General features: G+C 43.5%; 1 long non-coding RNA gene across 1 annotated transcript; it reads left to right on the top strand.

The window, feature by feature from the left end:
* The first annotated feature begins 28,204 nt into the window (after positions 1-28,204).
* LOC121291893 lies at positions 28,205-110,598 on the top strand. Its single transcript, XR_005946109.1, has 3 exons — positions 28,205-28,407; positions 31,061-31,104; positions 110,525-110,598. It is a non-coding gene; the product is annotated as an uncharacterized LOC121291893 (long non-coding RNA).
* Positions 110,599-144,179: the final 33,581 nt, after the last annotated feature.

Here is a 144,179-nt window from a genome sequence, read left to right as displayed (position 1 = left end):
AAGCCATGCATTAGGGACACCTTGTCTAAAGTGACCATTCCTCTGCAGCTGATACGGTTTAGGTGCAGCCACATTGATATGATTGGAGTCAGACCTCTAGCTTATCTGCCCACTCAATCAACGCAGAGGCATCAAGGTGCCACCAAGTGCTCCAGCACTTTTCACCCCTCAGGTACAGTTTTCAAACTAATTAATGTTTTAGTGGATTGCAGAACAGTTGGACAACTGGGCATGTTATACAATCTCCTTGCTAAAACTGGCCATGGAGCAGTCACTGGTGGAGGCACTCACAGCCCCTTGCAATGTCATCATCCCGGTTTGGACCAGTCTCCCCCATGGTTCAAGCTAACAGTGCAGCCTTGCAGTGTGGGTTAGGAGAATGCCTACACCTCAGCTGAGAGCACTGCATGCAGTCCAGTGGGCAAAGCTGCCGCCAATCGGTTAGGTGGAGTGGGCGGACGAAGGTGGGGTTTCGGCCAGCCATGCAGCGCACGTTTCACTGGCCATCTAAGTGGTGGCCAGCACTCTCCGGGATGTGTTAAGGAGCCTTCAGACTTAAGCAAGACAGGTTCTTAGTACACCCAGGCTAACCCACGCATCTCCTGCAGGTGGAGTACCTCAGGATCATGGAACCTGGTGAATTAGCTGTATGCCTCGTGGTGTAGAGAGAGCATGGATGATGAAGAAAAGAGTGATTGAGGTGCCTGGCTGCGCAGAGGGAGGAGCAGCACCGTCTAGAAGAAGGGGTGACTGGGCCCACTGGACATATTGCCAAGAGCCACAGTGAGCCATTGTGGTTGGTGCCTAGCTAGACCCAGGGTCTAAAGACACCACCTTTATTTCCTGCAGATGACCAAGAACCAGTGTCGCTGAAGACTGTGCATGTCTAGGGAACTGGTTGGTCACATCTGCCAGCTACTGCAGGATTTGGCGCCATGTGGACATGGAGGGCACCCACTGCCGGTGATGAGGGCAAGAAGATCATTGAAGGCGACAATGATGGTGATGAGGCCCTTGCACTGGTCATTCAAGGCAGGCTTGCTTGGGAGGCCCTCATAGTTGTGAGATTTGTGGAAGATGATGACGACATGCATTGAGGAGCCACCATGAGATCCTCACATTGCATTTTTAAACACTTGATTCCAGTCTGGCTTATGGCAGCGCACATACCCTCCGTGATAATGCTCCTGTCATGGAGACACAGTGGAGGCCCTAATATTCACACGACTGCAGGAGGATGATGACGACATGCAGTAAGGACAATCCATAGATCTTCACATAGCCTCTGAGAATGTCTGACTCCTGTCTGGCTGAGGGCAGCTCATTTGTGCTCTGTGATCAGGGTCATATCATAGAGACGCAGTCATGAAACTTTAAAAGCATCTGATCCTTTGTCCGCCTTCAGCACCTGACCCCTTCAGGAGCGCACCGTCACCGGACACAGAAGCGGAAGAGAAAGGGGCCAGTCCTACCTTAAAGGTGCTGAGAGCACACAGAGAAAATAACGGAACTCTGTGACGCCTGTCCACGACATTCTGGCAGCAATGACCAACACTGCTGAGGTGCAGGCATCAGTAATATGTCCAGGGAGTATGAGTTCGGACCATCACTTTGGATTGAAGGCTGCAAAAAGCACAGGGAAGGGGCCCTGGACTGAGACACCTGCCTTTATCTTGTGCAGGAACCAAGGTTTCACATCTGAGTGACACGAACACTGCTCATCAGAACAAGGAGCCATAGGCAGGGAGACATTCTTGGGAGTTTATTGACAATAATGAACATTATGTACAAGTGATTAACGCCCAAGCCCAGGCTGTGCAACTACATCTTCTTAATAGCCAAGTGGTTATGGTACTGGGTTTGTAACCCCAAGATCAAGAGTTCAAATCTCACAATGGCAAACTATGAAACAATGTAACTTCATCTGAAACAGATGGAAATGGGCTTATACTCGAAAGAGTTACATCTTCTTAATAGCCAAGTGGTTATGGTACTGGGTTTGTAACCCCAAACTCAAGAGATCAAGAGTTCAAATCTCACAATGGCAAACTATGAAACAATGTAACTTCATCTGAAACAGATGGAAATGGGTTTGTACTCGAAAGAGTTACATCTTCTTAATAGCCAAGTGGTTATGGTACTGGGTTTGTAACCCCCAGATCAAGAGTTCAAATCTCATAATGGCAAACTATGAAACAATGTAATTTCATCTGAAACAGATGGAAACGGGTTTGTACTCGAAAGAGTTACTCACACAAATGTATTTGTATATTCACTCCACAAACATCTACTAGCTTTGAATAACAAATGAAGTAAAGCACCCACAATAATTAAGAAATTAAGAATCAGTTGCAAACTATTCATCTAACATGCCCTCTGTGCCTTTTGGCACAGCAAAGAGGGGCTTTTTGTATGGACTGCTGCTGCACACCTTCCATTTTCTCGCCCTTGTCCGTCGACCGGACACGCCCTGGCGTGCCTTGTTGCCGTCCGGCGGCGGAGGCCCTCGATGGGAGGCCCTCTACGGAGGTGTCCTCCCCCTTTCTATCGGGGACCTGGGTTGGAGGGTGTTGCATGCAGCAGTCCCTTATAATAAGAGGATGCATAGGTTCACGGACTCTCAGGACACATGCCCTTTTTGCGGTCTTGTGGAGTCCGTGGACCATGTATACATAGGGTGTTGTAGGCTGCACTCCCTTTTTAGTTATTTGAAAAACCTTTTATTGATGTTTTGTTTGCACTTCAGCCCCACGCTCCTGATCTACGGGCACCCGGTGCGGAAGGGGGTCGGGAAGGAGGAGGACCTCCTCGTGAACCTGCTCCTGGGCCTGGCCAAGTTGGCCATTAACAGGTCCAGGCAGCGGGCGATCGACGGGGGAGTCCCGCCCAATTGTTTGTCCCTCTTCCGCGGCTACGTTCGCTGCCGGATGTCCCTGGAGAAGGAGCACGCGGTGTCTGCTGGCACTCTCGAGGCCTTCCGTGCTCGGTGGGCACCGCGGGGACTGGGGTGTTTTGTTGACCCCTTTAATCACATTTTGATTTAAAGTTTGTAAGTTTCCTTTAAACTTTGTTCTTGGTTTTACAGCTGACCTGAATTAGGGGCTGTGCCTGATTTATCCCAATTTTGTTGATTTGGTTTTCATTTAAAAGATTATCAAGAGTTCAAATCTCACAATGGCAAACTCTGAAACTATGTAACTTCATCTGAAACAGATGGAATCGGGTTTGTACTCGAACGAGTTACATCTTCTTAACCTTCCTAAACTCTACTGCTACGTCTGCATGCTCCCTGGATATCCACAGCGGATGTGGAGGCAGCCTGCTGACTGCTGCATCCTGTTTGTGATGACCTTGGTGGGCATCCTCTGGAGGGCCGAGGCCTGGAGGGCCCTGGCCTGCTTTCGGGGACCTGTTGTGTGACAGTGCCACCATCCTCGAGCTGTGGAGAGGGAGTTGCTTACATCACAGGAAGAGGAAATTCAGATGGGCTGGATATTCCTGGAGTCACCTAGGTGGATGGCTCCGGGTGTGCTTCTGCTGATCCTCCTCCTGATAGGTGCCCAAGGGCCCCTGCCTAACTCCTCTCTCAGAGGCTAGTCATCTGACTTGGACTCAGCAAATTTGTGGCCTCCAGAAGTCCTCCGAGTTCCAGGGACCTGAGAAGTCCTTGCCGCCGCCTGTTGTGGATCAGAAAGTGCGATGTGCTCACCAGATTGTGATCCCGAGGCTACTCTAAAGCTAGGCCCCACCGAGGTGTGTGTCTCTGCGCTGGCAGAGGGAATGGGTAAGAGCTGTGATGGGACTTCAAGGAGGGTGCCATCAGATTTGTCTTCAGAGGCTTCTTCGGGGTTTGATTGAAGGCTCTGGGTCGTGGACTCTGTCGTCAGTTTGACAGATGCGCCTGTGAAAGCAAAGGGAGATAATTTGTCATGGCAGGGGCCTGTGAAACAGGACACATCACTCATGGCATGGTTGACTGATGGATATTGCACTGCAGGACCCTCACTTGGTAGAGCAGCGCCGACCTCATCGTCAGCACAGGAACGGTCCAGATCACGGCCAGCCAGCTGGATGGCTCTGCTTTCAAAGTCCGTGTGGACCTTGATTTCAGGCATTCCTCTATGATAAGCGACCTCTCCCTCTTGTTATGTGCCAGCTTGTCCTGCATCAATAGAGATAGAGAGAGTGTAAAACAAAAACAGAAATACCTGGAAAAACTCAGCAGGTCTGACAGCATCTCGGAGAGGAACACAGTTAACGTTTCGAGTCCGTAAGACTCTTCAACAGAACTAAGGAAAAATAGAAAAGAGGTGAAATAAAAGTTGGTTTAAGGGAGGGGGTGTGGGTGGGACAGATAGAGCTGGATAGAGGGCCAGAGATAGGTGGAGATAACCAAAAGATTTCATAGACAAAAGGACAAAGAGGTGTTGAAGGTGGTGATATTATCTAAGGAATGTGCTAAAAGGTCACATTAAGGGAAGAAAGCAAGGTACAGATAGCCCTAGTGGGGGTGGGGTGGGAGGGAAGGGATCGAAATAGGCTAAAAGGCAGAGATAAAACAAACGATGGAAATACATTTAAAAATAATGGAAATAGGTGGGAAAAGAAAAATCTATATAAATTATTGGGAAAAAGGTGGGGGGTGGGAATTGGAAAGGGGGTCGGGATGGAGGAGAGAGTTCATGATCTAAAATTGTTGAACCCAATATTCAGTCCAGAAGGCTGTAAGCCAGGCCAGATGATAAGGATGTCTGGCATGTGTGGATGGTGGATGGTCCCATGGACAGGATGAGGACAATGAAGGTGTGTGTGAGAGAGTGAATGGTGATGTCCCTTGAGCTGGCACTGAGTGAGGGCCCTGTGGATGTGTGATGGGTTTGTGAGTGTGTGAGTTGAGATTGATGAGAAGAGTGACTTACCCTGGCGTAACGGAGGAGATCATTCACTCTCTTGTGGCACTGGGTTGCTGTTCTCTTTTGCAGGGCATTGGCATTGACCACCGCTGCCACCGCCTCCCAAGCCGGATTGGTGATGTTGCTGCCCGTTCTGCAGCCAGAGTGGGGGTAGAGGACATCACAGCAAGGCTCCATTGTGATTAAAAGGTGTTCAATGTCATTGAACCTGGGGGCTGCAGTCTTTTTGCCTTTTGGGGCCATGTCTTCTTTGCAGCACTCGTGGGCTGGAAGCACTGAGAGGTGTGGACTTTAAATATGGCACTCGGTGTGATGGAGCGGCAAGCTGATGGTGTAGTGGGCAAATGAGAGCCCGCCTGCAAAGGAAATGGCGTATTTTCTGGGAATGCATAATTGATGCAATGTGTTTGGGACAATACGGCATAAAATAAGTCACCATTGTAGCCGAGGGTAAAACGTCATTTTACCCGCCCACTACCGCACTTAGTGCAAATCTGGGACGATTCCGTCTAATAAGTATGTAAACACTGCTTATTATTACATGGCAATTAGGAGCTATGGCACTTTTGTGCCTGATAACACATTGTGTATTATGGTGAACTTTCCATAACATAGCACATACATTTGTAAGCCTTAACAAAAGAGCTCATACTGACAGATTTATAATGTGGCTTCCATGAATGTATATGATAAGAGTTGCTGACGTACAACCAGTACTGACATAATGTAGGCTTTCTAGGCCCAATTATTTTCAAAAAGCCCGTATAAATTTATAAGCTTCCTGTTTTGTAATCACTGTTAAATGGTTCCTGATGAATGTAATAAGGAGATTTTTTATGTTCTAATTTCCTTTGTAAAAGTGTCATTATATACGCATATATACACTATATAAAAATGAAACAAAAGGAGAAACTGTTGACAGTGACAGATATAGTCGATAAAATCTTGATAGGAAAGAAAGGAAACAGAGTCAGAGACTGATCCAACTGCCTCTGTATGTGTAGAATGATATATGCTGCTGATTAACAGTAAAATTCTCTAATTGATATTCAGATAGATTTTAAAAGTCACAGAAGGTGCATTCATGACTTCGCCAAACAGATTGATTATCAACCTGTAAATCCTTCCAATACGCCTTTGGCATGCGGTAAGAGTGAGAGTTTTCTGGTCAGCCAGAACTGCGTGGTAGCTGCAGCACAACACCTTCCCCACATTAAAAGTCTCCACTTGCAGGTTCTTGCCATGAACTGTACTCCATGCCACGCGTTCTCCTTGTTTCAAGGGACTGCCAGAACAAGAAAAAGATTCTCAAAGTGTTTGTCATGCAGTGAAAGAGCATCGGTAACTGTCACCTACTATGTCTCTACCTGTATGGCCAACCAATAGAAATAAGGTATTTGTGACCGAATGCAGTCAGTTTGCCTATAAAATCATAAAGTGAAAGTGCAAAGATGTTAGCACATGTAAAGACATCTGGGGAAGAATTTTCCTGCAGCTAACCCCTGACTAAATAGGGGTTTTGAGCCCACACTTGCAAATATTGAGGCCAGTGTCACAATCTTTTGGGAGGTAGCCTCCTAATTGCCTGCTTATAAGCTATGAAGGGTGTTAGGTGGGTTCTTGATGCTGCTGGCCCAATCAGAGGCCCAGCAACTCTAGAGACATGGCAGGACCACTGATAGAAGTGATGCTACCAGTACAACAGATCCCGCTGCAGCACCTCAACATGGAGATGCTCTCATTGGCTTGCACTTCACTAATTAAATAGTCAGGTATAAACAGGTAGGTGAATTGGGGTTGAGGGGAAAGTCCTCCATTGGATCCATCTTGAACGCCATTGCAGCCTTTCATGTTTGCAGCCCGTGCTCTGCGGCATGGAGCCTCCAGCTCTGATGATCAGCCCTAGGCCTGCTGCAGAGAAGCCACTTCCATTGAGCTGGTGGTTCCCCAACGCAGTGGCAATGTGTGTGTGGTGGGGGTGGTGGGGGTGGTGGGGGGGGGGGGGGTGGGGGGGGGGTGGGTGGGTGGGAGTGGGAGGTGGGAGGGGTGTGGGGGTGCTTTGCCACCAGCTAAATGACAGGGAGACCTCAAAATTGGCGTTAATTGGGCCTTAAAAATGCAAATTGGCTACCTGCCTCTGTGGACAGGGCAGCTAACTCACTTCCTAGGCTGCCTTAAGGAAGTTCTCCCGTGGTGGGAATAAATCGGGAACCAACCCAATGCGGCTCCTTCCGACTTTCCCAGCACGACACCCCCCATTTCCAAGCCTGCCACGACTGGGCCAGGAAAATTCAGTCCAAAGTTTCTAAGAGTTTGATTTTAAATGTAATCAACTAAATAGTCTTTAGTGCAGGTCCTTACTATATCATTGTGTAGGTTAGAGACTTGTGTCCCCTTTTACTGAATGCCAAAGGCAGGGTTTTACATACATCATCGGAGGAAGCACAGAGTGTAGGTCAGGTGTTCCCCAACAGGGAGGCAGGAACCAATCACAGGATAAATGATTTAGGTTAGTTTTCATACATATTGCAGTGGGTGGCCACTAAGAGGTTAGGGCTTGTCTTTGGGCTGCAGAATGGTTAGGTAGATAGAGAATAAGGAACAAAAGCTAAAATATGGAGGTTGAATTACACACAAGTTAAAGGAGAAATCCACTTAGTTCCAAAAATGTTTCATCCTGGTGTTGCATGACTGAAGATCTAATTTTCAGCATGTTTTCTGTACTCTGATCTGATTCAAAGGGCAATTATATATAGAGCGGTGGACAGCTCACCGCCCCCCCCCCACACCAACCCCCCCGCCCCCCCCCCCCCCCCCCCCCCCCCCCCCCCCCTACCCCCCCACCCCTGCACCCCTCGGAAGCAAAGTTGGTGAAAAGACGGCTCACTCCATACCAGCCCTCCCCACTGCTATAATTGCGGCTGGGCTGAATTAGCTGCCAGCAGGACTTCCACCCCTCAATGGGGAGGAAGCTCTGCCCTCGAGAGCTGCTGGTCAATTGGATTGGCTGGCAGCTCCAGCAATCCCAGCAGCGCTGAGAGCTCAGTAGTGGGCACTGCCAGGACGGCAACCGGTCCCAAGATGAAGACCAGATGGATCCCAGAGTGAGGTTGGCTAGTTTGGGGAGAGGGGCAGGGAGGTGGGGTGGCGGGTCTTGGCAAGCAGGTGTGTAGGAAGAAAGGGGGAGGGTATTAACTTGAGTGCAGGGGGGGAGGGTGCCACTGACGCTCAAAGAGCATTCCCTTAAAATAACAACCTCCCCTTTCTTCCCACCCTTTTAAAAAATGTCTTGCCTGACTGCCCACGCCAACCACATTATGTTGTGGGCAGCATATCATTGGGGTTAATTGGCTTGTTAACAAGCTCAGTTGACCTCTAGTTATTTATTTAAACATGGTGGGCGTGCTGCCGATTTCAGCGCCTATCCACCTACCATATTATGAGGGTGAGCTGGGTGATGGACAGGAAGGTGGTGGGCTGGGCACCCACCTTATTTTATGTGCCCCCCACGTGCCGGAAACACAATCGGTGGGGCCAGGTAAAATCCAGCTCGCCCTGCTGGCTCCTCGTAGACCATCCAGTCAGTCCCACTCCCTCGCTCGATCCCCAGAGCCCTGCAGGTATATTTCCTTCAATTGCCAGCACCCGATGGCCTCAGTGGATGAGAGCCTTGCCAAACTAGCCAAGAGTACTTTATTTACCAAATTGGATGCAAACAGTGGATTTTGGCAATTGCCTCTGGACAAAAGAACTAGATTGCTAACCACATTTATAACCCCATTCAGTTGATATTGTTTTTATAGATTGCCCTTGCGCATTGAATCGACTCCATAAAATTTTCAGAAAACAATATCAAACTCTAGAATGCAAAGAAGGAGTAATATGTCATATGAACGACATACAAGAACAGTCCGGAGAGCCTTCCAGGATGCAGGACTAACATGGAATGAAAAATGTAAGTTCGCCAAACTCAAGTTCCTGGGTCACATAGTACAAGTCACTGGAATCACAGTGGATCTACAAAAAATGAAATGAATCAGAGAATTTCCACAACTAGTGAATATAAATGAGCTTCAAATTTTCCTTGGGATGGTCATCCAGTTAGGCAAGTTTTGACCAAATTTAGCAGAAGTCAACAAGCTCTTGAGACAGCTGTTGAGACAGGGTCAACAGTGGTGCTGGAACATGAACCAGCAAATGATTTCAAACAGATTAAACAACTTTTCATCCCTTCTGAAATCTTGTCACATTACGACCCAGAATTACCAACCATAGAAGCAGCAGCATACATCGTCAAGTGCAGAGACACAAGTCTACTATACCTCTAGGTCACTACCAGAAGCAGAACAATGATACACCACAAAAGAAAAAGAAGCATTGGCAGCATGGGCGTGTGAAACTTTTTCATACTTTGTTATGGAATTGCATTTCAAAATCGAAACAGACCGTAAGCCACTGGTGACCATTCTGAACATGAAAGAAATTGTGAAGATGCCACCTAGTACCCAGTAGTTCAGATTAAGATTGATGAGATATGACTCCATCACAGAGTATGTGCAAGGGAAGTATTAAACAATGGCAGGCATACTTTCATGAATACCGTCAGAAGGAACCAAACAACAGGATTTACACTTCATCAAGGAGGTTGAAGCATATACATCCTTAATCACTCAGCACTTAGCTGCTGAAAAAAATTTCAGGAAATAAAACAAGCCCAACAATGAGATGAAGAATGTCTCCAAGTCCGAGAATATTGTTTGAAAGGTTGGCCAGAATATATCCCCACTAATCCGATACTAAGGCAGTATTTTGAATACCGCAAGCAGCTCACAGACATTTACTTACTTGTCTTCAAAGAGAGAATAGTCATACCGAGAACACTTTGGCTTGATATTCTTCAAAGACTTCAACAAGATCATTTAGGAATAATAAAATGTTGTGCGAGAGCACTGCAATCAATCTGGTGGCCATGCATTATGAGCTCTATAGAAGGAATAATTCCTGTCTTACTTGTGCCGTAAGCAGCCAAGAAACAAAAAGAACCATGCTTACCTTCTACTTTTCCATCAAGGCTGTGGGAGCACCTGAGACTGATATTGTTTGAATTTAGGGGGAAAGCCTTCCTTATTGTTACTGATTACTACTCATAGTGGATTGAAGTAAAGAGATTGCAGAAGCAGTCATCTAATCACTGAAGAGAATTTATGCAATTAATGGCATCCCAGACATCATAGTGTTTCAATGGGCCACACTTTGCTAGTGAGCTATACCACAATTTTGCAAACGAATATGGCTTCATTCATGTAACCAGTTCACTTTGCTATCCTCAAGTAAATGGAGAATCTGAGAGGGGTTTATAAACTGTCAAATATTTATTGAACCTTAGTTTAGCTCTGCTGAGTTATCAACCCTCATCACTGCAAAATGGTTTCTTACCACCAGAGTTACTAATGGGTAGGAGATTGAGAACACACCTTCCATCTCTAGAACAAAAACTCAAACTCAATCATGTTGAATGACCACGAGAGGGTAAAACAGCATGAGGAAGAACAGAGAAGCAACCAGGCTCAAAACTTTAATCACACAGACCACATTAATTACCACTGCTGAAGTCCAGGAGAGATCATGGGTTCAAGACCAACATAAGGAAGGCACAATCATTGAAAAAACTCTACAAGCGAGATCATACAGGATTGAGACAGACCAGGGTATCATAAGGAGACACTGCAGTGCTTTAATACCCTTGGAGAGAAAGCCAATAGAAACTTGGGATTACTACTCAGATCCTGATGAAGAAAAAGAAAGACTAACTACAAACTGTACAGCTACCCAGGAGAAGAACACTCACACTGACAGAAGGGAGAGTACGGAATATCCTTGACCTCAAAAGGAGATTAGAATGAGATCAGCGAGTTTAGTCAAGGCACCTCAGAAATGGGTTAGTCTGAGACTTTGGAAGGAGATGTAGAGTAAAGGGTTAACATCAGAAGCATACATGACGCTGATGTAATCATGACATCAGATAATATGTTTGAGAAGTAAGAGATCCGGAAGGAGAAGAAGCTCCAACCTCATGTAGAAGTTCAAATGAGTAAATACTTGCTGTAAATGAAGAGCAGACTCGAGCAGCATACTTTGGGAGAATAAACAATCCACAAACCCCTGTCTAGACCCTAGCCACACAACAAAACAAGCACCGAGCCTCCTTTCGCATTGAACTGGAAACATGCCGCTGTTAAAAATTTGTCTGAACACACTCTAGGAGCTTGTTCCTCTCTCTGGCCTTTACACTACCACTATCGCAGTCTATATTTGAATAATTAAAGACCCCCATTATGACTACTCTATAATTTTTGCATCTCTCTGTAATTTCCTTGCACTTAAATGTATTCCTCTCCATCCTTCCCACTATTTGGTGGCCTATAGACTACACCGAGCAATATAATTTCAGCTTTTTTATTCCTTAGCTCTACCAAATAGATTCTGTCCTTGACCCCTCTCGGCCATCTCTTGTCTCCAGATGCTTTCCTTAATTGATATTGCCATCCCTCTTCCTTTTCTTCCTTTCCTATCTTTCCTGAACACCTTGTATCCAGGAATATTTAATACCCAGTCCTGCCCTTGTTTGAGCTAGGTCTCTGTTATAGCCGCACTATTGTATTTTCACATGGCAATCTGTACCTGTAACTCGCCAATCTTATTTCAGAATCCAAGCACTATGGATGGGATTTTCCAGCCCCGACATGGCGGCACCCACCATGGGAGATTTGGCGGCCCATCCAAAAGTCAATTGACTGTTGACAGGACCAGACAATCCCGGCAATGGGCGAGGCCAGAAGATCCCGCCCATTGTCAATCATACACCACACACCCAAGAAAGCTACAATTAAAGAAGATAATGCATTTCTACAGGTGTTAAACCCAAAGAATAGTTAACAGTTCACATGTTTGGCTTGTTTAAGGAAATCAATAATTATTGGCCCAGTAGAGGGAGGACTCCTTTTCCACTCATAAATTGTAGTTCAGATGGGTTCAAACAGTTGAAGTCAGAAAGCCAGGATTCCCTCAAGGAGATGAATATTCATAGTTTCCATATCAGGAGGTCAATTTTCTTTACATATTGGCTTGGAATTTTGGAAGTTTTAAAGCCTCCTGGCTCTTTTGCTGCTGCCATTCTGCAACATTTGGTGTTCTCTTGCAGGCTGCCCAGGCCTTTTCTGGTTGGTTAGATCAAAACTTGTCAGTGACATGACCAATACTGCTATTATCTAACCAGAATAGTTTGAAAGTCCAAAGACATCACCGCACAATAGGAGATTGATGAAGGCCTTTGATACTTACTCTGTAGATAACTGGTCTCTTCAGCTGTCTTTTGAGAAGCATTAATCTTGGAGAAGAGAATTCTAGTGGTCTATTGATTCTATGTTTAAAGTGAACTTCAAACAATGGCAGGTGTGAGTTCTGCAGAGGGGTGCTGTCTGGGCATGTCCATTTAAAGGGAAGGCCCCCATCCTGTATGACTCAATTCAGAACTTTTCAGAAGCTTGAGATATTTTGTGTTGAAGCTGCAAAGGTCATCTGACTTTTGGAAGCCACCTTAGCCACCTTGTGAGTGTTCCTTTTAAAACATCAAACACAGTTCCAGAAGCTTCCACAGGAACACAGCCCATGTTTGAAGCCATGAATAGGTTATGCCTTCACTGGAAATGAGAGCACTAAATGTCTCTATTTATGAAGTCTAAGATACCATATCTTTTGCTAACCACTCTCTCAATATGTTCTGCCACCTTCAAAGATCAATGCACATGTACCCACAAGTCCCTCTGTTCCTGCGCACTCTTTATGATTATGCCATTAAGTTTATATTGCCTCTCCCAATCCCTCCTGCCAAAATACCTCATACTTCTCGGTATTAAATTCCATCTATCATGTCTCCCCATTGTGCTAGCCTATCGATGTCCTTTTGCAGGCAATTTGTATCATCTTTGTTGTTTTGCTACTCCTCCAAGTTTGGTACCACCATAAAATTTTGAAATTTTATTCCATTTTCCAAGATCCAAGTTATTTACATATAGCAAAAAAAGGCAGCGGTCCTAGCACTGACCCTTGGGAACGCTCCTGTCAACCACCCTCCAGTCCGAAAAACAACTATCTCCCACGACTCGCTGCTTTCTGTCCTTAAGCCAATTTTTTTATCCAGTTGGACACTGACCCACCTATTTCATAAGCCTCAATTTTGATAATCAGCTTTTTATGTGGTGGCTTGCCAAAAATGCTTTCTTAAAATCCATATAGACACCATCTACCGCATTCCCTTCATTAAACTTCTCAGTTACAAGCATCAAAAAATCAAATAATTAATTAAGCACAATCTGCTTTTCACAAATCTGTGCAGGATCTCCAAGTACCTGTTGATTTTTCCACTGATTATGGATTCCAAAACGTTACCCACCACTGATGTTAAACTAACTGGCCTGTAGTTGCTAGGGCTGTTCCCATACCACTTCTTGAATAATGGTATCATATTTGCCACTCTCCAATCCTCTGACAACTTCCCCATGTCTCGGGAAGATTGAAAGATTACGGCAAGTGCTTCTGCTATCTCCCGTCCCACCTCCTTTAGCAATCTGGGATGCAAGCCACCCAGACCAGGTGACTTATCTACCCTCAGCACGGCCAGCCTTTCCACTACCTCATCCCTTTCAATTTTCACTCTATTCATTGCCTCCACTATCTCCAATGCACATTTTACTGAATACAGCTCAACGGCATTGTTACTTATTTGTCAGTAAATAGAGATAAAAGCATATAACTGATTAATAGACTGAAGAAATAGTCTGGCCAAGAATTATTTCTCTCATAATTAAATATTTTTAATCATACTTATTAGGAATTTCCAATGAGTCGAACAATCTGTAAACTAATGACTCTCATATGTATGGTATACTCTTGAAATCAGACTGCCATTAATTTCTGTACACTTATCAACCAACTTCTTACTCTTATGAATGTATTATTTCAAGACTCTCCACTGTTCAGGTATATTTTCACCAGAAGTCATTCTCTAACAACCTCTGACACTAGTATAGAAAAGGAGCCTTCATTTGCTTTTCACAGCCACTTAACAAGCTCAATAGGCCATTCAGCAAAGGAAAAATGTTATTTTTTAGAGGTTTTCCTAATGCCAACCAGACCTTTTATACAGGTAGTAGAGGCAGCAATGAGAAAGAAAAATAAGCACAACTGCACAGTTTGTGCAGCATAAACCACATTAAATTGATTGGTGCCCTAATATTATAGGGAAACTTAGACCACTTGTCTTGATGAGAGGTGCATTGTTCCAGGACTGGAAAGCCACACAGAACCTTCTTAAATCTGTAGGAAAGAGAGGAAACATCTTGTTGGTTTTTATCCTGAATTTGACACCCATTTTGTATTCTAATTCCCATAAATTGTGGAAAATTAAATGTGATGTTAGGAAGACAACTTTAGTACTTGGGCTGTAAGTTGGGCAAGTCTAATTCCCAGTGGACAGCTTCCCTTTCTATATGGTTACATTTCCTACTCTCTCACACAGGAAGCCTTAGGCATTATACTCGAGCCTCAATTTATATTCATATGGCGTCCAACTATCTTACTTAAAAGCTGAATGTGTTGTAAACTCATTTGCAACCCTGTTAGCAGTTTTGATACTAAGCTTTCCTTTATTGCAGACAGGTATTATTGTAATTTTTTCAACTTTGTTCCAGTCACATAAGAAAATCTCAACATGTTATTTCAGAAAAATTAGTAGACCATTTCCTAGTTGATTCACCATGGAGTGATCCTCATTGTGTTTTTCTCTTCATTCTTGAGGATCACGTGGCCACAATGAGCTTCATATAGGGACTACTATTTGTCTCTTGATCCTTCTGGTGCTTCCTTCCTTTTGTCATTAGTGTGAGATCGAGATTTTCAAAGAAAACAATTCAATAAGAGGTTGCCTGAATGGGAAGCAGAATATCAGGTTCTTGCGCCTGTCCTATTAACAATCTAAGTATGAATATTGTCTCCTTAATGTCACATTCTGTTGTCTACAATTTCTGTGAATCAGAATGTGGCAAAGATCTGTGGTAATCAGAATAAAGATAATTAAAATTACTCTCCCTGCAACCCCCCCCCCAATCTTTCCCCATAGTTTTAAGGAATGTTTTCTTGGTTTTCTGATCCTGGATCAATGCACATTTAACCCAAACAAGGGGGTCCAGGTTCCCTATGCCAGCATCAATACCAATCAGTTTAATGTGATCTTATTGCTGCATGATTTAGGGAGTAATGTTTAGTTTTTTCTCTCTACTGTTGGTACAGCTCTACAGAAAGTCTGCTCGCCATTAGGAAGGGCTTTGCTCTATTGTCAATTTAAAAAACTCATCATGGAAAATCCAAGATACAGAATAACATTGAAATAAAATGATGCATATAAATCCCCTATTAATCTGACATATGAGGCCATGCTTGATTAAATGCAGAACATGGGACAAAGTGCAGTCAGCTTGGATCACAATCAGGGAAAAAATTATGTAAGAAAAATGTTTAAAAATAAAATTGCCCAATATTATCAGAAATGTGGTCCCATTGAATACCAGGAAAATACGATATGGGTTAAACATATTGTTAAATATGTACTACTTATAACCCAAACCCTGCTAACACTATCATTGTGACTCACCTACCACAATCTATGTCCATTCTATATATATTGGGTTTTGTCAGAAAATGTGACTTTCTGTAGAAATTACACCTAGAGATGCGAAGGAGTAAATCCATCAATCAATATACAGTGAAACTTTTTTATTCACAGTGTAATGCCTAGATAGTACAATAATACCTTAGGCATGGGAATTAAGATAAATACAATACAAATAACAAAAGGAACATTATATAGTTTCAACATCATGAACAAGGCTTTGTCCTGTGCAAAGTCTGGTGAATAGTTGGGAAAGCAGATAATTAGAGGTTTAGTTTAGTTTAATAACACCTCCAGAAGGTAAAAATGGTCTGAAACCATAAGGTTTTATTTTATTGTTTATCTCAACACAAGTCCTATCTTGTTTTATTGCTACTTTGGCACTAATATTCTTTACTAGTTTGGAATGTTTGATGGGATGGGATAATGAATATCATTGCGCGAAGTGCCAAATTTTGATTATTTTCACTAAGATTGTGTGCCAACATTAAGGATATGCCATCAGCATGCTATACATCAATACTTTGTACAGCCTTTTAAGAAAAACCCAATACTAATTTTGACAAAAATGGCCCTACTCCTTGATACAGAATGGCAGCATCAGTGTTGTGGAATGATATAATTTAAGTATCACTTCTGCACTATAGCATTAAAAAGTTACGGTCTGATGTTCTGAATGCACACTTCCAATATTGGGAACTCATATGCATCTCCATGACTTTATGTCTATTAAATGTAAAGGGAACTGATATATTTTTAAAATGAGTATTAAGGATGGTAATGACTTTCAATACTTGGGATCATGGATTACAATAACAGAAAAGGACATGAACACCAGAATGTGTAAGGTTTACTAAGCTTTCAGTCAAATTAATAGAATTTGGAATGCAAAGATCTGGGCATGAAGGATAACAGCATGATAATCAGAAGCACAGTGGAGTCATTGTTGATATATAGGATATAACAGTTAGCCATTCATCCCTTGAGATTGTGTCCCCACATTCTGGATTCCCCCACCAAAGGAAATAGCTTATTTTTATCTACACTTTTGATTTTTTTTAATCAACATAAACACCTCTAGATCATCTCTCAAACTTCTAAAGAGAATGCATTGAGAGTTTATGCAACTTGTCTTCATAAATTAACGTTTTAAGCCCAGGTATGATTCTGGTGAATCTGTGCTGCATGCTATCCAAGGCCATTGTCTCCTTCCTGAGGTGAAGGACACAACCCTGAATGCAATACTTTAGATGGGACCTGTCAAAGCCTCATAAAAATGAAAGACAAAGATTCTTCCCTTTGTCTTCTAATTCATTTGAGATAAAGGTCAACATCCCATTAGACTTTCTGATTGCTTTCAGTACCTGGACATGATCTTTTTGTGATTTGTGTACCTGGACACAAGTTCTAACACATTGGAGATTTACTAAGAAACTGAAAAATAAACTCAATTCATTCTACACATGGATGCTCAGAAAAGTCTTAGTTTCCAACCGCAAGAGCCACATTCTTATATGCCCCTTATGGAGGCTTAGAATAAAAACAGTAATAAAGCATAGAAGGATGAAGCTTGCTGATCATTCATTCAGAGCAAAAGAGAAACCGAAACAAAGGGCAGTATCGTCCCAGATTTGCACAAAGTGCAGTAATGGCTGGTTAAAAGGACATTTTACCTGCCGGCTGCAATGGCAGGTTTTCGCACCATAGCGTCCCCTTCTTGGTGTGTCCCGCCTCGTTAATGATGCATTCATGGGAAACATGCTGGATCGCTCGCGTGTGGGCTTGGATTTTCCCACCCCGCTGTGACCTCAGCACTTCCTTCCATATTCAAAGTGCATCAGAGCGCATGCCTACTTCATGTCTACAGACCAGGTCTGCTCCAGGTGACAGATGGACCCGAAAGCATGCAAGGTGGCAGCCCCCAAATTTAATGACGCCTCTCAGGGCGCCTGCTGGACACAGTAGAAGGCAGCCGCAATGTCCTCCACCCCCACTCTGGCTGCAGGAGATCCACCAAAGTCACCAATCTGGCGTGGGAGGTGATGACAGCAGCAGTCAGCGGCACCAGAACACCGAGGAGGTCAGCCATCCAGTGCAGGAAGAGGATGAATGCTCTCATCTGTTCCACCAGGGTAAGTCAATCATCTCATCATTCCCACCTCATCACACATCCACAGGATCTCACACCTCAAGGGACAACACCACTAACTCTCACACGCACCCTCACATCTCCATCAGGCTCATAACCTCTCGAGCTCACATCCTCATTCCTGTCCGTGGCTCCACTCACCACACAAACATTTCATACTGCGCCATGTGTCCTGCTCATGCTCTCTCCCTCTGTTTTCATGCAGGAGGAGCCTGCTGACACCAGCAGGGAGTGGTCCCATACTGGGGGTGGTGTGGCTCACATTATGCCCCTCACTCACTTTGAGGCGTGTGCCATCGCGCTGACTGGTGAGGACATGGACCGTGCCTGTAGCGATGGTGAGGTAGGGGACGAACACCCACATGAGGATCCTGCACCACATGATCCGTCCATCAATGCAAATGTGAGAGCTCTCTCTCCTGCTTTTGACTCTGCTGCCATGCACTAATTATCTCTACTTTGGTTCACAGGGAGCTCTGCCAAGCGACCAACATTTTCAGCCAGCCAGTCCCTCAGCTCCATCCAGATCCTCATCTCCAGCCAAGAGGACACCTCCTCCATTGAATAGTTGGAAATAAGCAGCCTGGAAGACCAGTCACAGTACCTACCCACACATTACACCAGCACAAAGACACACACCTTGGTGGGACTTAGATCTAGAGCAGGCTCAAGGTTCAAAATCTGGTGGTCACCGCACAGACACAAGTCCAAAGCAGGAGGAGGCAAGTTCAGCCAGGATCCCCGCACTCAGAGGATTGCTGGGGAAGAGGCATCTGTGAGGTCCAAGTCAGATGAAGAGCCTCTGGATTCAGCCTAACAACTCATTGTGGAGTCAGTAGAAGGCGGGGGAATATGACACACAGCTGTTGGAAGCCCTCAACAGAGTGGCATGCAAGTCAGAGAAGTGCATCCACCTGCTGTCTGATGAAGTGGTGCCCACATGTGCACGTATGGATGTCTCCATGGGGAGGATGGCAGACAGCATGGAGCCCCTGGTCCAGCAGAACGCAGAGTTGTGCACAGTGCTACACTCCATTGCGGTAGCCAAGGGTGCGTTCCTGCATTGGCAAGGCGAGAGGGAAACGAGGCACCTCGCCTTCCCTCCAGGTGCCCCTTTCCCTCAAGGAGTCAGACTGGGGCCCTCGGGCACCTGGAGGGAGGAGGGCAGCTGGACATTCCTGGCTCATCCACTCAAGAATCTCAGAGGCTGTCCTCTCCCTCCAAATCCCCTTTGTCTGTGACTCACCCAACCTCATCCTCTATCACCACAGAGGGAGTAGTTGGTCCAGAGGAGGACTGCCAAAGCAAGCAGAACACTCAAAGCCTTGGGTCTCCAGAGGACCCACGCTGAAGTCATCAGAGGCAACAGGGCCAGTCATTGCATAGGCTGTCTCCACCCCTCCTATGGATGTCAGGGCAGCACCTGTAAGAAGTGGTAGGCCTAGAAAAGTTAAGAAATTCTGATCACAAGCGGCTGCACAGGTGAATACATTTTGCCACTTTATAATCTGAAGATATATTCATTTTCACTGAATATGTAATGTTGTCTTTCAGCTTCATTTACATGCTTCGCGAGTCCTCACACAGCATTCCCCCACCCCATCCCAACACCGCCCCCCACCCCCACCACTAACAGTTTAGCTGCACATAGCTGGATCATGAGTGAATCTGGAGGGAGAAGTGTGTGTGTGTGGCAGGGCATTTCGGAGCCTCGTGTAAGTACTTGCCCACGTACATGGATCCTTCACCCATCACACTCATCTCAACATCCCGAGCATTTTCAATGCTGCCTGCTGGGGTTCTCTTTCAATTGCCCATCTGAGCTGACCTGTATCTCCATCCACCCACTGATCACACTCCCATCCAGCACCCATGCCCATCCAACATGAGGCTCCGCTCACTTTCGATTTCAACAGTCATAAGTTTCTGATCAGCTCCCCCCATCCTTTCCCCTCCCCCAGTCACCCATATCCTTTCCCTTTTCACTGTTGATCCCCTCCGGTTATCAAGTACCCACTTCCCACCATCACCTACCAACCCGAACCCTTTTCTTTTCAGGATGTCCAGGTGAATGTACACATTCCCTATCTTCCCAATAATCTCACCTGCATCCACTTGACCTCCCCAGGCCCCTCCTCCCCACCCCAAGGTCTGTGTCTGCCTCCGAGTCTTCCAGCCCCCTCTCCACCCTCATACCCACCATTCCCTCCTACCACGCCCTCTCAGGTCGCTCCTCAGGAGGCAGTCATTCACTCCACAGACCCCTCCCTTGTACGTACACCTGGATATATCCCCTCTCTTACCCCTTCCACCACCCTTACTCTCTCCTCCCCTGGACACCATCCACCCTCTGGACTCCTCCCCCCTCTGAACCCTTCCTCCCTTCGGACTCCTTACCCCCCCATACCCCTTCCCTTCTCCGAACTCCTTCCTTCCCCTTCTGAACTCCTTCCTCTCAGCACACACCTTCCTCCCCCGGACTTCCACACCCCCTGAACCCCTTCCCTGCTCCAAACTCCCCCCTTACACCACCACCCTCTTACACCTACTGCTCCACTTGCCACATTCTTCCCCATTACACCCTCCCCCCTGCTCCCAACCTCATTCCCCTCCCACTCTGACACCTTCATTCTTCCCCTCCCAACCTCAACCCTCCGACACCTTCATCCATCCCTCCAACATCACCCCCCATATCACCTTCCTTTACCAGTCAAACCTTGACCTTCTTCTCCCACCCTCCCACCTCCCTGGTACACCTTCCTCTCCTACTCCCAGCTGGACCTTCCTCGCCCCCGCCCCCTCACAATATCTGTAGCAGCCCATGGCCAAGACTGTGATGTTCTGAAGCAGACCCAAGACATCAATGGAGACCTCCTACCCTCCATGAGCTGCTTCGCATAGGAGCCACGTCCATGGGAATCCACCCAGCATGCGATGAACATGTTCCTCCAGGGTCAGGTAGCTGTAAGGCTCCAGAACCTTCTGCTCCTCGGATGTCTGCGATCTAAGCAAGACCCTAACAGTAAGTCCCGACTTCTGCATGGCACGCTTGTCCAGGCATACTCTGGGCCGGCATGTTTTCCTGCTGGTGTAATGGTAAATCTAATGTGGGGGGACGATTCCGGTTGGGCCTTACTTTGCATCCCATTAGCCATGACAGGCACCTTTAGATGGTCCCACTGTGCTTTCACGCTGGCGTGAATCTGATTTTTTGGCCTTCTTGCCATTTTGTTCCCCCCACCCCGCCAGCCATGACGCCAATGGGGCTGGAAAATACCGACCATAGAAACAAAAACACAGGTTAGCTTAGAATGAAGTACAAAACTCAACTTGTATAGGATACAGAAATTCCCATTGAAAAGTTATCATGAAAGATAAACAAGGATCTTTGGAGGACGGTCGCAGTTCCTCTGACAATAGTCGGTTAATGATGACGAACAGTAAAAGACAGAAATTAACTGCAGCTTCCTGATAGGTGCTCATGTTAGAAACCTATGGGACGAATTGTCCCGTCAACAAGCGGGGGCAGGGCCCACTTGCCGAGGCGTAAAACGACACGCAGTGACATCAGGCAGGCATCCCGACGGCTCCGCGCGTCATTTAGATTTTCAGTTCGGCGGGTGCACAGCCGCCTATTAAGGCCATTAACCAAGTCATTAAAGCAATTAAGAATGCTGCCCATCTAACCATAAGATTGACGGGCAGGCAAAGAGCCCAGGCGGCCTTCACATTTTTCATGAATGGGCCGGAAGGGTTTATTAATTACATTAAATTTTTTGAAAAAATTAATGGACATGTCCCCAACTCATGTGACAGTTTCACACGAGGGGACATGTTCTTAAAAATTTTTTAACCTTCATTACATTTTTCAAAACTTAAACTAATCCCCCTGAGGCAACTCTGTGCCTCAGGGAGATTTCTGCGCTCTTTTGCCCACCGCCTGCACAGGGAACGCTCAGCGCAAATGGTGACGCTCCCGCCTGCCCCAGCACAACCCCCCCACCACTCCTAACCCCCACCACCACCGCCCCCCCCCAACCCAATGGGGGAAAATTTCTGCCCTATAATCTCTATAAAATGTAAAACCTCTCCTGATGGTTCAGTGGGTACTGTTGTGCTGAGGCTCACCAAACATATTCTATGTTTGATCTTTTGTCTGTCCTGAATTAGCTCATCTCATCAATGACGCCACTAGCAGTGCTAAAATTGCCCCAGCTGCAAGAAAGGGGAGAGGCAGGACAGAGAGGGAACGTGGGGAAGGCTGGAGGAGGATAGAAAACCAAATCCGGTAGGGCTCCAATTCCTGATCACTCTCCCGGTGTACCAGTTACAGATACAGTTTACTTGGCTTTGATCTTCCTTCAGGGAAAACATCCTGTCAAATCTATCAAAACCATTTCTCACGTTCACATTGACAGCTGGGAGCGTTAACGATAAAATGCATATTGGAAACTTTGACCTGATCAGAAAACCATGCTCAATAGATACCTGAAGTTCCATTCTGAGCTCCCAGAAGGTGAGACCCCCGCCCCCTCCCCCCTCTTCCCCCACTCGTGCCCCCGTGCGCCCCCCGCCCCACCCCCTCCCCTGGCCAGATGCTGTCTAACCTGCTGAGTATTTCCAACACTTTATGTTTTTATTTCAGATTTACAGCATTCACATTTTGTTTTTGTAGAAGTTGAGTTTTCCTGTCAGAAATTTACCCCTTAACCATCAAGGCTCTCACATAAAGACCGCTTGATTGGACTGCTGGATGGCTCTGAAACTTGTTGAATTTAACCTCAGCATCTTCAGGAAAGGAAGGAGTAAACAAGCAGGAAAGAGGCGTTAAAATAACTTTGCTCACAAGTTCAGCAATAAGTGTATACCTGCATGCCTATACTTTGTGCTCTGACATACTGTCAGGTTCAAGGTTGTATTTTTAAACAAAATTTTTAATAGCACTCTGGGTAACCACGTTGAGTCTGCTAATGTACACTTTTATTTGTTCAATGGCTTGCAAGAATTTACAGCTGTGTATTAAGCTGAGTTAACAATATGGCTATGCAATGATTACTGGCAATACTATAAAGCCTTTGCAATATTTAAAATGCAACTAATAGCATTTTAGTGGAATATCCCAACCTCACAACAGAGTTTTTTGGCTGGAGTCTGCAAAATAAGAGGAAATCCTGAGGCTGGTGAAGTTGTGCAAATGTGACCTGAGAAAAAACTTTTTCACACAACGAGTGTTTCGTGCCTGGAATGCACTGTCTGGAAATGTGGTGGAGGCAGTTTCTATCAAGGCCATTCAAGAGAGCATTAGATGATTATTTGAATAGAAACAATGTGCAGGGGTACTGGGAAAAGGCAGGGCAATGGCACTAGGTCATAATGTTTATTTGGAGAGCCGGTGCAGACACGATGGGCCAAATGGCCTCCTTCTGTTCCATTAAAATAATGTGATTCTCTGAATTTGCAAGTGCATGGCAGGACTTCCTGGGTGATCTTTGCATCTGTGTCCAATTAATGTCTGATAGATGAGGGAGCCAGCTGATAATGAGTGTAGTGTGGGAGGAAGATGTGGCATGTCAAAAAAAGAGGCCATATTTAAGGACCAGCCCACACATATAGAGGACATTGGAACAAGTACAAAACAAAGGAGGCTTTGCAGGAATGGTTGGAGTCAGAGAAATCACGGCTCCACGGTTCAGTGATGCCTCCTGGAAATGTTTCTGCAGGTAGTGAGGGAATAGAAAGAGGTGATGTTCCCCTTGGGTGGTGGAGGAGACCGGCAAGCCAGATGAAGAAGGCATGAACAGGATGAGCACTCATGTTGAAATGCACAGTTGCCTCACAAGGAAGGTATCAGTCAGGGGTGATCATTGCATTGGTAACAGTGAATGGCTGCTTGCAGCGGAGCTCCCAAGTGGCCTAATGGTGGACATACAAGGTGACACAGTTGGGCAACGAGACAAGAGTGACACTGTATGTGTATGTTTGCAGGAGAAGCACACTCACAGCGCTAGGGCTCAGAGGAGAATGGGAGGTTGTATTGCTAGTTGTGATGACACCAACGGAAGAGGTGATGGAAATAGGATGGGTTGCAATAGGACAGCCTGTCACTGAGGACAAGGCGGGTGTGGAGCCTCTAAAGAATAAGTAACACAATGCAAGTGGGCATCAAACCTTCTGGCAAGTATTAGCTATAGCACCTCTATGGGCCTTGGTGAAAACAGGCAGCTTCAGATCAAGGATAAAAAAGCAGGAGTTGGTTGAAAGCACAATTCTTTAAGATCATTCATGTTTCTCCTGCAGGTCCAGTAGCAGTTGAAGGACCAATGCTGGCTCCAGACAACATGGGACCTCAGAGGAGGATCGTGCCATTTGAGGAGACAATGTTACATTAGTCCAGCATGCCAGCACAGATACTGTCATGTCAGTGGGCATTGACTCATGTTTAGAAAGGGTGACACATGTTGATATGCCCAGCACAGACACACAAGAGCAGGTAACAGAGGCAATGACAGCTATAGCCATTCACCAGTGAGAGGGTGGCGATCCTCATGGTGAGCCACAAGTGGCAGATCACTGAGTGGATGCAGAAGGAGTGAACCTACCTCCATAGCATGGCCTCAACCCTGAGCAGTGTGAGTGGTGTGTAGGCAAGGTAGCATTGAGATACTTGGAAACATTGCCAGGTGTTGAAATGCTCCAAGTATACCAGAAAGAATAGCTGGGCTTTGAAAGGCTTGAGGGACGCCTACAGGAGCTCTCCCCAAGGCTCTCCTTATGTTTATCTTGGATCCTTGGCCCCTTTGCCAGTGAAAAAAATGCAGTCCTGATAACGGAGGCAGCCCTTGTACAAGTGCAGGTGGCCTTGAATGTGCCAGGCCCCTCCTGGGCTCCGCTCAGGCACTTCAAGGCAGCCTGGCAGAGCCACCACATGAGCTAGAGCTGCAGCCTGTTTCCAGATCAAATGCAGGCACCAGGAGAGCATCCAGAAGTGTTTGCATAAATCCATCTAGTAGCACCTGTGGTCTCACTGGATGATTTTTTTTTGCTGAATGTTAAAGTGTTATATCTTTTTGCAAATTGAAAGTTCTTAATGCATCCTATGATGGTTCATCCGTCCACTTCTGCACCAGTGAGCCATTACAGATATTGAGCTCATGAGACAGACGACATGAAAAGGTGTGCCCAGAATGAGGGTAATGGTGAATGTAGCCTTTGGAATGATGTATTGATGATGAGTGAGTGTAAGAAAAGGTCACCAAGACCAGCTCAGGGAGAAGACTGAATCATTTTCAAGGATGTCTAACAGTCTTTCTGGACAAGAATGGGCTTATGAGTGGGTCACACGTCTCCCTGGCACGTAGGTCAATGTCCGTTGACATTGGACCCTTGGGTGCATTTCCATTGGCCCTTGGTCTCAAAGCACCTCCAGCTCTTCCTCCTGGGAGGAGTTGGTGTGCTGAATGTAGTTATTATTCTTCACTGCAACTCCCTTCAGAAGTGGCAGGTTGTACAGAGTACCCTATACCACCACAACACGCATGACCTTTGATGGGGCACCTTACAGCGCTCCTCCAGATCTATCTAGGTATCTGCATCTCATTTCATTCGTGGCCCTGGTAGTCACAGCAGTAATTGTAGGTATCTTCTGGCTCCATGCTGCGGCTCAGCACAGGTATAAACAGCTTGTCTTTAGTGCGTACCCCTTGTCACTCAGTATCCACCCACAAAAGGCTTTTGGGTGGCCTGAAGAGCTGAGGCACCTGGGATCGCCTCAGGATGTAACAGTCATGGCAGCTTCTTGGGAATGGCACGCAAACCTGCCAGATCCATTTGCAGTGGTTGCACACTAGCTGTACATTCAGTAACAGGAAACCCTTCCTGTTCACAAAGTCCTCATTGCTCTGCGGGAGCCTTGATGGCCACATGTGATCAGTTGATTACCCCCTGAAACTGTAAGAATCCAGTGATGGCCCCAAATTCTATTGCTTTCTTAGCATGACAGATCGGATCAGTGTGATACCTGATGTATTGCCCTGCTCCCTGGGACATGGTTTCCATCACCTGCTTGAACGCCACTGACTTAGAGATCCCACAAAGCTCTCCAGACGAATCCTGGAATGAGCCTGAAGTGAAAAGGTTGAGCACCACGGTCACCGTTTTGTTTTTTGTTTCAATGATATGCACAGGCTGTCGACATTGTGGCTGAGTTACCTTTATTGATAACACATTTTCTTAGCATAAACACATATCTGCAGCAAACAGAGTTCTATCTAGACAGGTTCTAACATGTGCAATCTGACCTTCAAACCCCAGGTCAGGTGACCCCCATCTAGTACAGAGTACCGCTTAGTATCTAATACTGGAGTCCACTACCACAATTATCATGACAGTCATCTTCCCCACCTCAGGCAGTGGGTGGTCATGACACTCCACTGGCCTCAACTCCGCCTCCATCACACTGCCTAGGGGCAGGATTTTCCAGCCCCGCCCTCGCCGAGATTGTCCGGTCCCACCAAAAGTCAATGGACTCCTGGCTGGCCTCCTGCATCCCCCGCGGCAGCTCCTGCTACGATGGGGCAGGGAAATCCTGGCCTAGGTCAGTGACTACTGTATTCACTATTGCAGTGTTTGGAGACACTGGCGTTCTGACATCTCAAAGAAGCTGAGCCTCTGTTGGTAAATCCTTTCAGCTGGATAGTGCCTTTTGTGAACATTAACCTGCATAACTGTCCCTCCTGACCTGCGTCTCATTGCATCCTCTTGACACTGGTACTCCTCTGGCTGCTGCAGACTCACTGCATGTAGCTGAATGCTTTGCTCTCTCCCTTTCTCCTCCTCACTGGAGGAGTCAAACTTTCAGTGATGAGCATCCATTGAGAGTTGGGGCCTTCACAGCTCAATGCCTCTCAACCCTGCTGCCTGTACTCATTGCCATGGACCCGGAGACACTCTTCCACTAACTGCCCTCTGCTGTGGTCTCACATTCTGCAATCCCTCCAAATGCACAAACCTTTGCTTATCAGCACCTGAGACATATGGTTGACAATGCAACTTAGTAGCTGATACATACAGCCAATACTCACCTGCCACTGAGCTCTCACTTTTTTGTGCAGCCGGACCCATGCACTCCATGGGAAAATTTTTAAAACTCTGCAAAATCCCTCTCTACTGGCTACTTACCAGCCTCACTGGCCTGTCCACCACCATGCTTCTCATCCCGCTGCCTCATGACCCCAGCGAAACTGACCGGTGTCAAGAAAACGTTGGGGCATCGCTCTGACAGTTACCCCACCATCATACTGACCCCACTATCCCGCCGCCTTCAAACCCATCATCACAGCGCTGGTAAAATTCCACCTATCCTGTCCCAAAACCTATGTTAACTGTGTGTTGCAGCAAGAATTTCCTAGAATATAGTCCTCACATTTTTATTTGCTATTTAACAGAGTTTACCAGATAGTAATATTTAATTTAGGACCAACAAGAAAGAATAATTATATGTGCATACATAATGACCACGTGATATCATCTTGTCCCACAATAAATCAATTGGATGATGAGAGGCAAATTATGGGATTAGGAATTGCAGTTGGCCATATTACTGGATGAACACTAATTGCATTCATAAACATTCCTAGGTCTACTATTTTATTGCAGATATTAATTTAATTATTTTAAATAGGTTAACCCATTGAAATGGCAGAGGAATATTTTAAAAAAGTGTTTAACTTTTGACCATTAGTGTTGCAAACAGTGTTTGCAGGGTTATGGTGTCCATATACTCCCATGTGACAAACACTGTGACCACTACATCTTCTATTCCCCCAGCTGCTTTTCAATGAAATTCTTATGTTAACAATCACTGCATCTCATCTTCATAGTTTAGGGCACTCTATAGTATAATGATATTTAATTCTACCATCAAGCAATAATTACCAAAGTTAATTTTTCTATTTTTCCTTTAAACTTCTAAAAACATTCCATTTGGATCTTAAATTGTATCTTAGTTTAGGACCTCTCCCATGGATGTCACAGTGTAAACATCAATTATTGCATAAAAATGAAAAAAGAGCACCGTGAACATATTGTCAAGAAATTCTGTAGGTTTTAGATTCATTCTTGAGATCTGGGCGTTTCTTGCAAGACGAGCATTTAATGCCTCTCCGTCGTATGGAAGAAGTATGTGGACTCTAGTTATGTGATTCGTTACACCCCAGAGAAAAGGGGCCTGTATTTCAATAAACTTTTCTCAATATTATTTAGCACTGTAGCGTTTTACATACAACCCACATCTGAGAAAAACTGTTCATTTTCAGCCAGCTGAGCTGTTCATGGCTCATCCAATTTAAAGTGAATGTCTTAAAGTACACTAACTAGCCTCTAGTCAGATTCAGTGCAATTTCTGTGTGTGCTGTACACATGGCCTGAGTTTCAATGACGCACTGCAGAGTTTTGTAAAGGGCTGTGTTATCAAAAGGGTTAATTGCTTAAACAGAGCAAACTTCTTTAGCAGGCATTGGTAGACAACAGATAGTCCTAAAACCAACTGTATCTTCTTCTTGTACTTGACCACAATGGTGGTAGCTTCCCATGATCTGAACTTAAAATAGACCACTGCAGCGGTGAGTCCATTTGTATCAAAAAATGTTGGTCACGTTGATAATTATAACGGCAAGCCATTTATAACACAAGGTTGAAATTAGCTCACTCATGTCAAGCAACTAAGGTAGTTTTATTTATATATTTAAATAGTTCAACAGATATTGTGGGTTGGTACAACAAAGACAGGTTTTGCTGTGAGAAGTTTGTTTATTGTATACTGGGGCCTCCAGGTGCGTGCAAGCCTTCAGTCCTGCGGTCAAGGATGTGGTTAAAAAGCAGGCTCGATCGTTTTTGCAGGCTGGAAAGGAAGCAGCTCGTTTTTGCAGTGCAGCAGCTCGATTCAGAGCTGTTTTTTTTTCTCTCAGCTATCTTCGATTCGGGTCACCTGATATTGGTTGGCCCAGTTTCGTGACAAGGCAGCAAGGGCCAGTTTCCGGAGTGAAAAGCACTGATGACGTGCTACACGCTGTTGGAGTACGGCACAACTGTGAGAAAGGAACCAGTGCTTGCGCGTTTAGCCCCTTTCCAGTAAATGAGTACAGCTGCCGTGTATCACAAGTGATAACAGATCGGACACGTCTGAGAAACTGAAAACTGCTGCATTCTGCAAGATAAAGCTCTGTAAGCTAATAAATAAATACAAAAATCGAAATACAGAAACTTTTATTGCTGCAAAGCTGATTGTAAATTGTATATCTATACTGCACCACCTGTACTCAAAGAATAAGGCCACTTGCAATTAATTAAGTTCATGATAATCAAAATCTTCTATTAAATGAATAGAAACTGAAAATCTCAAAATGTCTCTTTTATCTCCATGACATGCATTTTGGTTGATGGGATAACAGAAGCTTTCGATTCTTGTTAAATAGATCTTTGTTTTCCTTGAATTATTTATCCAATCAGTCTCTCTGCCCAAATTATACCTACTTACTTTGTATACATGGCATAACATGACCTCTCATTTCAATTGTTCACCCAGTGGCTTTCAACACAGGAGGAATAAAACGGGGTTATCTAAATGGCTGGCTGAGATGGACGGGCTAAATGGGCTTCCTCATCCTAACCTTCCAATGACAACTTTTTTTCACCTGGCTATAATCCTGTGTTATAAAACGCCAACCAGCTATAATGGGGTGGTGCGTGGGGTGGGGGGTGGTTGCTGGTGGGAGGCAGTTGTTTGGGGAGTTTGCAATTCTAATAAGATTTAAACTTGTAAAGGTAAACATAAGTCAAGTAAATAGATCAGTTATGCTGAAATAGTCCAAATAACTTTGCTAAGTATTAGGTGTTATTAAATTGATTGAATTCAGCAATATTTGAGTGCTTTCTTGAGTCATGATACCTGGTACTTGACACATTATATGGTATTTCCAGATACAAACATAGTGAATATAAATTAGCTCTATATGGTTTCAGGACATCATGCATTGAGAATTGACAGGTCCGGAGCTATCCTTCAGGGGGAAAGGGAGAGGGGCACTAAGGTTGAGCAGGACAAGTGAATCAGGAGGCATGGCAGGCATTTTGAGTGGGTGATGTTTGAATGACTTATTTCACAGCAGATGCTTATTGTGTGAAACTCTATAATGACAGGAATATTGGATGGTAGCTTCAGAAACTACACCAAGAGGCCTTTCTTAGAGGTTGAAGAGTTCTGAATGGACAACATCCTGCAAAGTCTGGAGTGGTGTTACTGGCTCTAAACTAGTAGAAAAAGGCTAGATTAGGAAGTCAACTTACTCTACCAATTGTATCCAACACAATTGCATAATGTGACCTTGTTAACATGCAGGTGTTACGAGATTTCACACGGCCAGGAATATTCCCAAATGCCTGCTTAAGTAAACATTTGCAAAGGGCAAGGAATAGTGTGTGATCGATTACATGTTTTTAGGTCACTGTTGCAAACCCTCCCACATTTATCACAGCTTAGAGAAGATCCTGTGGAGGATCCAGTAATAGACCTTTCCACAGTTACATTTGTATCAATGTACACTGAGTTCTTCCCTTAATTAGCAAGTTTACCCTTCAATTCTCTCCACCCTCCCTCATTGTTCTCTTCTGAGATAGTTGTTGCTTTATGGAGGCATACAGTAACTTCCGATAAAAGGGGACACTATATGATTAACAAATTAGTGCTGTATGGAGATGTATACGTTATAAATCCATTGTACATTTTGTTCATTTAGTGTTTGCAGGAGGGATGCATTGATAACAAAAACAGAATTACCTGGAAAAACTCAGCAGGTCTGGCAGCATCGGCAGAGAAGAAAAGAGTTGATGTTTCGAGTCCTCATGACCCTTCGACAGAACTAAATGCATTAATAAATGACTGATATGACTGCTTGAGCTGTAGTTCAAGAGGCTACTTGTTTTGTTTTGATGTCTGGGGATTAGTTAAATCTGGGGATGAGGGCAGGTTGTATGCCCAATGTACTAGGGATCTTGGTCAGTTGGAATCATTGCTGTTCTTGGTCAGTGGGTGGGTTGTTCAACTTGTAGGTGGGAGGTTTATGGTGAATTAGCCTCCAGGAATGGGCCTCCAAGATGACTTGGTGTTACTCCACTTCCAGGTGAATGTTGGACACCACTCAATCTGAACCAGACATATTCAACTTATATGTTAGACAAGTTTTTTTTAATGGAAAACTTGCATTTCTCTCTCTCCAGCATGAAGATCCAGCAAGAACTGAAGGTGCTCGTCCTCTAAAATTGTAAGTCAGGACATGGTCCTTGAAGTTTCCTGCCCATTAGTTTTACGAGGGAGAAAATAATAAATAATGGAAGAGTCCAATTTGCATTATTCCCTTTTGGCTGATGAATATTTGTAAAATTGCTCCTTATAGTCCTTGAAAAAGCTGCTTCAGATGCTGGAAAGAAATAAAATAACTGATGTAGTCCAAGTTCAGCTGAGGAATGTTTACAAAGGGTCTTATGAAATTATATCAACACACTCATGAAGGCAGACATTATGTACAGTTCTTTTCAACTGTTTGTAATGATTGTAAAACTATCATGGTATTTCAGAATTACCAGACTGTTTAGACTCCGTTGGCAAATGTTCATCATTGTGGATTATTTTTTATCAATGTGGTCTAGCCATACGCATATTTTTTAAAGATACTGTGAGCTTCTTAGGATCTTTGTGAATATACTTTGACTTTCCACAATATTGTGACTCCAATTTTGGGAAATGCAGTTTATTTCCATTTTCTAGGTCATGCACACACTTGTCATGTGAAGCGAACAGCAGGGATTTATATTGAAGAATATTTTTCCCATTGAGGTGGGAAGCTCGAGTTGGCACATTTCCTGGCTTGGCAGACCCTTCTCCATTAAAAGGGTCCCTGCCCATGATACTTCCTTCCAGGGAGGTGGGGTTGGGGTGGAATGGGGCCCACTGCCAAAGGAGGCAGTTCTGAGGCATCCACAGAGTGCTCAGGTGGGCTGGTTAGAAGGCCTGTCTTGGTTCTCTGAGACATTGGCCCAGTTGTATAAATGGCTGTTAGGCCCTCTAGTCCTCAGACCCTGCCTCCCACCACACCCATGAGCCCCTATACCTGCCATGCCATCTCTATGCACCCAAATCCTCATGCCACCTCAATTCCCCCATACCCACATTCACCCATACTTCCATGCTACATCCATGTCCCCCATATCTCTCATAACCCCTCCATAGCCACTCATTCAGGATCCACTATGGGCAGGCCTCAGGAGTCATGTGGGTATGAAAAATATTAAACTTCTAGCAATCTAAGAGAGCTCTCCCTCATGCACACTTGATACAGAAAAAGTTCTTGTTCATGAAACATGCTCAAAAAATTTAAATCCCCTTGTGGTCAACCTGTTTTAAAAATCAAACAAACTTCTATTCACTAACCACATCAAAGATAGCTAATTTTGATCACTTTTTAAAACAGTAAATCAAAATTTGAACTCACACCCCCTCACAGATAATCAGCTTTGTGTCTTTTGAAATTCAGCCAAGCATTCATAATTGTCTCAGCTGTAATAAACTTGGAAAATGTCAACAATAAGGTCTATTAAAACTGCAGGGGCAGGTGACTACTAATGATTTTTTAAAAGCTACATCAGATGGTCTGCCAATCAATGCACTTCAGCAACAGATGTCCGCTTTTTTACTCTAACTGAAAGTTGCAGCCTTTTAAAAAAAAATTTAATGGGCTGGAGATTTTATTCATTTCAGATCATGACATTTGAACAGACCTTAATTGCCATTCATGAGCGTTTAACCTCCCCCATAACATTGTGGCTCCCACACCATGGGTTAAGGCCCTAGAACAGTGAAAATGGGGTCTGATCGAACTCAGCAATTATTTCAAATGACTCTGCTGCATTTAGGTTTCCCAGCTGTGTGATTCACTCCCTGCCTCCTTCCTCTTACTGGCAAAACTGGGATCTGCTGGAAATGGAGGCATGGCTTCCACATCCAGATCCCAGCCACAAAAGGCCTCCAGAGTCGCCCCCTGACTCCATAAAAATCCAGCCCTAAATCTTCGCAATTAACAAATTGTTTGATAGTAAAAAAAATATTTTTTATCATTTAGCTCAATTGTTAACCTTTACCTTCCCATGCTTCCATATCATTTGTTACACTTTGCATTGTTATCACATGTAAAATGCATCAGTCAACCAGAAAATTGGATTAATTTCAACCAGATACCTGATTGCATGATAGTTACCTTTGATAAACCGTATTGAAACTTACTGTCAATGTTCTCACCTGTGTGGTGAGTGAATTTATTTATTGTTAAATAACTGTCCAGTGTTAAGATAGGAAGTGTGTTTAGTGAGGTTTCAAGTGTGAAACGTCTCACATTTGCAGAAAAGATTTCCTTTTCCGAGTTGGGACAATTCAATTTTATATATAGAGAAAATAGCAATGATAGATAAATATATAGAGAATATAGCAATGTTAGATAAAGGAACCCACACTAACAAGCCCCGCACTGAGGAGAAACACCTGATAAGTAAGTAGTATTTGTGGTAAACAGGCTATTCATTTAACAGAGCTAACTGTTGTTCAAATGCATCATTAGTAAGTAATCAATTGATCGATCCTGGTCATTCTATTTTTGGAACACTACAAATCAAACCACCCAGCTTTGTGAAAATGCTTTGTCCGTGTTCCAAACCAACTGTAAATGAAGGATCGTGATTTTTAAACCAATGGTTAGATTGTTAAAAAAAGAACAATGTATTTTGGAGCTACATCTATTTTCAAATGTCTCACCATTTTCTCTATTTTTTGAAGCTAGAAATGTTTTTACACTAATTTTTGGAGGGAGTTATTGTAAGGGTTAAAACCATCAAATTGGGAGGAAAACTGCACTGTGCGGAATACAATGCTAAAAAGCAACCAGAATAATATTGTTGAATTGAAGTGAAAAGTTATGATGTGAATCTAATTAAAACCCCTGACCTCTGTGTGTGTTTCACTTTTGCTTTTAGTCATCATCCAACTCATCCCACCTTTCACAGTTAGTCACCTAATCCATTGCTGTGAAATTAAACAGAGCAGTTCAATCAGTACCTGAAAGGCAAAAATGGATCAATGTTAGAGAAATTTTGATTAAGCTTCACACTCAAGATATTAATCTGCTTTTACTCTTTCGTATGTCGATCAACTAGCATTCACGATTTTTTCTTTCCTTTCCTTAGTTTAGTGGTACTATTCTTGTTTCTGAGTCAAAAGGTTTGGAATTCAAGCCTAACTTCAAAACATGTGCACATAATCTAGGCTGACACTTCAGTGCACTTTTGAGGGTGTCTTTTGGCTAAGACGTTAAACCATTCTGTCCTCGCAGGTGGCTAGGAATGACCTTCTGCCACTATTAAAAGATGTGAAGAATAGTCCTGTTTAATATTTATCCCTCAAGTGCATCACCAAAAACAAATGGTTTGGTTATTCATTGGCTCACTATTTGTGGGACCTTACTCTGTGAAAACGAGTTGCTGCCTTTACCATCAGAACAGCAGTGACTGCTCTGCAAAGTAATTCTTTGGCTATTGGGTGCTTCAGGAAGTTCAGAGGGCATTTCATATGCTATATGAATGCAAGTTCTTTCTTTGTTTGGGCAATAATCATGGTTGGTAACACTCAATGGTTGACACAATAAATGTAGAGGCGGGAGACTGAATCTTTGGTCAAGGGTTTCAAAAGCACAATAGTAAAACCTGAGACTAGTTAGTTGTTAAAGGCAGTGCTGGATGAGGTAATTATGAGGTGCGTAGTCCTGTTTTCTAATCAAGAGAACCTTTCCCAAATGTTCATTAAGGAGGTGGAGGTAAAGGATTTGAAGGCACAGCAGACTGCCACTGGCAGTGTCCAATGTTTTGTGCATGCTAACTGCAGATGCCCTTGCAGCAGATGGCACTGCTATGTCATTGCCCCCCTGATAATTCAGGGCAGCTGTAGGCAGAGACCATAAGACCATAAGACATAGGAGCAGAAGTAGTCCATTTGGACCATCGAGTCTGCTGCACCATTCAATGAGATCATGGCTGTTCTGCTAATCCTCAACTCCACTTTCCTATCTTTTCCCCATAACCCTTGATTCCCTTACTGATTAAACATCTGTCTATCTCAGCCTTGAACATATATAATGACCCAGCCTCTCCAGCCCTCTGTGGTAAAGAGTTCCACAGATTAACAATCTTCTGAGAGAAGAAATTCCTCCTCATCTCTGTCTTAAATGGGCAGGAGAGCAAGAGGTCTGTGACAAATCCAGGTAAATGTCCCTCTGTCTATGAATACAGATACCACTGGATGGCCAGAATTTGCACCTGGTGCACTTTCAGTTGCTCCTTCCCTTCCTCCAAAAAACATAGGTAAAGGGGATTTGCTGAAGCAATCCATTGCACTAATATTGGAAAGTTTACACACAAAAACGCTTATAGTGCCAAAACCTTTGGCACAAAGCTTGCTGAGCAATAAATGCTGGCAAAGAAAAACAGAACAAAAGCCTACAAAATAAATCTGTAAAATCAGACTCAAAATTCAATAATCCTCTGATATGTCTCTTTAAATGCACATCTGCATAAAGAACAACTAGCAACCACAGGCAAGTGTTTTATACGTGAGGGTTATTGATTCAAAATGCTTTTCCATTGCAAACTCTGGGAAATTGCATAAATGTCTAAGTGACATATTGGAATCTCTTTTAAGCATTGCAACTAGGAAAATAATGGAAACTTTTGGTACTGCTTATAAACCCAACCGAAAAATTAAGTGAGGAGCTAAATAGGTGGTAATCTATGGTAAACAATTTCTGCCCATATTTCCGATCATTGACACTATACCTCCGTTTGGTGGGGGTAACTGATTGAAAACATACAGTACATAGTGTAACTGAAAGATTAATAAAATTAAGAGCTTCATAATAAAGTTGGAGTATATTGTGTATGAGGTTAAAAGTGACAGCCTTATATTAAGGGAGGAGTGTAATAGAGGGTGGAGTGGATAACAGAAATAACTGAAAACCTGATAATGAGGGTGGGGTGTGCAGCAAAGTATAAAAATATTTTCTGGTTTTATGCATTTCTTCAACCCTGTGTTCCAGCACAGTTCACAACTTAAAAAGGAACGTGTAGAATGGAAGAAATCAGACAGACAGTTTCGATAAACAGTGAACTGTTCATCATTTCTATAGAAAAAGTAGAAACAATGAATCTGCTATTTGGCTGAGAACTCTGAATATGGATTAAAAAGAATTACGTTTCACTAATGCAAAAGCAAAATACTGAGGATGCTGGAAATCTGAAATATAAACAAGAAATGCTGGAAAAATTCAGCAGATCAGGCATCTGTGGAGAGAAACAGAGGCCAGAGTTTTTGAGCAGAAGGAGAGGCTCTCCTTCTCTGGGAAAGTGGCAGTGGAGACCTGGATCTGAGTGCAGACTCTGCCAATTTTGCAGCAGGTGGGGGAAGGAATAGGTGTGAGTTCTAATGTACACATATGCAGCTGCACATGTTTAAATGCAGCTTCCACTGTCGGATCTCATTTTGGCTAGTGGTATGTCTTAAGACACGACACAAGCAGTCTAGAGCAGGCAGGAGAAGGTCTTAAGCTGCCTAAGCTCTTTGGAGAGGTAGGGTACCCACTTGGAAAGGTAGGATACCCTTTTGGAGAGGTAGGTTTACCCTTTTGAAGAGGTATGGTACCATTATGGAGAGGTAGGGTACGCTTTTAAATAGATAGGTTACCCTTTTTGATGTGGTCCCAGGGAGAGATAAGGTGCCCTATGGGGGAGGTAAGCTGTGCTTGGGATTGTTATAAGTGCACGTAAATGCTTAAAAAAATGCATAAGCTCATTGGAATTGTCAAGTTCATCTGAACTGTCAAGAGAACTATCAAGATATCTGTCAAGATAGCTATCAAGACAATAGTCAAAAGAACTGTCAAGGTAGCTGTCAAGAGAACTATCATGAGATCTGTCAAAAGAACTGTCAAGAACCCCACCCTTTTCTTCCCTCACCCCTCCATCCCCTGCCCCCAGCCTGTCAGGTCTCTCCTTCCCTCCCTGCTGTGAGACACCACCCCCACCGCACGCCCCACACCCACCTCCTGGCCAAACCTCCCCCCCCCCACCCCCCCACAAGTCCCCTGCAATTACCTGGGTCTGGACTCCAGGATTTAGAGTCTGGGGACTGCTTGTAGTCCTAGTCCTGCCCATGACTGCCACTCACACTGTGCAATCTGGTTGGTTGGCAGCTCTCTGAGGTGGACTTCCACTCAATTGAGGGTTAACTGGAGCCTTAAATAGAGGCTGATATCAGAGGTATCCATTCCCCACTGACTCTTCAGGTGGTGGGGTGGGAAATCCCACCATCCAAACAACCTTGTCCCATGACACATTCTCAGCTATCTCCCAAACCAAACAGCTGAAAAATAATGCAAAACAAGAAAAAAGTGTTTTCATTGGAGAAAATGTTAATATTGTGAGCCAGGGAATACAGGGAAGTGCAGAAACCTAAAAGGTGGTCAGCAAGATAACCTCACAGACCCGCTGGGTTGTCTCATGGGCATCTTCAGGGACCCCAGTTAGGAAACATGTGGATTAGAGTCGAATAGATTCTTGCAGATGTTGCATGACAGGAGGATGTACATTCGTTGATAGCTCCAGCTCCAGGGATCAATTTTAATATAACTAGTGCCATTGCCACCCCCTCAACAGCCTACTTGAATATATTCTGCAGCATTTTACAGTTTACCACTGTATTGAAACATTAAATGCTCAATATAGTTTTCCATATGTTGACCTGCCAGAAGTTGCAGTCAAAAATTAGAAATTCTACTTCATTATGCTAATCGCACAGACAACACTGAAAACATGTCACACGAGTGTTATTGTTATGAGTCCTGTAGGTGGCCCTAGCCCTTGTTGCTGCAACTTATTGCATTTATACATTTTTTCTTTTAATTGCACTGCTTTTGTGAAAATTATTTTGAAAAATGAGTTTTGCATCATCCTATACTTGTTGGAATTGTTTTGCGACGAGGTTCTGAGGGTTAATGCAGGCCTGTGCAACAAGGAGTTGGGATGGTGTTTGTTTAACTTGAGAAAGCAAGAGTTGAGTACAGACCACCATTAGGGTTGAAAACAAGGACAAGTGATGAGGGAAGTCATGAATTCATAAATATGTAACAGCGAACTTGGCTTTTGAAAGCCTGGAGGGAAATCTGTGTACCCACAGACTTGAAGTCCTGAGAAAAAATGATTAGAGTACGAGAGTGCAGGATTAGCCTTGATTTCAACACAGTGAGGGTGTATGTCAGAAGGTCAATTAGGATTGTATTTTTGAAGACTAGACAAAGCAAAAGAGAAAGTTCAGAAGAGCACTGACACCTATTAAGCTTAAAATACAAAAAAACGTTGAGATGGACGGTTGCTAAAAGTGAGAAACGGAGCAGAAGACAAAGAGAGAAGCATGATGATACATGCAACCTAATATTGGAGTGATTACACATTCATGCATCATGTGGCACCTATCGGTGGAATAATTAATTTGATCTGAGTGCATGCAAAGATGTGAGTAGGTCAACACATGGAAAACTATATTGAGCATTTAATGTTTAATAATGTTTAAATACAGTGGTAAACTGTAAAATGCTGCAGAATATATTCAAGTAGGCTGTTCATGGTGCTAAATACACCCTCATGCATAAAGGATGTTGATTGGATGCTTTAACAGTAATTTAAGAAGGTATAAGGGGGGAGGTCATTATAAGTATGATGGGTATTTGGTATATGGAATTCATGAAAAGCTGAGCTGTTAAAGTCATTAAACATCTTGTATTGTACATAGAACATTGCAACAAGAATGAAGGTTTTAATCCCCAATAGTTTTAGTGTGGTATTGCCTTCCTTAATCCAGTCAATGCACTTAAGGAGTTAAGTACCAGCAGCTCTCACAGAAACCTTGTACTAAGCTAAGTTGATACCAATGTGATGATTTCTATGCAGTTGACTCTAGGCAGTTGGTTTGAGGGAAGGAGCCACATTATAGAATTCTACCACAAACATACTACCGGTAGGAATTTCCTTGAGTTCTCCCTACCGGTTGCAATAAATCTGGTGGTGAATTGGGAAAAGCTCTGGATATACGGGGGCTGAAAGTAGTCATTTGGGTAAATCAGGGTCAAATTGACTCGGTAGACTGTTTTAAACATGCCTGACTAATGTAGAAGAAAATTGACTGTGGTGTACAACAAGCCCCTAATTCACCATGAGCCTGTTTCATGCTACTGAAATAGATCAATTTCACCATCGCAGTGTAAATTGTGCTTTCAATGATCTTTCAGCAGATATACGATGACCTTTCAGGCAAACCCTGAGAAATGTGTTGGCACGTGTGACACGTTCGTTCATATGGCAGCTTCTTTCGTATTTAACTGACAAACCAACTACAAGTACCCTGTGGAACACAGAAACCCAGAATATATCTGTAGCAAAAAGGCAAAAAGACACAACAACTGAGCAGCCACATCCTTGCATTCTTGTCGGGCAATTGATAAGAAATCCTGTGTCCGGCTCTCCCAAAGTTCTCCAACTCCCTCACTGTCTTATTGCCTCCATCAACATCATGTATAGGTACATCAGAGAAATCAGGAATTCAGAGCTCTACGTTCTATGTGCTTGTAAGTTATGACGCTTGCCTCTTTAGTTGCTTCAGTCCTTTAAGTCTAGCAGCAGCATGCTCTTTTCCACACAACAGTGGGAAAGGTCCCAATCATAAATGGTTCCCCATTATTACAGAAATTACAGAATTACAGAAAAGCTGTAGCTTTGAGATTTTTTAATTTATATACCTTATGTATACCTAATGTACATATATCGTAAAATCTTGTATCCACCCAATGATTTCCAGTAATCCATGAAGATTTCAGAGTATCGGATGGGCTCTGAAAGAGCCCCCCAACATTATTGAAACATTATTAACTTCAAAACATGCTCAGGGTCAACATATTCTTGGTCAGGTGGGTGCTCCCTCCCATTGCTCTATTTCTGGCTAAGACTATGGCCTGAATCTTGCATACTGAGTGAGGTTGAGCATGCGCCCAACCTGAATGCATGTAAAATTGCACGAAAACACGTCGGGTGTGTGTCCCGACGTCATTCTGCACACGTGCAAAATTGAGGTCGGTGGATGTGCCCGGGAGTTGGAGCAATGCCCGCCGACATTTAAAGGGTCAATTGAGGTAATTAAAAAGCCCATTGTCCGCGATTTTACATTGTCCCATGCGATTTGTAGCTTATTGAACAGGCAAAAGAGGTGGGCGGAATTCATGTTTTAATTATTTCCTCATCTATGAGCAGAATAAAATGCCCGAGCAGCAGCACTTTCTCTGTCATCACTAGTCCTTTGCCATGTGAGTACAGAGTTATCCCAGAATTTCTTGGCATCTCGTTTGATTGTCAAGCCTGCCTTTCAACATCTCAGTTCCTCATCCTCCCTGGAAGGTTCCTCTGATTATTGCAGCCCAGCGCTCCCTCATTTTCAAGGCACTGCTCCTCTGCATCCCATCTAATGGGGATAGTGTATTCCACTGGTGGAACCTCCTCTGAAGAGGAAGAGAGGGGGCAGGAGGGAGAGAAGGCCAGGTGAGTGTGGGCAGCATCCCAGGGACAGAACTTTAAGAGGAGAGGCACGGGCTCAGTTGGTGCAGGGCCAGCAGGGAGACAAGGCAGGAGAGCACACCAAAAACGCCACTATCCAGTGTCTAGAGTGTTCAGGCAGCGCTCCGACTACCTCCAGATGTTCGAGGTCCAGTGCCGCAGGAGATTCTGCCTCTCCAGGGACACAGTGACAGCAACACGTCACATGATAGGTCCGGAAATCACCTCCAACTGCATGGGCGGAAACCCCATGCCGGTAACTTTGAAGGTCACAGTGGCCCTCAACTTCTATGCCTCTGGCTCTTTTCAAGGCTCAGCAGGGAATCTATGCAGTGTTTCTCAATCAGCTACACACAGCTGCGTCAAGCTCGTGACTAATGCTATCTTTAGACATGTCCGCACGTTCATCCACTCCCGGACAGGCGAGGTGAGCCAGGCGGAGAGAGCATGAGGCTTCACTGCGATGGCTGGGTTTCCCTGTGTCCAGGGTGTAATAGATTGCACTCAGGTGGCCATCAAGGCACCTGTAGGTGAGCTGGGAGCTTTCATAAACAGAAAGGGGCTCCTGTCAATGAATGTTCAGATTGTCTGTGACCATAGGGCACAGATTCTCCAAGTGTGTGCCCATTACCCTGGGAGCTCACATGTTGCTTATGTCTTGCAGCAATCACAGGTACCAAGGCTGTTCGTGTTGCCTGCACGAGTGGATGTGTGGCTCCTGGGTGACAAGGGCTATCCCTTGATGACCCCACTCCGTCATCCAAGAACTGAGGTCGAGGAGAGATACAACAGGAGTCATGTCTCCCCAAGGGCAGATTATCAAGCTGCTGAAGATGTGCTTCAGATGCCTGGGTCAGTCAGGGGGAGCATTGCAGTATCCTCCAGAGCATCTCTCCCTCATAGTCGTTGCATGCTGTGTCCTGTACCACCTGGCTTTGGCAAGGCGGGATCCACAGGAGGCTGAGGAAATCGAGACAGCTGCACAGCCATGGAGGACAACTCAAATGAAGGCTCAGAGGAAGAGCCTGGGGAGGCACAAAGTGGGGATCTTGAGGCAGAGAACAGGAACCTTCATAGAGGCAGGGACACCAGGGATGCTTTGATCCAGTGAACCTTCTTCTGTCTCCTTTGCTAACATTCAACAAGTGAGAACCCAACCCAGTATGTCAGCACCACACAACTCCATACTTTTATAAGCCTTTGCACCTATTCATACCTATCCATACCATCCAGCCAACTCAGCCCATTTAAGTCAAATAAATGTTTATGTTACTTCACATGAACAAAGAGCAAACAACATCCCATCCCTAACACAAGAGTCAAAATAATTAGCTCGATAAATATCACCCATGACACGCCCCTATTGTGCTCAAGGTGCCTTGAACTTACGTCTGCGGGTGCTGCACCTTGGTGTCCCCCCTCGCTGACAATGCCCATTGGAGGCAGCCTGCTGACTTTGCTGCCCTGGTGACCCTGATGACCTTGGCAGTCATCCTCTGGCCACCAGAGCCATGACTGGGCGCTACTCAGTCATCGTGGCATCATCAGATGCAGTGGACACTGGCAGAGGGATGGAGGAGCTGGTGCCCTCGTCCAGAGTGCCCTGAGAGGAGCCCATAGAGACGACAGGCATCTCATCTGCCAGTGTGAGGTGCATTTGCACCTCCCTGCTCACCATTGATGGACAGGCACCCAGCAGAGAGACTAGGTGCCTTATCCATCTCTCACACTGGCAGTGACCTCCTGTGGGAGAGCTTACAGGTCCGCGTGCAACCCCAGGAACTCCTGAGACTGCTCCTGAAGCTGTGTCTCCATGACAGTCACAACTCTCTCAATGGAGGAAGTTGTGCACTCAGTGTTAAGGGTCAACGCAGAACTCATGCTCTGCATGGACTCCTCCATGGTGGAGACCATGGAACGCAGACCTTTGTGGATCTCTGCCAGTTCTCCCCACGCATCCTGCTGGACATCCAGCATCTGCTGCCTGATGGATGACTCCAGAGGCTCGTCCTCTGCCTCGGACACAGCATGGTCCTGGTCTCCAGCTGTGCTCCCACTGTCTGCTCCCTGGGACCTCTCTGCCTCTGCCAGCTTCTCTTGCGAGTGTGATGTCCTTTCACCGCTGTGCATTACCTGCAGAGCCAAATAACTAATGCCCACCATTGTGTGAGCATCTGCGCTGGTGTCCGGTTCAGAGAGACGGTGTGACGCTGGTGCAGGTGTGATGTCTTCCTTGGAGCTCAATGGGGGGTCCTTGGGGTCGCTGGTGGCTCCTGCCGATGGTGCATCTGCGGGAGGGAGGTAAAAGATCAGCACATTCAATTATCATGTTCACTATGCATGCTAGGCAGGCTGAGGAGACAGTGGAGACCTGCTGCATGACGCCATCTTGGAGCTTCAATGGCCTCTCTGTCTATGACTGTTCAGTTTCTGATGAGAGGAGCAGTCATGTTTCCAGTACCCACCGTACACGCATCTGTCTCTTGCATTCTTACCTTCATCCAAGACCCCCGCCTCACCACAAGTGGGGGAGTGAGCTGACTGGTGGCATTCCAGCTCCAGTGCATCGCTTTCGTGCTATGAGAGGATGCACAGATTTGGCACTCCCCCACCCATTCTGTGGTGCTCCGCAGTTTTATGGCTGCTCTTCTCCTGAATTGGAAAAATTGCCTCCCTGAAGGGGAATCTTTCCCGGTTCCCACCTGCCCTCCCACCCGGCTGTTAGATGGGCCATGTCACCATGGCACATCTCATCCTGCAATGCACTGAGGCCTGTTGTGCTGACATCCCAGCCTTAAGGCAGGACAGGCTTCAGTTCCAGTTGGCATACACACTCTCAGACCCCTGAACGTTCCAAGCAATGGGCACCCGACTAAAGTTCCCTGCACAGGTCCATGCTATTTCTGCACTTACCCTTGCTGACCACAGCAGATCATTGAACCTTTTGCAGCGCTGAAGCCAAGTGCAGTGCACCACCTCGTGCCCACTGACCTGGGCAGCAACCTCTTTCCAGGCCTTCTTGGTCAGTTGAGGTGGCCTTCTCTTGCTGTCTCTGGGCATTAGGACCTTTGCAGGATAGCTTCCAAACAGTTCCCTCAGTCTCCCCACAACTCCTGGCAGCCTTGAGGTAGCAGCCTCCTCCGTTTTTTGAACACCCCACCGGGTCCCCCTTAGACCTGGTGCCTGTGTGTTCCCCGCACATGGAAAATACATTTGGCAGTCACATTTCACGCTGGGCATGCCTTAATTGGCTACCCAGCGTAAGATCGTGTTCGCAGTGCGAACTCATCTAGAAGCGGGTTTTTCATTCGCTTCCAGCCGCGCTGATTTCAGGGGCAGGATTTTACATGTCGGCGAGCGGGGGCGGGGTGCATTGATGTCGGGCGGAACGCCATACGTCACTGCCCCCCATTTAAATTTTCAGGAAGACGGGGGCGCAGCAAAATCAGCTTCATGCCGGCTGACCTGTCAATGGCCAATTGAGGCCATTGACAGAGTCAATTAAGTCATTAAAGGACCTGCCTGTCCAACCTTAAGGTTGGTGGGCAGACCAGGAGCCCTGGCGGGAATTAGAAAAAGCATGAAATCATCCACAGGTGGGATGAGGTTTCATGTGGGTTTTTAAAAATTTTTAATAAAGTTTTTGTAAAAATTATGGACATGTCCCAACTCATGTGACAGTGTCAGGTGTTAGGGAAATTTTATTTTTCTATGTTTAACTTTTTGACATTTACAGCCGATCTCCGTGAGGCTGCACTTAGCCTCAGGGAGATAAGTGCGCTGTTTGTGCGCATGCGCGAAAGAGTGCACTCTCGATTTTGGGAATCCACCAGCCCGCACTGGGAGCACATAGCACTTAATTGGCCTGCCCACGTAAAATGGTGCTGCGCCCCCAATCGGGGCACCGATCGGAAGCGCACCTGTGCGTGCCCACCCTTCAACTTCGCCCCCAACAGGGGGAAAGTCCTGCCCCAGGTGCACCCCGAAGGTAGAATTCAGGCCCATGTTTGTTCCAAAAACATGAGTAACATCCCTAATCATTCCTCAGGTTCGTCGTTTTTCAGGTTCCAAGAGTAGCGGATATTATTCCCTGCCGGAATACATATGTGCACCATCAATAGATATAGAATGCATAACACGTGCATTTCCATAAATGTTTTTTTTTTAAAGATTTTAGAATGCAGGGGCTATTGTAAAAATCCAGAAATGTTTAAGTAAAATCATTGATTACAAATGGATCATAAACCAAGTCATGAAAATGCGTTTGAATTCTGCTAAGCAGAAGTAATTTATTCTAATCCGACTACAATCACAAGCAGCAGTTTAAAAAATACTGTTGTATTCTGATAACACAAAATCAAACCACATAATAGAACAGGTGTGGCATGTAAACCCCATGTTACCCTCCCAACAGTTCACTTACACTTGAACTGATGGCGTGAATTCAATATTTTGAATAAAGAGTTGCTGCAGCAAGAATTAGAAATATAACCTAAGTTGCTAATTTTTATAATTCTTAAATAAATCTTTTCAAAACAAATTCCTGGTGGAACATACAAATGAGGTAAAACTATTTCAAGTTATCCCAAACTTCATAGAATCACAGAATTGTTATGGTGTAGGAGGAGGCCATTTGGCCCCTCCTGTCTCCACTGGCTCTCTGAGCATTTTAACTTATTGCCAAACTCCTGCCTTTTCCCTGTAACCCTGCATATTGTTTTGATTTAGATAATCATCCAGTGCCCTCTTGAATGCCTCGACTGAACCTGCCTCCACCACACTTCCAGGCAGTGCATTCCAAACCCTAACCACTAGCTATGTAAGAAAGTTTTTTATCACCTTGCATTTGCTTCCTTTGCAAAACACTTTAAAACTGTTCCATCTGGTTCTGGATCCATTTACGAGCAGGAACAGTTTCTCCCAATCTACTCTGTCCAGACCCCTCATGATTTTGAAAACTTCTATCAAGTATCCTCTTAGCCTTCTCCTCTCCAAGGAAAACAGTCCAAACTTCTCCAATCTTACCTGATAACTGAAGTGTCTCATCCCTGAACCATTCTCGTAAACCTCTTCTGCACTCTCTCCAATGCGTTCACATCCTTCCTATAGTGTGGCACCCACTATTGTACACAATACTCCAGCTGAGGTCTAACCAGTGTCTTATATAAGTTCATCATAACCTCCCTGCTCTTGTACTCTATACCTCTATTAATGAAGCCTAGAATACTGTAAGCTTTAGAAACAGCTCTCTCTACCTGTCCTGCCACCTTTAATGACTTATGTACATATACATCCAGGTCTCTCTGCTCCTGCACACCTTTAGAATAGTATCCTTTATTTTATACTATCCATGTTCTTTGTACCAAAGTGCATCACCACACACTTCTCCGCATTGATCTCATCTGCCACCTATCTGTCCACTCCACCAATGTGTCAATGTCCTTTTGAAATTCTACACTGTCCTCCTCACAGTTTACAATTCTTCCAAGCTTTGTGTCATCCGCAAACTTTGAAATTGTCCCCTGTACACCAAGATCGAGATCATTTATGCATATCAGAAAAAGCAAGGGTCCCAATACAGACCCGTGGGGAATTCCACTACAAATCTTCTTCCAGCCTAAAAAATACCCATTAACCATTACTCTCTAAGAAAAAAGCAAAATACTGCAGATGCTGCAAATCTGAAACAAGAACAAAAATAGCTGGAAAAACTCAGGAGGTCTGACAGCATCTGCGGAGAGGAAGACAGTTAACATGTTCTGATGAAGAGACATACGGACTCGAAACATTAACTGTCTTTCTCTCCGCAGATGCTGTCAGACCTGCTCAGTTTTTCCAACCATTACTGTCTGTTTCCTATCCCTCAGCCAATTCTGTATGCACATTGCTACAGTCACTTTTGTTCCATGACCTATAACTTTCTTCACAAGTCTGTTGTGTGGCACTTTATCGAATGCCTTTTGGAAGTCCATATATACCACATCACCAGCCTTGCCCTCATCTACTATCTCTGTTACCTCTTCAAAAACTCTAGCAAGTTAGTTAGACACGATTTTCCTTTAACAAATCCATGCTGACTCTTCCGAATCAATCGACATTTTCTCCACGTGACTATGAATTCTATCCCAAATAATTGTTTCTAGAAGTTTCCCCACCACTGAAGTTAAACAGACTGGTCTGTAACAGCAGGGCAGATCTTTACAACCTTTTTTGAACAAGGGTGTAATGTTTGCAATTCCCCAGTCCTCCGGCACCTCCCTGAATCCGGGGAACATTGGAAGATTATTGCCAGTGCTTCTGCAGTTTCCCCTCTCACTTCCTTCAATATTCTTGGATGCATCTCATCTGGTCCCGATGCCTTATCAACTTGAAGTACCGACAGCTTATCCAATACCTCCTCCTTATCATTTTTAAACCCTTCTAGTGACTGCCTTACCTCCTCTCTCACCATGGCCTGGGCAGCATCTGCCTCGTAGGTAAAGACAGATGCAAAGTAGTCATCTAACATCTCAGCTGTGCCCCTTGCCTTTATGGGCAGAATTTTACATCCAGCGGGCAGGTGTGCGCCCGACCCAATTGGATGTAAAATCGTACATCTGCACAATATTTCGCTCGGCAGGCATGCACAAAAGTTGGAAGCGTGCCCGATGACAATTAAGAGGGCAATTAAGCCCATTAAGGGCACAATTGCCTCCAATTTTTCATGGCCTGTCCAACCTTACAGTTGGCGGACGGTCGAATCGGCCGGGTGGCCTTACATTTTTCATCAAACCTCATCCAAGGGCGGGGTGAAATCTCTGTTATGAAATAAAATAAAGTATCTGTGGACAGTGTTTTTATGAGGTATATTTTCAGGTGCTTGATTGCGATGCATGGACATTTTTTTGCAGCCTTTTTAAACCTTTATTTCATCATTTGAATGTCTGCAGCTCCCTGAGGCGGCTGTCTGTCTTCAGGGAGCTCTCCCACAGCGTTCACCTGCGCCCGTGGTGACATCATCGCCCACCATCCTCCTGTCCCCACCCTGGCAGCGCTGAGCTTTTTCAGTGCGCGTTTCACGTTGGCTGGCTGTTAATTGGCCGGCCAGCGTGAAATTGTGGCTGTTGGCCATTCGTAGTCAGCGGTCCATTTCCCGGCCACTCCCACGCTGATCGGGTGTGCCTGCCAAAGGTAAAATTCAGGCCTATGTGTAAATCCCCTTTTCGGTCCCTAATCAGCCCTACTCCTCCTTTTACCACCCTTTTACTATTGATGTGCTGATAGAATACTTTGGAATTTCCTTTTATGTTAGCTGCCAGTCTTATTTCATAATCCCTCTTTGCTTCTTGTATTTGCTTTTTCACATCCCTTCTGAGCTTTCTGTATTCAGCCTCGTTCTCAATTGTATTTGCTACCTGACACCTGTCATAAGCACACATTTTCTTCTTTAACTTAATTTCTATCTCTTTTGTCATCCAGGGAGCTCTGGATTTGCTTGTCCCATCCTTCCCTTTTGGGAGAACATACTTTGACTGTGCCCAGACCATCTCCTCTTTGAAGGTAGCCCATTGTTCAGCTACTGTTTCTCCCGCCAAACTTTGGTTCCAGTCTATCCGGCCCAGCTCTGTTCTTGCCTCATTGAAGTCTGCTCTCAGCCAGTTGATTATTCTTACACAGGACTGATCAATGTCATTTTTTAACGTCATCCTAAACCTTATGATACAATGATCATTGTCCTCCAAATTTTCCCCCACTGTCACTTGATCTACTTGGCCCTCCTCATTCCCAAGGACCAAGTCTAGCAGTGCCTTCTTTCTCGTTGGACTGGACACATACTGCTGTAGGAAATTTTCCTGAACACAATTTAGGAATGCTTGTCCCTCACTGCCCCTTACACTACCACTATCCCAGTCTATATCCGGGTAATTAAAGTCCCCCATTATAACTATTCTACGACGTTTACACCTCTCTGTAATTTCCTTGCAGGTTTGTTCCTCTATATCCTTCTCACTGGCTGGCGGTCTATACATTGCATCGAGAAATGTAATTGCACCCTTCTTATTCCTTAGCTCTAGCCAAATCGATTCTGTCCTTGAATCCTCTGACACATCTTCTTTCTCCAGTACTGCAATACTCTCCTTAACCAAAAACGCTACCCCTCCTCCTTTTTTCCCTTTCCTATCTTTTCTGAACACCTTGTAACCAGGAAGATTTAACACCCAGATCTGCCCTTCCTTAAGCCAACTTAACTGTATTTGTCAACCAGACTTAATTTGACTTACTTTAGCATTCCCGAAGAAGACTTATGAGATAAGAAAACATGAATCATATCATAAATCTGTTTACAAGAAAGATTTGATCTAATAGGTGGGCAGGACTGCTTTAGCATTCAGAGCACCACATTTTGTACAGAACATTCGTTGTGGTTTCTTAGCAACATCTATCTCAAATAAACTTTACAGTTCAAATACAGTCTCTCTGGATTCACATAGGAGAAATGTCTATTTTCGACATGGTGTTGAAATGTAGCCAGCTATGAAACCATACCCCAATAAACATCAATGCTTTCAGAAGAGGGGAGGAAACTGGGGTGGAAAAAAATCATTGGCACTTTACTGATGCTACAGAAGATGTTAGCACCATAGCCACAGGTTTTCCCAATAACCATTGAGAACTAGAGTTTGGAGTGGCCTGGAATAGATGAAAAGGAAATGAAAGGATCAAATCTAAAACTGTCTTCTTAAATATATTTCCCACAGCAAGCTGCCCCTGTAGATTATCGATCAGATTATCATGATAGCTCCTCCCACTTCTCTGTGAGTGGGGTCAGCACAGAACCATTAGCACTTCAGAGTAACTCGAGCTGCTGAGCCATTAAACCTAGCAGTAGTTGGCCATTTTGAACACTTTAGAAGTTTGCTATTTTGAAATATTTAGTGTCTTCAAATCTTAATTTCTTTCAAAGCCATAATCACTTTTTATCATTTTGGTGCAAGGATGGGGGTGCAGATCCATGTTAAATCCCTCAGAATGGGAGCTTTTCTGAAAATGGTGACTACCAAATAGGTAAAGAAACTATAATCAGAGGGGCATTGTTACCAGTATTAATGGTAGACTGCATGATTGTGTGAAATAACAGCACGTTGAGGTTTTATCTGTATATATACACAATAAAGCTCTGAATGCACTGGGTCTTAAGTCTTCATTCTGGACATATCTGTTACCTCAAAACTGTTAATTCCCACTCCTAGCAAAATTCATATCTACAGACTAACAAATGATGATTATCATTCAATAAATTTGCAGTGATTGTGCAACAATTATAAATTGTTCAGCACAGGTATCACAACAGTGAGATACAGGGAGTGCTGGCTGGTGAAGATAATTACAGCCGATGAACACAGCAAAATCAACTCAAAGCCGAAGATGTTTGTGATCCTAATAATACATTATGAACAATATTAACAATATATTATAGTAGATACTCAAGAGTAGATTCAGGGTTACAGCCTAACTTGGGATTCAACCAATGTTTATAAACATTATAGAGATTTGCTTCCATGATCTATAGCATTTGATTGACTGGATGATATTTCTGCCTTGAATATATTTCTGGTTATTCATTATTCTTCAGTTACAGCGTAAAGATCTTTATATTTTTGTTCCTTTTTTCAAAAAATGTAAGTTTAGACCTTTTGATCAGGAAGTTCACAGATTGGTGTTTAGTGCATTCATTATACATTCCTGCGTGTGCAGTTCTCACATTGGTGTTAGCCAATTTAAGCACAAGCACTCATATGTGAATCGTGCCAAACAACAGACCTACTCCTAGACCTTGTAGCATTTCTAGACTCCACAACCTATTGTTCAATTCAGCCAAACATCACATTATAATTTCTCTATAGCATGAAAATGGAATTCTTTTTCCATTTTGGACACCCAGTGTCAGCACTGAAGCACAACAAAGTCAACTATTGCATGCACCATATTCAGAGCATGAGGTTTAGCAGAAGAGCTGTTCCTACCACACTAAGAGAATATTTTCATGTTCCACACCAGACAGTCATAAGGATTACCAATTTGTGCTGATTTGGAAGTAGTTTTATACTCTGAGCCAACCCATATTATGAAGTGCATAGCCTGATCCTGATGGTCAATGCACCAGTGGAAATTTTAGTCATTACTGCTCCTGGTAGAGTTTTTTTTTACCTCAGGGTACCAAGAAGTCAGTTGCACTCCATTTGTCCCACATCCCCTTGTAGATTTATGCACCAGTGATTTTCTGTCAACTTTAATGGATAGAAAATACAAGATCCCGTAAATTGGACAAATGAATATCTGGTATGCCCTCCCGCTGTGTCAAGTTCTGCACTGGAAGCACTAAAGGAAAGCATGATCTTTTGCTAGTACCTCATTTGTAAATGGGGCAGTACTTCCCTCCTCCAGAGGGTAGCACGCCAGTACAATCTTGGAACACATATTTTTCAAAATCTTTAACTTGAAGTTTTTCGAATTCAGTACCAACACCCACTCAAGAAAACAAAGTATGAGAGTTGTAACAAAAAGTGAGTCACCATTTGGATCGTTGTGATCTGGCCCAGCCTGCATTTTAAAAAGTTGATCATCATTTCTTTACACAGTGAGTCGTCTCCATGGCAAAATATGAAACCTTGCACTAATAAATGCCGCAATGTGGTAGCCTAACTCTTTTGAGTAGTGTGGGCAGGTTTCAATACTAAAATAAAATTAAAGGTATACATGTTTGGGTTTATGCAATGACAATTTTTAATTAAGAATTGTTTTGAAATTTGATATATACTTCTAATGTTCAATTGTATTTAGCAAAAGCAAATTGCACTAAATCCAGATGGAGGTGGACCTTTTTGGAAGAGAAGCAGCATTAATGAGGTAGATTTTATTTTCACCCTAGTTTCAGAGCAGCATTGAAACTAATTTGAATTCTGCCCCATGCACCTTGGTTTTTTAAACTCCACCTCTCGCCTCAAAATGACTGGTTCTTGTGCTCATTGGACCAGATCCTAATAATATGCTTTCTCTATCATTAGGGATATTATCTTATATTAAGAAAACCACCTGAGTGAGCATTACCATCGTGGGACAGGTGCCCACAGTTAGGAGCATGGATTTGAAATACAAAGCACCCAATTGCCACAGGCAAGTTTTGTTAGAGATTTACAGAAAAGGGTCCTTTCCCTGGATGGAACCTGAATTGCTGTTGATGGTTGGGTCATGGGGTTGCTCAACAAGGAAAAATCTTTAATCTTCAACTTTATTATCTAACTTGAAAGCATAGCAAACCACTAAGAACCAAAAACAAATACATCTAAAATAAAGGGCGGAATCGTCCCAGATTTGCAACTAGTGTGGTGGCGGGTGGGTAAAAAGATGTTTTACCTGCTGGCCGCAATGGCGGGCTTTTGCGCCATATTGTCCCATTCCCAGTGCATCCTGCCTCATTAATAATGCATTCCCAAGAAACACATCGGATCACTGGCGGGACAGTTGCTGATTCGCCCGCCCCACCATCACTTCAGGCCTTCTGTAATCTAGGCGCCATATTTACAGGGCGCTCCGCTGCACAGAGCTAGCACTCCCCAAAAGACCGGGAGCTGCTGGAAAGTCATGGTTGCTGAAGAAGAAAACAGGCTGCCCCAAATTTTAACGATGCCTCCCTTAGGCACCTACTGGACATAGCGGAGGGCCACCATGAAGTCTTCTATCCCTGTTTAAGGCGAAGACCAGCAAGCAAGACCACCAATCCAGCATGGGAGGCGATGGCAGCGGTGTTCAGCACCAACATCCTGCAAAAGAGGACAGCCACCAAAAGAGGATGAATGATCTCCTCTGTTCCGCCAGGCTAAGTCATTCTTCTCATCACTCTCAACTCAAACACTCACAAACCCATCAAACATCTACAGGGATATAACTCACTTCCAGTTCAAGGGACATCACCATTCACTCTCTCACACAAACCTTCATCTGCTCTGCAGATCGTATCCTCATCCCGTACTTGGCACCACTCACCACCCACACGTGCCAGGCATCCTCCTCATCTGGCCTTGCATGTGTCCTGCTAACACTCTCTCCATTTGTACTCAGGCAGGACAAGTTGGCACACAACAAAAGGGAGAGGTCACAGACCAGTGGAGGAATGCCCGACATTAAGGTCCTCACAGACTTTGAAAATAGAGTCATGCAGCTGGTCGGCAACGATCTGGACCATTCCTGTGCCAACGGTGAGGTCAACTGTGCTCAACCAAGTGAGGATCCAGCACTGTAACATCTATTAGACAACCATGCTGTGAGTGAATTCCCCTGTTCTGCAGTTCCCTGCCATGGACTAATTATCGCTCCTTGCTTTTGCAGGGACATCTGGGAAGAAGCCCAGGGGGTCCACGAGCCAGGTCCTCGACTCAAGCCCCGAAGATACCTCGGAAGAAGAATCTGATGACCCCCTAATTGAAGACCCATCACAGCGTTCACCCACACCCTCCACCAAAGCAGAGACACACACCTCAGTGGGACCTCGTTCTAGAGTAGCCTTGGGGTCACAATCTGATGAGCACATCACACTGTCTGATCCACAGCAGGCAGTGGCAGGGACTTCCCAGGTTTCAAGCACTCGGAGGACTGCTGGAAGACCAGAAATCTGCTGAGTTCAAGTCAGATGAGGAGCCTCTGGGCTTGGTCATACCTCAGTTGAAGGACCTGCTAGGGAAGCTCTGGGACGTCAGGAAGGGATGTCTGCTGCACTCTTCAGATTGCAAGACACAATGGAGGAGTCCATCCACCTTCAAACTAAGGTAATAGCGCCACCAAGCCAATGCACCGAGGTCAACACAGGAAGGATGGTGGTCGTCATGGAGTCCTTGGTCCAGGACATTGGTCATGCACGGTTGCACAGGCTGAACTCCATTGCTGATGCCATAGTTGGCCTCCAATGGTGTCAATGCAAGAGAGGTAAGGGGCAGCTCAATCTCACTCCAGCTACCCCTTCTCCTTACGAGTCAGCCAGGTGCCCTTGGGTACCCATAGGGAGGAGGATCAGCAGGTGCACACCCTGGGGCCATCCACCCAGGTGACTCTGGGAGTATCAGGCCCATCGGAATCCCCTCTTATTATGACCCCCGCAGCTCCAGCTCCACCAGGCTGAGGAGGGTGCCACTGCAGCACAGCAGGACCTCAAAAGCAGGTCAGGGCCTTCGAGGTCTTGGCCCTCCAGAGGACACCTGCCAAGGTCATCACAGACAGGGCGTAGCAGTCAGCAGGCTGCCTCCACCTCCGCTGTGGATGATGGCGGAGCACCAAGACATGGTGGCAGTGTTAGGAAGCCTAGTAAGATGTAGTTGCACAGCCTGGACACAGGAGTTAATCACTTTACACAACGTTCACTATTGTAAATAAACTCCCAAGAATGTTTCCTTGTCTATGGCACCTTTTCTGATGAGCAGTGTTCGTGTCACTCAGATATGAAACTTGGCTCCTGCACAAGATAAAGGCAGGTGTGTCAGTCCAGGGCCTCTTCCCTGTGCAGTGTGTAACCTTCAAACCAAAGTGATGGTCCAGCTTCACACTCACTGGACACATTTATGATGGCGGCATCTCAATGGTGCTTGTTATTGCTGCCAGAATGTCATAGGCAGGCGTCACAGAGTTCCATTGTTCTCTCTGTGTGCTCTCTGCACCTTTTGAGCTGGGGCTGGCCCCCCCATCTCCTCAGCATCTGTGACTGGTGATGCTGTGCTCCTGAAGAGCTCTGGTGCTGAAGGCTGACAAAGGATCAGGTGCATTTAAACTTTCATGGCTGTGTCTCCAACATATGACCCCAATCACTGAGTGCAAGCGAGCTGCCCTCGGCCAGACAGGAGTCAGACATTCATAGAGGCTATGTGAAGATCTATGGGGTGTCCTCATTGCATGTCGTCATCATCCTCCTGGAATCTAATGACTATTAGGGCCTTCACTGCGTCTCCATGACATGAGCCTGAGCACTGTGGGTGTTTGCACTGCCATCAGCCACACAGGAGTCAAACATTCACAGATGCAAGGTCAGGATGTCAGGACTGTCCTCACTGTATCTCATCATCATCCTCCATGAATCTTGCGGCTATGAAGGCCTCCCAAGCATGCCTGCCTCATCTGGCCAGTGCAATGGCCTCATTGCTGGCATCCTCGCCTTCGAGGACTTCATCGCCATCATCCCCTTTGACGTCCTTCTCATCAGAAGTGACGGGCAGCTCTTACATCTCCTTCTCAGCCAGGTCCTCTGCCCGTTGTGGAGCATGCAGCAAGCGATGATGATGCACAACATCCTCCTGGGACTGAATTGCAGTGCTCCACCAGACCTGTGGAGACACCGGAACCTCATTTTCAATATGCCTATTGTTTGTTCCATGAACGTCTGGGTTGTGGCACGAGCCTCATTGTACCGTAGCTCTGCTGCAGCCTGAGCCCACCGCATGAGCGCCATCAGCCATGTTCTCTGTGGTTGGCCCTTGTCCTTGAGGAGCCTTTCTGCACTGTGGAAGATGTCAGGGATCTGAGACCTGCTAAGGATGTAGGAGTCATTAACACTCCCTGGGAATCGTGTGCAGACCTGCAGGATGTGTTTGCGGTGGCCTCACACTAGCTGCACATTCAGTGAATGGAAGCCCTTGCTGTTGATGTAGTTGGCTGCATGTTGCTATGGAGATTTAAGTGCCATGTGAATGCAGTTGATGGCACTCTGCATCTGTGGAAAACCTGAGATCTGCACAAATCCCAGCGCTCTAGTTTCCTGGCTTTCCTGATTCCGGGTGAAATGCACAGAATTCTGTGCCTTTGCGAAGATGGTGTCCATGACTTCCTGGATACGCTTGTACGTGGAGGCTTGTGAGATCCTGCACAGATCACCTGTGGAGCTCTGGAAGGAGCCACTGGTTAAAAATGAGCACCGCGGTCACTTTCATGGCCACTGGCAGTGGATGCCCTCCATGTCTCCATGGTGTCAAATCCTACAGCAGGTGGTACATGTGACTGACCAATTCCCTAGACATATGCAGTCTTTGGAGCCATTGCTTCTCAGTCATCTGCAGGAATGACAGGCACCATCTATAGACCCTGGGTCTAGTGAGGCACCTACAAGCAACTGCTCTTTGTGGATCTTCAGCTGCATGCGCAGCCACCCTTTCATCTTGGAGGAGGTGCTCCTCCCTTTGTCAAGCCTGGTGACTCCGCCGCTCTCTTCTTCTTCTCTGGTCTCTGTAAACCGTGAGGCATATTGCTAAATCACCAAGCTCCATGATCCTGATGTTCTCCTCCTGCAGGACCAAAGAGAGAGACACGTGGGTTAGCATGAGTGCACTAAGAGCCTCTTTTGGTTAAGTCTGGAGGCTCCTTCATGCATGCAGGAGAGGGCTGGCTGCCACTTGGATGGCCAGCATGTAGTGCACTTCACGGTTGTCCAAAACCCCACCCACCTCTGCCCCACTCCACCCGACTGATTGGCGCAGCTTTGCCCATTAGACTGCATGCTGTGCTCTCAGCTCAGGCACAGGCATTCTCCTAACCCGCGTTGCAAGGCTGCGCTGTTAGCTTGAATCATTGGTCCAAACCTTAATAAAAACATTGTGAGGGGCAGTGAGCACCTCCAGTGACTGCACCATGGCTGCCTTTCGCAAGGGGATTTTACAACTTGCCCAGATGGCCAATTGCTCTGCTGCCCCATGAAACATACATTAATTTGACGCCTGCGCCCGAGGGGTGTAAAGTTCTGAGCATTTGTTGGCATCTTCATGCTTTTGCATTGCTTGAGTGGACAGAAAAGCGTCTGAAATTTAAAAAAAAGCAATTCTCAGTAAGGGTGACCATAAAGCCATTGTTGATTGTTGTTAAAACCCATCTGGTTCACTAACGCCCTTTAGGGAAGGAAATCTGCTGTCCTTACCTGGTCTGGCCTGCATGTGACTCCAGATCCACTGCAATGTGGTTGACTCTTGAATGCCCTCTGCAATGGCGTTGCAAGCCCCTCAGTTCAAGGGAAATTGGGAGTGGGCGACAAATGCTGGCCTTGCCAGCGATGCCCACATCCCATGAACAAATAAGAAAAATATAAATAAAAACAAAAAACTGCGGATGCTGGAAATCCAAAACAAAAACAGAATTACCTGGAAAAACTCAGCAGGTCTGGCAGTATCGGCGGAGAAGAAAAAAGTTGACGTTTCGAGTCCTCATGACCCTTCAACAGAACTGAGTGAAATTAGGAGAGGGGTGAAATATAAGCTGGTTTAAGGTGGGGGTGTGGGGGGAGAGAAGTGGGGGGAGGGGGACAAGCAAGCAGTGATAGGAGCAGATAATCAAAAGATGTCACAGACAAAAGAACAAAGAGGTATTGAAGGTGGTGATATTATCTAAACGAATGTGCAAATTAAGAATGGATGGCAGGGCACTCAAGGTATAGCTCTAGTGGGGGTAGGGTGGAATAAGACTAAATGGGCATAAAGGGTATAGATTTAAAATAATGGAAATAGGTGGGAAAAGAAAAATCTATATAAATTATTGGAAAAAACAAAAGGAAGGGGGAAGAAACGGAAAGGGGGTGGGGATGGAGGAGGGAGTTCAAGATCTAAAGTTGTTGAATTCAATATTCAGTCCGGAAGGCTGTAAAGTGCCTAGTCAGAAGATGAGGTGCTGTTCCTCCAGTTTGTGTTGGGCTTCACTGGAACAATGCAGCAAGCCAAGGACAGACATGTGGGCAAGAGAACAGGATGGAGTGTTAAAATGGCAAGCGACAGGGAGGTTTGGGTCATTCTTGCGGACAGACCGCAGGTGTTCTGCAAAGTGGTCGCCCAGTTTACGTTTGGTCTTGAGGGCAACGAATGCAGTAGACTAAGTTGGGGGAAATGCAGGTGAAATGCTGCTTCACTTGAAAGGAATGTTTGGGCCCTTGGACGGTGAGGAGAGAGGAAGTGAAGGGGCAGGTGTTGCATCTTTTGCGTTTGCATGGGGAGGTGCCATAGGTGGGGGTTGAGGAGTAGGGGGTGATGGAGGAGTGGACCAGGGTGTCCCAGAGGAAAAATATAAACCTGAGTAATAGCAAGTGCCTCTTTGTATGAATATGCATCAATGTAGATAACTGCAGCAATCTTGTTATTGTGACTCCTGTGATAGGCATCTCTTCATAAAATTCCTGAAGCAAATTAATTCACCATCTCCACTGGTACATTTGGAGTCTCTTAACATAAATGTTTTAAACAAATACTACTTAAATATATTTCAAATATGACCACTTAATGCCAAAAACATCACTTGCAGGGAATTTCCCTCATTCTTCACACCAATATTCTGTCTGAAACAAAATTAGTGGCCCAAAGGAAGAGGAGACAACACACCCAGGAAGGAAAAGGTGAAGGAAGATAAACCTAAGATGAGTTTGGGCCAAGTGTTGAGCACGCCCAGAGCAGAGTGAACAACAGCACCAAGTACCCACAAAGTCAAAGACAGCCATCCTCAGAGAAACCAAAGGACAAGAGGATGTGGGGAACTTAGAAGTTATGATGGTGAAGTGGGCCGTGGTCTTCTGAGGTTGAGGGTTAGGCACCTCGCCAGGGTAATTCAAGGAAGTTCTGAATTTGATCTGACCAATATTGTGTGCCTGACTTCGAGATAATTGGTGCATAATTTTAAAAATCATTCTCCTCTGTAGTAATTTATTTCTGTAATGGTTACAAATGCATGCCTATTAATAGAAATCCAACCCATTTTTTCACAATTGCCTCAAATCTGTGGAAATCCTGGCCTTGCGCAGTTTCTCCTTCCTCGGACAATCTTAAAGCTTTTAAATATACAAGCTTAACGTTACTTAATCATTATTTTCAGATTGACCTTGTCTTCTCTTTTACTCTTTTCAACCTTAATGGTGTCCTGAACCATGGGCTTTGGCCCTTCACTTTGGTTTCATAATAAAAAAAAAGCCATTAACCTTTGTGTTATATCCTATCCATACAGGCTGCCTGATCCAAGCTTTTACTAGCTCTTGTCACTGGGGATACATGGAACAGGGCTTAAACACAAGCTCATTACAGTAAAACCTAATGCACACAGAGTAAAGGTATAGAGATAACCTCAAGCCTCAGAGCCCCTGAGAGGCAGAAATGTGGCCACAGCTGTAAAAGGAGTATCTTACAATCAGCCTGTTAAAAGGATCAGTGGCATGAAGCCACCAACCAGCCTAACCTCTCTAAAGAAACACACAAAACAGCAAGTCAAAATTGAAACCATTGCTTAAACCTTTCCACAATGATCTCTGTAATGTATCAGTAAACCCCCACTATGAGGTTTAAATTGATAACCAATTAAAGAATCACTGTCTCCATCACTGAGGAGGGAGAACAGCTGAAAGGACCTGCCTGCTGGGTTGTTTTTGACTTTTGCATAGCTCTTTGGTGGATCATGTTGGCAGTCAGCACATTTTAGTGGTGAAGAGGTCAAAGCCATTTTGAGGCCACAGCCTCGTTTAAGTGGAACCAGGATGTTAAAGGCATCAAATCGGCATCCCAATGCAGCTTCTTGGTTTGAAGACAATCCAATACGGTATCAGGTGGCCCAGGCTGTCACGCTGGCAGCAAGGTAAGTCTTGAGGGTTTGCAGTGGGACGGGTGGTGGTGAAGAGCCTGCGGCTGGACTGCTGAACTACTGCCCCTCCTAGCCCCAGGAAAACAATCAAGAAGTTACTTTTCAAGGCCTCTTTAGCCCTTTCTCCATCACTAACAATAGTAACATTCCTTAGAATTTTTCTGAAACCCTTCAAGCAACAATAAATAAGAAGGAATTGGGAATTTGGTAGCTATAGGTGTATGTCACAACCAATAAAAATATGAGATGCTGTGTAAGCTGGTTATTGGAACTTTGGTCAATCTATTCATAATTTATTTTTGAAAAGCAAGGAATATAATGAATTTTAAACATTTCGAGTCAGACTTGTTTAAAAGTCCTGAGCATAAAGGAAGCGTTCCTTCATGTCTTTCTAAAAATAACAAACCTCAAGTATGTAATGGCAATGTTCCCACATAACAGACTTTTAAATGAATGGTCATCTGCAATTACTAAACACAAACACACCTCTAATATTTATGAGTTTAACATAGTATCCCTCAAATTATAAATAAGTTACAAATCTCTGATTTTGTCCATTCTCTTCCCTGTCACTACTTGCCCCCAAACTTCACAAAAACTGCCTACATCATAACATTGCCCATCTTTGTCCCTGCCACAGTTCATTTGCTGCTGAAACCCTTATCCATGCCTTTGTCATTTTCAATTTCAACTATTCCAAAGTACTCTTGGCTGGTTTCCCATCCTCCAAAGTCAACAAACTTCAGCTCACCCAAAACTCTGCTGACTGTTTAGCACCCTATCCTGCACCCGTCACTTGCTGAATACATTGGCTCTGGGTTGCCCAATGCCTCAACTTTAAAATTTTGATCCTTGTGTTTACATTGCTTTGCAATCTTTCCCCTCCCATTTCTGTAACCTTGACCCAGTCCTACAGCCAACCCTTCAAAAGTCTCTGTTTATCTGGCTACCCTTTAAGCTTTCAGTCCACTGCTGGAAACCATGCCTTCAGTGATCTATGCTCCACACTCAGAAATTTCCTCCCTAAAGCCATCCCTACGCCTCTCTATTATGTTGTTCTCCTTCAACACCCATATTAAAACCTATTTCTTTGGGCAAGCTTTTGGGCACCTGTCTTAATACATACTTTGTTGGCTCGGGAGCATTTTTTGCCTGAATATACCTCTGTGAAGTGCCTTGGGATATTTTTCTACATTAAAGGTGCTATTAAATGCAAGTTGTGGTTCACCAGAATTATTTACGTGTTCAAACTAGAGTGATTAAAATCCCTTTCATTTTGTAAATGGTTCTTAAATACCCATTTCACTGTTGTTCATATGAGAACTGCTTTCAGAGGATAAAGTTAAAAACGTCAGAATGGAGAAAGGTGCAGAATAATGTTAAAGTGGTTCAATGGATGTGCAGCCATGAGTATCCTGTTCTAACTTTAGCAATGAATGAATCCTCCCTCCTCTATATTTATGTTATTTTGTGTAGCTAAGACATGAAGCATTTAGCAGACAGTGAAGATCCTGGTGACCCTGGATGGTGGGCTGGTGGTAGTCGGGGGGTGGAGGGGGCAAGTACAGGTGACTACAAGATGTCCCTTGGCCTGTCTAGAAATCTTAAGGTGCCACTAATTTTTTCCATTATCATCAGGATGAAATCCTAGGACTTGTTATTCAACCCGGCTTCTGCCTATGGATCCCTGCAACTGTTTTATTAATAAGTGTTGTATATTGTAGCCAGTCTCCTTCTTAACGACCTTTAAATCTGGCTTCTCCTTCAAATGAACCAAGCACAAAATAAAAGAAATGTGTGCTCGGTCTGGGAAGTGGGCATTAATTTTCATGATCTTTTGCTGCTGGTCATGGACGCCTGGGAAATAGAGTGAAAACTGATCAGGTTCAGCATGCACCAGTTGGCAACATTCTTGTCTCTATGTCAGGAAGTGGTGGTTTCAAGTCCCACTGCTTGAGCACGTATCTTGGCTGACACTTCAGTGTAACAAAGAGGGAGTGCAATTCTGGGAGCCTGGCTTTCCGATGGGAAGTTAAACTGAGAAATTTCTGTTTACCTAAGTAGATCTTTTTATTTGTTCTCGGGATGTGAGCATTTATTACCCATCCCTAACTGCCCTTGAGCAGGTGGTGGTGAACCACCCACAACCGAGTGGATAGCTAGGCCATTTAAGGGGACAATCACTTTGATTGGCATGTAGGCCAGACCAGGTCAGCAGATTTCCTCCTTGGAAGGACATTAGTGAACCAGATGGATTTTTTTGGCAATCTGGTAGAGCTGTTATCATTATTTAGTGAGGCTAGCATTTTATTCCAGGTTATTAACTGAATTTAAATTCTACCAGCCACTGTGGTGCTGTCAGACCTGCTGAGTAGTTACAGCATTTTCTGTTATTTTTCAGTTTTCCAAAATTCACAGTATTTTGTTCTTCTTTTACTAAAACGGTAAAGAAAGAATGGAGTGAAGGACGTCAGAGACTAAACAAACTTGTTCTCCTTTAGAGCGTGAAGATCATTGGAAAAGTTTCAGTCTTCTGGGAAATATTGTGAATGGGGCAGGAAGTACCAACATAGAGAAATGCGATTCACTTACTGTCTTTAAAATAAAGCAACTTAACGATTCACATCAAGCCTCAACATGAAAGTGCTTTCAGTCTGCCTACTGAAATATATGGGTAGTGCATGCAAGACATTTGTGAAAGAAATAGTTTTTGGTTTAGGTCGCGAAGGCTATTTGCTGCACTCCAGATTACACAGTTGTATCATTAAATATTGACCAGTTTGGGTGCACTCCTGAACGCCAGGGATTTAGACCTCTTGTGTGAGTGAACAGCGTTGCTGAACCTGAGAGAATATTTAAGGAAGACCAATTGCAGACAGGCCTTGGGACATGATTTATGCTGGCGATGGTAGGAACTCATAAGATATAGAGGTTCAAAATGAACACAATCATAACTGAAATTTTAAAACCGTCCAAATCAAAAGAAGATGAGCTTGAATTGGTGAGGTTGGTGGCCAGAAAGAATGTGGAGTATATTTCAGCTAAAAGAAGATGGGGGAGGATTTTTTTTCCTTCGTTGTGGGGGGAGGGGGGCTCGGCGGGGGCAGTCGGGAAACCAACCCCCACCCCCGTGATCGGGGCCAGACCGTGATTCCACGCTAGTGGGCCAATTAAGGCCTCCCAGCGTGAAACACGAGTGGCTGCGCTCAGCGCTGCCTATGTGGGGAGGGGAGGAGGGCAACTGCTAACTTCATGCATGCATGCGCATGCTCCTTAAGGCACAGAGCTGCCTCGGGGAGATGAGGAGTTTTTAAAATTAGAAATAAAGATTTTAAAAATGTTTTAAAAACGTCCCCTCATGTGACTCTGACACATGAGCCAGGACATGTTATAAATGAAATTTAAAATGTTTCATTTTATTTTTATTTGCTGTTGGAAACCTCATCCCGCCCTTGGATGAGGTTTCCTAAAGAATGCAAAGGCCGCTTGGCCTTTTCGCCTGCCCGCCAGCCGTAAGGTTGGATGGGCAGTGAGCAATTTGTTTCAATGACCGTGTTAATGGCCTTAATAGGCCTTTTAATTATCGGCGGGCCTGCTGCTGACTCTGGTGTGCACACCGACCGAAATATCGTGCGAGTGCACGATGGCGTCGGGACGCACACCCAATGTCATCACGCGTCATTTTACACTCGGTCAGGTCGGGCACAGGCCCGCCCGATGAGTTAAGAATTCTCCCTCATGTTTTGGTTAGCGTTTGAGCGGTGTGAACTGGAAGAAGAGCAATGCAAATGGGAAGAACAGTGAGGACTAGAGCAATGGAGACTGCAGAAAGAGTGGAAATTATGCTAACTTGAGGCCAAGGCAAAGGACAAAAAGCAATTTGCTCATGTATGGTCAGACTTTAGGCCCATAGCTGTAACTTACTTGATCATTAGGCCTTGAAAGTGTACTAACTTTCCTCACTAGCTCACCAGGGATCAACAGCATGTCTTGTAATTAAAATACTATCACTACATGGTGAGGACCAATGGAGCCGATCTTTAGGCAAATTAGTGCTGCAATTTTGTGCTCCAGTACACATCAACTTTAAGAGGATAGACACTTTAGAATTCAAGGAGGTCCAAATTGGACAAAATTCAGATTTTGAAGAATATATCTGAATTGGACCAATTCAGAGACGCTTGGATGGTCTAAGTGCTTTTCTCCAATTGCTTTGGTCATAAGTAACATTTTCCCTAAGCAGAATGAAGTTGCCCAAACAAACACTATTCCATTCTTATTCTGAATACAGACACTGCCACCTGTAACTGAAACAAAGCATTCTGTTATTAACTGCTTGTTATTTTATCCTAAAAGTCTACATTTAATTCATAATTTTTAGCTTTTAATTTTAAACTCAATTTATGAAGTTTTACACAGAGATGAAAGGAACAAGAGAGTCCCTTTTAAATTTGAATTAATGCAGCTCTTGCCTTAGCTTGCTAAATTTCGCATGGGAAGCAAAGGGTGTTCCGCAATCATGGGCTGAATTCTCCGATTGGCGAGCGGGGGCGGGGCCCACTCACCGTCATATAAAACGATGTGTGCTGACCTCAGGCGGGCGTCCCAACATCACCGCGCATCATTTAGATTTCCAGTTCAGCGAGCACACAGCCAAGTTGGCTGCGCACCCGCCAAACTGTCAAAGGAGTATTAATGCCTATTAAAAACTAATTAAAGCAATCAAATGAGCTGCCCGTCCAACCTTAAGGTTGTCGGGCAGGCGAAGAGCGCATGTGACCTTCGCATTTTTCATGGAACCATCCATGGGCGGGATGAGGTTCCATGAAGGGTTTTAAAATTCAATAAAAAATTTTAAAATAATTCTTTGACATGTCCCAGCTCATGTGACAGTGCCCTATTATAGAGAAATGCAATTCAACAGGTAATTCAGTATACAAAATATACTTTCACAATATATGCAGTAAGGTTGACCAGAAATAGCTCCACAATTAGTTTTATTTCCTTCTTTCTACATCCGAGACAACAATTACACCACAACTGAAGGCAGTTTGCCCCATTGGAACACATTGGCCATCCACTGTTGGAAATAAGATTCACAAATATACCATGTGGGTTTTCAGGTGAAACTGAGCCAAAAAGCCGACTGCTGAAAATAAATCTAAAGGAAAGAAAAGCTTGTAAACTTGCAACTTGCAGCTTAAGATTTTATTAAGGCAGGATGGTCAATATATGAAATATTCACACTGCTTGAACTGTGAAAAACATCCAGCACCGCAATTATAGACTTTGCCGTTCAAACTTGGTTGTCTACAGGGTGTATTTTAAAGCGCGTAGCAGTATGGTGAAGCTCTGGTGGTTACAAGGTCTATCACTGATTGTAGTACAGTGTTGGGAACATTTTGAGGTGATGCATTTAGAATGTCAGGCAAAAGGCATATTGGCACAATGTGATAGTCTAATGGTCAACGTGCAAGATTTCCCAGTGTCTATACCAATAAGCATTGCCACAACACAATTTAACAAGTAGCATGTCTGTACAAAACAACAGCAACAGCTTAAATGTTTCGTTCTTTGGTTAATACATGCGTACATAACATTTTTTGTGAATTTTCTGTTGTATCCTTTAATTACCTGACAGTTTTCAGGTAAGCAAAAGCTTCTGATGTTGTGAGTTTGGTTCAAAACTAAAGAGGCTGGGTTGATCACAATAATATTAATATTACATGATTAGAATGTTTCTCTGTGTTGTCACTGGATAATACAATTCTTTTCACATCAGTTATGAGCTGTGCAAATGTATTACTCTTTTTTAAGGAGATTAGATTAATTTAATTTCTTGACCTTTTTTTTTAGCACCATTCCCTCTGACTAACAATCGCTCTTGCTCTCAACCATCCTTTAGACATCACGGACAGGACAGCAAGAGATTGCAGGACTTACTTATGTGAAGCACTGGAAGGTACCTGAAGCTAATTTATCTCCTCACTGTGTAGTCCATTGCAGAGGATGGAACTTTTGTCCTATCAATGCATTGAAAACTCTATTAGTCCAGGATTACTACCCCAAACCAATACAACTGGAATAAGAGCCTTTTATTACAGTACCAAGAGCTATTTAAACTTATGCTATAATTAAACAAACAGGACAGACTTTTAAACAGCAGGGTACTTTCTGTGGCGTTGTGTGGCAGGAAAGCGGATAGACAACAGGCACAGAGTATTTCTATATTCAGAGGCTAGACCCTACACTGATTTCCTGCAATATTCTGTGAGCTGCTGCAATTTGTGAGCTGACATGCTTATACCCATTTTGTGTCTTAGACCCCAGATTTGGTTCAAAAATGATTAAAAGACCTCCTGGCTCAATTCTGCAGCTTTTGTTTCAGCATTGCTCTTTATTTCATTGTGTGCACATTCAGATCAGGAAGAAACAAAGTTCCACGTGCAAACAAGTTCTTAGCATGCAACAGGATTTGTATAGACCTTTATTATATCTATTTATATTGAAATTCTATTGACGTTTCTGATCATTCTTATTAATGTATACTTCTTCAATATTGTTTTCGGAGTTCATTTTATTTACTCCTCATAAAGAGTTTGTTTCAAAAGTGCATCAAATGCAATGTTTCATAGTTGGAGTGGTACAAGATGGAAGTAGACATGACCAGAAAAAAAGCAGGCACCAAACGCAGGGATGATTCCAACATCAGGTTCAGCAAGAGGATATACTGGCAAGTCACTCCATTTTGATGGTACTGCTAGTGGCTGACAAGGCTACTATTTCTCATCGCTGTAATGCTGCTGAATGATTTGCAGCTCCCATTCAATGTCAGCAAACCCCTAGATGTGTGTTGAATAAACGCTGATGTGTCATTCTGCATGGCCAGTACTTTCATTAACTCTCCCACTAAATAACATGGTATAGAATCAAAGAACTATATAGTATTGAAGGAGACCATTCAGCCCATTGTGCCAGAGCTGGCTCCTTGAATGAGCTATCCAATTAGTTGTGTGCGTCTGCTCGTTCCCCATAGCCCCATAGATTTTTCCCTATCAAGTGTTTATCCAATTCCCATTTGTAAGTTGATTCCATCACCCTGTCAGTCAGTGGATTCCAGATCACAACAACTCGCTGTGTAAAAAAAGTTTCCTCTTGGGCAGAATTTTTCACCGCCTGCAATCAGCTCTGTGCCGCAATTTTACGCTGGCGGACCAATTAAGGCCTGCCCAGCATAATACATGAGCGGTTTGTGCGGGCGGTGGGAGGAGGGAGAGTCGGGGCCAGCGCATGTGCACGAAAGAGCGCTTCAATCCCCCTGAGGCATGGAGCTGCCTCAGGGAGATCGAAGGGCTTCTGAAATTATTAAATAAAAGGTTTATAAATTTAATTAAACATGTCCAAGTCATGTGACATTTATATTTATGGAAGTTTATTTATTTAATAAAAGCTTTAGGAAACCTCATCCTGCTCGTGGATGAGGTTTCCTAAAAACGTCAAGGCTGCTTGGCCTTTTCGCCTGCCCACTAGTCTTAAGGTTGGACGGGCAGTGTTTACATTAACCTTAATAAGATCCTTAATGGCCTTAATAGGCCTTTTACATATCAGTGGGCATGCAGCTGCCTCTGGCATGCACCTGCCGAACTAAACATCGCAAGACAGTGCGAGGACATCAGGACACAGGTTCGACATCATCACGTGTCATTTTATGTGTCGGCATGTTGGACCTGCTGACTGAAAAACTCTGCCCACTTGTATCCTTTGTTTCTTTTGCCAACGGTGTGAGGACATTTTTTTTTAAAGGATACAATTTCTAATTCTTCTTTTACTGGCTAAATTTTAAAAAAAAACAATAAACTGTAATCCTATTGAGACATTGGAGGGTCTGCCAGCCAGCTACAATATACAAACTTGCATTCCACCCAAATGCAATGAAAAGAGAACAAGCATCCAAAGTACCCACCTCCACCCACCCACCCCCACCCCCCGCCCCCATGGAGTATGAAAAATTCCATCTCCTGTCGGCTTTCATTCTATCCTGAAATTCTTTAAAAGTTTCTGAGAGAAGACATCAAAATGCAATTATCTGTCCTACAAAACAATGACTACAGCATACATGGTAATTGAATTCCTCTGAAATATACAGCCAGTATGACTTTCAAAAACTGTTTACAAGTCAGAGAGATCACAGGAAAGATCAGAATGCCAGAAAAGCTGCAAGGGAGCTGTTTCTCTCTCTCTCTCAAAAGTATTGTGCCCAGATTTGAAAAGTAACCATCTTAAGAAGAGAAATCTACAACAAACCAAGATCTTTTGAAATAAAATGTGGAAATGTGCTCTATACAACTACACCCAGGAAGACAACTGAAAAAAATAGCCACAACAAGGAATCACTGCATCGAGACCAGCCAAAGAACAGTTAACCATATATTTATTGGATTGTTTGTCTTCTTCAGGAACTGTAAAAGTCTTTAAGCCAATTATCTTATTCTACCATCTCTACCAGTGTGTGTGTGGGCCCAAGGAATATATGTGACACATGAATGGTGGTTGCCATTTACCCAGTATTTTTAAATTTGTGGAGTAGGGTCAATAAACCTATCTTGTTCTCTGCTTAAACTCAGAAAGCCTGTCAGGCTAATTCTTTATAAACTGAAAATGTACATAGTGGGACTCCAGCAGTATTGTCAAAGCAGATAATCATTAAATTCACAAAAAAACTTTGTTATGGTCAGACTTGGAGTGATAGATTAGGGGAGTCATTTTTACCCTCGTCACGAGGTCACAACACCAATGGCTGTAAGTGCTCTGGTTACTGACCCACTTACCACTGCAAGATTCTCTTTATTTACTCCATCAAAAACCCTTCATGATTTTGAACACATCCAGAAAGTCTTTCCTTAACCATAAGTAATAGCTATAATGAAATATTTCCTTAATTTAACTACTTCATTCCTTATGAACAAGAAAAAGTATAAAAATGTGTCACATTACTCCTATTAGTGCGCTCAATTAAATTTCCTGTTCAGCCCTCCAGTTCTGACTGCCTCTGGGCTTGAGGCTAGCGATTTTTCCCTCAATAGGCTAGTCTTCCTCCATGATCTAGATGGAGTCTGTTTAATATAAAATACACTGCTCAAGAGGAATTCACTTCCAAATTCTTCCTGCGGATACATGGTCACAAGAAACATACTGGAGTTCAAATCATCAATTTGCTTTTCTTATTGTTGTGAATTATTATTTCACATCTAGTATGTATTCTATGATTAAATTTGATGAAACGTGAATCACAAGAAAAACAAAGTAACAGTAAAGAAGTAGCAAGCAGCCCATGTTGGCAATGCAGAAAATGTCTGATGAATGATTTAATGGAAAGTCCTTTACAAAGCCCAAAACTCTGTTTGCAGTGAAGCAATTTGTTTGAAGTTCCCCTTTGTGAGAATTATAGTACGTGTCTAATCTCCTTAACCACCAAAACCTAGCTGCATTTTGCACCATGTTCCAGTGTTTCCGACAAAAATTGTCTCACAGAAGCAGTATGCTGTGTGTGTACGTGTGTATGAAGGACTGTTGATTTGGTGTTGCTTTTGAAGAGATTCTGTGTTGTCAGTATAGCTGTAAAAGAAACATATGGCCAATTATCCTTTTTTGGACTCCTGAGGGGTAATTCCCTCCCAATTGGGAGAGCAGTTAAAATAGAGTGTCTCCAATTCCTGCTCTATTCCTGTTGATCAGCTATTTTAATGACTTTGGGGCAGTTGAAGCTCCCACCACATTCTAATCATTAATTAATGCAAATTGTGGTATATCATGTAATTGGGACCCCAATTTTAACCCGCACCTGAGTGAGATGCCCACTCAGGCCGTCATGCCAGGTGACTTTCAGAAAAGTAACCCACTAAGATAAATCTAAACAAAAAAACATTCCCTATTGGTGCCCAGTTAAATAGGAGTGCTCCTATGGCCAGAGTTCCCACCCAAGCCCCTGCCAAAGCCACAAGGAGCTCCAGGTTCCTCCCCATCTTACCATGTAGCTGGCTGCCTTCAATCATTGCTGGTGGGCAAGAGTCACATGAGGGGACATGTTATGAACATTTTTCATTTCTTTATTGTTTATTTTCAAAAATTTTCAGCTCTGTGCATCGGGGGGCTTTTACTGTGCTTCAGTGCTCACGCTCCTCCTGCCCCCACCCCAGCAGCGCTAAGCATTGCAGGGCATGTTTCACGTTGGCTGGCCATTAATTGGTCAGCCAGTGTGAAATTGCGGCCGGAGCCTGATCGCGGGCAGCAGTTGGCTTCCTGACCACTCCTGGGCCCGCTCGCCGAGCCCGCCTGACCACCAGAAAATTCTGGCTCCACATGTCTTAGTCAGTGGATGCACTGTGTAATGCGATACTGAGATATACAGACCAAACAATTCAATTCATACTCTGTGATAAAGCCACTAATCTTAACAGTGGTGGGAGTATGATAACTGTCTTATTGTTCCAGGTCTCGGAAAAGCATCAGCCTCTGTCCCTGCTTCTGACTGTAATCCCAGTCGAAAATAACAGATATGTGAATGGTTACTGAGGCCAGTAACAGGCTCATCTCTGACGGCCCTTGTGGCAGGCAGCCTGTTGGCGTTCTCTTCCTTGGCTCACAAATGGTGAATGACCACGAACGCAGAGTGCGGGTGCCCATGAAACCACCCAACCACCACGAGGAGAGGGTGGCATGGGTAAAAGGGATGGAATTTGACAGAAAAAGAATGGGTGGTGAAACCGGGTTTGGACAGTAATGCAAAACAAGCGAGGACAAATTGCTTGCTCATTTTAAATCTCATCCAATTTTTTTCCAATGGACTTGAGATAATGGTACAGGGGTGTAAAATCAAGCTGTCAGTTCACTACAGCTTGTTCTGCACAGGACTACTTCACCCCTCAAGCTATTTCTAGGTGAAGGCTTCTTTATTAAAGGTGGTTCATTGGAATTTGTGAAAAAGACTGTTTGAGTTCTCGAGATTCAGAAACAAGAGAGTGATGAGAAAAAAACGAGTGACGTTTGAATGTGACTGAAATCGAAAATCCTTTTACCTTCCCATGGATATCAGATGAATAATTTCTAGAGCAGTTGGTATGAATGACTCAACAGGTAGAGATTTGAAAAATCACTTACATTCCACATCTGAATATTAAACTACGTTATTTTACAGTTTAGTTACTACCTATAGAGTCCCAAGTCCAAAGCAGTTACAAAGCGTAATTTCACAATGCTGGTTTTTAAATTTAGTTTGCATAAAAAAGGGGGAAAAAGTTCAAAGATGCGTTAACAGAAATATTTTCATTTCATAAGTCTCCAGTACTAACGCAAGTGCTCCTGCTGGCTGTTTCTGTTTATGACCCTGATAATTAATTTTGTGTTGCAGCATCGCCAATCTTGCATTTTAAATAGACTTTTAATTAGAGTTGTACCAAATTTAAAATATTAAAATGCTTCAGAAAAAATTTAAAATTATTCTCTCAAGCTTTAACCTAACTAACTTACTGCCCCATCACACCACGTTTCCCACAGGTAATATAAAAACCTTAAAAGGACACAATGCCCAGCATACTTGCAAACAAATGGTATCAACTTCTCCAGGAAACTTTTAAAGTAGCACTTTTACATGAATGACTATTGCGATATTACAGTGCTGCCTCGTAAAGAGTTGGTGATTCTAATTATAATTTTCATGGTTCCTAAAACTGGAGTTTTGAAAGTGAAGGCACAAAAAAACATATTTTTCTATAGATCAGAAAGTAAATGGGTGGGGGGGGTGGGGGGGGTGTTGCGTAAACAGTAGAGACTGTTCAGTGCTGTTCTCCAGCCCCAGTAGAAATACACGGGGTGATGTTGAGATGCCCTGAAGGCCATCAGACACTGTCTCCCTGCATTATCATCATGCATAGAGGTAGAGGCTTCTGACATTCACAGTGGGTTCAGTGGAGCCCAGTGCAAGCTAGCAGAACTGGATATAAACCAACAAGTATAAAAAAATGCTTAAATTAGGAGGTCACTCAATAACATGTTTGAGAGCATAGGCAGTGCTCCAGCTGTTGAGTGCTAAAGAAAAACTACTGCCTTGGTGGTCCTTACCTTTTCATAGGCCAAGTCACCTTGGGCTGAATTTTATGTGCCCCTAGTGGGCATGTTTCCTGTGGTGGGTGGGGGGGGTCATGTAAAATAGGGCAGACACTCATCTCAACATCATCCCACCCACCCCCAAGCTCTCCCCCATAACATGGAGGTGGGGGGGTGAGGGGGTGCGGGGAAGTGGGTGCTGAAATCAGCAGCCCACCCTCCATATTTAAATAAATAATCAAGGGTCAATCAGACTTGTCAAGCTAATGGACCCTGATAATACCCTGCCCTCACCATAAAGTGTTTGGTGTGAGCAGCCGGGTGGGAGTGGGAAGCCCGATTTTTTCACTCAAATGCTTGAAAGGTGGGAAGGAAGGGGGCGGTCGCTCTTTGGGGGCTGCTTTTTGCCAATTGCAGGGTGACCCCCACCCCCCCCACCCCTTAAGTTGAACCTTCCCACCTGCTCCTTCCCTTATACCCAGCACCCCCACCTCCCCATACCCCTCTCCTTAGCCTACCCAAATACTCCCAGCCCAAGACCCCAGGCTTACCTGCTCCAGGAATCCATGGGCCCTGGTCTTCTTCTTCTGCGGCCCCGGCTGAGACCATCGGCGTCTTCCTGGCACTGCCGGAACTGATGGAGCTGCCAGCCAATCAGGTGATTGGGCCAGTGAGGGACAGAAGTCCCGCTCAGCCCTCGTGAGCCCACCCTGCAGCGCTTTGTGGCTGCGGGGCTGGTCGGAGTGGAGTATGTCGCCTCCACACTGCCATTGTTTCCGGTGGTGGGTGGGGGGGGTGCCATCCACCCTATACACTATTATTCAGCCCTTTGTCCTTTGATCTGCACTTCAGCCTCAAAGGGCTGCACCAGCTATTGATGGCGTCCTAAGTTCTGAACTACAGATACTCCACCCAATACTTCCAGAAGATCACATACAATGGTCCCAAAAACCCCTAAGTAAATGGATGGGTTTTGAATGCATTAAAATCTGACCCCAAATGTTGGGAGTGCCTGAATAATACTTAAATGAGTTGACCTGACTTCACTGTCAGAATTCAGTTCCTTTGTGTGCAGGCACATGGAGCACCGTGGGAGGAGCAGTCCCCATTCACATCCACAGGGAGGGATTTTAAACAACCAAAAACAGCTGGGTTGGGGTCGGGTGTGATGTAAAGATTTCAAGAATCTTAAACTCAAACCCAATCTGCCTCCTCTGCTTTCAGAAGGTGGGTTGGTCACTTAAGTATCGCAATGTTTTAGATTTAATCTGCCTTTCAGGTTTAACCCTTGCCAGCAAGATTTCCCAGGCACCTAAAGGGAAGCAAGGGCCACCTTGGGAAAAATGTAAGTGCACTTAGAGCATTTCCTATGGTGCAGGAGGAGCTGGAATGTTTCTATACTTAGCACTTCTGACTGAAGATGGTTGTGAAAGTTCTGGCCTAGACTTTTGCACACGCACACTGTGCTCCCCTTATCATTGGAGATTGGGATCTTTATGGATCCTCCATCCCCATTAGTTGCTTAATTATCTACCATCATTCATGACTTTATGTGGCTGGACTGCAGAGCTTTGATTTGATCAATGGGATTGATTAGTCTAGTCTATAGCATGCTGCTTCCACAGTTTAGGTGTGGATATAGTCCTTTGTTGTAGCTTCACCAGATTGGCATCGCATTTTCCAACACTTCTTGTGGTTAGATTATTGTTTGCAATATCAGACAAAAATTGAAAATTGAAAATGACTATTTCAATGAACTGGCCTTTTGTATAATATTCAGGCTATAATTTCTAAAAGCTGTTGCTTAAAGAAGAATCTATAGATTTTTAAATCAAACCATATGATATCAAACATTATCCATGTCTTGTGCATTACCACTTCTAGAGATGTTAATATTTCCTATCATTACAATTAGAAAAAATGAAGCGTAGTTTGTAGTGTAACTGTTAGTTCCAATCCACAATTATTTTACCTTCAAGACTTGTATGAGCTCTCTCTGACACTCTACTCATCTGCGCCACACCCTTCCATTTGGCAGCACCACGCTTAATAGTGTCTGAGGTAGGGAGTTTCCAACGTTCAGCCGCAAGTACAAGCATGTGAGTGTCATTTGAAGCATTCCATGCTGGAAGTCTTCTTAAACAGGTTCACTCAGGAAACTCATAATCTTTATCCTATACTAACCGATCTTAGGGCTTTAATTAACTAGAACACAGTGTAACTAAAGTAGGCACCTTTACTAAAGCCAATTTTCTAACCAGAAAATCCATGACTGTTTCCCAGAACCATAGTAACAATATTGCTCACTGCACAGTTTAAGTTAGAATTTATGGAGCTACATATGAAAAGTACGGATTAACTGACGTGCTGATGACCACATTACATTCAGTTGTGGGATAGCTCCTTGTTGAAGAGCAGCAGCAGTATGTTACAGGAGGCAAAAGATGAGGAGTTGGAACAAGAAGGAAAGGTCCAGCAGAAGATGAGTAGCCACTGTAGGATAAACTAACCAGATTTATGAGGATGTTCTTTCCTTGAGATCTGCCTTCATGGTTAGTTGAACATTCTCTTATGGGAATGTTTTTCTTAAATAATCAACAATCTTTATGGCTGTTGACTAAGCTACATAGTTTAAGATAATGGTTGTGGAGGTACAATATATGTGTAACGTAATGTGCTGTTCTCTTTGTGTGTGTTAGTGTAACCTGGAGGTTGAAATACTGTTGTACTCTCAAGTGAGGTGTCACTGGTAGAAGCAGGAAAGCTAGAAGTACAAAATCTACTGTGGACCAACTTGTAATATCGTTGCCCTTCTATTTTACGGTAGCTGATCCAAACCATCCTGCCTGTTCAGTGACAGACTGGCTATATAAATAATTGAGAGGTTATGCATCTCTGGCTCATGGATATTTCCACTATCTGTATCTGTTTCCATGACATGCAATGTATCCTGTGCCCCTACAGGGTAACCAGTCTGCTTCGATGCCCTTGTTATTGGTTGAGGGAACTTCTTCTGTCACTTGGCAGGTGTAAACAAGTAACTGGCAGCAGCTTGAGAGGCACCCTCCTCTACATTTGGCCTCCAGGAAGAGGAGTCAGCCATTGCACTGCTCAAGCACTCCCAGAAGGTGTCAACAGCACCATTAGAATGTCTTTGAGTGATATTCCAACTATGCTCATTATTAGCATGCCTGAAGTTTCCCTAGCCGATGCTAATTGTTGCTTTATGGGAGTCTGTAGGTCAGGCCATTGCCAAGTGGTTTCGGCTAACTGGCTGGGGACTCTGTTGTACCAGTTTACAGCAAATCATGAAAGGAACCAAGTTATTAATCACATATTTATGCGGCTGGGGTATCTTCCTTTTCACAGCCATCCCCTGAAGTCAGAATTACAACACAATTCATTAGGGGCAATGGAGAAATGAAGCCTCCACTCAGCAGCAGTGAGTAAGTCTTCATTACCACCTTTATCCATCCAACACTCATGAAAATGAATTCATTTTATATTCTCTACTGAATGCCAGACAGAATCCTGCCAGTATCTGCATGATGGGGATGGCTACAGTTTTAGGTGGTGATGATGCCAAGTACTGTGGCATGGTTTGTAGCTAAAAAGGGTCCAACATTTGGTTTAAGAGATTAAGATACAAATAGCAAGCGAAAAAAGACACACAACAAGTTCATGTGCACAGTATGCATATTGTTGCTGTACATAGAATATCTGACCTATTTCATGATAAAGCATAGTCAGTGCTTTACACTTACTGAAATGCATTTGTGCAAATGCATCCAAGGCATGTACAAGCTCCCAACTGGTGACTGCATGTTCAAAGGTTGTTGAATTACAACACCATCCACTTGTATTTATATGATGCCTTTAAAGTAATAAACCCAAAGCACTTTACAGGAGTGTTATAAAGCAAAATTTGACACAGAGCTACATATGATATTAGGGAAGATGACCAAAAGCTTGGTCATGGAGGTGATTTTGAAGAGATGTCTTAAATGGGGAAAGAGCAGTAAAGGTGGAGAGAGGTTTAGCGAGGGAATTCAAGAAGGTAGGGCCTAGGCAGTTGAAGGCACAGCACCAATGGCACATCATTTGAAACTCAAGGAACAAGAACTAGAGGTGTGCAAGGATTTTGGAGAGTTGAGGGGCTAGAGGTAGAGAGGGGTGAGGCCATGGAGAAAACAAGGATGAGGATTTTAAAATCGAGGCATTGCTTAACTGGAAACTAACTTAGATCGATGAGCACAGCGGGTGGTTGGTGACTGGGACTTGGTGTAAGTTCAGACATGGGTGGCAGAGTTTTGGATGACCTCAACTTTACAGAGGGTAGGATGTGAAGGCCAGCCAGGAAATAGTCAAGTCTAGAGGTAACAAAGGTATGGATGAGGGTTTCAGCAGCAGATGGGGGTTGACAGGCAGAATTGAGCAATGTTATAGAGGTGGAAATACTCCACCTTTCCCTGGTTTTATTTATTTATGCTGCAGGTATGTTCTTTGGAGCTCATCTTGGGGTCAAAACTGACACCAAGGTTGCAAACAGCCTCAGACAATTACCAGGGAAAGGGATGCAGTTAGTGTCTAGAGAATGGAATTTATAACAGGGGCTGAAAACAACGGTTTCAATCTTCCCAATATTTAACCACATCAACCACACACCCCCTGTCCCACCCCCATTGAACTCAGTCTCTTATGTTGAAGATGGTTGTTTGCTGTATAGAAAATACAAATATGTTGTTGAATAAGCAGATATTTTAGACAACATCAATAAAGTACTTTGGATATAGAATGCTTAGCAACTGAGTGAGATCATTATTGTCAACAACCATGTGTGCATAATTACAGTGGCTTTTCAATCTTTCTCAGCCAAACCTTTCTAAGTTAGGTGTTTTTTGCTGGGCTAAACTATTTCTAAATCATGCTGCTGACTCCCCTATGTGTTGCAGTGTTGGCAATTAATGTTAAGAATATTGAAATACTCAGACAAACATATTTGACATTTCAACATGGTTACATAAAACTGAAATCATGGACGGGGTTTTATGGGGCCTAGAGCAGCAGGAAACATGGTGGGCAGAGTGACTTAATTAAGAGAGATCTAGACAGGTTAAGTGGGTGGGCAACAAGATGGCAGATGGAGTATAATGTGGGTAGTGTGAGGTTATTCACTTTGCTCGTAAGAATACAAAAGGTGAATGTTTTTCAAGAGGTGTGAAACTTGTAAAACTTGAAGCAGAAAGACTTGGTTGTACTTCTGAAGGAACACAGAAAGTTAGCATGCAGGTACAGCAAGCTAATAGAAAGGCAAGTGGCATGTTGACCTTTATTGCAAGGGACTTAGAGTACAAGTTTAGACATCTTGCTACAATTGTAGAGGGCTTTGGTGAGACTGCACCTGGAATACTGTGTGCATTTTGGGCCTCCAAGGATATACTTGCCTCAGAGGTGATACAGCGATGTTTCACTAGATTATTTCTAGGAATGGGGTGGGGGGGGTACGGTTGCCTATGATGAGAGGCTAAGCAAATTGGGCCTATACTCTCTGGAGTTTAGAAGAATGAGAAGTAATCTAATTCATTGAAACATGCAAAATTCTGAAGGGGCTTGACAGGATAGGCACTGAGAGGTTGATTCCCCAGGCTGTGGAATTCAGAATATGGGAGCACAGTCTCAGGCTAAGGGACCAATCATTTAGGACTGAGATGAAGAAAAATTTCTTCACTCAAATGGTTCTGAATCTTTGGAATTCTGTACCCCAGAGGGTTATGGAAACTCCATCATTGAGTATGTTTAAGTCTGAAACAGTCAGATTTTTGGTCTCAAGAAATCAAGAGATATGGGGAGCATGCAGAAAGCGGGGTTGAGATGGAAGATCAGCCATGATAATATGGAATGGTGGAGCATGCTTGAGCAGCTTGATGATCTACTCCTTCTATTTCTTATGTTCTTATGATCTTTGTTTACTTTGAAGTCAGTGGTTTCATACACATAGATATGTTGACATAGCTACCTATGTTTGCTCATGGTCATCCTTTTACCTTACCTTGATACTTTCCTCCAAGTTTGACATCTTCTTATGTAGTTAAATATATGTTTCCAATTTCTCTCAGTACACGGCCATGTTTTGACCTCCAGGGTAATAGCTAGCCATGGCTGCTTTACCTTCTAGGAACTGGGTAATTTGCCCCACTCAAATGGAGCAAGGAACTCTTTGTGACCTCACACATGGAAATCACCATTGGCTAATCTTATGTTATGTCTCTGCTATTGTTCTTCCATATCCTTGAGAAATCCCCAGTTGGATTAGTGTTGTTTATATTTTTTGAGTGGCTGTTTGGCAGCATCATTGCAGTACCCTTTGGATTGGCCACTTAGCTGTGCATTAATTTTAGTGCTTCATAACACACTCAAGCTTTCACAAAGGTCACAAAATAAAGTTACAGTTAATAACAACTTGCATTTATATGGTGCCGTTAATGTAATGAAACGTCCCAAAGCATTTTGCAAGAGTGTTGTCAAACAAAATTTGACACTGAGCCACATAAGGAGGATGACCAAAAGCTTGGTTAAAGAGGTAGGTGTTAACAAGTGAGTTAAAGGATAATAAATAAAGCAATCCCTCACTGCCAACAGGGAATTGCACTTGAAGGGAACATGGATCGTCCATTTGGCATCAGAAGGTTGTAGCCCACTGTCTGACATTTGTTCAGTTTGATTGCATCTCCCAAATGGGAGTGTAAAATTGCTGTTTTGTGTATTACTGACATGGTGTTGGAAATGGGCAACTGCCATTTAAGCCATGGTCTATGTGCTAACAAGCATTTAAATCCCTAGGTCTTCTCAGTATTAGCAGTAGTGGTTGCTGAGGAAACTTGCTTAATGGTACAGAAATAAATTTTGTCTCAAGCACTGGGCGCTCCAATCTTTATCAGAAAAAAAAATGATAATCTTTTGCTTTCAGGGTAGCCAATGGTGGTGTTATCAGAGAAAGAAAATGTGGGCAAGTATAGCACTGCAAGTACCTCAGAATCAGTTTTACGTAATTTTAGTTATTTTACATCCGCTACCAGGCAGCAAAATATTTTAGGGGTGTAGTTATTTGGTACACCACAAATTCTTTTGATCCTCTAAGTTTTGTTTTCCAGGTAGAAACTGGAATTCACCTGACTCCATTTTCTAATTAACATCACAAATGTTCCTAAGGTATTTTTTAGGCCTCCATGATGTTACTTCAGCACATAGCAATTCTCAACTGAAGTGGTAAACACATACACCCCCTAATGGTCTTGCAAGAGATGATAGGATGAACCTTAATGTCATTTAACCTTAAACAATGAGGAAATAGCAGTCCCCAAATTTATTTCCATTATGGCAAACCATTCTCCCTCTACTGCTGGAGAAATGGCGTATTGCCGGATTTTTATTATTAAATGATGTGACAGCAACACAGCAACAATAATGATCAAAATAACATATTGTAATTGAGGGTTAGCATGATATTTGCACCAGCGCTCTTAACCCACACAAGATGAAACACTATAGCACAGTTCTAGAGATGAGTAGCACCTCTCTGCTAAACATATGCAATAAAATGCTGTTTTGATATAGAAACATAAGATGGATAAATTAATTGTTAATAGAGCTGACTGCAATGGGGATAGCAATTACTGGTCAACTCTGTCTGTTTAACTGAAATAATTAATGCCATATCGGTGAGCTCGAGTAATGCACGAAACAGATTTAAGTGCAATCGTGCAAGACTGGCGTCTATCTGCATGTAACACCACTGTTGGAAAAACAAGTTTACTGTATTCAGCGAGGACGTCAGTGAGACAGTGTGATGTAAACAAATAAATTGTGCATGCATTGCATTAGCAAATATGTACATGATTCAGTGATGCCCAGTTGGTACAGGGCTACGGTTAGTTTTTGCAATGTTGTAAATTGATATTCAGCCATTAAGTTGTCTGTAAATCTCTGTTGTAATCTGTTTTTGCTTATTCTTTAAAGGAAAAGAAGGGTGTATGTGTCACAGATCTTTTTGAACAGATCCGTGATATCACCCATTTGGAAGATCTTGAACTGATCTCAATCCTCTGCACCAAACAAAATAACAGCTGACTCTGCAGAAGTCCACTCACCTTCCATCCAAACAATTTATTCTATAATCTTCTTCTGTTCCTAAATGCAATGGGGTTATCAGCAACTGACCTGACATATGGAGAGTTGCTTAGTCCAAAGATTTCATTCAGAACACTTTTCAGAACCTCACTATTTGTTGGCCAAACACCAATGCTGGTAAATTCTATCAAAATGCTTACCATCATTGAACTTATTGACTCAACGAGAGTCAATGCTGAATAGGACTCAAGATTATTAATGGGAACCCTGCATTTACAACTATATATTCTGCAACTGATCCAAATTGGATTGTCCTTAAGAAAGTGTTAATTGGTGTATGAAATGTTATTAAAATGAACTGTGTAATACTTTGATGACAAATATTGTAACAAGAAAAGGCTTCAAGAAATAAATAATTTGCTCAATTTTCTTTAAATCATTGAGAAAGGACATTTGAATATTTGAAAAAGTAAGCTTTGTCATCAATAATTTTTACAAAATTGTCTGTGAATTGGTTTACTGAGACCCTATTAACATTTCTTTCCTTTATTTGTTTAGACAACTACCAAGTTACTTTTCTGACACTACTCGATATAAGTAAAACAAAAACAAAAATACCTGGAAAAACTCAGCAGGTCTGGCAGCATCTGCGGAGAGGAGCACAGTTAATGTTTCGAGTCCGAATGATCCTTCAACATAACATTGATATAAGTAATTATGTCTAACAGAAGAGTTCCACTAACATGCAAAGTCAAATTGCTCAATATGATCAATAACTATATTTCTACTTGCAGGAATATCTACTTGGCTCTCTCTTTTAATTGAGTTCAGTAACTTCATCAAGTCGCTTCCCAAAGATTATTTCTTCTCAAATCCTAAATAAAAAATATTGAGCAGAATATAAGGCTTCCTGAGGCCTAGTAAATTGATTTCATGATCTTTGCTCTCACTTTCAAATCTCTTCATGGTCACACTGTCCCTCAGTTGTCTCCTCCAGTCATTCATTGACGGACTCACCAGATGCTGCTCCGACCCTGGTATTACCCTTGGTTTGAGCTCTCTTTGCTCCATCACTAGCAGCCATTCTTTCATTCACAATGCCAGTCCTTTGGAATGCTCTCCCTGCTTTCAAAAGCCTCGCAGAACCCTTCTTTTCCTTTGTCCTTTTCCATCTTTCCCTGGCCTTTCTGTTTTGCTTTCTTCTTCCTGCGTGGCTTTCATTTCACTCCATTGCCTTGTAAAGGTCTGTACATGAAAGGAACTGTAATAACGTAGAAAAATATGTCACATTGTAATATCTATTTTTTTAGACTACTGAGAATGAAATTCACTGTCAATCCCAGAACATCAGATTTTGAAACAACAACATGCATTTATGTAGCACCTTTAAAGTGCTAAGAACATCCCAAGGGAGTTCACGGGAATGTTAGCAAATGAAATCTGACAGCTACCACAAAATGATTATTAAGACAAGTGGTCAAAAACTTGGTCAAAGAAGTAGGTTTTAAGGAACATCGTAAAGAGAGAGAGAGAGAGAGAGAGAGAGAGATAGTCAGAGAGGTTTAGGGATACCATTTCAGTGCTTCGGATCTAGGTAGCTGAACCCAGCTACTAGTGCAGGCAAGTCAGCATGTACCAGTGCTGTTCCCAAGCCCTGATAAATGGGGAGGGTTAGGTAAATGAGGAAGGGCACCCAGCTGTAAAACCAACTGCCAAATCCAAATGACAGTTGATATGAATGGAAATGGACCCATGTTAGGACTTGTCCTGCAAGCAATAAACAGGGTCCCTGCCTGAACCCTGTAAGGAATGGGCAAGTGTTACCATCCAATGGACAAGGATGGCTAAAGAAGACAGCCCAAAAGAGAAGTGAAAAGATGCAGGGTGATTGGAAGAGGAATGAGCAACTGACAGGAGGAGATGGAGAAAGGTGATCCACCAGCATTGTGCAACATCAAGTAAAATGGGAGAAACTGAAAGAAGAACAAGAAAAAGGATCCAGACTGCTGAAGGCGTGCTACAAATTGAGGATGTGTGAGAAGTTAGAATTGGAGGAGCACAGGGATGTGAGGGTTGAAGGGCTGGAGGAGATTACAGAGGAAGTGCTGAAGCCATGGAGGGGTTCAAACAGAAGGATGAGAATGTTACAATTGAGGCATTGCTGGACTGGGAACCAAGGTAGATCAGCGAGCACCAAGCTGATGGGTGAATGGGACTTGGTTTGAATTAGGATATGGACAGCATAGTATTGGATGATTTCAAGTTTATGTGAGGTGGAAGATGGGAGGATAGCCAGGATAGCATTGGAATAGTCAAGTCTAGAGGGAACAAAGGGCTGACTGAGAGTTTCAGTGGCAGATAAGATGGAGGCGGAGCCAAGCTTGGTTACATTACGGAGGTGGAAGTAAATGGTGTTGGCAATGGAGAGGATATAGGTTAAGAATCTATGCTGCAAATAAACACCAAAAAATAATGCACAGGATGAAAAGAATCCATATAACTGTTCTCTCCCATTATAGAGCCACTATGTGCTTTCACTTAGAATTGTTTTAATAAAAGAATATAGGATGTTTAAAAAAACATTATGCTAATCTGTTTTCAGTTTCACTGCCCTTTAATCCCATCACTGGCAATGAACTTGATCAAAGCTATAACATTTAGATTGTCCATCAATACTGTGTGGTTAACGTTGGAATAAAATTTAACTTTAATTGCACAATGTTCAGATATACCTTCAAACAGAGAAGATACTTTTATTTTAAAGGACAGATATCATCTGGGAGAAGAAATAGGACTCTGCATGGTTAACTTAGGTAAGTAAGTAAGATGGTAGTTATAAAGTCAATTGTTTTGCTTATGATAATTTTACATAAATTCCCTCTGTTTTTCTCAGTTATATCATCCTGACCAATGCATCAATTATATCTAATCGTTGTCACTCTGATTCAACGTGTGTCCCATCAGTCTGCAAGAACATAGGACCAGGAGGAGGTCATTCAACCCCCATTCCATCATTCTGTTGGATCACAGCTGATCTGTGCTTTAACTCTTATCTACCACACTTGATTCAATAACCCTTAATTTCCTTGCCTAACAGAAATCTATCAATCTCAATTTTGAAATTTTCAAAACTCACCTAACCTCAACAGCAAATGGGGCAGGGGTGGGGAGAGTGGAGGGGGTGGGGTGGCGCAGGTGTGGTGGTCAGAGAGAGTTACAGATTTTCACTACACTTTGGTATTTTGCATTGTGTTTTTTCCACTGATACCTGCCATCACATTTGAAAATAAGATGAAATTCAAACTTTCTATTTTCTTCAGAGTAAAAACAAGAGTCCCACAACAAAATACTGAAATTTTGTAAAAGATCACTATTTATATGTGAAGCATAGTGAAATGCCGCAACAGAGTAAGTCAGTATGTACCATACTGTGTGTGTACAATTCCCTCCTGAGAAGTGGTGACTCAACATTAAGGTCTGTCTATATCTCGCTGTGTTTTGTAATAAATAACAGGACACACTTTTGGAATATTATTTTTAAAAGCGTGAAAGAAATTCAAAAACTTTCTGTCCATTGTGGGTTAAGAATGTAACAATTAACCAGAACATTCTTTTCATAACCCAGCAAAGCATAAGTTGCAAATTATTTTATTAATAAAACCATCCATTTTATTATTATAATACCCTGTTAAAATCTGAAAACTACAATATCAAGTTTAAAAAATTATACTCCCAAAATCATGCAGGATATTCTGCGAGGGATTTAATTCTCCCTCTGGTGGAAAGTTGTAACCTACTTTAAAATTAAACTCAAATCATTTTAACTGAATGTTGCATTTCATGTAACATATAAGTGATTTTCTTCGTATCTCCGAGAGTGAATTTTATGATGTAGAATTAGGGCGCATTTAAAACCGCAGATGGTTAAATTGATGGTATAGCCTGAATGAACCTTGTAAGCTTTGGATTTTACTTAAGTGCATTTATCCTCCTGCAGCACTTATTCAACAGCTTTTATCTTCAGTCACATTTTTAGGATATAATGTAATATCAAGGGCTAATGAACACTTTAAACTTGAATTGTAAAACAAAAATCTAGTTCTGCTTCAAAACAATATTTCTTGGTTAATAAACCAGAAATATACATTTTACATTATGTAAAATAATGTTCCAAAAACTGATAGGGCACTATATAAAATGGTGACATTTCAGCAGTGAAAGTCCCTGTTCTTGTCACTGAGTGTGCTGTACTCATGTGCTTCTTTTGTATCTTATGATAGTTGTTCATTTGTTTGTGGTGAGATAGGCAATGTTTCATTTCGTTTGCAGTTTTAAAACATGTTTTGCAACAGCAGCAGATTTTGCATGTGTAATTTTGAGGGCTAATGTTAATTGTACATCAGTTGTGCTTAAATATATGCAAGTGGAGGGCAATGATTGGGGTTTTCACTTCAGCACAAATAAAGAGACACTCACTGAAGCTGCATGTGGTTGAGTTAGAAGGGTTATGCTTGTAATGTTTCACTCTGCAAATAAGTGTGGGGCTGAGTAAAGATTGGCTCCAGCACTGGCTTTCTGGAAAATAATATAGAATGGTGGAGATTGCTGATGGCCACTCAGACCTTGCTGCTGCCCCTCATTAACCTACTGCTCATTTTGGAGGCACAGCATAGAAGCCCAGGCAATACTAATCATACCAATTGTTACCATTATCCACACTCCTGTTTTCCTTCTGTTCCTGCAATCTGATCGGTCACCAATGAGGGAGCTTACAACCAAGCAGAAACACAAATAGGTTGAAATCATAAATATAAAAGCAAAATTCTGTGGAATCTGAAATAAAAACAGAAAATGCAGGAAAAACTCAGCAGGTCTGGCAGCATCTGTGCAGAGAGAAACAGAGTTAACATTTCATGTTCGTATGACTTCTTCAGAACAGTTGAAATCACACTATGTGATATCAGTAACAAACCCATTATGAAATTCCTCTGCTCACCATTTTAATAAAGGCATTAACTCATTTTCAGCCCCAAAACGTATAGAGTTTTACAGAATGATATTCCTGCCCTGTCCTTATTTATATCATAAATAAGAAATAACCACTTAAAAGTGGAAGATTAAAAGAAACACTTGCAGATGTTGGGAGTCTAAAATTAAAAGCTGAAGAGGTGCAGTAGGCCTATCAGTACCTAAAATTGGAATATAAGTTGGCGTTTATGGTGGGTTTTTCTCATCAGATTTTTTTCTGAAGTTGACCAAGCTGATGTTCATCAAGCAGCACCAGGAAAACCAGTTAGTCTTCAGCCCAAGGACTTTTCTGCCTAAAGATCTTAGCCCTCAATCCTTCCCTGACAGAAAAGTAAAGCCTAAAAAGGCAAGACCTCAACAAGGAACAAAGCAATATCAGCTCAGATTTGATTGCTGTACTTCATGTCCATGACTACCTATAATCAACACCCCTGTTGATTTACTGGTATTTCGAATAAAAGACTAATGGCTCTTTGATCTACCAATTTTATGATCTGTGTTTAGCCTAATATAACTTCACAGACTAAAGTATTTATATTAATTTGGGTTCTACTGCAGATGAAGTTTCATAAAACGTTCAACAAAAAAAAGCGCTCGAGACTTAGTCAGAAGAACAGGAAATATCAAAGACTCAGCTTTTATGATCATTCTTGTTAGTTTGAAAGGAATTTGTCCGCTTTAGATTCTTTTCACACAGAGAGTTGCTCACATGCTGTCGATTTTGCTTTTAAGCTGAAATAAGGATGTGGTTTCAGAAGTACGTTCAAGCAATTTACCAGCAGACTTGGTTTTTATGTCCTTCAAAGGCTAGGATTTTTTTCCCAGAGATATTTAAAAATCTGTGTTTTAAAAAATTCTCTTACTGATATTTCTGATACATTATTGAGCAAGTAATACCATCAGATGGGGTATGAGGGTGCTCCTTGTGATAGATGGAATCAGTTTTTGCAATAGTTTTTTTCTGTTCTTGATTCCACCACCACAACCCGCCCCCCCCACCCACCCACCCACCCACCCACCAATCCATCCTCAGATCACCTTCCTCGTAGCCCATAACGTATAATATTACAATATGGCTCTCTTCAGATCATCTGTAAGTCCATCCAGAAAACCTTAACAAGGGTCAGTCCTGCTGTTTAATGCCTCTTTTTATTGATTTCTCTGGTTCCGTGTCTGGCCACCCAAATACAAGAGATCACCGGGAAAGAATTTGTTAAATTTATTCTATTTTCAGCATCAGTGTTCTCTAGAACAGGGTGGTTTGATTGTTGAAGGAATTGGTCATTAAAGATTGGCAATCAGTATTAACATTAAGAGAGGTACCAATTTCTTATTCATTCCCCCTGCAGCACCAAATAGGTGATAAGGAAAATAACTAGCAGATCATCCATGGGTTGTTTACCACGAGTGAGCGGATATGTTGCTTTCTTATCAACACAGTGTGATGGGAAAAAGAGTGACATTTACAGGAAATGCAAACTATGTATATTACTTTTGATATATTATAAGTTTTTAAAAAGAAATGTTGTGTACATAACGAATAACATACTCCTCTCAGAATACTGCCAATTTGTTGAGGTTGACTTTCAATTGTGACAAATAACTTAATCATCCAAAACAGAACAGGTCCATGTGACATCTGCCCTGGAGTTACACGTGGTACCTTTCCCAGAAAAATTAATAGTGCCTTTTGTAAAATATTCATTGACGTTTCCTTCACAACATTATGACTGATTAAAATAATCTATTGGGCCTGCCTGGAATTGACATAACAAATGAAATAAGAACAAATAAATTCGCCACAATCTTTCAGGTACTGATACAAATTGCTATCTTAGCAGCCATAATATAATTAAGCCATAGAGAACTGATCGGTTTGATATTTCGCCTCCTCCAACCTTGCCCTCTAGCCGTCATACAATTTCTTCTCCTGACATCAGTGGGGTAGATTTTGTCTTTTTTGTTTAAGCCAATAGAAATAAAAGTCAAGAAAGATGTAAAACAGTCCCCCAACTCGCTATAACCTGGTTAATACTATTGCAAAAGGTCAAGATCTAATAAAATGACTCATCCTGGGGTACAGATCCATGGATATCAATAGCTATTGTTGAACTGGGTATATACATACTGGGCACTGGTGGGCTTTTCACCAACCGGTACCATCATATCTTAGCCTGATGCTATCTTCAGCTGACATCCACACATATTGCACTTTCAGTAAACTGATAGCAATCATGAACAAAAGCTGTAACTGAAGAACATTACATGGGAAAACTTGCAACTGTATTATGAAAGGAGCCTTCAATATAAAAAGTGAACAGCATCTTTAAGGTTTCTTTTTCAATGTTACATCCCTGTGTTAAACCCTTTGGATGTTCAGGCAGTGATTCATTATTATTAACAAGGTCATTATTAAGAGACTGCAGGGCACCTATGTCTCAAGCAGAATTCCCAGGATAAGGTCCATGGCACTGTTAGGATTGAACATTGTCAGTTTATGTGGAGACTGAAAGATGAAATATCTTCTTTATATATGCTTCATCCTGAAAGAGGAAGAAATTAGAGCACTCTAATTTTGCTATTTTGCACAATGGCACATTATCTTTCAGCTATTTCGTTTTATGTAGTTAGAATTTTTTGAAAGAAATGGACAAAGACTGCCACTATGTATGCTAGAGAGAAATTTCAGAAGAACTTGTTTGCATGCATTTTCAAGGTAAAAGTGGTTGATTTATGTTTTTGGAAGTAACACTGATGATTATTATGGATGATTAGTTCATTCAACCCTTTTGGTCCAATAAAACTTCATAATTCATAACTTAGTATCTTCTGTGTGCAGTGGGAAGGACCTGGGGGTTCTGGGAGTTAAGATAGAATATCAGATTAAATACGAGAGAGCCAAGATAACTTAATTTTCTTTTTCTATTTACTTTGTTGTTTTAAGTTACATTTTCAGTGTGGGAGGGGAGTTGACTTTTCCTTATGTGATTTTTTTCCCCCACTTTTAGATAGTGTTTGAGCGGCCGGATAGGAACTTCATTGCAGGCCTAAGTCTCTACAGCAAATCGCTTGATGGTTAAACATTGTAGCTTGAAATTACTCACCATCTGCGTTCCCTCCTCTCTGTGCAGAAGCACCCAATCTTCCCTCATCACTTCCCTTACCCCTCTCCAACACCAAGCTAAGTCTCAAAATTCAGGACAAGTCTTTCTCTGAATGTAGCTGTGTACAATCCTGAACACAATCATTCACTTTTGTACATTTAGACCCTCCTTCATTTGGACATATGACACAATCCTTTAGAACTAAGACTCTTGTGTTCTGTCTTCAGCTGATGGGAAAACACTCCCTGCAGCCCAGGTAGATAAATCTGGCTTCATCCCAATAGGAGAAGTGCCATTTCCATAAGGCAGCCCACCAAGTAACTGACAAAACCCTTTTTGTGTGACTCACAAAATTCAATTAGCAGTTATTATGCAGAATGAGATTCATCATCCTTAACCACAAGATCATTTTCCGTTCGGTAAAGCTCTTTAAAAATAAGCATTGCGGAAGAAGCAAACAAAATGGGCCACTGTGATCTAAAACATGGCAATTTGGACATCATAAAACCCATGCCATTGAATAGAACAGTGGTCCAGAAAATTAATTAGCAGAGTTTGCCCCTTTTGAGAAAATCAATCATAAACTAAATATATCTTAAGATGACTTATCAGTAGAGTCATTGAAACAGAGTTGCTAGGTCAAGAAAAAGCACATTGTGATCACCGTGAAGAAGGCACACATCTTTAACAGTTTAGATGCTGTTAAGTTTTACAAGATTTTATTTTAAAGTTGTTCACCATCAGAAAGACTCATCTGTTATACAAACAGTTCCTTTTTTGGTTAACCTTATTTCAAGGGCACTAGATTACATCCCTTCCTCATGTGAACAGCAGAAGTAAGAGTTTTTTTCAGATGCAAACTCTATTTTTCTTGGGAGCAAAGAGCAGACAAGAAGTTTCAGAAATCAGAGTAGTTCTCACGTAAAGGAGGCTTTCGAAAGCCACCAAGCGTCTATTCTGCTGCTGAAACGGAAGTGTCTAATGGGGATAAGGAAGTCATTGGTTTTTGATGGCCATCAGAGTGGTTTTCAACTTCTCTCACATCGCCATGACCGTGCTGTAAACTAATATCAATGCGTGAGAAAGGATGTGAAAAAAAAGTGTGAAAGTAAATGAAAACATTTGAGGGAACTGTTCTAATTTCTTAACAGTCACTAATAATAAATGGCAAAATTGAAGTTTTAAAAGAGGCAGAATATTTTTAGTCAGCTAATTTGAAGATAATAGTCAGAAACATGTATTGTTTTCCATCAGGGACACCACTGAACTGTTCCACTCAAATCATCCCATCAGCCGGAAGTATGAGAGCAGCTCAGCAGTTTAGATTGGCAGATTGTAAATGAAATGCCCCTTTAAGAAGAGTTGTTATCGTCTTCTATCTCCTCCCATCTATTTTCTTCTCTATACAAAATATCCTGCATCACATTTCGTCTCCATCATTTCAGCTCTGTAGCTGGCCTTAGAAGATGGACAAGAATAATACTGGTCTACTCTCAGATCTTGTTTTTCATTAAAAGCAAAATACTGCTGATGCTGGAAATCTGAAACAAAAACAAAAATTGCTGGAAAAACTCAGCAGGTCTGACAACATCTGTGGAGAGAAAGACAGAGTTAATGTTTCGAGTCCGTATGACTCTTCTTCAGAACTAAAGAGAAGTAGAAATGTGGTGAAATATATACTGTTTAAGGGGGGGTGGGACAGGTGAAGCTGGGTAGAAGGCCAGTGATAGGTGGAGGCAAAGGAGAGATTGCAAAAGATATAAACAACAGGTTGAGGGGGTGTTGATGGTGGTGATACTAGCTTAAGGAGGTGCTAATGTGACATTAAGAGTAGAAAACAGGATGAGCAAGTGACAGAGAGCACTAGTGGGGGGGTGGGGTGGGGGAGGGGACGGTGTGGGAAAAAAGATCAAAATAGGCTAAAAGATGGGGATAAAACAATGAATAGAAATAAATTTTTAAAATAATAATAGAAATAGGTGGGATAAAATATATTTTTAAAAATTTAAAAATAAATATTGAAAAAAGGGGATCAAAAAGGGTTGAGGATGGAGGAGAGAGTTCATGATCTGAAGTTGTTGAACTCCATATTCAGTCCGGAAGGCTGTAAAGTGCCTAGTCGGAAGATGAGGTGCTGTTCCTCCAGTTTGCATTGGGCTTCACTGGAACATTGCAGCAGGCCAAGGACGGACATATGGGCATGAAGGCAGGGTGGTGTGTTGAAATGGCAAGCGACAGGGAGGTCTGGGTCATGCTTGCGGACAGACCGAAGGCGTTCCACAAAGCGGTCACCCAGTCTGCGTTTGGTCTCTCCAATGTAGAGGAAATCGCATTGGGAGCAGCGAATGCAGTAGACTAAATTGAGGGAAGTGCAAGTGAAATGCTGCTTCACTTGAAAGAAGTGTCTGGGCCCTTGGACGGTGAGGAGGGGAGAAGTAAAAGGGCAGGTGTTACACCTTCTGCAATTGCATGGGGAGGTGCCGTGGGAGGAGGCTGAGGTGTAGGGGGTGATGGAGAAGTGGACCAGGGTATCCTGGAGGGAATGGTCCCTACTGAATGCCGACAGGTGCTGTGAAGGGAAGATGCGTTTGGAGGTGGGATCATGTGGGAGTGGACGGAAATGGAGGATGATGATCTTTTGAATGAGGAGGCTGGTGGGGTGAAAAGTGAGGACCAGGGGAACCCTATCATGGTTCTGGGAGGGAGAGGAAGGTGTGAGGGCAGGGGCACGGGTATGGGTCGGACATGGTTGAGGACCCTGTCAACTGCCGTGGGTGGGAAACTGCAGTTAAGGAAGGAGGAAAACATCTCCGGTACATCAATGACTGTTTCGGTGCCATTTCATACTCTCATTTGGACCTGGAAAAATGTATTAATTTTGCTTCCAGTTTCCAACCCTCCATCGCTTTCACATGGTCCATCACTGACATTTCCCTTCCCTTCCTTGACCCCTCTGTCTCCATTTCTGCTGTTAGACTATCCACCAATATTCACTCAAGCCCACCGACTCCTACAGCTACCTTGGCTAAAACTTCTCACACCCTGCTTCCTGTAAGGACTCCATCCCATTCTCTAGCTCCTTCACCTCCGTTGCATCTGCTCCGATGATGCCACTTTCCAAAACAGTGCTTCTGACGTGTCTTCCTTCTTCCATCATGGTGGTTGACAGTGCCCTCAACCATGTCCAACCTATCTCCCGCGCCTCTGCCCTCCAGAACCATGATAGGGTCCCCCTTGTCCTCACTTTTCACCCCACCAGCGTCTGCTTTCAAAGGATCATCCTCCACCATTTCCGCCAACTCCAGCATGATGCCACCACCAAATACATCTTCCCTTCATCCCACCTGTTGGCATTCCATAGGGATCATTCCCTCCAGGACACCCTGATCCACTCCTCCATCACCCCCTACACCTCAGCCTCCTCCCACAGCACCTTCCCATGCAATTGCAGAAGGTGTAACACCTGCACCTTTACTTCCCCCCTCCTCAACGTCCAAGGGCCCAAACACTTCTTTTAAGTGAAGCAGCACTTCACTTGCGCTTCCCTCAATTTAGTCTACTGCATTTGCTGCTTCCAATGTGGTCTCCTCTACATTGGAGAGACCAAACGCAGACTGGGTGACCACTTTGCAAAACACCTTCCTTCTGTCTGCAAGCACGACCCAGACCTCCCTGTCGCTTGCCATTTCAACACACCACCCTGCCTTCATGCCCACATGTCCGTCCTTGGCCTGCTGCATTGTTCCAGCAAAGCTCAACGCAAACTGGAGGAACAGCACCTCATCTTCCGACTAGGCACTTTACAGCCTTCCGGACTTAACATTGAGTTCAACAGCTTTAGATCATGAACTCTCTCCCCCATCCTTACCCCTTTTTGATCCTCTTTTCTCAATATTCATTTTTTAATTGTTATATATATATATATTTTCCCCACCTATTTCTATTATTATTTTTAAAATTTATTTCCATTCATTGTTTTAGCCTATTAAGATCCTTTTTCCCACACCATCCACTCCCCCCATCCCCTACCCCCAATAGGGCCATCTGTGATTTGCTCATCCCGCTTTCTACTCTTAATGTCACCATTAGCACCTCCTTTAGCCAGCATCACCACCATCAACACCCCTTCAACCTCTTGTTTATAACATCTTTTGCAATCTCTCCTTTGCCTCCACCTATCACTGGCCTTCTATCCAGCTTCACCTGTCCCACCCCTGCTTAAACAGTATATATTTCACCACAGTTCCACTTCTCTTTAGTTCTGAAGAAGAGTCATATGGACTCGAAACGATAACTCTGCCTTTCTTTCTGCAGATGCTGCCAGCTGATGAGTTTTTCCAGCAATTTTTGATCTTGTTTCTTATTTTTCTTTGTTTCCTTAAGGGAATGAGCTTGCCATATTGCCAGGCTAAGTAATTCATGATGTAAGAAATGTGAATACAAACTTAGCTCAGCCACTCTATGCCTCAGATGTGATAACATAAACATGCTATGACACCAAGCTGTCTGCACATCTGTATCATTGCAGAACTCTGAACTCTATTTAAAGTATTTACTTGTGAAAGGTGAGGTGACTTGGTGATTATCAAATTGTTCATTTTCACCTCTGGGACTAAGGTTTAAGTCCAATTTAACCAACAAAATTAAGATCAAAGTCTTCTCTTGCAGCTGTCTGTAGGAGGCCTAAGATAAAGTAATTTAGGTAGCCTTGCCTCTTGAGAATGAATAGGAGCAAACTATTGCTTGGTCCATATGGCTAAATATGGGGCCATTGCAAAGAGCACAATGAAAATACCAAACTCCTGGCAAAATTCATTACAATACAGGAGAACTACATGGAACCACTGGATGAAAAGTTTCTAACAGTAACTAATAATCAGAAAAGGTTAGGCAAAATTGACAAATTCATCACAATCTAAATACGGACACATATCACTGCAGCTCACGCCTGCGTTTTAACGGATGGGGAGGGTTTGTGCAAGGTGAGCTGCCGAGGGATCCTGTATGGTCTTGTTGCCACCCAATCACAAAACTGAGCACCTTTTGGCACAAATGGATAATTTCAGTCAGCGTGTGCTATTGGGAATCTAAGATTACCATTGCTGAAAATTGCCATTTATTTTAAGGCTTTTGATGGATTATAGCTATTTTTAAGCTTCCTCCTTTGCTTCCACCTCAGTGCTACTTCAAGACTTCTATTTTGCACTCCCTTTGAAGATTGGTGATTGCAAAATGGGAAAAAAATTGATTCATGCCTCACCGTGATGAACTTTTGTGCTCATCACAAAACAAACTTGCGGAAAGAAACTGTTCAACACATTTGTGAATAAACTTGTGTCTAATGGTGAATAAAATTATCCCCAGACTGGTTAACCACTACTGCAGCCATTTCACAGTATCACAGTCTCACAGTATCTTTGTACTCTGAGACCATTGAGTCTGCACGGGCTCTCTGAAAGAGCATTCCACCTTGCCCCACGCCCCTGCCTTATTCCTATAACCTTGCACATTCTCTCTTTTCAGGTAGCAACCTAATTCCCTTTTGAATACTTCGATTAAACTTGCCTTCACCACCCTTTGTTTCAAACTTCAACCATCCTCTGGGTGAAAAAGAATGTCCTCTCATCACATTTACTCTTTTGCCAATGACTTTGAATTTGTGCCCTCTAGTTCTTGATGATCTCTTGAGTGGGAACAGTTTCTCACTATTTACCCTGTTCATACCCCTTAGAATCTTGAATACCTCAATCAAGCCTCCTCTCAGCTTTCTTTTCTCCAAGGAAAACAGTCCCAACCTCTCCAATCTATCCTCATAGCTAAGGTTTTTCATTCCAGGAATTATTCTTGTGAATCTCCTCTGTAGTCTCCCAGTGCCTTCACACCTTCCTCAAGTATGGCGTCCAGAATTGGATTCATTACTCCAGATGAGACCTAACTAGTGCTTTATACAAATTTAACATGACCTCCTTGCGCTTGCACGGAATGCCCCTATTAATAAAGCCTAAGATACTATATACTTCATTAACTGCTCTGTCAAAATGCTCTGCCATCTTCAATGACCTATGTACATATACACCAAGGTCCCTCTATTCCTGCACCTCCTTTGTAGGCTCTCCCTTTATTTTATACTGACTCACCATATCTTTCCTGCCAAATTGAATCACCTCACACTCCTGTGCTTTGAACTTTTCATCTGCCACTTGTCTATCCACCATTTGCAATCCACCAACATGCCTATGTCTTTTTTAAATTCAAGACTATCCCCATAACAGTTGAGAACATTTCCAATCTTCGTATCATCTGCAAATTATGAAATCATGCCCTGCAAACCACAGCCTAGGTCATTAAGATATATCAGGGAGAGAAAGGGTCCCAACACTGACCCCTGGGAAACTCCACTTCAAACCTCCCTCCAATCTGGCAAACAACCATTTATCATTATTTTCTGTTTCCTGTCACTCAGACAATTTGTTATACAAGTGCCAACTTTCCCTTTTATTCCATGACCTGGAGTTTTGCTCACAAGTCTGTTGCATGGCACTGCCTCAAATACCTTTTGAAAATACATATACACCACATCAACAGTGTTTCCTTTATCAACCTTCTCTGTTACCTCCTCAAAAAACTCCAGTAAGTTAGTTAAACATGATTTTCCCTTGAATAACTTGAGAATATATTGTTGATAATAGCTCAGATTTCCTGCTCAGTGGCGAAGAAATGGCTTTCACCATTGATTTCATGTATAAATAAGCCCATAGGCATATCCTTTAGTTGTCAGTACTGATTTCCCATCATCCATTTCAGCGTGGCTCCCTCTTCAGGGAATCTGTGGTGTCTAAAAAGCAGACAAACAGTGAAGAGTTTCAACCAATCACTTCGAAGAATCTTCAATGAATCGCAAGGAGACTAAACCAGGAAGTAAAAAAAGAGGAAGGATAAATTATATTTAAATACTGTACATGAAGTAAAATAAAGATGTGGAAATACAATGGGAATAAGAGAGAGCGATAAAAGAGACAGTCAATAAAATTTAAAATGTCTTAGTTTTTATTTTCTTTGAAATCTCCAACATTGATATCCATCTGAAGGAATGAGTCTTAGCACTTTACAAAATTAACTTTTCAGTGCCAGAGAGGTTGTTCAACAGTAATTATCACTTTTTATACCGTTGAAAACTCACTCACACCTAAAAGGACCAGCTTTAACATTTTCAGCCATTTTTATTGTGAAACCCATGGGTGGTTACTCCAAGCTCACACCATTGTATTGATTTCTATACTGGATCTATTGGAGAAGACTGCAAAAGCACACTCTATGGAGGTGCAAGGTATCACTGAAAGTGACTCCTGGATTGCCTTGTTTAACTGTGCATGTGCAGATGCCAGAATTTTCTGTCATATTTACCCTGCAATAATGGTGAACTCTGATAGCTTTACTATTATTATTAAAGGAAAGCACAGATATGACCATAGAGATCACGATGACACAAATACAATGGAGATTAGCAACCTCATGCTTTTGTCAGACTGGAATTCCAGTCCTACCACCACCAATTCTCAAGGGCAAGAAGGGAGAGAGGAGATGTGCTCACTATATCCCTGACGATTTCTGTATGCCATCCAATTTCCTGCAGACAGGCTTGCCAATGTATAATATTTCCATCCATAAGTGAACCAGCGTTTTGTAAACAGATACAAGATGAGCAGAATGTGTTCCCTGGCATATTTTCCATAGAACCACTACATGTCAAGTATGTCTATTAGTCCCTGGCATCCAGTTATGCTTTGATAGTAAGGGTGAGGCTGCAATTTTTTGCCCCTACATAGTCAGGCCATCAATTCAATTACCTCATTTTCTCACCAACCTATGGAGGCTATCTACCCAATTGGAATGGAATGTTCATCCACATCAGTCAATTTTAGAAAATTTGGGCTAAATAAAATAGTTGTTAGGTGATTGACAAATTATTGGCCCAGAACTTCCGAGCAGTGGCAATGATTGTCAGATTCCCCAATTCAACACTGTTGCGCATTTCTTCCGGGACCTCACAACCCTGGCTTTCCCAGGAATGCACAATGCAGTGTCTATCAGGGAACTCTGTGGGAGCAAAATAGAGTCGGAGGAAAACAGGAGATGCTCACTTTTTCAGCAATAGCTGCCATATGGTGGGTTTAAATGTCCAGATTGAATGATAATGAATGAGTGAATGGGTGAGTGGATGAGTGAGTGAATGAATAGGTGGGTAGGTGGATATGTGAGTGAGGTGGGTAAGGCATGTATGTGGGAAGGTGAGTAGGTGGATAGGCGATTAGGACAGTAGATGGGTAAGTGAGCAGGTGGGTGGGTAAGTGAGTGGGTGGTAGGTGAGTAGGGAGGGATAGTCGAGAGGTCGGGGGGTGGGGTGGCCCGCGGAGGGGTTTGGGTGGTCATGGGAGGTAGTCGGGTGGTTGGAGGGGTTAGCCAGGTAGCTGGGGGTGTTCAGGTCAGGTCAGGAGAGGTAGTCATGTGGTTGGGAGGGGTGAGGGGATCGAGGGATAATCAGGCCAGTTTGGAGGGTAGCCAGGTCTGGTTAGGGAGTGTAGTCAGGTCAGGGGCTAGCCGGGCCTGGTCAGGGGGAAGGGTTGTGTGGTAGGGGTTAGCAGCAGCCGGGTTAGGTTGAATCGGCGTGGGGGCTCAAGGGTAGTTGTGGGGCAGAGTGTTGATTGGGGGTTCAGGGGTTAGTTGGGTGGTCAGCCGTGTAGTTGGAGGGATCGGGGTTGGGATGACTGGGGAGGGTCAGCTGTGTAGTTGCCCAGGTATCAGACTAGGGATTTTCTGGTCCTGTTATGGTTGGACCCGCCGTGGAAGATTCAGCAGGCCATCCAGAAGTCCACTGATTTCCGTGGGTCCGGTCAATCCTGGTAGCGGGTGGGGCCAGAAAATCCCGTCATAAGTGTTTTCTGTCTAACATTTTCTGGGTAGTTATTCAGGGGAATACCATGGAATTGTCTGAAGTCTCTGACTCTATCTCAGCATCAGAGACATTCCCAGAAGGCCCCAGGGAGCAGGGGAATTGTTGATCAGAAGCTGCAACTTCCTGGACAATTCCCACAGAGGTCAACGCGTCAGGACTTCCACAGGGTCCCAATGCACATCTTCACACATGTCCAGTTTCTGACGATCTGGAAACAGGAGATTTGGCCTAATATTTTTTGACAGCATGTCAAATTTATTGATCACCTTTTCAAGGAGCCAATTTTCACACTAGCCAAGGGAGGACATCTTTCCATGGAATCTGCCTGGTAACCTCAGGGTGCTCTTACTAGTTTCTAATACATCCATTAATTATTTTGCTCTCTTTAGTCTTTGATTTGGATTCATCAAATTTCACGGGATCCAAGTTCACATGTGCACTCAGTCCTGGAAACACAAACACTTCACTAAATTGCTAGGTAGTCCAGGTATCAGGTTTAAGTTATAGGTTTACAATTATGTCCTGTCCTACAATCATGGCCTTACTTCTGACCACAAGAAATACTTGTCACAAAATTTAGCTCAGCAGTGCCTGTAGTTTTAAGAGTACAGGTGTCATTCACACTGTGCACGACAACTTGCATCACAACCTACTGCAGATACTATTTAGGTGAGGGTGTCAGCTTAGGCATTAGGGAGTATGCAGAGTAGCAGATCATGATGTCAGTCCAGCGGTCACATGGACTTGATGCTAGCCCTGCCATTTTCAACCTCAACATTACAGCCAATCCCCTCTCTTCAACACCCACAGCTGAACATAAGGTCAACAGCAGGAAGGATCCTCCACTAAGACTATTTAAAGCGATCAATTGCTTTTAGGTTAGTTGTTGATTGATTTTGACTGGCTGTGTCTGGGTGTGTAGAAGCGCTGTGAGTTTTCTAATTCTTTTCAAAGCTGAGCGATGATGACTGGAAGAGGTGCTGCATGTGGTGAAGGCCCTGGTTTTGACTTCAATGCTCTGGTCAGATCACTTGCCTCCAGTTGTTGTGTTATAGTTGCCATCCCTCTTGGGCTGCAGCATGAAAGGGAGAGTGAGGAAGCACAGAAGAGGACAAGTTACTCACAGAAGGAGAAGAAGAAGGGGAAGAAGAGCTTTCAACAGGAGATATCATACGTTTCCGGAAGCAATATTCTTAACTCAGCCTAAGCCAGGAACAATGAGTGTCATTTCCACTTTGTGAAGGATGCGCTCATTGAAACCTGCCCCGTTTTGCAGGTAGACCTGCAGCCTCAGGGGAGGGCCATGACCGGGCTGCCAGTGACTGTGAAGGTGAATTTCTTCGCATTGCCATCCTTCCAGACTGAAGTAGGTGAGATCCATAACATCCCTCAACTCTACATAAAGGAGGCTGACACTCTTTATTCCAGGGCAGTGGGGTACATTGCGTTCTCTTTGACCAGAGAGAAGAAGGCAGAGAGTGCATCGGGCTTTATTGGGCTAGTGGGCTTCCCCATGGTACAGGGTACCGTTGACTGTGCACACATGGCTTTGCAGGCACTGCATATGAATGCTGAGATGTACTGTAACTATAAAGTGATTCATTCATGAATGTGCATTTGATATGCGACCACACTTAGCACATCATGTAGGTGAATGTCCGCTATCCTGAAAGCAGTCATGAAGTATTCATTCCACGGCAGTCTTCTGTTCCCTCAGTATTTGAGCCACAATATCAAACCAGAGGGTGGCAGTTGGGTGACAAGGGCTCTCTGTTTAACACCCTGCTCATGATTCTATAATGAGAACCATGTTGCCACACAAAACATCACCAAGCATACCACCAGGGTGCTCAAACAACAGTTCCACTGTCTAGACCGATCTGGAGGAGCCCTGACATACTCTCCAGGGTCTGTGCCACATTCCTCCTGCTCTGCTGAGTCTTGCATAACCTTAAAACCATGGAGGCACACCCAGTGCCACCAAGGATACAATGGACAAGGAGGAGGAGGAGCAGGAGGAAGGAAAGTGGCAGCTAACATATCCCATTTCCAGCAGGCTGTCCGTGAAGCCTCATACAACGACATTTCCATTGCAAACAATCCCATTTCTCCATTCACAAATATCCCCATAATTCCCTCTGACACTGACCTGTGTCCTGCTGACCACAGTGCTAAAATAAAAGCCACCACAAAAAAAAATCCAAATGGGCTTTTTCAAACACGGCATCCAATATTCCATACAATTATTACAGGCACAGATGAGAGACAACTGAATCTCCTGCTCCCTTTCCTTACTGTCTGTAATCAGTGTGTATTTTGAAAAGGAAGATGTTTGTGTTTCTTAACCCCTGAGTGTATGGTCAATTTGAATAACCAGCAGCAGGCTTTCATTGGTTTAAATAAAGAGTGTCATTTATTCACTCGTTCACCCCGAGAATCTAATGCTATATCACTCATTCACCATACACTCATGCACACTCGAGGAAGATACAGTTAATGAGGCTAATGCACATTTACAAGTCACAAACAAAGGAATAGTTCATAAGTCATGTGATTTGCTTGTCTTGCTGCAGACCTGGTGAAGAAATGGTTCTTTCCCATTTTTGAAATGTAGCTAGGTGAATTGAATATCCAAAGTTGTTCATTAAAGTAGTTGCAGATTTCTCTCGAAGAGGTAGATTTTCAACAGGTCTTGAAATTAGTTACTTCTAGTCTTATTACAAGAAGGCCTGTGTTCTGTAGTAGTGAAATTGAAAAGGGACAGGCTTAGAGAACTTTTGAAGTTTCAGTCTCCAGTTTTAAGGCATAGATGTTACTGCCTTTACTGCTGCTGCTTTGCTTGCAGACTGACTGATTTTGCCCTGGTGCTTGGAATAAGTAGGGTTGGTTATCTGAAGACAGTTTTGATCAGGTGACCGCATGATCAATGCTACTATTGTCCACCCATAATGATTTGAAGTTCAAAGCCATTGCAACACAATGGGGGATGAATAGTGGCCTTTCACAGCTACTTATGATTTCATTGGTATCTCTACAGCTCTCTTAGTTATGTTTTGAGCTTGGAGACACTGCATCTGGGAGTCAATAGATTTTGAGCTTTGGATAAGTCCACAAACATTAGGAAGTGTGAATTTCACAAATGGTTTCATCGTGGTATGTCCATTCAAGGGAGGCCCTCTATCCATGGTCATTCAGTAGGAACTTTCTGGAGAGTTGAGATAGTTCTGAGTATATGACAAAATTGCAAAAGCCAACTAATTCTTGGCAGCCATCTTATCAGCCTTGTAATGTCCATTTTAAAAATAAAAGGTTGTTCTAGAAAATTCTATATTGAATACAAACCATTGTATACTGAATCCAGTCCATACTGAATACAGACAACTACATATCATTGTTATGAATATGACATGCCTTTACTGAGCATGACACAATACTCAACTACTCACCCTGTACGTTCACTTTGTGCCTGTCTTGCAGTTGCATTTGCCTGGTCTAGTGCTCCTATGCAGTGCTACCCCAGTAGCTGCAGCAAGGCTGGTGGAAAGCTGCTGATTTTCAGTCGTTGGAAGTGCAGGTGGCCTTAGAGAACATCTAGAGCAGAAGGTTTAGCTGTAGGAGGTCTAGTTTCAGAAGCCTCCACCTTGGCATGGATGGCAGCAGTCTGGATTGACTGACTGATGGGCAACAGCAAGGGCACTGGCAGAGCAACAGTGGTGAGAGGGTGAATACTGTCATCCCGAGAGAGGACAGCAGGCTCATGCTCCAACACTGCTACTCCCCTCATACAGCATCCTAGCAATCTTAGTGATCTGATGGAGGACATCTTGTTAGACAGTTGTCAGATTCTGCAAGCAATTTTGAGCACTGAGATCCGCAGCCACGATGGCAGCCGCTCGAGGCTGTGTGGCACAAGTTGAGGTTGCATGGCATCAGTCTAATCTTCCACTGCTGTCCCCAGACACTGACATGTTTCTACATGTGCTGCAATGGAAGCTGAGAGATCGGCCATCCAATGTTGCATCATGATTGGATCAACAAGTATTCTCTTCGAATTTGTCACCACTTACAGGCTGGAAAGGATGAGCTCCAAGTTCTGCATCAAGCCCTGGGCCAAATTGGTGCTGGGCTCCTCCATGCTCCTTAACGTTGACCACAGGCTTTCTGCCAGGCCTGCCAATGCACCAAGAATTTCATTTTGCATATCCTTTTCTGTAAGTTTCCCCATTGAACCCCTCAGCTAAGTCTTCTGCAGCAGAACACGTGTGTGATCTTGCCTTACAGCAAGGTGGTACCTGCGGGAGCCTTTCTCCTGTCCTGGCAGCAGGCCACTCATGCCCAGGGGTTCACCACATGTAGATGCCACAACTACTTGCCCTCTAAAGTATGCATGGTGCCAGTATCTGAGCTGATGTCTGTGAGCATGAGGTTAAGTGATGCTGCTTCACCATCATCAACCTTTTGCTCCTTGTGGACTTCACGCTCCTGCAACATTGCCTGATAAGGTAGCAGCTCTTGTGTATCTAAAAGGAGAAAGACACAAAGGTTATGTTGTGGTGAAGGAATGCACCATTTGCAGCTTACAAATCAGAATTGATTGTCGGATGAGAGGGAAGTGGATTTAAGAGGATGGATTAGATATAAGAGTACCGTCATCCCTTATGTTTCCAGCCCTGCTGCTGGCTATGGCTGCCCCAATAATGGCCAACTGCTGTCTCCTCCATCAGGGTGAGGACATGCAGCCATGGTTCAGTGCTGTTGGTTGCAGTTATGTATCACCTTCTCCTGCGAGAGAGACGGAAGTGTGTCAGTGAGTGTGGTGCTATGTATTTGGGAGATGTGCCTGTTAGCTGAATAGTTGGCAATGTGTGAGAGCTGTGAGAAGTGGATGTGAGGCTTGCAGCAATGCTAAATGTGTGAGAGTGAGGTAAAGCTATGCATGTTTGGTGTAAGTCATGCTTGGGAGGAAATTTTGTAGGGTGAATGAATGGGGGCTTAATGAATAGAGCAGTGTCTGAGGCTCAAGACTGATTTGTAAGGATATGGCATTTTAACTTGCATTCTCTGATCTTGACCATTCAGCTGAGGGCATTCAGCTGTTTTCTGCACTGCATTCAGGTCCTTGGGTTTACACTGCTTGCATTGACAGCAATGGTTTTCTGCTTCCACTTCTGTGGTAAAGAGGAGTGCTATGTACCTTTAAGAGAATGCAGTCCATTGACCATGTGACTGTATTGATCAATCGCTACATGGTGCGGGCTACTTGGGTAACAGGAATTCCAGAGCTGGAGGTGATTGAGGAAGCACGCATGGTGTTAGTGCTCTGTTCTTAGGTCCAATAAACCACCATTGTTCATTCAGTTAATTGGTCTCTCTCTGCCTATATGGTTTCAAGCACCAACTAATGTGTTAACATCAAGGGCTCAGCTAGAATTTGCTGGACGAAGCGAACCTGATAACCAAAAACATAAAAACTACCTTCTCAGAGTCAGCCTAGAGAGCCTGCTGCTCCCCAATGGATAAAGGACATCTCTCTTCAAGTCCACCTCCTTCACCATGGCCACCAGTGCTGCATCAAAGAACGCTGGAGTGAGCTGTTTCATTGTTTGTTTGAGATCTAGATGGGGTCTTTGGGGTTTGTCTATTCTTCCAAACTAAGGCACTTGAGAGTACAGTTTGTTAAAACCATAACTGTTTACTTACAGCTATTATGTACATATCGGGGCCTCCACATGAGGTTGGAGCTTCTGCTCCCTCCAGATCTGAGACTCAGTCATGTGATGTTACATCATCATTACATAAGCATCATGTGCATTTGATGTAAACCCTTTACTCTACATGCACACTTCACCATTTTCACTTTTTCTGCAGGTCAGACTATTTTCCCCAGTCACATCAGGCACATGCTCTGGTCAAAATGTGCCTCCACTTAAAGAGGCATGCTTGAAGTCAATAGGCTAGCTTTAAGTGGTGCTTACAGCCTCCCATGACCTGAGGCCCCTGCTGAGTCATGTAGCCACTCCGAGACGCATTGAATGCAGGCCTGCATGTTAGTATCATTTAAATTAGCGCGTCTTTTACATGCTGCCTGCATCAAAGGTTAATCATGCATCACAATTCCCACACCCATTTTTAGGCCATATCCAATCTTTTCCCCCACTAGTTTCTTCTTAAAGTAATTACAGGGAACTATTTGTGAAACCAGTAGAATAATCTATGATTAAGTGAATAACTGGAGCAGTGAAAATAGTGGATGCTAAAAATATTCAACTAACAGCATCACCACATAAGCCACAGGCAACAAACACAAGAGGGGGATTTACTCAATAAATGAGTAAACCGAGCTTGTTATTTGCATATCAGTTCTCACCAGAATCTAGTTCGGCTGGGAAATGAAGGACTCTCTGATAATTTAGTAATTAAACGCATTATTTGAAAAAGAATAAAGAAGGACTAGCATTTATAAAGCACCTTTCACAATCTCGGGACTTCTCCCAAATCTCTTTATGGCCATTGAAGTAGTGGTGACATGGAGAGGCCATGTCCAATCTCTGGTCACCAGCTGGGTTAATCAGCTGTAGATATAACAAGGAAAGAAAGCATCCATCAGTAGAAGAAGAATACTGTTTAAAAAGCTGCTCGGCCCCCACAAGTTGATGACTATCTAGTGGCCAAGTAGAAAGTGATAGAATTGAATTCAGCTGCAATTCCCTTCACAGATAGACATCCCTGCTGAAACTTTGCCCAATTTTCCTCTGACCTTTCATTTGATTTTGGATGGATCTCAAGTGGGTATGGACAGAAAATTGTCACACTTTTCTGCTGGAAGCAACACGGAATAAAAAAATATATTTATATAAACATGGACCAGCATACATATAGTGTACAGTAATGATGGGATGAAATTATGTAATTACTTTCATGGCAACACTGAATGCAAGGAATACTAACATGTTACTAGTGTCCAGCATTGCTGTATCAGCAGCCATCTTCCCCTCTCCACTCCTCTCCAAGATAGGTTTCTCAACGCAAGTCCTTCTCTGTGAATCCGCTAAAATTATTGACATTAGTCTGAACTCAGAACATTTTCTCATGATCAGCAGTGACCTAGTCAGGCAAATGGAGGCCACCATGCTGACATCTGTGGTTCAGTTGGTACTGCTCTTACCTAAGTCAGAGGCTGTGGATTCAGGTCCCGCTCCAGAGACTTAACCACAAAATCTAGGCTGACACTCAGTGCTATACTGAGCACTGCACTCTTGGAAGTGCCTTCTTTCAGAGGAGACATTAAACCACATCAGATAGGGTTAAAAGATCCAATAGAAATATTTGAAGAAGAGCAGGGCATTCTCCCCAGCATTCTGGCTAACATTTATCCCTTGACCAGCATTATGTCACGACTCACTGGGGATAGTGCGCTGCAATATCAAGCCCCACTGTTCCCTGAGCCGTGACAAATGTGAAAAGTTTGATCAAACCACCCAGCTTTCCCCAATTCTACCTAACTGTTTAATTTAGGTTAACAGAATATGAGCACCAGGTCTGTAAACTTAATAAGTGAATAACTGTTTACTGAACAAACTGTCTTTAACCAGTGGCAAAAGAAGGAAGTATGAGCTGCTAATTTCTAACACTATAACTTAAACTCTACCCCCTTCTTAAATCTTTATAAACACACATACAAGGCACATAAGACACAGAAAATCATGAATTTTAATGGTTAGACAAAACAGTTCAATGGCACCAATTCCTGAGTACAAGATTCAATAGGTTGATTTTGATCGGTGTCTTCCAAATTCCTCTCAGTTCTTGTTGAGGACATGAGGTGGTCTTCCAGCACTTTCAGCATTTAGTTCACTGATTGAGCACTTGCCTTTCAATGTCTCTAACAACGATTTTCTCCTTTGCCTCTTGACAGGGGTTTTCAGAGAGAAAGCAGGTTAGAGAGATATGAAGAGAAAAAGCCAGCTAGCTATTATTGTAGAATTACTGGAATCTTCTACACACAGGAGAAAGAGGTTTTAGGTCTTGTTCCTTTCAGGCTAGGAGCTATTCTGCTGTACTGCTTTTCACACAAACCCTGGTCACCTTGCCAGGAGCCAAGTAAAATGCCATTTTCAGGAAGCTCCCTTGGTCCAGGACCCCTTTCTGGCACCATTTTGTCTTTCATGGCACACTATGTTCCAGGACTGCAACATTATATCTATCTCTCATCCTGTTCCAGTGGACATGTCTTTCAGCCTGCAGCCATTGTAATTCTAATCCACAGTTCAACAGAAAATAAAAATATTTGTTCTTTACAACTTTCCAACAGAAATAAAAAGATATGTCGCTTACAATCACCAAAGCAGATTATCATTGCTGTTTGTAGGAGCAGACTGAGCACAAATTTACCTTACGACACGAAATTACATTTCAAAAATACAAAAAATTCAAAAAATATGTATAGTGCTTTAGGATGTTCTTTGGTCATGAAAGGCACTAAACAGATGCAAACTCTGTCTTTCCATCATAACACGTCTCTGGCAAGGCAGAAAATCTAGGCTTTACTGTCTTAGTTCATACATGAAGAATGTTAATTTGTGTGAAATATGGAGACACTGCTGGGACCGGTGGAACTGCAGCAGAAGTTGAGTCCCCCTTCAAGAGGAGAGAGGCCATACTTTCTCCCAGCACAGTGGCCTGACAGACAGTTGGAAGTCCCCACCTCTTGTGCCAACCTGCCTGTTTCCCCCATTGGCAAAGGATAGTGGTGGGTGTTTGACACTTCATTAAAACCCAAGCCTTCTACAGGTGACCTAGTGGTGACATCCTGGTGTTGCACAGCATCATGCAACTTACTTTGAGTCTCAGCATCTTATTTACGTAACGCAATTCATTGCATTGATATAGCACCTTCACATTATTTGGCAGTTTCAAATTGATTGAAAACCAGTGAATTATTTTTGAGGTATAATTCTCTGACTTTCAGCACACACTGGGAAAACCTTTAAATAGCTTGGAAAATATTGCACTGTATGCATGGGATTTCCAATACTTAGGGGGTCAATCTTAAATCCATCTGGCATTGATGAGCTGATGAGGGTCCAAGATGGCTGATGATCATGTATGCTGTCGTCAGTGCAAAGGCCAGCTGGCTTTAAGCCTTTGTTGACCACCTGGTGAAAGGCACTACCTGGCTGGTGGGCAGGAATGGGATTTTGGGTGGCAAGACACTGCTGCTGGGATCTCAGCAGAATAGTTTGCAGTACTGTGGACCAGAGATTAGTAGGCAATTGCGGGTGGTGCATGTGAGTAGCCTGGGGCAAGGGAGGTTCAAGGTTTCTTTGTATGGCCCAGAAGAGCATTCCTGCTCACCATGCTCCCACTGATGTACTGTGCGGTTTCGGAGAACAGCAGGTTAAGATCCAATCCAACAATGAGTTTCTGGGGGTTATGCCACCTCACTTATTTGAACTATATATCGGGTTTCTACCGTTAATTCTCTCCTGTGACATTGAATTTGTTCAGGGAAAGGCTCTTGTAAACCATTAATGACGTGAATGGTCAGTTAATCTGCTTTGGTGATCTAGCCTAAGGCAAGATTGTCGTCCAAGATGCTCCCCCCTCTTTATGTGGGATCTCTTGCATTTACCTGAAAAGACAATTGAGGCCTTGGTTTAATGTTTTATCTGAAAACCATGAAGCACTCCCTCAGCACTGAAATGCCAACCAAGATAGTGTGTTCAAGTTTTGGCCATTGGGACTTGAACCCAATACTAATCATAATACATTGGTAATTTCAGTTCAAATGACTATTAAACATATATTACAAAGGTGTAAGTTTTATTTCTTACTGTTCTCATTGTCAGATGAAAACTCCCACCTGATGTTGGGTGGGATCATGATGAAAATGTAAGAGTTTGAGAGTTAAAGCCTGTCACTGCCTTAGCAACCCAACTGGGATTCCCTCCTGCCACCCCAGAACTGCTGCTGGCTATACCATCCCCATCTGCCGCATGCAAAAAACGATGGGATCCGAGGTCAGGCTGCCCTGACTTTTCTACTTTATGCCATTTCCTAGGATTGCCATGTGGAAGGTGGCAGTAGGCCTTAGAAAGCAATAGTAAAGCCCCAAATTTCTCTGAAAGCCTTGGCAGCTTCCTCTCTGCAGTTAGCCACAGAGGCTTGGATTTGGTGGAGGGTTTCAAGAGGCAGCGCCTTCAATCAAATCTTTGGAGTGGTTCTGACCCAAGGCTTGCTTCTTCTATTGTATGCTGCGTTGAGGGGATTATCAGCCTTTGCACCAGCATGCTGCTTGTTGACAGTAGGAATGTCAGCCATGCAGGATGAGCCTGGACCAGGATTGGGTGGATGAATGATGAGTGGAAGTTCTGCCTTTCAAAAGTCTGTTGCAAAGAGGAGGATGAGCCCCCTATATTCAATTTTATTAATGTTTCGCAATCTACCAAATCCCAGTCACGACACAGATCACATGAGGGGACAAGGATTGGTATTTTCACACCCAATTAAACCAGGAAAGGAAACTTGAGGATTATAAACCACCCTTTCCTCTCCTCAATCTCCCCTCACTGTGGTCACATGATTGATGTCAGCAGCTGAGACTGAATCACCATTCCCTGGAAACATTTCACTATGACTATAAGCAGTCATAAGACCAAGTTCAGAGTAAACCACAAGAAGCGTTAACTAATGCAACTATTGCAGAGCTTTCAAAACAACCCCATCAAGCAGTTGACTAAAATCAACCACCAGTCCAATGTTAACAAAACAATTATCTAAGGTGCAGTGATGAACAGGGCCACTGGTTCTAGTGTAGGAAAAGTTTACTCAGGTCTTTCATTCTTAGATCCTTCTCAGAATAATAAGGAATAATTTGCATTGCATGTTACAGCCCAATGCTGAAAGCTACTCTAAACCGGTCATCACCATTTTGATGCGTCTCCTTTTTTTGTTAGCACATCACTATATTGAAGCTCAGGAATTCAGGACTAATTTGCTACTGTCCATCTGGCTTTACAACCAGTTCCCCTCACCTTGCATATCTCAGGAAATGTGGGGGATGCTGCCATTGTCCAGTTTACTGTTCATTAAGTCTTCTTGACTGTTCAGCAGTTACCATTGATCTCTGTCCCACAGTAGCTTAACCGCACTTACTGATGGTTTGATGATTTCCACAGAGATGTCAGTAGATTGGACCATGTAGACTATGTGACCAAGGACACCGGACTGTGATGTTTTTTAATCAGTACATTCGGTACGCATGTTAATCAATGAATCAGAATGCGGACATGATAATCATAGGTTAACCAATAGCAGCTGCACTTCTTGAACTCCCAAACCAATGGTATTTTCAATGTGGGGATTAGATATTGCAATTGAACTGAGCAGAAAACATGGACAGCGCATTTTACTGAAATCGAGGTCAGTCTCATGATAAACGAGGTACTGTCTAAGTGGGTCGTGACATTCAGGGAGCAGGGTTGAGAGGAAATAACAAGTGGTGATAACCATCTTCACTGACCAAAAGGATCTGGCAGAAGTCCAAAAAAGAAATGGTTAACAGAAATCCAGCAAAGAAACAATAGCATTCGGGAGGTCTAGGATCAGATGGGAGCTGGTGTCACACGGCTAGGAAAAGCGATAGGCCTAAAGGCTGTGTTTAGTGCTGCTCCGGGTATGCCTGATGAAGTATAACGTTATTGTTCAGGCCTACATATTGCACTATGTACCTCTGTGTGTGCACATCACATGACTGTTAAGAAACCACTGGTTGGTATAAGTAATTGGACCCGGTCACCATTAACTGTTGTTTTCAAGTTCCTTACGAAGTACTGTTACCATCATTGTAAACCATATCATAAAATGGGACTCCTTTTCTAGAATGATAAACCAAAACTTTTACTGCATGACAATAATTACTGACAGGCAGAAAATCATCCTCTTTATTTTCTTAAATTACAGTAACATGGCTGCTCTGGAAGCTCAGCGTTAAATATAGTTCATGATGTAGTATGTTGCTATATAGACTGGAAGGTGCCAAGTTAGACCTTGGTTTGTATTGAGATAGCTGATGTCAAATAATACAGTGAAGGAGGGAAGCACGTTTGGCTTCAATGTTCCTGGTCTAAGAAGGCAAGGAGGAAAGAAATGTAACACTTCTTCATGCAAGGAGCAGTAGAAGTGTGGAACTCTCTCCCACAGAAAGCAGTAGATACGAGATCAATTAATAATCTTAAAATGCATACTGATAGATTTTTGTTAGACAAGGGGGTAAAAGAAAATGGAGCCTAGAAAGGTTGTAGAGTTAACATACAGATCAGCCATGGATCTAATTTAATGGTGAAACAGGCTCAGGGATCCAAATGGCTTCCTCCTTTGTTTCCAAAGCAGAGAACCTTTCCTATTTCTTGTCCTGTGATCCCACTTGAAAAGCATGGACAGCGAATCAACAGAATTAATGCCCCCGTCTCCTATGATTCATTAGTCTGCTGGCACTCACTATGCAGGCTCAAACGTGGAGAATGGTCACTTACACAAGGTACTAAAAGGCTGGTAATCATCTGGTCAGGAAGAAAGGGGGGCAAATTTGAAGGAAATTGTTGCAACATCTTATATAGAAAAATAACACATCACAATTAAATCCTGATTTTAAAAATATGACCAGAACAGCTTGGCAATGAATACTTGGATTGACTTTATTCAAAATGTAGGAAAATAAGCAATTTTGAAATCTTTGTATTGTACCACAATTATTTAATCATTCATCTGGTAATGGAATTTAAACCAAAAACATTCAGCAGAACATTTTTATACATTAGCATTTCAACTTAAATAATGTGGGACAACAAGATGTAAAAGTTGATTTATTTTATTTAATTGCAGAGTATTAAAAAGGATTATTAGGAAATCTTTAACTGTATGGGCCAGAAAGATGAATGTTCTTCTTGAATTAGGAATTCTATAGAATGAGAATGAAGGAATGGAATCTGAGAGTTGCTACGTTTGAATCAAATATGCTTTTATGTGGATTGCTTTCTATGTTTCAATGATTTGGTTACAAAAGAAACTAGTTTGTGGACATGCAGCACATTGCAAAGTTCCACAGATAATGTTATGGAACGGATTTGACATGACATTAACTGGTTAGGCTGGGGTCCTCATAGAGCCGCTTCCAGCAGCCACCGCTCTCTTCTCTCGGATGGAATCCAATATGGGTCATGTCAGGACGAAGACGGTCAAGAAAGCCGCCCGAGTGATCATCGAGAAATACTACACCCGCCTAGGCAATGACTACCACACCAACAAAAGGGTCAGCGAGGAGATTGCCATCATCCCCAGCAAGAAACTTCGCAACAAATTCATGCTGTTCACAAAGAGGCGAAGTCGGATGATATTAGGGAGGTGAAAATAGAAAATCTTAGTACATGAGGTGGTTATGTGGGCAGAAGCACCTCTGAGGGGTCAAGAATGGCACCAAGGTTGCAAACAATCTGGCTTAGTCTCAGGTGGTTGCCTGGGTGAAGGATGGAGTTGGTGTCTAGGAGACTGAGTTTGGAGGGGGGAGCTCAAGACAGTGGCTTCAGTCTTCCCAATATTTAATTGGATGAAATTTATGCTCAGCCAGTACTGAATGTCGGAGAAGCTGTCAAATAATTCAGTGACAATGGAAGAGTCAGAGACATAGTGGGGAGGTAGAGCTGGGTGTCATCAACATACTTGTAAACTAATGCTATGCTTTCAGATGCTGCCACCAAGATCAGTGAAGGTGAAGGAGATGATTCAACCCATCTAGCTGCTCTTCCATAGAAACCCATGACATCCCTCCACCCCGCAGCCTTGCATCGCAGCAGCCAAATGACTCATGTGTGAATCCAGAACTTTTGCCTTCGCAGAGGCAGAAGTTCTCCAATTTTTCTGCTCAGATTCACCCACATGTGGCCTACATGCTTACATTAACTACAATAGAAACAAGAAAGTCCTGACTAATTTTGAAAGATTAGTTGAGTTAAAGCAAATTCCATAAACAAAATATATGAAAATAGACATTAACATTTCTTTCCTTTTTAGGGAATAATGCGGCTTGTTGAATCATAGAAGGCAGAATTTTCCGAGCCCACTGGCAGCGAGCGTGATAGGTGGTGTGTGTGGAAAATATGTCGGGACCCACTTCACAACGGCGTGAAGGCAGGTTGCAATCTTCCGCTCAGCCCTCCAATGGTGGGCCATGTTTCCTGCCATCGATCGGCGGGGAGCTAACTGTAATTCATTAGCATATAATTAAAAGGCCAACCTCCCAGGTTATTGGAAACCCATCGCATCATCTGTCCACATCAGCGGGAAAGCACGCCAACATATTTCACAACAGCACACAGGTGACGTGCACTTGGCAGCCTTCACTTTGGGGGAACTGAGGTAAGTGAGCAGCAGTGTTCTCCACAACTCGCCTGTTGTTTGAAGGCCTCAGGGGTGCGGGGGGAGGGGGGGGTGGTGGCGGTGGGGGTTAGACTAATGCCTGGTCCCGCAGGCGAGTGCTGAGGGGTGGGGTTGTCCGGGGGCAAGTGCTGGCCAGCCTGACTGTTGAGTAGGGCGGATATCAAGTGCTGCCCTGGCGCTGCATCCTGCGCACAGGTTGGGGATTAGGGTATGCGAGGAAAGTGGCCACATGTTAAGAACACTTGTATAAACTGACCGTGTCTCTGCAACTGAGACAGATCAGGTGCAGCCACAGTGATATGATTGGGGTCGGGCTCCTAGCCTGCCCGCCCATGCAAGCATCGCGGAGGCACCAAAGGGCCACCAAGCACTCCATACCTTACCTCCCCACCCCTCCGGCACAGACTTTGAGTCCAACACCACTTTATTGGACCGCTTAGCAGTTGGGCTGCACACATTGTACAATCTCCTCACCAACACTGGCCATGTAGCAGTCACTGCTGGAGGTACTCACAGCCCCTTGCAATCTCAGCATCCTGCTTTGGACCAGTGTCCCCCATGTCGCAAGTTGACAGGGCAGCCATGCAGTGCCCTCATCTATGGTCATCTGAAGGGTGACCAGCACTCTCTGGGAAGCATTAAGGGGCAGTCACACAGGACCAGGAAAGGTGCTAAGTACAGCCATGATAACCACGTCTCTCTCTCTTTCATGCTGTAGGAGGACCACGCCAGGATCATGGATCCTGGTGACCTCGCTGTATGCCTGATGGCCTACAGAGACAGTAGAAGACGGAGGAGTGAATGACTGAGGCTCCTGGCTGTGCAAAGGCAGGAGCAGCAATCTCATGAAGAGCGACAGCGAGCTGTGTCTGATTGGCGCCTAGCGACACCCAGGGTCTATCGACACCACCTGTTATTCCTGCAGATGACTGAGAACCAGTGTTGCTGATGACTGTGCATGTCTAGGGACCTGGTGGCTCACATCTGCCACTTACTGCAGGACATGGAGGGCATCCACTGCCAGTGGCTCCTTTCTAGGCTCCACAGGTGACCTCTGTGGCATTTCACAATCTGCCACCCACAAATTAGGTCACAGATGCCATCTTCTCCATGGCACACAACGTTGTGCATTTTGCCCAGGACTGGGACAGCCAGGATGCAAGGGCCATTGGATTCGCCCTGATCTCGGGATTCCTCTGGTGCAGGGTGCGATTGATTGCACTCATGTGGCATTCAGGTCTCCATCGCTACACTCAGTGGATTTCATCAACTGCAAGGGCTTCCACTCACTAAATTTGCAGCTGGTATGTGATCACCAGAAATGCATCCTGCAGGTATGCGCATGCCTACATCCTGAGTTGCTTGCAGATCGCTGCAGTCTTCCAGGGTCCACAGAGGCTGTATGGTCGGCTACTTGGGAACAAGGGCTACCCACAGAGGCCGTGGCTGATGACACCCGTGCGGCAGCCTCAGACTGTAATGAGATTCATGCTGCAACTCGCAACTTGGTGGAGCAGACCTTCGGGATGCTGAAAATGCAGTTCCGGTCCCTGGACCGGTCTGGTGGAGCCCTGCAATACAGTCCACAGAGGGTGTCATGCATAGTCATCGTCTGCTGTGCCCTTTACAACCTGGCATTGCCACGGGGTGAGGAGCTGGCTGAGGAGGAGATGGAGGAGCTGTATGTCTCCTCTGATGAGGAGGATGCTAACAGGGATGAGGGTGAGGATGAGGGGGTCCTCGGTGGTGACGACGACGCAGATGAGGCTCTCGCACTGGCTAGACAAGGCAGGCACACTCAGGAGGCCCTTATAGCTGCCAGATTTGTGGAGGATGATGACAACATGCAGTGAGGTGTCCTCTTAGATCCTCACATCGTAGTTGTGAACATTTCACTCCAGTCTGGCTTATGGCAGTGCCAATACCCTCTGTGAGAATGATCCTGTCATGGAGATGCAGTGGAGGCCCTAATAGTCGTTCAATCACAGGAGGATGATGACAACATGCAGCGAGGACACTCCATAGATCTTCATATAGGCTCTGAGAATGCCTTACTCCTGTCTAGCCGAGGGCAGCTCACTTGCGCTCCATGATCACGGCTATATCAGAAACGCAGCCATGAAACTTTAGCTGCATCTGATGCTGTGTCCGCCTTCAGCACCTCAGCCCCTCAGCCCTTCAGAAGATGGTGCACAGCGTCACTGGTCACAGATGCTGGTGTGATGGGGGCCAGCCCCTCTTTAAATTTACTGAGAGCACACAGAGAGAATGAAAGAACTCTGTGGTGCCTGCCCACTGCATTCTGGCAGCAATGACCAAAACTGCCGAGTTGCAGACATCAGTAATGTTTCCAGGGAGTGTGAGGCTGAACCACCACTGTGGTCTGAAGGCCGCAGAGATCACAGGGAAGAGGGCCAAGAATGAGACACCTGCCTTTTATCTTGTGCATCTGAGTGACAAGAACACTGCTCATCAGAACAAGGAGCCATAGGCAGGGAGATATTCGTGGAAGTTTATTGACAATTGTGAACAGTATGGTACAAATGATTAATACCTGTGTCCAGGCTGTGCAACTAATTCTCCTTAACTTTCCTAACCCTGCTGCTATGTCTTGGTGCTCCCCGCACATCCACAGCGGAGTTGGAGTCAACCTGCTGACTGTGACACCCTGTCTGTGATGACTTTGGCTGGTGTCCTCTGGAGGGCTGAGACATGGAGGGCCCAGGTATGCTTTTGGGGTCCTGCCGTGTGGCAATGGCACCCTCCTCGGCCTGTGAAGCTGGATCTGCGGAGGTCACAGGAAGAGGGGAGTCAGATGGGCCGGCCACTCCCAGAGTCACCCGGTTGGATGGCCCTGGAGCATGTACCTGCTGATCCTCCTCCCTATGGGTGCCTGAGAATCCCTAGCTGACTCCTTGAGTAGAAGGGGTAGCTGGAGTGAGATCAAGCTGCCCAACACCCCTCTCACGCACACACTGTTGGAGGCCAACTATTGCATCAGCAATGGAGTTAAGCCCGTGCAGCAGTGCAGGAGTGATGTCATGGTGGCCACCATCCTGCCAGTGTTGACCTCAGTGTGTTGCAATGCTGGTGCTATCACCCCAGACTGAAGACGGACGGACTCCTCCATCGTTTTTTGCAATCTGAGGAGTGCGGCGGACGTCCCTTCATGTTGCTCCCTAGCTTGCCTTTGCGGCTCCAGCAACTGTCACATGGCCAAGCCCATAGGCTCGTCATCTGACTCGGACTCAGCAACGTTCTGTCCTCCAGCAATCCTCCGAGTGTCAGGGACCTGGAAAGTCCCTGCCTCCACCTGCTGTGGATCAGAAAATACGATGTGCTCACCAGATTGTGATCCCGAGGCTATTCTAAAGCTAGGTCCCACCGAGGTGTGTGTCTCTGCACTGGTGGAGGGTGTGGGTGAGCGTTGTGACGGGACTTCAGGGAGGGTGCCTTCAGATTCCTCTTTAGAGGTTTCTTCAGAGCTTGCTTGGAGGTCCTGGGTCATGGACTCCGTCGGCTGCTTCCCAGATGTTCTTGCAAAAGCAAGGGGAGATAATTAGTGCATAGCAGTGACTGTGAAAGAGGACATATCACTCACGACATGGTTGTCTGATGGATGTTGCAGTGCTGGATTCTCACTTGGTAGAGCAGCGCCAACCTCGCTGTTAGCACAGGACTGGTCCCAGTCATTGCCGGCCAGCTGGATGGCTCTGTTTATAAATCCTGTGAGAACTTTGAATTCCGGCATCCTGCCACCTGTCTGCAACCTTTCCCTCCTGTTGTGAGTCAGTTTGTCCTGCATGGATAGAGATGGGGAGAAAGTATCAGATGATAAGTATGCCTGGCCTGTGTGGGTGGTGAGTGGTCCCACGGACGGGATGAAGATAATGATGGTGTGCGTGAAAAAGTGATTGGTGATGTCCCCTGAGCTGGCAGTGAGTGAGGGCCCTGTGGATGTGTGATGGGTTTGTGAGTGTGTGAGTTGGGAGTGACGAAAAGAGTGACTTACCCAGGTGGAACGGAGGAGACCATTCATCCTTTTGCAGCACTGGGTGGCTGTTCTCCTCTGCAAGGCTTTAGCGCTGACCACCGCTGCCACCGCCTCCCAAGCCAGGTTGGTGACATTGCTGCCCATCCTGCGGCCTAAGCGGGGGTAGAGCACATCCCGGCAGGCCTCCCACGGCATCCGGCAGTTGCTCGAGGGACCCAACGTTGAAGCGGGGGGCTGCAGTCTTTTTGCTTTTGCTGGCCATGTCTCCCAGGCAGCGGTGATGAGCTGGTGGCGATGAGCGCTTTGCTGGCGGCTGCCTTTTAAAGATGGCAGCTGGCATAATGCAACAGCGGGGTGATAGCGAGCGGGCAAATGAGAGGCTGCCCACCATGGAAACGGCGTGTTTTGCAGGAGTGAATATATAATGAGGCGGGCTCGGGACGATATGCCATGAAAACCCACCATTTTCATCAGCGGCAGAACTCCATTTTATCCACCCCCTACCGTACTTAGTGCAATTCTGGGAAAATTCAGCCCAGAGTCATATAGAATGTAAAGGCCATTCAGCCCTTTGTGCCCATGCCAACTCTCTGCAAGAGCAACACAGCTTGTTCCACTTCCCTACCCTTTCCTGGTAGCTCTGCATACTTCTTCTCTTTTGACAATTATCCAATTCTCTTGAAAGCCATGATTGACTCTCGCTCCACCTCAATCTCAGACAGCACATTCCAGATCCTAACCACTTGCTGTGTAAAAAAGATTTACCTTGCGTCACCTTTGGTTCTTTTGCCACTCACCTTAAATTGGTGTCCTCTGGTGTTGACCCCACTCCATCCAAACTCCTCATGACTTTGAACACTTCTATCAAATCTCCTCTCAACCTTGTCTTCTCTTAGGACTACAGCCCCTGCTTCTCCAATTTATCCAATAACTGAAGTCCCACATCCCTGCAACCATTGTCGTAAATCTTTACTTCAATCTCTTTCATGCCTTCATAACGTGAATTGGACATAATACTCCATTTGAGGCTGAACTTATGTTTTATAAAGCTTAACCATAACTTCCTTGCTTTTGTATTCTACGCTTCTATTTATAAAGCCTGAGACCCCATGTGCATTGTTAACCGCTTTGTCAACCTGCCCTGCCACCTTCAATGATTTATGCACATATACCACGAGGTCCCTCTGCTCCTGTGCCCTTTTGAGAATTATATCCTTTATTTTAGATTGCCTCTCCTCAAGCTTCCTCTCAAAATGTATCACTCCACACTTCTCTGAATTAAATTTCATCTGCTATGTGTCCATTCATTCCATCAGCTTGTTTATGTCCTCTTGAAGGCTATCACCATCTTCTTCACAGCACCCATTAATTCTAATTTTTGTATCATATGCAAATTTTGAAATTGTGCTCTACTTACCAAAATCTAGGTGGTGATTAATATAAATCAAGAAAGGCCTTCAACAAATTAAATTTAACAATTTGTCTTCAAAATATTTTTTCCGCTTTTCCTTAAAAAACCCACATTTGTCCAAGCAATTGATAATTTTGTCCCAAACAATTGTTTCTAAAAGATTTCCCTTGGCTGTGATTAATCTGACTGACATGTAGTTGCTTGACTTATCCTTAAACCTATTTTTTGAATAAGGTTGCAACATGTGCAATCAGCCAGTCCTCTGGCACCAGCCCTCTATCTAAGGAGAACCAATGCAACTTCCACTCTTACTTCCATACTGACCTCTACCACCCAGAAGGACAATTAAGCAGATGCGTGGGGTCACCATCACCTGCCAGTTCCCTTACCAGCCACACACCATATTGACTTGGAACTACATTGCCGTTCCTCCACTGTCGCTGGATCAAAATGCTGGAACTCCCTTCCTAACAGCACTGTGGATGTACCTACACATATGGACTGCAACGGTTCAAGCAGTGGACTTATCACTACCTTCTCAAGGACAGTAAGTGATGGACAATAATACTGGTCTAGCCTGCGGTGCTCACAACCCGTAAACAAATAAATAAGAAAAAAGTATCCCCTGATTTTGTTTTATTCATTTATGGGATGTGGGCATCACTGGCTAGGCCAGCATTTATTGCCTATCCCTAATTTCCCTTGAGAATGTGGTGGTGAGCTGTGTTCTTGAACCACTGCATCTCATCCTGTCCTGGTGACTTATTGGTCTTAAGTAGAGGCATTGTTTCTAATAATTCTTCTTTATCAATTTTTAGCCATCCAGTATCTCAACTATCTACACTTTCATTATCAGCTTGGCAGCACCTTTTTCCTTGGTAAAGATGGATGCAAAGTATTCATTTAGTATCTCAGCCATGCCCTCTGCCTCCATATGTAATTTCTCTTATTGATTCCTACCAGCCCCAGCTCTCCTTTACTGTCCTTTTTAATATTTATATGCCAAAGGCTTTTGCACTCCTTTTTAGGTTTGCTGCCAGTCTCTTCTCATACATTCTCTTTGCTTCTCTTATTACATTTTTCCACTGTGAACTTTCATATTCAGCCTGGTTCTCACTTGCATCATCAATCTGGCATCGGTCATTCACATCCTTTTTCTGCTTTATCTTACTCTCTATCTCATTAATATTCCAGAGAGCTCTGGCTTTGTCTGATCTTTCCCCCTCATAAGAACATACCTTGATTGTACAGAAACAATTCCTTTAAAGTAGCCCATTGTTCCCATTGAAGATGCTATAACCATTATTATTGAATTATACCAATAGCTCCCCAACCACTTTCAAGGCCAATACTAGCATGCAAGTGGTGCTGGAAGCAGTAGAAAGTTAAGGCATCATTCTACAACTGATGTCCTGAAAATAAAAATACTGCAATATTCCAAAATGTTATCTTAAATGACAAAGTCATATTTTGTTTTAGACAGATTTTTTAAAAAATTATTTCATGGGAAGTGGGCATCACTGGCTAAGCCAGCATTTATTGCCTATTCTTAATTGCCCTTGAGAAGGTGGTGGTGAGTAGCCTTCTTGAACCGCAGCAGTCCATGTGCTGTAGGTACGCCCACAGTGCTGTTAGGGAAGGAGTTCCAGGATTTTGCAATATTCTCTCACCGTTTAAAGGCAAGACAGATCTATTCTGAGTTGTTCAATTACTCTAGGTCTCAGAGAAAGGTTTACGTACAGTTGCTGATATATTTCAGTCATCACCAGTTAAAGTGTGTTCGACAATAACTGTTTAGAGTGTAGGCATTTTGGAACTATCTCTAACATGACATCAAATAATTTGAGTAGAGTCCATGATATCTGGTTGGTTAGTTCCTCTTTCAGCTTTTCCCATGTTACATGGGGTCACCACAAGTTTTTCATATCAATCATAATTTTTGGATTCGGCAGATGGTTTTACAGCTGGATAGCCTTCCTGCTAGAACCATAGAAAAGCTACAGTGCAGATAGAGGATACTCGCCCATCATGCCTAAGCCATTCAAAAAAGAGAGAAAAAGGAAGTAGCCGTTCATTTCAATCCCACTTTCAAGCACTGGTCCGTAGCCCTGCAGGTTACAGCACTTCAGGTGCAGATCCAGGTACCTTTTAAATGAGTTGAGTGTTTCAACCTCAACCACCAATTCAGGCAGTGAATTCCAGGCACCCACTACCCTCGGGGTGAAAAAGCTTTTCCTCATGTCTCCTCTAATCCTTCTACCAATCACCTTAAATCTATGCCCCCTGGTAATTGACCCCTCAGCTAGGGGGGAACAGCTCTTTCCTATCAACCCTATCTAGGCCCCTCATAATTTTGTAAACCTCAATTAGGTCACCCCTCAGCCCCCTCTGTTCTAAGGAAAACAACCCTTGCCCTTCCAATCTTTCCCCATAGCTGCAATTTTCAAGCCCTGGCAACATTTTTGTGAATCTCCTCTGAATTCTCTCCAGAGCAATTATGTCCTTCGTGTAATGTGGTGACCAGAACTGTACACAAAATTCCAGTGGTGGCCTAATCGGCATTTTGTCCAGTTCCAGCATTACATCCCTGCTTTTGTATTCAATACCTAGCCCAATAAAGGAAAGCATTCCATATGTTTTCTTTGCTACCTTATCTACCTGTCCTGCCACAATCAGGTACCTGTGGACATGCACTCCAAGGTTTCTCACTTCCTTAACCCCTCTCAATATCCTCTCATTTATGGAGTATTCCCTTGCTTTGTTTGCCCTCCACAAATGCATTACTTCACACTTCTCTGAATTGAATTCCATTTTCCACTTTTCCGCCCACTCGACCAAGGCATAGATATCATTCTGGAGACAACAACTATCCCTTTCACTATGTATTTGGCCAATTTTTGTGCCATCTGCAAATTTCCTGATCATGCTTCTGGTATTGAAGTCCAAATCATTAATATATACAACAAAAAGTAGGGGCCCCAACACTGTCCTGTGGAATGCCACTGGAAACTGCATCCTATTTGCTAAAACCTTCATCGACCATTGCCCTTTGTTTCCTGTCGTTGAGTCAATTTTGAATCCAACTTGCCACATTCCCCTGTATCCCATGGGATCTCACTTTTCTGACCAGTCTGCCATGTGGGAATTTTCAAATACCTGACTAAAATCTATGTAGATAACATCCACTACACTACCCTCATCAACCCTCCTTGTTACTTACTCAAAAATATTGATCTATTTAGTAAGACACGATCTTCCCCAAACAAAGCCACGCTGACTATCCCTGGTCAATGTGTGCCTTTCTAAGTGACAGTTTATCCTGTCTCTCAGAATTGATTCCAATCATTTGCCCACCATGGAAATCAGACTGACTGGCTTATAATTTTCTGTCCTATTCCTTGCACCCTTTTTAAATAATGGTACAACGTCCGCAGATCTCTAATCCTCTGGTACCTCGCTTATCTCTAGTGAGGATTGGAAAATGATCCTCAGAGCATCCGTTATTTCCTCCCTGATTTCCTTAAAAGCCTGTTATTCACCCTCCCCATTTATCCAGGCTGGGGACCAGCACTGATACATGCTGGCTTGCCTGTGCCAGTGGCTAGGTTGGGTAGAGTCCATGATTTATAATTTGTGAATGACTTGTGGAAAAAGTGACTTAAGGGACCAAAAGACATTTTCTCATTCTGCACTTTATGTTCTTAAAGTCAACCTTCAAGTTAAAGTGTGACATTGCAAACTTCAGAATACATAGACACACTTGAATTAAAGATGAAGCCCTGGAAATTCCTAGGGGGTGATCTCCAGGCCCCTGAAGAAATAGTTACCATTTATGTAATGCTCCAGGGTTTCTACTGATCTTTCGCTGAAATTATGGTGGAAGATCGGGAGAAGCCCAAAGAAGTTCATCCCCCAAACCCTGTGCAAACTGGCTTGAAGAGTATTGTGGCTATTAAGCCTAGCAGGATGGGACAATGAATTAATAATACGTGATTGAAATTATATAAGATATATATTCCCCTACTTTAGCGAGCACACTTAACATCCAACAGTTTCCCGAATAATTGATATTCAAGAATTAAACTAACAATAGGTTTATTTTCTATAAAATGAAATAAGTTTATTAGTATAAGTACAATTTCATTACATAATTTTAAGAGTATAAGATTTTTTTTATTCATTCAAACGATGTGAACATCATTGGAATGTTCAGCATGTACTGCCGTCCCTGATTGGCCTTGGGAAAGTGGTGCTGAGCCACCTTCTTAAACCATTGCAGCCCATGTAATGTACACAGTGCTGTTAGAGAGTTCCAAGATTTCTTCACAGCAATGATGAAGGAACAATCACTTATTTCCAAGTTATCATAGTTTATTACTTGGAGGGGACCTTGCAGGTGTTGATGCTCCCATGCGCCTTCAGCCCTTGTCCTTCTAGGTGGTAGAGGTCACAGTTTTCAAAGATGCTGTCAAAGGAGCCTTGGCAAGTTGCTGCAGTGCACCTTGGATGTAGTACACATTGCAGACACAATGCAATTGTAGTTGAGGGAGTGAATGCTTAAGGTGGAGGTTGGGATGTCTATCAAACATGCTGCTTTGTCCTGGGTGATGTCAAGCTCCATGAGTGTTATTGAAGCTACACTCATCCAGGCAAGCAGAGAGTATAACATTACACTCCTAACATGTACTTTACAGGTGATGGACGGGATTGAGAAGTCAGGAAGCATGCTATTGCTCCAGTTGCTGACCTGCTCTTGTAGCCATAGTATATGGCTGGTCCAGTTAAGTTTTTGGTGAATGATAACCCCACAGGATGTTGATAGTGGAGGTTTCACTGATTGTAATGCTACTGAATAAGACAGTAAATGGTTAGACTTTCTCATTTTGAGATTGGTCATTTGTGTGGCACGAATGTTACTCACCACATATGAGCCCAAGCTAGAATACTGTCCAAGTCTTGCTATACGCGGTTACGGACTGCTTCAGTATCTGAGGAGTTGCAAATGGTAATGAACTCTGTGCAATCATTAGCGAAAATCTCCACATCTAATTTTATGATGGAGGGAATGTCTTTAATTGAAAATAGTTGAACCCAAGACACTGTCCTGAGGACCACCTGCAGCAATGTCCTGAAGCTGCGATGATTGGCCTCCAACAACTACAACCTTTGTGCTAGGTAAGACTCCAGCCAGCAGAGAGTTTAGCCCTGATTTCCAATGACTTCTATTTTACAGGGGCTCCTTGATGCCACACTTGGTCAAATGCTTGTTCATATCTTGTGTTGTAACTTTCCCAAGGTGGGCACCTTATTTTTAGGCATGACAGGGACCGTTCCTGACATGCTCTCCTGCACTCCTCACTGGGGAGTCCCTGGACTTGGTGGTAAGGGTAAAGTGAAGGACATGCTAGGCCATGAGATTACAGATTGTGGTGAAATATAATTCTGCTGCTACTGATGACCCTCAGTGCCTCATGGATTTGGGCTGTTAAATCTGTTCTGAATCAATCCCATTTAGCACAGTGGCAGTGAGACACAACACAGTGGAGTGTGTCTTCAGTGTAAATACAGGACTTGGTCTCCATAAGAGCTATGTGGTGGCCACACCTACACATACTGTCATATGCTAAAATGCATCTGCAACAGGTAGATTAGAGAGCATGTGGTCAAGTAAATTTTACTTTCTCTTGGCTCTCTCACCACCTGGTGCAGTACCAGTCTGGCAGGTATGTCCTTCAGGATTTGATCAGTGATTGCTGTGATGGTGTTGGTTACAGAACCATAAGACATAGGAGCAGAAATTAGGCCATTCGGCCCATTGAGTCTGCTCCGCCATTCAATCATAGCTGATAAGTTTCTCAACCCCATTCTCCCGCCTTCTCCCCATAACCTTTGATTCCCTTACCAATCTGTCTCAGTCATAAATACACTCAATGACCTGGCCTCCACAGCCTTCTGTGGCAATGAATTCCATAGATTCACCACTCACTGGCTAAAGAAGTTTCTCCTCATCTCTGTTCTAAGAGGTCTTCCCTTTACTCTGAGGCTGTGCCCTCAGGTCCTAGTCTCTCCTACTAATGGAAAAATCTTCCCCTCGTCCACTCTATCCAAGCCTTTCAGTATTCTGTAAATTTCAATCAGATCCCCCCTCATCCTTCTAAACTCCATCAAGTACAGACCCAGAGTCCTCAAATATTCCTAATATGTTAAGTCTTTCATTCCTGGGATCGTTCTCATGAACCTCCTCTGGACCCTCTCCAGGGCCATAACATCCTTCCTGAGATATGGGAGCCAAAAATTGCTCACAATATTCTAAATGTGGTCTGACCAGAGCCTTATAAAGTCTCAGCAGCACATCTCTGTTTTATATTCTAGTCCTCTCGAAATAAATGCCAACATTGCATTTGCCTTCCTAACTACTGACTCAACCTGCAAGTTAACCATAAGAGAATCCTGGAATAGGACTCCCAAGTCCCTTTGCACTCCAGATTTCTCTCCCCATTTAGAAAATAGTCTAAAAGTGCATGACATCATGCTTCCCCACATTGTATTCCATCTGCCACTTCTTTGCCCATTCTCCTAACCTGTCCGAATCCTTCTGCAGCCTCCCCACCTCCTCAATATTACCTGTCCCTCTATCTATCTTTGTATCATCTGCAAACTTAGCCAGGACGCCCTCAATTCCTTCATCTAGATCATTAATGTATAAAGTGAAAAGTTGTGGTCCCAACACTGACCCCTGCGGAACTCCACTAGTCACCGTCCGCCATCCTGAGAAAGACCCCCTTATCCCCACTCTCTGCCTCCTGCCAGACAGCCAATCTTCTATCCATGCTAGTACCTTGCATCTAACACCATGGGCTCTTCTCTTACTGAGCAGCTTCCTGTGCGGCACTTTGTCAAAAGCCTTCTGGAAGTCCAAATAGATAACATCCATTGGCTCTCCTTTGTCTAACCTACTCGTTACCTCCTCAAAGGATTCTAACAGATTTGTCAGGCATGACCTCCCCTTGATGAAACCATGCTGATTTTGCTTGATTTTACCATGCACTTCCAAGTATTCTGAAATCTCATCCTTAATAATGGTCTCTAAAATCTTACCAACGACCGAGGTCAGGCTAATCGGCCTGTAATTTCCCGTCTTTTGCCACACTCCCTTCTTAAACAGGGGGGTTACATTAGCAATTTTCCAGTCCTCTGGAACCGTCCCTGACTCGAGTGGTTCCTGAAAGATCACCACTAACGCCTCCACTATCTCCTCAGCTATCTCCTTCAGAACTCTGGGGTGTAATCCAACTGGTCCAGGTGATTTATCCACCTTCAGACCTTTCAGTTTTCCTAGCACCTTCTCCTTGGTAATGGCCACCATACTCACCTCTGCCCCCCCGACTGTCTTGAACTTGGGGGATGTTACTCGTGTCTTCCACTGTGAAGACTGACGCAAAGTACCTATTCAGTTCCTCCGCCATTTCTTTGTTCCCCACTACTACTCCTCCAGCGTCATTTTCCAGTGGCCCAATGTCCACTTTTGCCTCTCTCTTACCCTTTATATATCTAAAAAACTCTTGCAATCTTATTTTATATTACTGGCTAGTTTACCCTCATATTTAATCTTCTCCCTCCTTATTTCTTTTTTAGTTGTCCTCTGTTGGTCTTTGCAGGCTTCCCAGTCCCCTGGTTTCCCACTGCTCTTCGCCGCATTTCTCTTTAGCTTTTATGCTGTCCCTGACTTCCCTTGTCAGCTATGGTTGCCTTGTCCTCCCTTTAGTATGCTTCTTCTTCCTAGGGATGAATTTTTGCTGTGTCTCCCAAACTACTCCCAGAAACTCCTGCCATTGCTGTTCCACTGTCTTTCCTGCTAGGCTCATCTCCCAGTCAATTCTGGCCAGCTCCTCCATCATGCCTCTGTAGTTGCCTTTATTCAACTGTAATACCGTTACATCTGATTCCAACTTTTTCCTCTCAAATTGCAGGGTAAATTCTATCATATTATGGGTACTTCCACCTAAGGGTCCCTTCACCTTAAGCTCCCTTATCAAATCTGCCTCATTACACATCACTAAATTTAGAATTGCCTGTTCCCTAGTGGGCTCCACCACAAGCTGCTCCAAAAAGCCATCTCATAGACATTCCACAAATTCCTTTTCTTGGGATCCACTACCAACCTGATTTTCCCAGTCTACCTGCATATTGAAATACCCCATGATCACTGTAACCTTGCCTTTCTTACACGCCTTTTCTATCTCCTGGTGTATCTTGTGCCCCACATCCTGACTACTGTTCGGAGGCATGTACATAACTCTCATTATGGTTTTTTTACCTTTGCAGTTCCTCAACTCTACCCACATAGATTCTCCATTTTCTGACCCTACATCATTTCTTGCTATCGATTTAATTTCATTTCTTACTAACAAAGCAACCCCTCCCCCTCTGCCAACCTGCCTATCTTTTCGATAGGATGTATATCCTTGGATATTTAGCTCCCAGTCCTGATCCCCTTGCAGCCACGTCTCCGTGATTACCACCACATCATACCTGCCAATTTCAATCTGCGTCACAAGCTCATTTACCTTATTTCGTATACTGCGTGCATTCAGATACAACACCTTCAGTCCTGTGTTTCCCGTCCCCTTTCTCATTGTCGTCCCTTTATCTGATGTGCTTGAAGTTAGATTCCTAGCCCTTTCCAAACACTCTGTCCTATTTTGTGTTCTGGAGGCTTTAATAGCCTCTCCTGGGCTCTCCTTTCTTTTCAGTTTTTTCATAATTTTCCATGAAGTTGAATTCACCCCGCCACACACTAACCTGCTACTTTGTTTCCCATTAGTCATACTTCTTGGAGTTTTACCCTTCTCTCCCACCCCCACTTTCTAGTTTAAAGTCCTGTTGACCACCCTATTTACCCTTTTCGCTAGAACATTAGTCCCAGATCGATTCAGGTGGAGACTGTCCCAACGGTACAGATCCCTCCTGTCTGTTTAAGAAGTCGTCATGGTCTTCTGTATGTTAACAGCAAGTCCTTATTAGCTACTTGTAATTAGATACAAATATTTGGAACTAGACACAAATATGCAGTAAAGGTTTCCGATGATGATTGCTACTCCTCAGAAGTTTCAAGCCTTCGTTCCTGGCAATTGTATCTTCCAAGATAATACATTCAGCGTTGTACAAGCAGAACTAACCGAAGGAATTATCCAGCAGTGGTTGCCATATGGATTTTTAAAATTTATTGGGCCATAACTTTTGATCTCTGGGGCATCGTACATGGTGGATGTTGGGGGGTACCCCAAAGATGCGCTGGGGCACACCCCCCCCCCCCCCAAACCACCGGACATCCCCCTCCATAAGGATTGCACGGCAATTGCCTGGGAAGTTCAATCTTCCGATGGACAATTACTCGTTTTGGGAGGGTGTTGGTTACAGAACATTGTTTCTTAAAGATGTCTTTGTAGTCTTCAGTAGGTTAACAGCAAGTCTTTATTAACCACTTGTAACTATATATGTGTATATATAGGCAAGGGGCTAACTCTATGGGCTGAATTTTGCCCTTGTCGAGCAGGCTCAGCAGGGGCAGATGGAAGCGGTCAGGCCGGACTTAGATTTTATGCTAGCCGGTCAGTTAAGGTCTGCCCAGCATGAAACGCGTGCTGCAGTACTCAGTGCTTTGTGTGTGGGGGGGTGGTTAGGAGGGAGAGTGCGCAACTTTGCGCATGTGTATGGGTGTGCGCTGGAAACGCCCCCTGAGGCACAGAGCTGCCTCAGGGAGATGAAGGAATGAAAAATGAAAAATAAAGAATTTTAAGGTGTGAAAAAAATGTCCCCTCACATGACTCTTTAGCAGGGGCATGTTAGAAATTAGAATTATTTTTTAATGACGGATCGAAACTTCATTCTGCCCGTTGATTGGCAAAAAATGCAAAGGCCGCCTGGCCTCTTCGCCTGCCCACCAACTGTAAGGTTGGACAGGCAGCATAAAATTGAAATCAATTGGATAGTTAGTGGCCTTTATAGGCCTTTTAACTGTCGATGGGCGCGCTGCCAACTCCGGCAAATGCCCGCCAACTGAAATATCGCATGTCATGTTACGCTCGAGCGGGGTGAGCCCACCAGCTCAGCAAAAAATCCTGGCCTATGTCTACCTCTTCCCATGTCTCTACTCAACACCATACTGACCCTAGGTCTGGACCATGTGCCTTCTTACATCACTGTGTCTGGTACTGTACTCAGTCCCACATTAACACTCTATGTGCCAGGCTGTTCTACTACACCTCAAGTCTTGAGATCCCATGGATATCAAGCTACTTTAGTTTACTTAAAGTCTTATGCACTTACCTTATTGTTACAATGTTAATGCTATTCCAACAATATTGCTATTACAAGATTAGCATTAATATCATTCTCAACTTCAAGTCCTTGAAGCTAGATTCAGGTGGTCTGGAGGCCTTATAACCCTTCCACATCTCGTTCTCCATTCTGTCTGGAGAGCGGTAGGTTCTGTTGGTTCTGGTTCTTGTTGGTGGCTTGGAGGTTGGGCTGGCATTTGGGTGTGCTTTCATTCTTTTCTTCCATTGCTTTATTTTGAACCACACTTGGTTGGTTCGGCTGTTATGTCGATGCATAGTTGCTGTTATACTCGGTCGTTTCTTGTGAAGTGGATGAAGATGCTATTTGTCTCCTTGGTGCTGCTTTTCCCTCTTCTTTTTCTGTGTGGGCTGACTGGAAACCCTTTGTGGCGAGAGGAAGGCTCATCTCTGCTTTTGTTGTTGATGGTGATAGACCTGGTTGCAGCATCCCGTGTGCTTGTGGCACGCTGGCTGGAACTTCAGTGTGTGCACAGTGGTTGATGTGTCGACCAGCTGCAACATTATCGTAGTTGGGGGCAGGGGCTTCTTGGATTGCTGATCATTCCCATGTACCATTTCCACAGGGAGTCCCATGGTAATCTCGTGGACAATAGGTTGTTCTGACCATTAGGGATTTCCCAGAACCTGGAATGATAATGGACAAACCTGCTCTGCAAAGAGAGAAGCGAGATCGAAGGTGAAATTTGAGTCTGAATACTCTGGTGTTTGAGGACTCAGGACTGTTGTTCTGGCTGGCTAATGGCAGTAGCAATCATTACATCCTCCGCCATCTGGAGGAGATTCAGGACTACGCAGGCATCCCTTCTTGGAAGAGCGAAAGGCTGAATATAGATGACATACATCAGCTCAAAGACTTGTTTGCTGCCATACCACAGTGGTTCCAGGATCAAGCTAATGACCAGGAGCTGGACTCCCCCTGCTCCGTAAAGCGGTGCCCATTGTTTGAAGCCAGAGGCATTTGAGTCATGGTTCCTCATCTGACAGGGCTGTCATGCTGGCACCAGAATCTAATTTAAAATTGGTTAGATAACCATTTATCAGGATGTCAGCATTGCAAGAGGAAGAACCGCACTGTTTGATCTCACCCAAGAAGCAAGGCTGTGTGTCTTCTGGGTACTCGGTCTCGAACCCATGGATTACCTTTGGGATGTCTGTGTGGTACTGAGGTTTAGACTTGCACAGTTTTCCAAAGTGTGCCTGTCTGTTGCAGTGGAAGCATTGGGCCGTACTCACAGGACACTGATCTCTCCTGTGAGGTGCTTCACGCCACAGCGCTGGCAAGGTGGCTCTGCGGGCCAATTCAGGAATTGCTTTCCCTGACTTGGATCATCCCTGTGTCTTTGTGACCTGATAAACTACACTTAGGATTGGCTTCTGCCCCATGTTGTATTCTCTTCCCTTAGGATTTCCCTGTGTCGTGCACATAGCTCAGACAGTCTGATTAACTGGATTGCCTTGTTTAGGGTAAAATAACCCCTAGCTTGCAGGTCCGCAGACTTATTGCTGAAGTATGGAGAAATGCTGTTGCGTGGAAAAGACTGTAATTTTGTGACTGGTGTGGGCCTTGTGTGAGCCCCAGTGGAGTTGGAAATGTGGTAGTGTGATCCATGTTGAACATTTTAAAAGTGTGGGCACAGCTTTAAGAGCTTACAGTCTTCCAAGATGGTGCCACTATTCAGTGCAGAACAATGGATTTCCCATGCTTGCTGGTTTCGGTGGGCTTTGCAAGATGGCAGCAGCGTACTTGAGGAAGAAGAATTTTCAACAATGGCTGCATGGGCTGGTGGTCTGCTGACTTGATATAATCAGTGATGTGGTGTTGCGAGTAGTGAGGCGTTTGAATGAACCGCAGGCTTGCTGCTTAAGGAGTCAGACAGTCACGGGGTTCCCAAGAGTTGAGTAAATTAATTATTAAGTTGTTTTTTTCAGTTCAACTCGGAGGCCATGTGTTGAGGCTCGTAGTCGGGGAATCGGGATAAGCGACTGGTTTTGTTCAAATGGCTCTTCTGACTAAATTAGTAGAATTAGTAAATTAGTCTCCTGATTGGTTGCAGCCTGGAAGTGAAAAGGATTTAGCTCACCCTTGCAGGCTATGATCTGCGTGCTGAAGCTGGACTTCCAAGGGAGATTGTGTGGAGTCTTCTGCTGCAGTAAAACTTCTGCCCATGGCTTCCAGCTCTTCTCTCGAAAGCTTTTTCTGGTGAATTTTATCAGCATCTGTAGCTTCAGTTGGGAGCTTCTTCCAGTTCATAATCTGTTGAAGATGTCCTTTTTCTTAGTCCTGCATTCTCTGTGGAGGAGTGGGTTTGGATCCCACTGCTGCCACCATGTTGGGCTGGTGTTGGTTGCAGAACATGCCTGTTAAAGAAGTCTTCATAGCCTTCTGCATGTTAACAGCAAGTCTTTATTAACTACTTGTAACTGTATACAAATATATAGTAAAGGGTACAGACATGGCGATATCTCCACCCTGGGCCTTAACACATTTCTGGTCAACACAACACTGACCCTAGCTCCAGGTCATGTGCTTTCTCACATCACTGTGTGCAGTACTGTACTCAGTCCCACATTAACCTTGTATGTGCCAGACCCTTCTATTGCACTACTGAGCAATTCCTGGTGATAGGCATTGAGTTCCCCAATCCTGTGTACATTCTGTACCCTTACTACCTCAATGCCTCTTTCAAGTGCTGTGCAAAATGGAGGACTGCTGATTCATCAATTGAATGACGAGTGTAGGTGGTAATTAGAAGGAGGCTTTCTTACCCATATTTGTTCTGATGCCATGGGGTCCGGTGTCAATGTGGATGATTCCTAGGGCCACTCTGCTGAACTATACATCACTGAGCCTCCATCTCCAAGGATCTGTCCTGTCAGTGGGACAGAACATACCCAGAGATAGTGATAGAGGAGTCTGAGACATTTAATGGAAGGCACGATCTGTGAGTATGATCATTTTAGCTTGTTACTTAATTAGTTTATGGGCTATCACTCTCAATTTTTGCACAAGTCCCCAGATGTTTGTGGGAAGGACTTTATAGGGTTGGCAAGGCTATATGAGCTTTTGTTGTGTTCATAAAAATATAAGAACATAAGAAATATGAGCAGAGTAGGCCATTCGGCCCCTCAAACCTGCTCCATCATTCAATAAGATCATGGATGATCTGATTGTGGCCTTAACTTTACTTTCCTGCCTGCCCCCGATAACCTGTGACTCCTTTGCCAATCAAAAATCTGTCTAACTCAGGCTTGAATATATTCAATGACACAGCCTCCACTGCTCCCTGGGGAAGTGAATTCTAAATGCTAATGACCCTCTGAAAGAATCCAATGCCTAGGTTGATGCAGGGAAGTCCATCTGCTTTTATTTGTATTATACTCTAATATAGTGGCTTTGATACAATTGACTGGCTTGCTCGGCCATTTTAAAGAGAGTCAACCACATTTCTGTGGATCTGAGTCACTCACATATAGCCAGATATAATAAGAATGGTGTTTTACTCAAGAAAAACAGTTGCAGCCTGAATGCTGAATTGCAGTGCAACTTGCATTGAAAAATGCATACATAGATTAAATAATCAGCTTCAAGTGTACAAATGTGTTACAATCATATAGTAAGAAAAATAGACAAGTAAATTCAGCAGGTACCAGGGAAGTGGTGGATAAGATACTAAAGGAAGGGAAATGTTGAATTAAAATTGTATTAAAATTACAAAGCAATCCAATTATAAATGAACCAGAATACAGAAATGGAAAATTAGAAGGAAACACCCTTATTTATCAGAGAAGGTATTTTTGCACAACCACAGCGTTCACCACAGGGTACATTCTGTCTAATTCCCTAGCCTACTACTCTTACTACACAGTACCTTAAAAAATATTATTCTCAAGTTTCTGAAAGGCTTTTGTGCAAGTTGCTTCAGATCCTCTGAATGATGTCTTCTCAAGAAAAATATTCAAAACTAACAACAAAGCAGAACCTATTCAACGAAATATTAATCATACATCTCATTTGCTTTAACCGTATTGCAGGCAAAACTTATTCTTCAATTGTAGTGTTCGAAGCCCTAGAAGTTCTGTGACAAATAAACTTCGACTAAGAGACTGCCATTCACAGAAGGAGGCCTTTTGGCCCATTGTGCCTGTGCTGTCTCTTTTAAAAGAGTGATTTGAAAGAGCTTCCGATTAGCTCCTCTCTCCTGCTCTTTCCCCATAGCCTTGCAATTTTCTTTCATTTTCCAGTGAATACCAAGAGCATATCTAATTTCCTTTTGAAAGCTACTATTGAATTTCCTTCCACCATTCTTTCAGGTAGTCCGTTTCCAATCGTAACTCATTGTTAAACATCGTCCTCACCCCAATTCACCTGACCACACCATTCTTTCAATAATTAAATAACTTTATGAAGCAAACAGGCTGTCAGTGAGCTTACAGCACACTGACAGCAATGTTGTAGTGCTAAGGCAAGTGACAATGCCAGCCCCGAGCCATGACTAGCATAAAATAAATGTTCCAGTATAGAAGTATGGTTCCATCTGAATAAGAGTTCTTGCTTGGCATAATTTAATAAAAACAACAGTTGGTGGCACAGTGTGAAACTTCTTGAGTACATTAGTTCCTCTGACTGAATGGCAATATGTTCACTACATGTCCTAGCACTGGAATGACCACCAGAGTCAATTTTTCCCATACATGTTTAAATATGCAACCATTCAAACAATCCTTCTGCCCTGTGGCTATCATTTGTCACTGAAAAGAGTACTGGAAACAACAGGGAGTCCTTGTAACTATGAAGTAGATTGTTTAAAAAAATTAAATATTCTTTCCATGTGATGCATTGGTAATGTCCTATCCCAGCAAAAGCTCACACAAGCCCATCAGTTGAAAAAAAATCGATTGATGACACAAAGAAGCTAATTACTATCTTGCTTTAGCTGCAGTAACAATAAACATGAACAAATAGAAAGCAAACTAAATAGGTGCTCAATGCATCCAATGCCTCCCTCCAAGTCTTACTCCAGGGCTTGAGCACAGAAGTCAAGGCTGGCACTCTAGTGCACCACTGAAGGAGCACTGCACTGTCAGAGGTGCCATTTTTTGGATGAGATGTAAAATCAAGGCACCATCTATCTGCTTGGATCGATGCAAAGATCCTATGACACTATTTCAAAGGAGAAGAGGGGAGTTATCCCAGGTGTCCTGGCCAATATTTATTAGCAAAAACAGATTATCTGGTCATTATCACATTGCTGTTGGTGGATATTTGCTGTGTGCTAATTGGCTGCTGCATTTCCTACATTACAACAGTGGCTGTACTTCAAAAGCACTTCATTGCCTATAAAGCACTTTGGGGCATTCGGGTGGCTATGACAAGTCTTTCTTTCTTTCATTATCGGTAGGATCATTTTGTTCAGCAGTAACTTCTACACCATCAGTGTTCTGAGAGTGAGAGAGAAAATCAGAAATTTGTAACTAGCATTTTTTTATCCAGATAAAATTACCACTGTCAATAGAAGCTGCTATTCCCTTTTTCTGTCGTAGGAAAGTCTTGGGCCTGAATTTTAATAAAGATAGAGAGCCTCTTTGTCATTGTGAAAATGGCTGCAGAAGCCTGGATCTGGACCTCCCAAACATGGCATCTACCATTTTAAAACATTTAAAACTTCAGCCCTTTAAATATTTGGAAAGAAAACTGGTGCAGTTTTTTAAAAAATCAGTGTTTGCTCTGTCTGTTACATAAACATAAGGGTAGTCATTACTGGATTAATGCTGCATGACTGATTTCACAACCTTCCATTATCACAGTGGGGTGCCTCTCAGTTCACAGTTTGATTGACAGCTCCAAGCAGTTATAGACTCTTTGAAGGGGCACTATGAATACCAATGCTAGTTTATATAATGGATTAAAGAAAGTTAAATGTAGTGAATGGGTTTTTCTTAATGAGATTTTTTTAAAAAAATAGTGAATTATTCAATTAACACTTAATAACTTCATTTTATCTCATCCCACAATGGACCTGAGGTCTGCATATGGCGGATACTGGGTGGGTTGTCATGTTAGGTGTGACGGTTGTAGTTGAGGCCATGGGTTGGCATTAGTTGTCACTAAGTTGGCATAGGGCTTCAAAGGGCCATGGGGATGGGTAGAGGGGCATAGATTAGCATGGAGGGTATGAGGGGTGGTAGAGTGATATAGTTTGGCATGGAGGGTCCGAGAGGCCATGGGGAGAGTGGATGGGGGTCATGAGGTGGCACGGGTTGGCATGGATGGGGCACACAGAGTGTGTGGAGGTTGAAGGAGTGTAAAGAGCAAGGGCTGGAGGGCTCTCTTATGTTTATTCTTTTTTTAAATCTTCGACGCAGAGCCGGTGCATCAAGGCAGCCCTTCTGCCCAGCCTGCCCCCATACCCAGCAGCCTCCACACTCATTCTGAGGATACCCATCACAATTCCCATTTTCACCACACCACCTGCCCCCGGACCACAAATCTGACCTTCCAGGGCACTTTCTCCCATGTCAGGTTTGCAGAGCCAGGAATTGTCCCAGTGCTGCTCTCCCAATCAGGCCTCTGTGCACACAAGAATTTAATAAAAAACTATAACAAAGCCCTAACTGATGGGAGTTATTGTTATGCAGGAAAAGGAAAATAAGAAGGAGGAAATTTCACCTCAGAATATAACCTGAAAGAATTTGGCTTGAATTTTCCAGTCCCTCATGCTGGTGGGACTGGTGGAGATTTCAATGGCCTGCTCACCCCACCACAGGGGAACCTGCCTTAGGAGGGTAGGGGCTGGAGGGGAGATTGGAAAATTCCGGCCTTTATTTCTATAGCGCTCAGATTCCTTGTAGTTTTTTTTGCACACTTCTAAAAAATATCAGGAAGGACAGCAGACCAATAATTTCAGAATATGTGGCAATGTAAGGCTTTGATGCTGTATATCTCTAGAAACCTGATATAAAATTCATCAGCATATTAAAGACAAATATAAATAAAACCACTCTGGTTATGGGATTTTTTTGGTAAAATAATTCCCGGCTCAGATGTCACATTTCGACAGAATCATCTGAGTTTCATTACAAAAATATTTGGCGTATTTTAAAGTTAAAATGATGATCCCTAAAGTTATGAAAAATTGTACGCAGTTGCTGAATTTGCAAAGACGTAACTGAATTTAAAAGGGTTTCCTGCTTGTGATTCTATTTGACTCTTGAAACCATGATTCTGACCCCACAAATATTAATAGCCATGCCTCAAATTCCAAAGTTGATTTGTTTAAGCATCTGAGAGATGTTTAACCATCACAGATATTATCAAGAACTGGCAAAGCAGTTGAAAGTGTCATTTTAATATCCGGGGCCTTCTGTGTCTGGTAACTTTGTGTCAACTTTTTGGACTGTGATTTGCTTGCGAAAGACGAGAGCTCGCCAGTCGCTGACAAAGATTATCTCACTATTCAGGAAATAACATGTTATTCAGGTCGGAATCCAGAAAATCTTAAATTGTGCAAAAAACTTTAAAGATAGCGCGGTCTGCAATGAACAGGTCATGCACAATGAAAATATTTCTTTTGACTATATGCAAAGGATATTTTCCCTCTTTCCTTTCTTTGTGAGAACTAAGGTTGGCTAAGGTGAGCTGACTATCCAATCAATGTGATTGATGGACTAATATGAAGCAAAATATAATAACAAATATCTAACAGCACAGCCACAAATGACAGGAGAATAATCTTCTACTGAAATGTAAGAATAAAAAATGTACTTTACACAAAGGGAATACAAAAGGAACTATACATTATAAATGCAAACTTACTGTCAATCCTCTACAGTTTTAAGCTGTACTCCACAAGTTTCAATCTCCATTTTGTGCAGTACCTTCTGAGGCCTTGAAGTCTTAGAGATGCATTGCACTGCAACATGAGCAGTAACTGTAAGCAGCTCTGGGTTTTCTGTCTGAAGAATTGTAACCGTAACAACCACAAGGATAGTTTAACAGCTAACCGCATTTATTCTGCCTAATGCAAAAAGCTACACAAGATAACTTTAACCAAGTGATAGACTGGAATGTCTGAACTGGTAACAGGCTGTATATGCAACAGTCATAGTGCTTCAGCCTGCGAGGTATTTTGTTTCCCTTTATTGCTGTAAGTCAGGATTTTTTATTTCAATAACTTTATTAAATAACCTCTTGGTCTATAAGGGAAATGTGGCACAACACTTGTAGCTGATGTGAAAATGCCCCTTTATCAAAAAAACAATGGCATGAAATTGAAGAATAGTAAGAGAGAAACATAGGCCAGAGTTTGTCCTCGTCAGGCGGGCTCGGTAGGGATGAGTGGGAGCGGCCGGGAAGCCGACTGGCACCCGCGATCGGGCCGCGACAGCGATTTCACGCTGGTGGACCAATTAAGGCCCACCCAGCATGACATGCATGCTGCAGCGCTCAGCGCAGCCTGTGCGGGGATTGGGGGGGTGGGGGGGGGGGGGGGGTGTTGGTTGTGGGGAGGCGTGAAAGCTCCCTGAGGCACAGAGCTGCCTCAGGAAGATGAGGATATAAAAAATTAAAAATAAAGAATTTTAAGATGTTAAAAAACACCTCCTCATGTGACATTCATTAGTGTGAACAATTTTTATTTATTTTTAATGAAGGATTGAAACCTCATCCCACCCATGGATGAGGTTTCACAAGAAAATGCAAAGGCCGCTTGGCCTTTTCGCCTGCCCGCCACCATAAGGTTGAATGGGCAGTGAAAAATTCAATTCAATTAGATTTTTATTGGCCTTAATAGGCCTGTTAAATGTCGGCAGGCATGCGCGGGATTTGGCAGCGCGTCCGCCGACTGAAATATCGCGCGTTATTTTACGCTCGCTCGGGTCAGGCACATGCCCACCCAATGAGCAGAAAATTCTGGTCGTAATGAAGAAAGGAAGTGAGACAAAACATAAATAAAGGCACAAAGTCTTACAAGAGAGCCAAACTAAAGTGAACAAATGGAAATACTTGTATTTGCAGGGGGAAATTTTCCAAACCCCGTACCCCAGGATACGTCAGGCCTAGCTTTACTTTCTTGAGTTCCAGTAGTTTTCTGAGTTTAGCTTGCTGAAATGGGCAAGTCAAGTATTGAACAGAAACAACTAGATGAATTTTGTTGATGCCTCATTAAATATTTAAAGTTTAATTGGATAACCTCAAAATCTCTTCTTTATAAAAGAATCGAGATTCAACTTTTTAAGCTTCCCCCACCTTTCTGCACAAGTTAAATTCTTGATATCTGGATTAATCTTTTTTGCTCATCTATGCATTATTGACAATAACATCCTCCCTGTGATTTTGGTGACCCAAATGGATACAGTACAGAGGATGGGGTCATATCTTGCGCAGCAATGATGCAAGCTTGTTAAAGTTGACTTTTAGTCCTCTGCTAATTAGCTTACCACCTTATTGTTCTTTTTTACTAAAATTTAGCACTGTAGTTTCATAGATGTCTCTACTATAATCCTTAAATCTCCTTTTGGATCAATGCACTCTATCCATGTTCCATTTAACACATAAACCCTCTTTTGGTTTTTTAGCCCCCAATATAAATTATTTAACAATTATCAACACTTAAGTGCACCAACCACAGCTGAGTGAGAGAGTGAGCTGTGAGGAGGATGTAGAGATGCTTCAGTGTGATTTGGACAAGCTGAGTGAGTGGGCAAATGCATGGCAGATGCAGTATAATGTGGATAAATGTGAGGTTACCCCCTTTGGTAGCAAAAACAGGAAGGCAGATTATTATCTGGATGAGATAAATTGAGACAGGGGAATGTGCAATGAGTCCTGGGTGTCCTCGTACACCAATCGCTGAAGGTAAAAATGCAAGTGCAGCAGGCAGTAAAGAAGGCAAATGGTATGTTGGCCTTCATTACGAGAGGATTCGAGTACAGGAGCAGGGATGTCTTGCTGCAATTGTACAGGGCTTTGGTGAGACCACACCTGGAATATTGTGTGCAGTTTTGGTCCCCTTATCTGAGGAAGGATGTTCTTGCCAAAGAGGGAGTGCAGCGAAGGTTTACCAGACTGATTCCTGGGATGGCAGGACTGACATATGAGGAGGCATTGAGTTGGTTAGGATTATATTTGCTAGAGTTCAGAAGAATGAGGGGGGATCTCATTGAAAGCTGTAAAATTCTAACAGGACTAGACAGGGTAGATGCAGGAAGGATGTTCCTGATGGTTGGGGAGGCCAGAACCAGGGGTCACAGTCTGAGGATATGGGGTAGACCATTTAGGACTGAGATGAGGAGAATTTTTTTCACCCAGAGAGTGGTGACCCTGTGGAATTTGCTACCACAGAGAGTAGTTGAGGCCAAAACATTGTATGTTATCAAGAAAGAGTTAGATATAGCTCTTGGGGCAAAAAGGATCAAAGGGTATGGGGAGAAAGTGGGCACAGGCTATTGAGTTGGGATGATCAACCATGATCATGATGAATGGTGGAGCAGGCTCGAAGGGCCGAATGGCCTACTTTTGCTCCTATTTTCTATGTAACCAAGTATTGACCCACAATATCTTTCTAAAATGGTGGTGGGGGTGGGGGGGGGTGGGGTGGTGTTTGGGGGGTTGGGGGGGGGGGAGGTGGGGCGGCGGGGGGTGGGGGGGTGGTGGAATAGCATTATTTTATATTATTGTGCAAAGGCTGTTTGAATTCAAATAAGATGACCCAATTGTAATGATTGTTCTGTATTTTATTCATTGGGAAATAAAATGGCTTTTCATATCAATTATCATCAAGCATTTGTTGATCTACCTTCAGAGAAATCGAAGAGGTATGTGTGAAATATGTGAATGTCTGTGTCATGTGACAAAGGAGTTTCATTGTTACCCCCCAAACATGGTATCATATAAGGAGAAGGAGGGCATTAAGCTCAGATACTTGTGTTGCTTGTGGAAGTGACTGATGCTATGGCAGACTCAAATTCAAGCTAGAAATATTGACACAGTAGCCAAATAAATAAATAATAGTAAAATAATCAAATATCGATAATAGCAAAGGATTTTTTAAAATGAAAAATAAAAAGGAAAATAGACTTTAAAAGATAAAAAATAACAGCACAACAAATATGAGAAGTGTGTAGTAAGAGAATAAAAGAAGCACAACAAAAATGAGAAGCACATGTGTAGGAAGAGAATAAAAGATTAATAAAACAGAAATAATCAAAAGGATTTCAAAAAGTAAAACAATGAGACAAAAATTAGTTATTGCTGCATTTTATCCAGGTTTCCTACACCCATTTGCTCTTCCTTCCTTCCACTTGAGGTGTTTTTGTACTTTTTCCTTTTATTTTATGTTGTAATTCATTTCAGTTCTTATATTATGATTAATTAAAACTTCAAGAGTGTACAAGGTCAAAATGGTGCACAATGGAAAATATTTCTATTAAAGTAATTTTTCTTATCATTACTGTACTTTAGTGTGGTAACCACACTGTATATCGCAATAATTAATTGCAAACAGTTATCACTTAGCAATCTGCTTCATATGATGTTCTCCAGAAGTTGTGTACCTAGTGTAAAGGGATGTTCAGAGGGAAACTATAGGAGGGATTGACTCAATGACCAAGATAGACCATGGCCAGAATTTTACGGTTGGCATGCGGGCTCAGCGGGAATGGGTGGGGATGGTCGGGAAGCTGACTGCCGCCCACGATCGGCTCTGCGCTGCGATTTTACGTAGGCGGGCCAATTAAGTCTTGCCCAGTGTAAGACACGACAGCGACAACAGGGAGAAGGGACAGGTGGAAGTGGGAGCTCAATGTCCCCCGGGTCCAATGGTGACCCGGCGGCCGATTGAAAAGCTGCCGTGGCAGCCATGCAAAGGCTGCCAGTGAAGTGGACGCACCTCATTGCGGAGCTCATTACCGGTGAACACAGAAGGCGGGAGGGCAGGTCGGCGGGGCAGCCTGATGAATGTTTTTCTGAAGAGTATTTTTCTGATGAGTGCGACACCCTGAAAATCTCATGGGCTATGTAAACTCCGAGACAGTTGGTGTCTCAAGGGTCTTAACTGGCCCGTTAATTAATGGTGGGCGCGCCTCCATCTTCATCGCGCGCCTGCCTAGCAAAATATCGCGAGGGTGCACGGTGAAGTCGGGACACATGCCCGACATCATCGCATGTCATATTATCACCTGCACGCCCAATGTAAAGTTCTGGCCCATTCAACTCGTAAGTTGAAAGGCTACAAAAAAATTATAAAGAATGCTATCACTGGCTCTTTGTCAGTGCCACAAATTATCATTAAAGGAGGCAGCTTTGTGAGCAACTAATATCACCCTAAAAACAGGAGGAGTTCTTCACCAGAGCCTTTGATGAGGAGTTCAATCGAAAAGAACAGCCCGTCTTTCACTTTCTTTTGCTAATTACTCGTCTGATCGTTTCCAGAGAAATACGCTATCTAAACAAAAATCTTTCTCACCTGCATATCAGTTTCAAGCATTTAAACATGGAGTATTACTTTGAATTTTATTTTACACCTCAAGCTTTAGGAAATAATTAGTCAGTCATGTTCACAGTCTACTTCGAGTCATGGGGAAGAATTTTCGGGTCGGCGAGCCAGGGCGGAGTCAGAATGGCTGTTAGCAGTTTAAGACAATCCATCCTCAAAGTGGGCTGAGAATGCCCAATTGTCTTCCATCAGTTCATTACCATAAATTCGGGCAGAAGTTTGACCAGATCATTGCCATCAGTGATAAGTGGTTGAGGGATAAATATTGACCAGGAGAACTTCCCTACTCTTTTTGTAAATTCCGTGGGATATTTTACGCCCGCCTATGCAGGAAGATGGGGCTTTGGCTTAATGTCACATCTGAAAGACAGCAATTTCATCAGTGCAGCAAAAATATCAGCCTAGAGTTTGTGCTCAAGTTGGGGCTTGAACCCACAAAAATTCCGACTCAGAGAAGAGTGTTGTCACCAGGCAGAATTTAATGCCCTCCATCATGGTGAGTTTGGTGCGGGGGGGTATTTAATTGGGCAGGGTGTGGCAGATGGGGACCCCACTGCCTTCCAGCTCGTGGACGACCTTCCTGCCCTGCCGCCAATTGAGTTCCTCAAGTGGGCAATTAGTGCCCACTTAAGAGCCTCATCCTTCTGCCGTTGATATGAACCCAGTGGCGGGCCGAGGAGTCACTATCCAGAAGCCCGCAAAGAAAAACCTATCGGGGTTGCTTGTGGGCTTCCAAGTTTTAGGGGGGGGCGGATCTCAGTGCCTGTTCAAGAACCACTGACAGCCATGCCCTGTGCTTGTTGCTGACCCCCCTCCGCAGCCTCACCCTGCAACCCTGCTCCCACCATCACTTAACTATGACCTGGGTCCGTCAGGTGGGTGCATTACCAACAGCAGCACTACCCCTTTGGTGGCACTGCCAAGCATTGAAAAGCTGTTAGCCTCTGGCCGGCAGCTCGATGGGTGGGACTTCCACCCCTGGGGTCCTTGATCATGGGGAAGGCCTGCCCTTGCCGAGTTATAGGAACATCAGAACATAGGAGCAGGAGTAGGCCATTTGGCCCATCGAGCCTGCTCCAGCATTTAACTAGATCAAGGCTGATCTCCTACCTCAATGCCATCTCCCTGCACTATCCCCGTGTTCCTTGATGTCATTGGTACCTAGAAATCTATCAACCTCTGACCTTTGAACATACTCAATACTATCTGGGGTAGAGAATTTCAAAGATTCACCACCTTCTGACTAAAGAAAATCCTCCTTAATTCTGTCCTAAATGGCCTACCTCTTATTCTGAAACGGTGTTCCCTGGTTCCAGAACTCCCAAGCAGAGGAAACATCCTTCCTGCATCTACCCTGTTGAACCTGTAAGAATTTTGTACACTTCAATTAAATCACCTCTCATTCTTCTAAACTCTGGAGAACACAGGCCCAGTCTTCTCAGGCTCCCCTCATAAGACAATCCCACCATCCCAGGTATTAGTCTTATGAACGTGTGTTGCACTCCCTCTGTAGCCAGTATATCTTTCCTTAGGTAAGGAGGCCAAAACTACACACAATACTCCAGGTGTAGTCTCACCAAGGTTCTATACAACTGCAGCAACCTTCCTTAATCCTTTACTTAAATCCTCTTACAATAAAGGCTAACATAACATTTGCCTTCCTAATTGCTTGTTACATCTGCATGTTGGCTTTTAGTGACTTATGAACAAGAACAGCCTGCACATCAACACTTACCAATCTCTCCCCATTAAAGAAATTGTTGTGGGGTGGCCAAGCTGTGCCATTAATGATAGAGTTGATCTGCAGACACTTCTTGGGTGGAAGCATTAATTTTATTTACAATATACTCAGCAACAGCTACACATGTGCTTTCAACTCCAACTCTATCTCTACACTGACTGTTGAGGTAGCCTGTGCTATAGGTCATGTGATCTTGCCTAACAAGTATTATTCTTAAAGCTACATTACACGCTAAATAAAACCATAATTACTACAGAAATACTCTTCATTTCTGTTTATCTTACCAAAGTGGTTAACTTCACATTTTTCCACATTATATTCCCTCTTCCACGCTCTTGCCCACTCACTTAGCCTGTCTAAATCTCCTTGAAGCCTCTTTGCGTGCTCTCTTTCACACCAAGTTTTGTGTCATCAACAAACTTGAAAATGTTACATTTGGTCCCCACATCCAAGTCATTGAAATAGATTGTGGATAGCTGGGGCCCAAGCACTGATCCTTGTATTACCCTACTAGTCACAGCCTGTCAACCTAAGAATGATCTGTTTATCCCTACCCTCTGTTTTCTGCTGAGACCCCCATCATCTACATTAAATTCCTTCCACTGAGTCTCGATTGATGCCTGAGTAGGACTGCACAGGAAAATACAATGGACAGAAAGGCCTAGACCACTGAGCCAGACATTTATGATGTAGATGCTAAAATTAGCATGAAACAGCGTGAAACAGAGATAGAAGATTTGTTAATTCAGCCTGCAGTTCGGAATTAGTTATGTGATGTATTATAAATTTGAATTGTTAGCTTCGTTAAAATAATGCAGAAGATGTCCCAGTCTGTACTGAGCCAGCATTTGGAGTTCACTTAAGAGATAGGGTGGGCAATCAAATAAGTAGCCTTACAAGGGAATGTAGGTAAATGCCACCCACCACCCACACCCCGCCCCCCCCCCACCCCACCCCCACCCTCCCACCCCCCCACACACATACCTTAAACCAGCTTATATTTCACCCCTTTCCTTGGATTCATCTAGTTCTGTTGAAGGGCCATGAGGACTCAAAACGTCAACTCTTTTCTTCTCCGCCGATGCTGCCAGACCTGCTGAGTTTTTGATTTAGGTAAATGGAATACAGTCACAGAAATGATGGATAAATGTCGGCCAGGACTGGAAGATAGTGGTGTTCCCATGTAGCTACTGCCCTTGTCCTTCTAGGTGGTGGAGGTTGCAAAAGGTATTGCCAAGGAAGCCTTGACGAGTTAGTGCAGTTTTTATCTGGTGGATGGACAATGCACAATGTTGCTGCAGTACTGGTGGAGGTGGTGAAACTAGATCAGATAAACTTTTCAGCCCAAAAGAAGTCATACCAGGATCATCTTATGATAAAATACACTAAAATGAGTAAAGCTAAAAGATAACTTTTCCTGTCAGTAATTAGTTTTTTTTAAAGTTAGTACTTTGAAACCCTGTTGGCGTGGGTTCTTACTTTCAATTGTCGAAGGTCTGGATCTCTTAAGTACATGTCCAGGTCAATATAGAATACATGTACACCACTGCAAACAGAGGCAATCACATTCATGGATGTTTAATTTGTTTGATTTTACTAATTTATGTCCAAGATTAACAAGTATTGATCTAATGAAGTAAAAATAAATATTTAAAAATAAACAAATGAATACGAAGGAAAAAAATATCATGACTTCCAATCCAGATAGCACCAAATAAGTTCAATACTTTTCTTGTGGTTACAATATTCAGAGCAGTTACTTTCTATGCTGTCAGCCTTTGGCATGAATCTTTTTTGAGGCCCTGCATTGTATTCCATTATTTAAACGTGCTTTTTGAGAAAAGTACAAAGTAGCAGATTCTTTGATATCTACATATGACCCAACTGTTGATGTGCAGTCACTATTATAATTGTTATAATTAATATAATTTGGTAAGAATTGCTCATGTTAAGGTGACACTGTACAGAGTGATTCCTCCCCGTCAAAAGGAATGATCTTAATTTTAGTTTTCTGTTTTTATTTTCTGATTACTATATTTTAACAGTAACCATAACTATAGAGTTTGGGTTAGGTAACTTAATAAATTTTGTGAACTAAAAAATAAAACAACTCACATTCTATCAATAGCATCAATAGTGGGAGGCTTTTCTGGTCATTGTGTGTTAGTGAAATGATAAACAGGGCAGGAAGATTTTTCTGATTGCTATTTATAAATGCTTTAATCGTGAGAAACAGCAAACATAGGAAACCGTCCCACAATAATGGCACTATCAGCAACAAATAGCAATTAGAAGAACATTTTCACGCTTTTTCCTTTTAAATTTTCAGTTTTATTTCCCAGCACCAATGAATAAATCCTCTTTTGCCTTAAAAATGTTCTTGGATATTTTTTGATCATAGCAATTCACTCTGAGAAATAAGTCAACATCTTTAACAAATGGATGCGTAAGGATGTGTTTTAAAGAACAGTAAGTATTTAATGTGTCATCTAAAAATACAGATTATGAACTGAATTCTCTAGATTGGGGCTTGAACCCACAACCCTGTGTCTCGGAGGCAAGAGTCTACCACTGAGTGAAGGCTGACACCTGCTGCTTGGAGGCTGCCTGTTTGCTGTTATTCTAACAATAAATGACATTAATAGACTTGTATATATTACAAAAGCAGAGCATAATAGAAAACAGCTAGTAGGCCAAACTGTACCTGAGAAGACGACAGGCTGTGAACCCTTCCTCAGAACAAAGGTTCCCATCCAAGACATTAACATGTGTGTTCTCTTATCAGATGTTGCTTGGTATGCTGAACGCTGCCAGTGGTTTATGTATTCTGTTTAGACTTCCAGCATCTGCAGTTGTTTAGACGTTTTGTTGAATAGTTGTATTCACCATGTCAGCTGTTCAGCCAGTCCAGTAATAGATCATCTCCTTCTTTACGCCAAAGCTAAACTGCCTGCATATAAGCAGTCCAACGAAGCAACATTCCATTTTAAGCAGACTCAGGTTGATTCCCAAAATATATTTACCATTGTCCTAAAAATTGCCAAATAATTCACATTAACTTCTTAAAGTTGAGCTGGCTTAACTTAAATACTACATCATAAATGGCATTTCAGATAAACCAAATTGGCAAAGTTTGACTTGACAATGAATTCATTGAGTGTATTTGGGATATTTTCTTAGAACAATACATTCTGGAATCAACCAGAAAACAGGCTATTTTCAACCTGATAACTTGATAAGATTTCAGGTTCAGTTTGAGGGTGAGAAACTTGGGTCTGAAACTAGTGTATT

Source organism: Carcharodon carcharias, chromosome 19 (assembly GCF_017639515.1).
Source record: "Carcharodon carcharias isolate sCarCar2 chromosome 19, sCarCar2.pri, whole genome shotgun sequence".
Lineage (NCBI taxonomy): Eukaryota > Metazoa > Chordata > Chondrichthyes > Lamniformes > Lamnidae > Carcharodon > Carcharodon carcharias.
The sequence above is the reverse complement of the archived record's forward strand: the minus strand, read 5'-3'. Positions and strand labels throughout refer to the sequence as shown.